Source organism: Aplidium turbinatum, chromosome 14 (assembly GCF_918807975.1).
Source record: "Aplidium turbinatum chromosome 14, kaAplTurb1.1, whole genome shotgun sequence".
NCBI lineage: Eukaryota > Metazoa > Chordata > Ascidiacea > Aplousobranchia > Polyclinidae > Aplidium > Aplidium turbinatum.
This window is the reverse complement of record NC_137485.1, coordinates 2,648,873-2,793,051: the sequence shown is the minus strand read 5'-3', so window position 1 is coordinate 2,793,051 and position 144,179 is coordinate 2,648,873. Positions and strand designations below refer to the sequence as shown.

At 37.3% G+C, this 144,179-nt stretch overlaps 11 protein-coding genes across 11 annotated transcripts; 5 read left to right on the top strand and 6 right to left on the bottom strand.

Moving 5' to 3' along the window:
- Window positions 1-6,332: 6,332 nt before the first annotated feature.
- LOC145783463 (uncharacterized) lies at window positions 6,333-17,113 on the bottom strand. The gene is made up of 2 exons (XM_082595349.1): window positions 14,185-17,113; window positions 6,333-9,122 (listed from the first exon to the last, which is right to left on the bottom strand). Exons 1-2 carry the CDS (start codon window positions 15,019-15,021, stop codon window positions 8,289-8,291), a joined length of 1,671 nt encoding a protein of 556 aa, XP_082451475.1. The 5' UTR covers window positions 15,022-17,113; the 3' UTR covers window positions 6,333-8,288.
- Window positions 17,114-20,001: 2,888 nt separating this feature from the next.
- On the bottom strand, window positions 20,002-21,498 carry LOC145783637 (centrosomal protein of 57 kDa-like). Its single transcript, XM_082595528.1, has one exon. It carries the CDS (start codon window positions 21,496-21,498, stop codon window positions 20,002-20,004), a length of 1,497 nt encoding a protein of 498 aa, XP_082451654.1.
- Window positions 21,499-27,467: 5,969 nt separating this feature from the next.
- On the bottom strand, window positions 27,468-29,309 carry LOC145783636 (zinc finger BED domain-containing protein 5-like). The gene has a single exon (XM_082595527.1). It carries the CDS (start codon window positions 29,307-29,309, stop codon window positions 27,468-27,470), a length of 1,842 nt encoding a protein of 613 aa, XP_082451653.1.
- An 11,825-nt stretch (window positions 29,310-41,134) lies between these two features.
- On the bottom strand, window positions 41,135-45,713 carry LOC145783464 (kelch-like protein 12). Its single transcript, XM_082595350.1, has one exon. The coding sequence runs from the start codon at window positions 43,423-43,425 to the stop codon at window positions 41,809-41,811; it is 1,617 nt and encodes a 538-aa protein (XP_082451476.1). The 5' UTR covers window positions 43,426-45,713; the 3' UTR covers window positions 41,135-41,808.
- A 34-nt stretch (window positions 45,714-45,747) lies between these two features.
- LOC145783467 (protein wntless homolog B-like) lies at window positions 45,748-54,467 on the bottom strand. The gene is made up of 8 exons (XM_082595352.1): window positions 54,333-54,467; window positions 51,896-51,999; window positions 50,981-51,137; window positions 49,909-50,228; window positions 49,032-49,168; window positions 47,382-47,550; window positions 46,788-47,156; window positions 45,748-45,939 (listed from the first exon to the last, which is right to left on the bottom strand). Exons 1-8 carry the CDS (start codon window positions 54,433-54,435, stop codon window positions 45,748-45,750), a joined length of 1,551 nt encoding a protein of 516 aa, XP_082451478.1. The 5' UTR covers window positions 54,436-54,467.
- A 21,038-nt stretch (window positions 54,468-75,505) lies between these two features.
- On the bottom strand, window positions 75,506-77,118 carry LOC145783472 (uncharacterized). Its single transcript, XM_082595356.1, has 2 exons — window positions 76,903-77,118; window positions 75,506-76,404 (listed from the first exon to the last, which is right to left on the bottom strand). The coding sequence occupies exons 1-2, from the start codon at window positions 77,033-77,035 to the stop codon at window positions 76,142-76,144; spliced, it is 396 nt and encodes a 131-aa protein (XP_082451482.1). The 5' UTR covers window positions 77,036-77,118; the 3' UTR covers window positions 75,506-76,141.
- A 5,704-nt stretch (window positions 77,119-82,822) lies between these two features.
- LOC145783634 (uncharacterized) lies at window positions 82,823-85,444 on the top strand. Its single transcript, XM_082595526.1, has one exon. The coding sequence runs from the start codon at window positions 82,823-82,825 to the stop codon at window positions 85,442-85,444; it is 2,622 nt and encodes an 873-aa protein (XP_082451652.1).
- Window positions 85,445-100,531: 15,087 nt separating this feature from the next.
- On the top strand, window positions 100,532-103,390 carry LOC145783633 (uncharacterized). The gene has a single exon (XM_082595525.1). It carries the CDS (start codon window positions 100,532-100,534, stop codon window positions 103,388-103,390), a length of 2,859 nt encoding a protein of 952 aa, XP_082451651.1.
- Window positions 103,391-105,551: 2,161 nt separating this feature from the next.
- On the top strand, window positions 105,552-119,197 carry LOC145783465 (protein wntless homolog B-like). Its single transcript, XM_082595351.1, has 9 exons — window positions 105,552-105,681; window positions 106,474-106,577; window positions 107,299-107,455; window positions 107,942-108,261; window positions 110,984-111,120; window positions 111,753-111,921; window positions 112,553-112,927; window positions 113,429-113,579; window positions 114,563-119,197. The coding sequence occupies exons 1-9, from the start codon at window positions 105,576-105,578 to the stop codon at window positions 114,664-114,666; spliced, it is 1,623 nt and encodes a 540-aa protein (XP_082451477.1). The 5' UTR covers window positions 105,552-105,575; the 3' UTR covers window positions 114,667-119,197.
- Window positions 119,198-119,293: 96 nt separating this feature from the next.
- Window positions 119,294-120,865, top strand: LOC145783632 (kelch-like protein 12). Its single transcript, XM_082595524.1, has one exon. The coding sequence runs from the start codon at window positions 119,294-119,296 to the stop codon at window positions 120,863-120,865; it is 1,572 nt and encodes a 523-aa protein (XP_082451650.1).
- Window positions 120,866-132,252: 11,387 nt separating this feature from the next.
- On the top strand, window positions 132,253-133,788 carry LOC145783631 (kelch-like protein 7). Its single transcript, XM_082595523.1, has one exon. The coding sequence runs from the start codon at window positions 132,253-132,255 to the stop codon at window positions 133,786-133,788; it is 1,536 nt and encodes a 511-aa protein (XP_082451649.1).
- The last annotated feature ends 10,391 nt before the right edge of the window (window positions 133,789-144,179 follow it).

Below are 144,179 nucleotides of genomic sequence, written 5' to 3'. Positions count from 1 at the left end.
ATAACGATCTTCAATAAAGGATGATCCTTTAGAAATAGAAAAGTATTAGTCACTGAAAACATCCAAAATTCCGCTTCGTTTGAATGTACTCAGACATTTTCTCTATCTCCGTACATTTCAATTTATGAATTCCACAACATCTAGTCAACTGCACAATCAACTCTACGAAGACATCATCAACATATATTCATCTGCATCTATAGCAGCCACAAAGTGCAAGAAGACCATCATAGACCAAATAAAAGAGCTTGAAACCTAAAGAAAGACTGTGAACAAAAACAAGAATAAGCAGCAGATTCTTAGGTTCAATAAGTTAGAGTTAACCAACGCGAGTGACACAGTGGGCCAATTTTTTTCTTGATTAAACTTTCTGGAAGATTTCCATTATTGGTCGCCTTGTCCAGTTTATGCAGGTGCTTTGCATCATTTGAGAGATTCTGCTCAACTTGAACCAAAATTTCAGGATATTTTGGTACCGGTATATATATATATATTATTTAATGGTTTAAATAGTAGTGGCTCCATTTCCCATACATTTTTCCGATTGGGCCATTAAAACTGTTTGGCCCTGAAGTTGATCCATCAATGTGTTTAAAAAGTTTGTGAAGTGATAACTCGCAGTGGTGAAGTAAGGGAACTACACGCTGACAAGGTCTTCTTATATTTCTTTCGACATGTGCCATTGAACCATCCTTCCAGCTGGTATTAGAGTTTGTCCCATCTTCTCAAATAACACATATATATGTTAATTTTCATTAAGGTTAGATGATCCACGACACATTCAGCAACACATTTTCCTGTAGAATACAAATTTTAAAATTAAGACTTCCTAAAAAAATTTATTGAACCTAAGAATCTGCTGCTTATTCTTGATTTTGTTCACAGTCTTTCTTTTGGTTTCAAGCTCTTTTATTTGGTCTATGATGGTCTTCTTTCACTTTTTGGCTGCTATAGATGCAGATGAATATATGTTGATGATGTCTTCGTAGTTGATTGTGCATGCAGTTGACTAGATGTTGTGGAAGTCATAAATTGAAATGTACAGAGATAGAGAAAATGTCTGAGTACATTCAAACGAAGCGGAATTTTGGATGTTTTCAGTGACTCATACCTTTCTATTTCTAAAGGATCATCCTTTATTGAAGATCGTTATTCCATTCTTACACTCAGCTAATACAATATGATACATTCAATAGAATGAGTCAGATAGGTATCTTTCATAGTATCCTGGAAGGTAAAATCGGAATCAAGTTAATGGGTGGAGAAACAACATACATACTTACATGCCTGTGATGTAATTTGTTGCATAAATAAGAATTATAATACTATTTTTTCATCTGGATTTCCTTAGCCATTGTTTTTGTTAAAATGTTTAACTAATGAATCTATTTATATTGCTTCAGAATGTACCAGAACCAGTAAATCCAACTTGCTACTATCATAACCTTCAGAAACCTCAAAAATTTACATAAAATGTAAGAAAATTTGTCACCGTTGCAAAATTTAAAATTTTAAAACATGTCTAAATTTGTCTGTAAACTTAATAAATGGATTAATTATCCAAAAACAATAGAAATGAATACCAACATGCTATACCTAGCACAAAAGATTAAGATTTTATGAAGATTTCAAAATTCCGGTAACCTGCAAATGTTCCGGGGCCGACAGCAGGGTCTAAACATTGACAAAAAAAATTTGTTTTTTGCATGCCTTCATTTTTCAGGCATACACAGATATTTAGATATCCCCCCAATTGAAATTAAAAATTTGCCCCAAAAGGGCGCAGCTTATTACAGTATCAATCGTCTACGTGTAGCGTATAATAACAGCTATAGAATTACATTTCATCTTCCGAGACGTATAAGTATAAGCTCTGTGATGGTAACTAACAAAATTACGACGTTTCATGCTCTCCTTCGTAAAAGTATATATAAATTTACTGATCGCTGCTTTAACACATCGAATACGTGGATTCAGCATTTGATGAATTCCGAGTGTTATCATCAATCTGCTTTCTTCCAGCATCGTGAACGTGCTCTCCAGCCTGAAACTTGTGCTTAATATTTGTGTAGTACCGATAGCTGCTAGGCCTACTCGATTTCTGTGTGGTGTTGTATTTCGTTTTCTTTGTGTGTTTGTATCCTATGGACCAATTCTACTTGTGTCTGAAACAAAATCCAAATAAATAAATAAATAAATATAGTTGCCAAGATTGAGTTTTCGACCAACCAACATGGCGTAGAGCAGTAGCGTGGCCAGGAATTTTGAAGGGGGGGGTTTTGATCACCCAACGGCGGGGGGTCTGGGGGGCCTCCCCCAGAAAATTTTGAAAAATTACTTTGAATTTGGTGCATTCTGAGAGCATTTTCAATAAAAATGTGGGTACGAATATTCCTGTAAAATGGTGCTGTCCAGTAGCATAGCAAAAGGATAAGATCATGTTTTCTTCGGCATTTTTCGAAAAAAAAGCTAAGTCTCTGTGTTTTCTTGTTGCTAATTCCTGGCTGAGATGTTTGAATGTTTGGTATTGGCAAAACTCGCTCTTTTAATGCAATTTTGTTTAAATTTAGGCAATTTTTTTTAGACTGAAAGCATCATTCTCAATATCGTGACGTCACACGCGTGCCAAAGGGGGGGTTGTAACCCCCAAAACCCCCCCTTGGCTACGCCACTGGCGTAGAGAGTATGCTATTGGCCAGAAGACTGGAGGTCGTTGGTTTGAATCCTCTATTTTGGTTAAGATGTCTTTGATTTGGGAATTTGTAGACAAGTTTCCTTTTAGGAAACGTATTGTGGTACACTTTCAAAAGGTGCTACCGGGACATCCGCCACTACATGTAGTATTCATTACACACTTTGTATTTTTTTAGTGTCTGAATCAACAGTACAGAAGATGTGGTTACAAATTGGTGGTTCACTTGATAACTTCACTGATGCAGCTCTTCCATGTTACATTCGTGCATTCGAATCCACCACAAATGGGAGCGAACTTTTTCACAAGTTTAGCTGTGATGCAATTGAAGTGATCCCAGGTTTATTTCACGGAAAACTTCAACTAGCAACAGTGCAAGACTATAGCCTAAGGTTTTAAAAACATTGTAAGACTTACAACGCTAGTCTAGACGGCTTATTAGAAATTCAGGTCCTTCAAAATTGATTAAGTTGCTGACAGGCTAACAGTAGCATGGCTGGGTTAACTTTAGGGCTGCACTAGAGTTTAATTTTAGGCTTCTGATAATAACATAATGTTAAATAATAGGTTGAAAATAGCCTAACATGTGGATAGCACCTTACCCATGGTACAAAACTATATTACTAATTAGCCAAGCACCTTAGGCGGTGAGATAGCTCAGTGGTAGAGCTCAACGCACATAAAATCGAAGGAACATCCCATCTAAAACTCTTGTGATGTCCGTTTAATCTACTGCGCAAGTGTCTGTAGTGCAGCGTGACGGCCGACACGTAAAACGGAGCAAAAAGAGGAGTTTCCACTCATTGTGTTATATCTCGTTGCTTAGACACATATTAAAAAGTACACCAATATAAAAACAAATAATCAGCATAAACAATATGTTCAGATGAAATTTTGTCAGCACCAGCAGCGCGGTTTAATGGCAGTTTGACAAGCAAGGAACCAATTGTGTCCATGTTGCAACAAAAGTTGTAATATTTATTTCTAGAAGAAATACATGAGTTAACAAATTCTTTTTCAGTGTTGGTTTTGCTAGAATTTAGCAAGTAGCTGTAATGATGTTTTCACATCTCAGCAATTGCTTCAGGACCTTTTGCTCCACCAACATTTACAGGAAGAGAACTCTTTTTGCAAGTAGACTTTTTTACTTTCTGCCAAAATGACTGATGTGAGCTGTCCAAGTTGAGTGCTGAGGCAAGCACATTTGCTCTATGTTGTTCAGGGGCATGATTACAACGGTGAAAGGCTTTTTTAAACTCCTTTGTTTGCTCTGCATCAACTCATATAGGTAACCATTTCACTGTTTCCCATTTTTTACCTACATGATGTAACTTTCTCTGGCAGTAGCATGAGCTTGCTTAACATGATTATTCCAACCAGGAACAGAAAATATGTTACATTTCTTCTTTACATCAACAAAGATTTTATCAGAAGCTGCTTTGAGAGCATCAGTTATAATATTATAGAAAGAGTCTATAGAGGCAACATGAGAAGCATCTAAACAACGAGAATTATTGCATTTAATACTTTCAGTTGGCAAGGAAATTTTGGATAGATATTTTTAAATACAGCAATACACATGAACAGCAATTTTTAAGCATTGCTTCAACCATAAATTTAAGGTAGCCTACTGTTTGTGAGATACTGTTGGTCACAGCGGTAAACCATAATCTCTTCGTGGGAAAATTGTAACATAAGATTCCCAAATCCGTTCGTCTGCATGTAATGACCGAAAAATAAACACTCTTTTGAAACGTCTATTCACAAGTGTATTCCTGTAAAATTAGCCCGCGGCTATCGAAAATGGGACGCAACACCTTACGCCTCTAAAACTGTCACTACAGAACAGATTACTTGGATAAAAGACGGAAAATTTGTCCAGCTAGCAAGCACCAAGCAAACAGTTAAATTTGCGACTGACTTCCAACAAACAATTTTACGAATGACTAGAATAATTTGCGATATCTCAAATGCACGATTGCACGTAGACAGTAACTGTGACGCAATAATGAAAGACAATTATGAAGTCATTCAAACAGGTGTTCAAGCGGCTAGGGCAATATTTCATCAGGTCTTACGACCGATGGTGCAATATTTGGACATTTTCTAGCAATTTCCATGACGTAAGATGCCAGCTAGGTTAAGTAGACCATAACGGTTTTTATATGACGTTTGATTTGGTGAAAATTGTCGGGAACAACTGTTGTTACACTGCAAATGGCTATAGCCAGATTAGGACAAATAAAAAAGTATCAAAATTGTAGCCCTATGAAACTGCAATTTTAATTGAATTGAGATGCTGTTTGATAAAAATAAACTCAACCTATTTGATCAAAACCTGGTAGTAATAGTAAGTTCACTTTTCTGTTTCGGTAATTCTTAATTTGCACATGCTTTAGACCAACAGAGCCCCATACATTCACGTTTTGCAGTAGCCGTACTATACCTAACCAAGTCACCACAGATTGTATCCTTCCAGCTTACGGTGACGTCACAGCGATGTTGCCGTTTTTATTTTCGCAATAAAATGAGTGTCAGATTTGCCGATGTCAACGAAAGTTTGCAAGCGTGTAACTTAAGAGCCTGTTGATATTTTTTACAATTTTCTGGTCAGGGAAGTTTGTTAGTGTCACCTTTTTGGTATCTTAGGTAAATTTTGCAAATTTATTTACCTGTCAGAGGCACTTTAAGCTCTCCAAGAAGCTTTCCCAGTCCGAGGATAAAGATTCAATCAATCAAATCCATTCTTTACTAAGCAAAATAGACTGTAGTGCAACATCAACTCAATGAGACGTCTAATTTGCAAAGAAGAAAGCTATCTTGCAAACCAAATAACAGAATCTAAACAGCAAAGAAACACAAAAGGCCGACTCCGAATTGATACAAAACGATGAACAATAAGATTTGAGTTTTTAATCTTTTTTCAAGGTATTGTTTCTTGTTCTTTGTATTGCGCTATAAAACGTCACCAGAAATTATAAGTATTTCTTCTTGTCAGTTTTTGTGAAAATCGCCATTTCGATTTAAACTTGTGTGAAATTATTTTTAAAAATGAAAAAAAAATTAGCAAAAAACTTTCTGGGCAACAAAAAGCAGACAACTAGCCTACAAAGTTTATTTTTTTTTATTTGTTTTATTATCTTTATCCTGCATTGCGGGAAAGCGGACTTGAGCGCTATGCATCGGTCTACGCCTTCCGACCTACACCTGAACCACGCTGCAGCCGACTGCAATGTCTGTTTCCGGTTGTCTACTCTATTTATGACTTAAATTTGGTACTACCCATTACTCGAAATCGATCATTGGGTAGAGGCAATTATCGTAAAGTTTCTTGCCCAGAGAAACAACAGCAAGTGCGGGTGGCTGGAGTCGAACATGCAGGCTCTCGACTGCGAGCCCAAAGCGCTAACCACTCAGCCACTGCTGCCGACTCAGCCACTGCTGCCGACAGACTCAGCCACTGGTTACTACGGTACAATATTGTTAGCCTTTTGCAACCTCGAGTGCAACATGACCATCAAACTCCATTTCTATCAGATTGCAATTATTTCCATCTATCATTATTTTCATCAGATTGCAATTGTCATTGGAAACAATGTTCCTTAGTTTCTTTATAGCGCTGTTAAGCAGGGCTGTGGAATCACACTTGGAAGGATTTTGGCATATCTGAAGTCGGAGTGCTCAAAAGAAGGCCGACTACGACTTGACACAAAACGATGAACAATAGGATTTGTGTCTGCATTCTGCAATCTTTTTTCAAATTGTTGTTTCTTGTTTTTTTGTAATGCGTTATAAAACGTCACCAGAGATTAGAAATGTTTCTTCTTGTCAGTTTTAGTGAAAGTCACTATGTCAATATCGATTTAAACTTAAGTGAAATTAAATTTAAAAACTGTAGCCTAAACAAGAATTGGAAAAAGAATTGGCAAAAAACTTTCTTGGCATCTAAAAGCAGATAGCCTAACTACCAAGTTCTGGTTACCACATTACTATTAGCCTTTTGCAACCTGAGCATCAAATCCCATTTCCTAAAACCATTTGTATAAATTTCCAAATAACTTTGGGAAAATTAACGATTAACCAGGTTAGTGATTTCATCAGGATCTCATAACTAGGGCAACCAATTTTTTGACCTAAAAACTTGAAATTTTGACTTAATAATTTACAAATTTTGACCAATAACTTTCTGCGTTGCAACCCAAATGCGAAGTACAAAGCATATTAGAAATCAAACGGTTAGGTAAGGATATCTTCTTTTTCTAATGAAATAAAAGAAGAATGTGGAAGACTCAATGACACCACAGTTAACGAACAGGTAATGAAAGTCACTCGAAAAACTGCAAAAGATAAATATGGAGTGTCTTTAAATATCTCGAAATTACTGAGAGGGTTCTGCAGTATTATAGTTCAACATTAAGTAATGTTTCACATTATCGCCTTTGAAGTTCCTGTATATTGACGAAACTTTTCCTAAAATGGAGAAGCTTCTCTCTACTGATACAGAAGTTGCTTGGGAGTTCCTCAGCAGGCTATAAAAATGTGGTGAAATATCATCTCGTCCCATTATCGCAATGCACTTGATGTCATTTCTTGCTCGAATATATTTTCGAATTTGGCAGCCATCAACACCAAAGTCAAGGGACGTCATTTTCTGATAAGCTTCTTGAATGGTGTAACGGCTGTCTTCCATCTTCTCAATTATATCAAACAGTGCATTGTACTGCACCTCTATTTCTACAAGGTGAATAGCTAAATTGGGAGCTTTTACAGCATCATGAGCACGCCGCAGCAAGACACCACCATCCTGGAAGCCTTCTACAATATTCTTTACTTCTGGTAGACTTCTTGAATAATAAAAAGCAGCTTTCAACCAAGTGCCCCCTCTAGTTACAATTGGCTGTGCAGGTTGGCCAATGGAAGTAAAACTAGCTCTTCTTGACATGTTTTTAATGGTCACTTCTTTTACCCTGGCAACCAACTCATCAATATCAGGGTAGTTGGCTAATATTCAATCGTCAGTAGTGGGCGAAACAAGATAATTACCTCAGAAATCGCAGCAAATGAATTATTACATCATAATAACAACAGAAATTGCAACAAAAAGCAGTATTTGTGTAGCTTTAATAAAATATCAACAGAGCGAAGAAATACTACATTAAAAGAAAATTTTGACCTAACCATAAAATATGACTTTTTTTTACTTAATAACTTTGAAAACTCTCTCTGCGTATTAGCATGAAATTTCGTTTGTGGACGTTTTATAAACTTTGAACAAGACAGAAAAAATTTGACTTTTATTGACTTTTTGTTGCCCTAGTCATGACATTCCAACTAGGCACGCGAAAACGCTTTTTCATATACATAACATTTATATTTCACCAGAATGAATTATCACATGCACTATGAGGCTGCGGCTCCGTAAAAACGATTTCTCACACGAGTCACAAATAAACTTTTTACCACAATGTATGAGCACATGATTTTCAGGCTATCGACCTGTGCAAACGATTTCTTACACAAGTTACATTTATATAGCTTTTCACCAGAATGATTTCCCATATGATCTTTCAGGTGGCCGAATTGTGCAAACGATTTCTTACACGTCACATTTACATGGCATTTCAGTAGAATAATTTTGCATATGATTTTTCAGGCTACCGAGGAATGCAAACGATTTCTCACACACATCACATTTACATGGCTTTTCACCAGTGTGAATTCGCATATGACCTTTCAGGTCACTGACATGTGCAAATGATTTCTCACACACATCACATGTATACGGCTTTTCACCAGAATGAATTCGTAAATGACGTTTCAGGTCACTCATCTGTGCAAATGATTTCTCACACACGTCACATTTATATGGCTTTTCACCAGAATGAATTCGCATATGACGTTTCAGGGTATCGACTTCTGCAAACGATTTCTCACACACATCACATTTATATGACTTTTCACCAGTGTGAATTCGCATATGACGTTTCAGGTTACCGACTTCTGCAAACGATTTCTCACACACGTCACATTTATATGACTTTTCACCAGTGTGAATTCGCATATGACGTTTCAGGCTACCAACTTCTGCAAACAATTTTTCACACATGTCACATTTATATGGCTTTTCACCAGTGTGAATTCGCATATGACCTTTCAGATTACTGACTCGTGCAAACGATTTCTCACACACGTCACATTTATATGGTTTTTCACCAGTGTGAATTCGCATATGACATTTCAGGTCAGTGACTCGTGCAAACGGTTTCTCACACACGTCACATTTATATGGCTTTTCACCAGTGTGAATTAGCATATGACCTTTCAGGTGACTGACTCGTGCAAACGATTTCTCACACACGTCACATTTATATGGCTTTTCACCAGTGTGAATCATCTCATGCCGATTTAATCTACTACGTTGTGGAAATGACTTTTCACATGAATCACACTTGTATGGATTTTTACCAGTGTGACTTCTCTCATGAATTTTCAATTTCACCACTTGTTCTTGGTTATTCTTTCTATATGGTTCACAATCTTCAAGTACTTCAAGCTTAACTGGAATTGCTTCACTTTGATTCATGTTAAAAGGTGAAGTAATTGATTTGAATTAGAGATGCATTAGTTGACCAAACAAAATCAGTTGTTACAAATATGGAATATATTACAGGGTAAACGTATAACCTGAAACACAATAGCTGCAAAAATTAAGGCAATAAATTGTGAAAAGTTTGATAATGGTTAAGAGTAGGAACACTGAATACTGAAAAGTTTGGGTGTTCATCAGGACAATTATCGTTTCTAGCACTAGTTGCTACGTTCATCTGATGAAATTGAAAGTAAAATTAACAACAAACAAGATGGTTTATTGCGTCACTGACATTTCGCGCACCATGAGCAATAAACGCAAACGTCAGTGAAGCAATAAACCATCTTGTTTGTTGTTAATTTTACTTTCAATTTCATCAGACGAACGTAGCAACTAGTGCTAGAAACAGTAGGAACACTCATATTCAAAAATAACACAGCTTAACATTCTATATTCATGAAAGCACAAAGAACGCACATTATATATTATTTCACAAATTTTCAAAAGCGAAAGCATGATTTTTCATTTTCATGACACACCTACTAGTACAATATAAAAAAATACCATATATGTAATCGTTCAGTGGCTTATTACACCAATAAAAGTTATGTGTGCCTACAAAGCAGGGATATCTAAGGAAGGGGATCCGAAGGCTCACAGCGATTGCCTTATTCTTATGACACTAAGTCTGTACTTTGTAGCGCGTGAGTGAAAAGACACATGTGATTCTTTTTAAAATTGCAGAAAGTTTTGTAGTGCAGCTGGTACAGTCAGCTATAGAAGACGGTTAGTAAATGTTACATAGAGCATAGACAGAGATGGGCAAGATCACCAGTATTGGTGATCTTGAAGATCAAGATCACCAAGAATAGGTGATCTTGAAGATCAAGATCACCAAACTATGTGATCTTGAAGATCAAGATCACTTTTTGTGTACTAAAAAAAAATGAAGTTTTTGATCAATGATGTTGCAAAAAATAATTACTATAAGCAACCTGGGTAAAGGTATATAGTTGGTATTGCTAACTTTTACTTTTAACTAGTCGATCGCTAGCCTAAGAATTGTAATAAGTTAGTGACTGTTGCTATTAGGCCTATCAATTGTTGACGTAGTTTGCGTAAAATCGCAACGTCACACCCAAGGCCGAGGTTAATTACAGTAGTAGCCTACTGAAAAAGTTGCAAAATTGCAATTAGTTTTATACTTTTTATTTATAATAAATAAATAAAAATAAACTTTGAACTGCGTCATTTTTTACCAAATTTTTGTCTGGTTCATTTGGGAATTTTTATACGTGTTACTAGGTAGTTTTAACTTTCACTGTATTATGTCAATGTTTATTGCACCATCTATCCATCTGGCAACCTTGATACTGTTGTCTACTATCAAAAAAGTTCAGAGGTTTGTGGTCAGACAAGCCACTCCATATACTCAGACCCTAAGCAAGTCTTGGTCTGGTTGATTTGCTGCAATAAACCACTTTACATGACCAAAGTCGGCTAGAGTCCAGATTTTTTAACACCGCCATTCTAGATTTTTGAAACATCCAAAATTGGGTCAAAGAAAGCAAACATTTCTTTAAAATTCACACATGGAGATTGTGAACAAAGTTAAATCATTTTTATTATACGTCAACGTAAAGTACACGAAAGTTGACTTCTTTATTATGACCAACACAGAAAACTTTTTTCAATTTTGAAATGGCAACACTGTCCAGATTAGATGGAGACTTTAAATCGTCTTTTGTTGGACACATATCATATTAACAGCAGGGGCGCCGGAAGCGGGGGGGCAGGGGGGGCGAATGCCCTTTTAGTCAAAATTTCTGCAGATGGAGGGGCAGGGGGGGCAATGGTGCCCTTTTAAAGTCATGTAAGCTACTGCACATTTTGCAATATAACAATTTCTGCTATTCGCTTTTAGCATAATTATAATCTTTCATTTTTGCCTCAAAATAATATTTAAGGCACAAAAGTTTGCAACACAGTACAGGCCTTAAAACTCGTTTTTTTTTCGGCAGCCATCGTGGCCTACCGGGAGCTCCTGCTCGGCGGCCAAATCTGCTTGCTTGGGGGCCAAAATACAAAATAACGATAGCACAAGGAAATAGAATTTAACTTGCAACAATGCTAAAATAATCACTTAGCGTTGTTGAAGTCTGGAGCCTGGGCGACGTCCTACAATAGAATCGTTGCACCACGCAATAACTGCTTTATCGGGATTGTAATCCAGTACTATTCAAACGACACTCGCACGAGTGTCTCCAATGTGCCTGATTTAATAGAAGTTCGCCACTCCCCTAGAATTCTTTTTAGCAACGAAAAACAACGTTCGACATGATTGTGTTGACGATGATGGCAAGGTAATAAAATAAGTATTTCAATGATTAAAACATTAGCCTACTTGTAGGCTTTAACTGTCCTTTATCAGAGCTGACGATGCACTAGCAAGTGCGAAATATGTTTTCTATTACATCTACTGACATCTGATCCCTGTTGCCTTAGCAATTAAGGTTTTAGCTATTTCAATGATGTACATTAATTACTAAAAGAAGCATAATTTTTGCAAAATATGATCAAAAAATGTTTTTCCCATTGATGTCAACTAACTTAGTTCTTCTTTTTAACAACGGTTCAATGTCCGACAACATCGAATCGACATAAAAACGACAAAATTGCCAGCCGATGTAAATTAGCACTTCGGATTAAGACTTTGTTAAAATAAACGTCGGGAATTACAAACAAGACTTACAGCGCTGGCGATCGCAGATGGTTATATTCCATCAATAACAAATATTCCCCGCACAATGCAACAGTGGCGATTATGACGCGCTGACCTAATATTGCATCACTCTTTGATACTACGTATTTTCGACAGTTAATCCACGATCATTCTATTGCGAAATTAAATAATTGGCTAGAAGAGACCGGCGGCCAAACTTGGCCGATTGAGGAGGTAGCACCGGCGGTTCATTCAAGCACTGCTTAGCGGCCATGGCCGCAGGTTACAACATTATAACATAGCATGGTGCCCTGCTTTGTATACCGGATTATCATTATTGCTATACTTTATCTTAAAACTTAAAAAAAAATGGCCTTTTAGTAAACAAAAGTGCCCTTTTTTCGTGAACTTGCCCCCCCAGTCAAAAATCGTTCCGGCGCCCCTGATTAACAGTGACTTAATGTTAGTAGTTGCCACTAACTACTTTGTACAGTACAAGTGCTAAAAAAATGACTCTTTCTACTATGTAAACTTCAATTTTAAAGTGATCTTGATCTTATTGTTCTTCAAGATCAAGATCACACAAAAATAAGTGATCTTAGATCAAGATCACCAAAAAAAAAAGTGATCTTCAAGATCAAGATCACGCCCATCTCTGAGCATAGACAGGCAAGCATAGGCGCCGGGTTTTGAAAATTGCTGGGGGCAAACTTTCTAGCCGACTGATTGCTCCATCACCTGGTGCGTTGATCACATTGCAGCTTCTATTCCTCAGTTGAGCAGAAATTAGAGAATTTAATCCTTCTTTGTTGGAAGCTCGAGACAAGAACTGCTCCTTCTTTCCAATGAACTCGGTGTCTACAGTAAAGTGGACAACAGGGTGGACATTCATGCCGCGTCTTTGATGGGTATTGTCTTTGATAGTCGGACCACCATATCCATCAAAGACCACCGTTGCTAAGCGATAATGACGAATGGTAAAATCTGCATACGACTGTGCAATAGACCCATAACTGTCTCCAGTTTCCATGGCACTCGATGCAACAAGAACCCTCCATCAAGGACGTAGTGATCGGTTTTCGAGGCGGATTCTTTCACTACTTCATAATGGTAGTGGAGTTATTTAACATTATTTTTTATTTTGACGTCACAGATATCGGTGAGATTAAAAGAAGTCCGATTGCCGCAGTTTGCAGAAAAATGCTTTGATCATAAATGCTCTCCCATTCAGCAAAGCTGGTCTTTTTTACATTGTTTCAACGTCTGCAGATGATAAATCAATGCATAAAAGGACCCGTTTTGCTGGCTGGAAAATACAGCATAGTGTTATGTAACACAGAACTAGTAAACTCTTTAAAGTTTAACCAGAATTGTAAACAGTTGTAGGAAGTATCAGTTGTAATGTGCGTTGCAGCCTAGTCAGCACAGACATCTCAACAATTACGCCCATTCACAGTAAACCTTTTTTTTAGTAAATTGGTTAAACGAATCAATCGGATAATCGTATCAAAACGTCTGGCAAATAGGTGATTCGATTAACCGGTTTCGTCTGTATTACCTCAGAAATTGCAGCAAATGGATTATTACATCATAATAACAACAGAAATTGCAACAAAAAGCAGTATTTGTGTAGCTTTAATAAAATATCAACAGAGCGAAGAAAAACTACATTAAAAGAAAAATTTAACCTAACCATGAAATTTGACTTTTTTTTACTTAAATAACTTTGAAAACTCTCTCTGCGTATCAGCATGAAATTTCGTCTATGGACGTTTTATAAACTTTGAACAAGACAGAAAAATTTTGACTTTATGCACTTTTCGTTGCCCTAGTCATGACATTCCAACTAGGCACGCGAAAACGCTTTTTCATATATATACATAACACTTATATTTCACCAGAATGAATTATCACATGCACTATGAGGCTGCGGCTCCGTAAAAACGATTTCTCACACGAGTCACAAATAAACTTTTTACCACAATGTATGAGCACATGATTTTCAGGCTACCGACCTATGCAAACGATTTCTTACACAAGTTACATTTATATAGCTTTTCACCAGAATGATTTCGCATATGATCTTTCAGGTGGCCGACCAATGCAAACGATTTCTTACACGTCACATTTACATGGCTTTTCACCAGAATAATTTTGCATATGATTTTTCAGGCTACCGACGAATGCAAACGATTTTTCACACACATCACATTTATATGGCTTTTCACCAGTGTGAATTCGCATATGACCTTTCAGGTCACTGACCTGTGCAAATGATTTCTCACACACATCACATTTATACGGCTTTTCACCAGAATGAATTCGCATACGACGTTTCAGGTCACTGACCTGTGCAAATGATTTCTCACACACATCACATTTATATGTCTTTTCACCAATGTGAATTCGCATATGACGTTTAAGGCTACCAACTTCTGCAAACGATTTCTCACACACGTCACATTTATATGGCTTTTCACCAGTGTGAATTCGCATATGACATTTCAGGTTACTGACTTGTGAAAACGATTTTTCACACACGTCACATTTATATGGCTTTTCACCAGTGTGAATTCGCATATGACATTTCAGGTTACTGACTCGTGAAAACGATTTCTCACACACGTCACATTTATATGGCTTTTCACCAGTGTGATTTCGCATATGACTTTTCAGGTTAGTGACTCGTGCAAACGATTTCTCACACACGTCACATTTATATGGCTTTTCACCAGTGTGAATTCGCATATGACGTTTCAGGTCATTGACCCGTGCAAACGATTTCTCACACACGTCACATTTATATGGCTTTTCACCAGTGTGAATCATCTTATGCCGAATTGAACTACTACGTTGTGGAAATGATTTTTCACATAAATCCCACTTGTATGACTTTTCACTAGTGTGACTTCTCTCATGAACCTTCAATTGCAACACTTGTTCTTGGTTACTGATTCCACATGCTTCACAATCTTCAAGTACTTCAAGCTTTATTTGAATTGCTTCACTTTGATTCATGAGGTGAAGTGAATAATTGATTTGAATTAGTGATGCATTAGTTGACCAAACAAAATCAATTGTTACAAATATGGAATATATTACAGAGTAGGCTAAACGTATAACCTGAAACACAATAGCTGCAAAAATTAAGACAATAAACTGTGAAAAGTTTAATAATGGTTAAGAGTAGGAACACTCATATTCAAAAATAACACAGCTTAACATTCTATATTCATGAAAGCACAAAGAACGCACATAAAAAATATATTATTTCACAAATTTTCAAAAGCGAAAGCATGATTTTTCATTTTCATGACACACCTACTAGTACAATAAAAAAAAATACCATATATGTAATCGTTCAGTGGCTTATTACACCAATAAACGTTATGTGTGCCTACAAAGCAGGGATATCTAAAGAAGGGGATCCGAAGGCTCACAGCGATTGCCTTATTCTTATGACACTAAGGCTGTACTTTGTAGCGCGTAAGTGAAAAGACACATGTGATTCTTTTTAAAATTGCAGAAAGTTTTGTAGTGCAGCTGGTACAGTCAGCTATAGAAGACAGTTAGTAAATGTTACATAGACATAGAGCATAGGCGCCGGGTTTTGAAAATTGCCGGGGGGCAAACTTTCTAGCCGACTGATTGCTTACATTCAAAATGCTGGCTCAGCACAATCATGCTACTTCTCCATTTTTGCTAGATTTACAAAGCTCCATTTTGTTGTGTAGTTTTTACAAAGCAAGAATGTGTGATGCAACAGATATATTCCCTGAGGGGAAACTTTTCAGTGGTCGCCGGAAGCCAATTTCAGATCGGTCGTGTTGGCTGCTGGTAACAGAAAATCAAATCTTCAAAGCAATAAAATAGTTCTTTCTAAAATAGTTCTTTTCTTTCTTTCTAAAAATGCTTTTTTATGCCAACATTAAATTACAGCACCACTTCAATCTTTTGTGATTGCCAAGACATACCGAAAACCGTTAATGAGGCGGTAACTTTATCCATCAAAGTAGGAGCGCTCAATGTCTGTCGTTTGTCAGTGGCCACAACTGGCTGGAACTGCTTCAAAAGCCCTGGCAACTGTTTTTGCGTTCGGCCACATTATTGTGGTAATGTGGCTTATTAATTTCTTTTTTTAAGCTTTAAAAGTAGTACAGAATAATCCACCGCACTTGGTAGAAAACTGCTTCAAACTTCATCAATACAGTTTTATCAGAAAGGAACTCGAGGCTTTTATCACTTTTAAGTTACCGCATTCATCAGCTCATGCGCCAACAGCGGCGGTGTTTCCGTTGCGCGCGCTTGTGTGGTAAACTAATCTCAACGAAAAAAGCGAACGCAAAACAACAGGCATGAAATTTTTGCCTTGTTTAGTATTCCATTTCCTCGCGCGAAGTTTTGTTACAAACACGGTGTGGCGCTTGTTCTAGTAAGATTTAATTGAGATTTCCTTTTTATCCTTTTTCTTATCCTAAATGGATAAGCATTTATCATACAATGCATGTTGAAAATTGCAGATGTTAACTATTGGCACCACAGTTAATGACCACTGACCAAGCGTTTTCCTGACAATTAAAGTTGTAAAGTTCAATACTGTATACATAAACGGGAAAGTAGTAAAATTTGTTGCTTATTGTGTGGCCGACACATAACATGCTAAAAAAACGGCAAACATTCTGATTGCCGGAACCCGGAAATGCTCCCCAGACCGGCCATGTTAGCCGCCGAAATAGAAAGTCAAGTTTGATTCGCCGTTTCATTTGCTTTCGGCAAACCCGTCCGCAGCACCCCCACTTCTACAACCCACCAGCCGCCACTGCATTTCACTACAAAGCACGGCATTCATACATCTATTTGATTTGACAGGTATCGAAAACAAGGAAATATGATTTTGTGGTAATATATCAACAGAAGGAAATACCAAGATCGCTGACAAACGGAACTTAACGTAATCACTTGCTTGGGGGGAATCTACCCTGACCATTCATGTTAAAATTCCTGCAAGGATATTAAAACATAAAAAGACAGCCAACAGTTTTTCTCGGACGAAAAACATGGTAAAAACAGATAATAACAGAACTATTAATTATCCAGTGAACGCTAAAGGTGAAAGATGCAAGTTTGTTGTAGCCAATAGCCTTGGCCTTATTGAAAGGTTTAACCTCGTAGCTTAGTGGCACTTACGAAGACATTGAAAGAAAATGCTGTGTAAAACAGCTGCACAAATCTTTTGAACTACTTACTGTACATGCGTTGAACTGTTGAAGAACACGAAATGAAAAAGAGCAAGTTAGAAAGTCAGCTTAAGAGGAAGATTTAGCAAATTAGTTGCCTTATTGCGCTTCTGTCGATCCGTTCATCGATAACTGGGTTTAACGGCAAAGAATCAACTTCTGTCTTGTACACATTTAACAACAATGCATGATTTAAGCGTTTCTGTTTCATTGTTGATCGCAGGCACGTTTTGATACAACGAAGAGCACTGAAAGACCTTTCAGCTTCACAGGTTGTACACGGAAGTACTAAATATAAGCGAAGAACCGTAAGAAGGTTAGGCAACAATATCCGAAGTGTGTTGTCACAGGTAAACAGTGTTTGTACATCTTCAACTTTTACTGTATCTAAGTTTCACGCAGTCACGTAGCTTTGAAACTGTTCGACTTCAAGCTGCAGGTTGCTTTCTAAAATATCACCCTGGTAGAAACTTGCTACACTTGAAATGGACAACTTCACCTCATCACTTTGAGGATCATTGCAGAGAAGTACCTTCTCTAAATGGTTAACTGTCTCGAGATTGTGGTTTGCATAACGCTCTCTTATGGTGTCGGTTGCTTTCTGGAAAAATTGTACAAACTGGTTTTATAGAAGGTCACCACGTTGTCTTCTTCAATGTGTTCAGTTAGACTGCGGGAGTGCGGGTTCTTATTCCAGTCGCTCTTGGAATTTGTAGAGGTTCTAGTCTAACTGACGAACCAAGTGCAAAGCAAGAATTTACAAACGCCTCCACACTGTCATCGTCTGCGAGGTTTCCAGAAAGAACAGTTAACAGATTTTCTAATAAAACACGAAACTTACCAACAGTCATGTGGCGTGCTTGTACAGCCACATGAACTGGGTTCACGGAATGAAGCAATCGATGTATGGTTTTCAAAGTAAAATAGGTTGAAAAGTTTTCCATGGCTCTCAAGTTCGGAATGGCCCGATTCGGTGAGTTCCCTATTCGGTGAGAGCCTTTTTCGGTGAGAGCCCTATTAGGTGATTTTTTTTAAATTATTGGGTACCGTAGCCTAATTATCATTGCCGTTATAGGGATAGAAGGGGTTTGGGGGTTAAGGGCTTGGGGTTAAGGGTTTGGGGGTTAAGGGTTTGGGGGTTAAGGGTTTGGGGGTTAAGGGTTTGGGGGTTAAGGGTTTGGGGGTTAAGGGTTTGGGGGTTAAGGGTTGGGGGTTAAGGTCTTATTTCAAGGTTTAGCGACGTTAAAACGATGTAAAAGCGGCAATGATAATTAGGCTACGGTACCCGATTATTTTCAAAAAAAAATTCAAAAAAATTACCGAACAGGGCTCTCACCGAAAAAGGCTCTCACCGAATAGTAGCAGACCCCTCAAGTTAGACTGCGCTCGGTATTTAGTTACAGAATCTGCAGTGTCATCTTCAGTAACACTATGTTGCTATGAGTAGCTACATTGCGTTGTTATGTTGTAGTTGAGTACTGAGTAGCTATGTTCTATGTAGCTATCTAAGCGTACCTAATTATGTTGCGTTGTATGACATATTGGTTGTTTTCGTTACGTTTAGAAAGCGCATAAAAGCATCATATCACACATTTATTACGTGAATGAAGCACATTACAAACAAAACAATTACCAACTTAAGTAGAAATATTCTTTTTAGTAGCAAAAAAACAAAATTTTAAAACAACTGTATAAGCTGTAGTCTACATTATGTACAATGGATAGCTGATATAATAAAGTAAAGAATAAAAACTGAAGCATAATTTAGTATCAAGTTTAGAAAAAACAAATTGGGGTGTACGTCATTAAATGGGCCTCCTTGGACCTACTACTGACGTAATTTCGTATTTTTACAGTGAAGCAAACACTGCTGAAGAAAGTCAACTGGCGCTGTTACACTAAGACTAAGTGATGCACGGGGAAAGATCATGAGCTATGTAATGAATCTACAAAAACGAAAATGAAATACATTCAGTGATAGATTTAACTATTATTGACAAGCAGTGTTCTCTCTTAGGTGCGCAACTGTGCAGTAACACCAGACCATTTGCGCAGTGTGATTTGATTGTGCACATTTCTAACTTATAAAAAAGCTTTTAAATTTAACTTCTACAGAACATATCTGTGGTCTGTTAAACTATACTCAAGTACAATTAAAGTATGCGTCTTGAACAAAAAGAGTTATCACAGTTACAAACAAAACAACCAAAATAAGGTACAAATATGCCAATTTTGCTGGGGGCAAGTCCCCAGGTCCTGACCTGTTTTTATATTTCCTAATATCTTAGCTTTCACTCTTTCTTTCAAGATTTGTTTTTGGAAGGAAATCGGTGTCCCTAATTTTTATTTTTACATCCTCTACTGAGTGATAATCAAATTTGTCTTGACAAAAGCATCAGAAATAATTAGGTGACAACAGTAAAATGAAATTAATGCTCACTGAAAAAAATTATTGCGAACTGGAAATTTTTCTTAGAGGGAACTCTGCTGACAAGTCCATTAGATCAAGGTTAAAATTGAATATAATTAGCAAATTGCTACAAGAATACACATTTCATTTAAAATTAAATTCTATAAAAAATTTGTGGTCATGGTGCTTAACTTCTAATTGCACAGGTAGCATATATCAACATTACTATGTAAACAACAATAAAGTTGAAAAAAGTACAACACAATTAGAGATCAACATGTACTGCTGTGCAATTGTGCATCATACGAACTTGTATATATGTGCATAAAAATCAATTTCACTTCAGTGTAGTTAGCCTTGTAGAGCCAATCTTGCAGTACGAACACTACGTAATAAATTGATTCGTTGTTGTCTTTCTTTTCCTGCAGTGCAGAAGGTGGACTGTGAAGATTTTTTGATGTGACTTCTGACTTTACTATCATGAGAGACTGGCATAGTAGATGACTTAGCATCACGAACTTGCGATGGAAGGACTTTTTGGACAAGTATTTTATGACGTTTCACAGTAGCTATTTGGTCACTTTTTTTCTCCATATCTGTCACCAAAACACCCAATTCACAGTGAAGATTTTTTCTTGCTTCCTTGTCAGGTGTTTCATTGATTTGTTTCATTAAAACTTGATGCTCGAAAACCATCTTTCCAAACTCTTCCTGCAGTGAAACGATAAGATTGGACAACTCTTTCTTTGTTGTTGATGAGACTGATTTCTTCATTTTACTCCTTGTTTGCGTTTTCTTTTTAATACCAGAAGGTTTAATATCTTTTTTGGTGAAACACTGTTGTGTATCTTTTCCTTTTGCAAGGATGTTACAATGATGTGAACTATGATACTTTGTTTCATGAATGAAGTTTTGAAGATTTGGTGGGACAGCTTGACTTGTTGATTTTCCAACAATATATGGAACATCCTTAAGGTTTAACTTGAAGTGGGAAGAAACAACTCCACTTTTCAAACTATTCTGGTTGGGTATTGTACAGTTTGGTTTTATTTTATCCTCCGACTTTGTTATTTTTTTTCTAGAGGTTTTCTTTGCAGACTTTTTTAGAAACAAACATTGTTTTTGCTTTGATGATGGGTTCTTTGCCAATTTGTTGATTGTAGGAGCATTTTCACTAGAAATACGTTCTTTCATTTGAGCTTCTAGCTCACCTATTCTTTCTTCAAACATATCTTTCCTTAAAACCAAACCTTCAAATCGATTCTGAAGAAATTCCATCTTTTTCAAGTTAGTGTAAAAGTCACAATTTTCAATCACTGCTTTACCACAATCACGCTCAAGTGATATTTGTTGCTCAAGGGCATTAGCTCTTTCTTTCTCTGCAGTTCTTACTACTTTACTCATGCTTTCTAGTTGTTGTTCAAGCAAGTGACATCTAGAGTTAGCATTCCGTAATTGAGATTGTATTTCCAATGCCGACTGTCTTTGAGAGTTTCTGAGCTTCACATCATGTGAAGGTGAAACTGAACTAAGATTGCTTGTGGGTGCCGTCAGAGTTAAACAAAATTTTGGTGTTTGAGATAATGACTCATCGAGCCCAAGACTTTGTGTTGCCAAGAACTTCTGGTTCCTCTCTGCTTTAAAATGATCTTGTTCTAAGTTGTTGATCTTGTGTTGCAATCCTTTCAGTGCTGTTAAGAATGCATCATTTTTTGTACCAGAACATCCAGGCAGCGGTGACAAAACTTTGTTAAACGGTTCAATACACGAAACAGGCGACTTGTTGGTTGGGTATTCTTGATATGCTGTCATGGAAGGTGGCTCATCACACAATGATGGTGCAATCATCTCACCAGTAAAAAGCACTTCCCTGCAACTTACTACAACAGCAATAAATGTAATAAAATCCAAACAGCTATGAAGGCCACAAAAGAAAGACGGAGCTAAAATATAAACAGTAAAAATCTATATTATACATACTAATTTTTAAAATATAATAACCTCAAAGAGTTTTTAGCACTGATTTCAATTGTCCATTAGGCTACAGAAGTGGTTCTCAGTTTGGGTTCAGTCGAACCCATGGGGTTTGACAGAGTCAATTAGAAGGTTTGACAAAAGTTCTTCCAATTATAAAAAGGTTGGATTAATGTACTACTAAAATGTTAGACAACATGTTATGATGAAGTAGATAAAGTCGTTTTTCAGTATCATTTTAATTATTCAATCTTATAGCCTATTTAAAGTTGGAGCTATTGAGAGATGCTTTTAAACTCTTAGATATGTTTGCCCTTAGAATCATAACATGGATTCTATAAAGTAACTTGAGGAACAATGAATAATGTCATTGTAGGCCTGATGGGTTTTGAATTAATTGACGCTGCACTGAAAACAATTTTGTGCATGGGGCTGTAGCCTCACTTCCCATGAGCTGGTACAGGCCTGGATTGTTTGTTTTATTGATTGCAGTAACTGTATGCTTATCAATATGAAAGATTGACTTGCAATTGATACTTCACATAAAACTTACTCAAAGAGTGCTATAATATACGCTAGCCTAAAGATTTAAAAGCCTTTTAGGTAGCTTAAGACGTCATTTCTAAAACAAGAGTTCGTTACCCTGAAGAGAAGAGTTCGTACCCTGAAAAAATCGAGAGAAAAAATTAAAAAAAGCCGAAGTCACTGATTGCAGTTTCAGCAAACATTTTAAAATATTCCCCCTGAAAAGATCGAGAGAAAAAATAGAACAAAGCCGAAGTCGCTGATTGGAGTTTCCGTTTTTCCGCAAACATTTTAAAATTTCCGGTAATGATCCTAAGAGTTTGCTGAATTCGCTGATTGCAGTTTCAGCAAACATTTTAAAAGGGTTAGAGTTGGGAAAAGATTGAGAAGAAAAAATTAAAAATAGCCGAAGTCGCTGATCGGAGTTTCCGCAAACAAACAAACTGAAAAGATCGAAAGAAAAAAATAGAACAAAGCCGAAGTCGCTGATTGCAGTTTCCGTTTTTCCGCAGTTTCCGCAAACATTTTAAAGTTTCTGGTAGTGATCCTAAGAGTTTGCCGAAGTCGCTGATCGCAGTTTCCGCAAACAGTTTAAAAGGGGTTAGGGTTAGGATTTTAGGAAACAATCGAGAGAAAAAAAGTAAAAAAAGACTAAGTCGCTGATCGGAGTTTCCGCAAACAAACAAACTGAAAAGATTTAGAGAAAAAAATAGAACCATTTTTCCGCAGTTTCTGCAAACATTTTAAAATTTCTGGTAATGATCCTAAGAGTTTTTGTTTGTTTGCGGAAACTGCAATCAGCGACTAAGGCTTTTTTTTATTTTTTTCTCTCGATCTTTTCAGGGTACGAACTGAGGGTATGAACTGTTCAGGGTACGAACTAGGTTGCATCCACACAAGACAGCCTATCATTAATAAATTAAACCTATACCTATGAAGCAGCGGCTGAAATCAAGACTCCCTATTTGTGCCTTCCTCACAACAACTACTTAAGAACGCAGGAGAACTTGGTTTAAGTGCGGAACACTGAACGAACCACATGTGGAACACGGGTGGTTCCACATTGGCAAAACCATACCTCCACAATCCGTGACTTCATACCCGACGACGATTTTCGTCCACCGGGGATGTCCCTCAAAAGGCTTGCGTGGGTCAGGCTTAACCGCTTGCAAACTGGCATCGGCTGCTTTTGCTCAGACATTCACAAGTGGGGCCTGGCTCCTTCATCAGAATGCGAGTGTGGTGCCACTGAACATACCGCAGACCATGTCATCCACCACTGCCTAACCCACCGGCCTCCACACGACGCGCATAGTCTGAGGGTCCTGGACGAAGACTGTTGAGTGGCTGATGATTTACTGCCCTCCAATCTAGCTTGGAAAGATCTGCTTATACGTTTTGGCCACTTTCTACATGAGATAGATGATTTTAACCACCAAAAATGGATTCATTGCTGAAAAATGAGTAGGAATACACTTTTAAATCAACTGATTCTCTCAACTGTGTCAGATTTTATATCCAAAATTAATTTTTATGAAAAAAATTCCCTCGCTGGGGTCAAAAATCACATTTTTTTCCCCTAACGAATGGTTTTTCAATATTTTGACCTAAAATTTGGTATACAGCCTAGATTTAGTATATCTATCAAAATAAAATTATATACTATTTTTTGGGTACCCCCCCTCTGGTCTCATGCCCCTAATTTGAGTTGGTTTAAATAGTTTCTATCTGTTTCATTGCTACATCTTGTCACGGTCTGACGAAAATTGGGAAATACATTAAGTATTCGATATGCTTATTATGCTTGTAAAATGTAAAGGTTAAAAGAACCACTGGGCAAAAAAAACACAATTACACAACCACACAAACAAACAAAAGTTAAAAACAAACTTAATTTTTGAATTTGTAGTAACGAAGTTGCCATAACTAAAATTGAAAAGTTTTTTTACAACCTGCAAAGGTTTCTCAAAATAAAAATATTTCGACAAAAAGTTTTTGTCTTGGTTTCTATTTTTGAACTTAGCTTTTATGAAAAAGTTGTTTTACCTTGTTTAAAAATATCAATTTTATTTTTCTCTGAACTCAAAATGAACTAAAATTTATTTACAGTTAGCTCAGTGGCCACTGGCCAGTGCTCCCATTGGCTTGAGTCTCCAAAACATCAGATTTTTTCCGAAAAGTTTCAAACTAATATCAGACTCTACATTTGGCTATATTTCTTTGAGGCATGCCTGGAAACCAGAAACTCTTCCATCATAGTGGCACAATGTTTGTCCCCAAGCCTATCAGATTTTCCATTGGAACAGAATGCTTCTCAAATAGTGCAGTGACAATTAACTAGTGCATTTGAGGTAGGCTACCATCCTTTACTTCAATCACATCCAAGAGACGGTCAACAGTTTGCATTGCTTCAATATCCAAAAAGCGAACAACTAGAGCCAAAGTTTGCGTAAGACTTACATCTGTGCTCTCATCAATTAAAATGCTGATTTTTTTTTATAATAGGCTAATGGTCTTTTATATCAATGGTCTACAACGACTCTTCCCGTCCAATGCGGTAGATACTTTGACGTAGGAGAGGTTACCTCATGAATCAGATTTTTGCAGTCATGTGACTCAACACGTGATATTCTGATCGAAAGATTTTGATACAAAGAAATTTAACTGAATGCATCGCCACAATCAGCGTGGCGTAATGGGTTGCCGTTAGGGCAAAGGAGTAGTAATGTCGATTGCGTGGGTTCGATTCCCACCCTCTGCTAGTAGTATTTTTTCTTCTGCAACTGACCTGAGTGCAAGAAAGATCTCAAGACTGCAATCAATGGAGTTTATAAGGAAAATTGTGACTAAAACACCAGTGCCGCCAGTAGCCTACTTGTAACCTTGCAGGATTTCTTCATTGCAGAAACATTCTTTGCATGTGCTTTGCTGTCCTTGTGACGTAAAAGTAGGCCTACTCCTTTTTGATGTCTTGAACGTAAGGTTGCAGGAGCGACAAGAAGCCTTGAGTGGATCATCAGTTTTCCTCAACCAATCCTTTAGGTCAGGGGTGGGCAAACTTTTTATCTCGAGGGCTGCATTCAGATCCTGAATTTGTTCGAGGGCCGCAGTAGGATAGTAGCCTATTAAGATTATAAGCCAAAATGTCAAATCTAAAATAGTCAAAACACAAGCTTTTATTCTTTTTAAAGTGACGAAAGAAACAGAGATTTTATATACAGTAGGCCTACATGTAGGCTATTAGGCCTACATAAAACATATTAAAAAGGTTTGTCTCATGTATTTGAATACAACCCACATCAAGATAACACTTTGCCATACGCATTTTGAGCGAATTAAACTGAATACATCTGTGAGCGAATTAACATAATCAGAAAAACTAAAACGAAAAAGAAAGTCTCATGATGCGATTATGCGACAGGCCGAAGTCAGAAATTTCGATTGTGACTTAAGGGAGACCGGGAGGGTTGTTACAAGGGAGGGTTGTTACAGTCCTTTTAACTTTTAAATTAGTTCACATCAACCGCAGGAATTAAGTTTTTTTCTTTCAGGTTTTTAGTTTCCATGCGCGAACGGAGCTTCAGCCATTTTGAAGGCTGCAGTAGAAAATTATTGATGAAAAACAGTTTTAGGGTATAAAAAGTAAATTTTTGCTTTGTCAAAGAAAATGTTATTGCTACAAAACTATGAATGATATCTAACTGGCTTCAAAGTTAAATCAGACTTGAAGTGCAATACCTTTGATTCATTTGAATTTGGGTGTTCAATAAATTCAAGAATGCTGTGTCAACGTATTCAATCAGTTTTAGGTATTTTAGTAAAAAAAATTAGTTAATAGAACAGCCTATTTGAAATTGTAACATTTCACCCCATAGCCTACTGTGTAACAAGTCACCCCGATACTGGAGTGACTTGCTACAACTGACTCATTGATATATTAATGCAAATATTTTCTTGTAAACATAACTTTTTTCAATTTTGAAGTTGTAGGCTATTTATAACAACTGGTCATGTGGCAAGATTACATAAAATTTTTAGCAACTTTGTGTAAATATTGAAAGAGAAATCTTAGATTTACTGAAAATTGTAACAACCCTCCCCGGTCTCCCCTAACCGGCTGTTTTTTGATACTAATACTAGCCATCCATTCATGTAAGATCACAATGTGGCTGGGGAAACAAACTACTACAATGCGATAAAAAGACTATAATTTATCTTTATCAAGATGAAAAATACGAAGTAAAAGTTTAATTAGGTCATTGTAGTAATTAAAATTTTCAAGCAATTTTAGAATTATTTTATTATATATTTGCTTCAGGCTTTTGCAGGCCGCACAGAAAGTAGTCACGGGCGCATGCGGCCCGTAGTTTGCCCACCTGTGAAATTCCAATTTCTTCTTTTTCATAATTGGTTCACCAGCACTTTCTGAATAACTGAATTGCCGGCTTGCGTGGCCGAGTGATGAGAACGTCTGCGCGACGTTCGAAAGGACGTGGGTTCGACACCGCTCCAGAGCACGCGGCTGTGTCTTGGCAAAACACTTAAAGGCATGCCAAAATAATGGCAGCACCTGACTCGATAACCGTAGCCTATAGTTCCTTCGCTGCTTCCAGTCGTCTGTTGTGTTGCATGTGTAATCACAGTGTAGCCTACTATGTTGTCGCAATGGGCGCAAAATAAAACATCTTATTATTATTATGACATCTGAATAGTTTCTTAGAAATAGACTGTGGAGCGTGGACACATAAAGCCTAAGGCTATAGTTATGTTAAACGAAAAAGGCCTACATTAACGAGAACACAAACCTACAGTAGGCCTATTCATATAAGTTATATAGAAGTAGGCTACCGGTGGCCTAACTCCGCTCTAGAAAAAAATCACACATCAAAACATCAGATTTCAACATAAAAAACATCAGACAGTTTGCTCAAAACATCAGATGTGGTAACGCTGTTAGTGGCTATAAACGCCGACCCAAGACCACGCTGTGCTGGTTCGGCTCTCGGGGTATGCGCTTGAACTATGGATTCCGTTAGAGGGGAACGGGGGTGATTACCCCTCACCAATTGGAGTGGGAGGTAACTAATGCAAAATTACCTTCCCACCAAAATTACCCTAATTAATTCATGTAGCCTACGGTAAAGATGAAAATTTAATTTTTAATATTTTTTTACTTTTTTAAAAAGACAGTGCTGTTAAACTACCAGTGCTCCGCAACCTTTATTTACTCACGGCACACTTAAAAACTCTTTAAAGTTCTGCGGCACAATTTGGCCGACACATACTCAAAATGTAAAAAAAAACTATAGCTTAATTTATTAATGAGATATTTGCGCTTGTTTCAATGAGCACAGTCGCTGTATGTTTGGCTCAATATTTGAAAGAGCAACTCGAAGTTCACCATCAATTTCTTTTAAGCAGGATCTTTTATCGTTTTTGATCAATACCAAAGTAGAAAAACTTTGTTCACACAAATAAGTGGTGCAAAACTGGAGCAGAATTTTAATAGCAGCCTGCGAAATTTGCTTATATTCTTCTTCAATTGAAATCCAAAACTCATCAAGTGGAACATCGCTGAATTTTAATCTCAAAGTTCTATCATTTCGTAGTTCAAGAAAGTTTTCTCTAACAGGCAAAGTCAAGTCTTGCGTTGATATTTCAGCATTAGCCGCAAAAGGATTTCGGATCCAATCGTATTGTTCCGTGTTAATTGTGAAAAAGTAATGGTCATATTTCTCATGCAACAAAGTTAAGTGCTCTTTGGCCAAATCAAACACCAATTCTTTATCAATACTATTTAGGTTGCTTCTGGGAAACATTTTCAGTGATCCCCTTTTTAACTCGTTTTTCCAGAGTACTATTTTCTCTTTAAATCCTCTTATCTTGTCAGAACATGTCAGTATGTTTTCACCTTTGCCTTGCATTTTGATATTGAGTTCATTCAAGTGTTCAAATATGTCGGCCATGTATGCAAGTTTGGCAATCCAATGATCATCTTCAAGATGTTTATACAAATCATGGTTGTTCTGATTTAATAAGAATTGACTTATTTCATGCCGTAGTTCGAAAAGTCTTGCGAGAACTTTTCCCCGGGAAAGCCAACGCACAGAAGTGTAAAATAGCAGTGATTGATGTTCTGATCCCATTTCTTCGCATAGCAATGAAAAAATTCTTGAATTCAAAGCTCTTGCTTTAATAAAGTTAACAATTTGGATACAGTCGTTCATTGTTTCTGTCAGCTCCGTTGGCAAATGTTTGATCATCAAGGCTTCCCTGTGTAAGCAGCAATGCGTAAGTTGAATGGCTGGATTTTGACGTTTTACCCATGCAGCAAAACCTCTTCCTTCGCCCACCATTGCTGATGCACCATCTGTGCAAACATTGATGCAGTTATTCCAATGGATACCATGGGCTATGAAAAACTCGTTGGTCACTCTAAAAATTTCCTGGCCAGTCGTTCGTTCTGGAAGTTCTTTGCAAAATAAATACTCGTTTGTTATGGAGTCGCCATTGACAAAACGTACTACACTTAACAGCTGTGCTTTTTTGTTAATATCTGTTGTTTCATCAATCTGAAGAGAAAACTTCCCAGACGTTTTTAGTTTATTAATTAGAGTTTCAAGTATATCACCAGACATATCATCAATTCGTCTTTTAATAGTTTCTGCAGACAATGACACTTTCCGTACCTCTTCAACTTCCTTTGGTCCAAGCATCAATCGAACAATTTCTAGGCATGCTGGTTTTAAGAGTTTTTCCCCAATACTATGCGGTTTTTTCTGTTGTGCAATCAGTTTTGCTACGTGATAACTAGCTTCTAATGCTTTTTCCGAAATTGTGAAAGACGATTTCATAAAGTGTTTTTGCTTTCTATTTTGACTTAAAATCCGCTGAAAGAATTTCTTATCCTTGTTGGCATAATTGACATGTTTTGTTTGTAAGTGGCGGATAAGTTTACTTGGAACCATTGCTTGATTTGCAAGTTGCTCTCCACAAATTACACATTGTGGTTTCGGAGCTTCTTCGTTACCACACCAAGTAAATCCAAACCGAAGGTAATCTGCTTTGTATTTCCTCTTTAAAACCTTCGGTCTTTTTGCAACATGGCTTGTACTAGGCATGCTATCTGGTTCTATTGATCTTTTCAAGAACTTATCCATTAGATTTTTAGTTAATTTTAGTTTTCAAGGATTTTCTTAAGGACTGCAAATGAATTAGCTTATTAGCTCACAATAAAGCGAAGCTAGAAAAATACAAGGAAACAAATACGAAAATTTTTATTAAACACTGCTGACTGACAATTCGAAATGACCTATCCTGACTTCTAAAAACAGACTAACCACGTTTGTTGTGTCTGCCTAGCCTGCTTTACACAACTTGATAGTTCAGATTTAACATAGCACTTGTATTTGCGTGGCGGAACAAAGAATCGAAACAGCGAGACACGAGTCATTTATATACTAGCACGTTACGGGTTTCCAATACAGATTATGTAAATACACAGACACTACATCTCTTTCCTTTTCAGAATCAAACACTATTTCGAAATGCAGTCAACAGATCAAGAATTAAACATAACAGTTCTGGCTAAACACAACACAGTAACTTACATAACAAAGTCTTTAAACCGTTGCGGTGGTTTGATGTTGCGGTGCGGCCTGGTTAGAATAACAGCGTCAGTAAGGTTATCAGGCGAAACATTTTGTTCAGGTATTACATCAGTTGAATCAGAGAAAGCCTCAGTCGAGACATTATGTCTCGAAGACACATCAGTGGTTGGGTCATTGTTTGAATCATGAAATTTCTTAACATGGGTTACGTTTCTTTTATACTTTGCGTCATCATTTTCAACAATCACACAATTACCATGTTTCTCTGTGACAATAAACGGATCTTTACGAAAGGTAGTAGAAAGTTTATCACGGCCATGTTGTTTCAATAGTACAGTGTCACCAGGTTTAATATCAGCTTGAACTGCACCACGTCTAAGATCAGCATATAACTTTCCCTTTTCCTTCATTTCTGAATCTCTGTCACGAACAGATTTAGAATCATGGTCATAAGAACGATCAATGCATGGTAACTTAGTACGCAATTTTCGTTTGAACAACAATTCGGCTGGACTAACTCCAGTCGTTGAGTGTGGTGTAGAGCGATACATAAGTAAATACGAATACAATTCATTTTTCCAGTTTTTTCCTTCAGCTTGTGCAATTTTAATGCGTTTAAGCAATGAGCGATTTTGAATTTCAACTTCTCCGTTGGCTTGAGGCCACAATGGAGTCACTCTACGATGCAATATTCCACATTCGCTCAAAAATGAATGAAATTCGTTGCTAATAAATTGCGGACCATTATCAGAAGTTATTGAACAAGGTAAACCATGCGTTGCAAACATTTTCTTTAAACTTCCAATCACTTTTTCACTAGTAACTGTTTTCATAACATCAATTTCAAAGTAACGACTAAAATAATCGATCACAACAAAAACATAATCACCAGAAGGCAGAGGTCCCATTAAATCAATAGCAAGATCTTGCCAGGGTCCTTCCGGCAATTCGGTACGTTTCATGGGTTCAGGGGATACAGGTTTTGAAACAAGTTGACACCCAAAACAATTTTTACAAAAACGATCGGCATCTTTGTCTATTCCAGGCCACCATACTTTAGTACGAAGACGTCTCTTCATGACAACGATACCAGGATGGCCCTCGTGAGCTAACGTAAGAACATGTTGTCTCAATGTTTTTGGAATCACAATACGTGTACCTCGTAATAGAAGACGGCCAATGACAGCTAATTCACTTCGAACTGTTAGATAAGATTTACATTCAAGTTCACACCAGTCGTTCGAAAGAATGCAATCCATGACATTGCGCAACTCAAAATCAGCGTTTGTTGCACGCTCGATGTCACGTGTGCTCATGGCAATAGGCGTCGCTTCTTTTGCTACAAATTTCACGTACTCATGCGTGTCATCAACGTGTTTGCACAGCGCTTTTGCAGAAAATAAGCGAGATAAGCAATCGGCAATGTTTTGCCTCCCTGGGATATACTTCACTTCATACTGATAAGGCATTAATCTTAAAATCCAGCGTTCCATTCTAGCATTCGGCTTGGAGCGGGGAGTGAAAATGAATTTTAACGGTTTATGATCTGTTAATAAATCAAAACTGCTCCCATACAAATAAACGTGAAATCTTTCGCATGCCCACACAATAGCTAAAGCTTCTTTTTCAGTTTGCGAATATTTACGTTCAATTTCGGTTAAAGTACGGCTAGCATAACTAATAACATAATTTTTCCCATTTTGGTTTTGCACCAGCACTCCAGCTAAACCATAAGGACTAGCATCAGCAATTACTTGAGTTTTAGCATGTTTGTCATAATAACCCAAAGTTACACAATTGCACAATAAACATTTTAGCTTTTCAAAAGATTGCTGTTGAGCTTTACCCCAATGAAAATCAATACTTTTACGAGTTAACATACGAAGCGGTTCCGACACCGTGGCTAAATCAGGTATAAATCTAGCATTATAATTCACCAGTCCTAAAAAACTTCTTACTTCAGCAGCGTTTTCTGGTGCTCTTGCTTCCTTAACAGCTTCAACTTTTGCCTCTTCCGGGTCAATTCCTTTAGACGACAGCACATGTCCCATAAATACAAGTTTGTCTTTGTTGAATTCGCACTTTTCTTTGTTCAGCGTGAACCCACTATCTCGAATTCTTTCAAGTACCTTCTCGAGTCTTTGGTCATGCTCTTCTTGAGTCGATCCGTACACGATAATGTCATCAAGGATATTCTTGACTCCTGCACAGCCTTGTAGCGTTTGTTGCATTACTCGTTGGTACATCTCCGGAGCACAACTAACTCCAAACATCAGTCTCTTGTATCGATATAATCCTTCATGCGTCACAAATGTAGTAATATTTCTAGAACTAGGTTGTAATTCAATTTGGTGATACGCCCATTTGACATCTAGTTTAGTGAATACCTTGCTTTGGTTCATGTCATGCAGCACTTCTTCAATGGTAGGCATCGGGTGACGTTCTCTTCTGACAGCTTTGTTAGCTTGGCGCATATCGACACACAAACGAATGTCTCCATTTTGCTTGGGCACGATCATTGCAGGTGAAACCCAAGTTGACGGTTCTTCAACTTTTTCGATGATGTCAAGGTCTTCCAACTGTTTTAATTTTTCTGCTAACTTGTCCCGAAGGTTAAATGGTATTCGTCTTACAGGTTGACACACAGGCTTTACATTTTTATCAACAGGTATTGTTAATTGAAAGTCTTTTAATTTTCCCACACCATCGAAACATGACTGATATTTATTCAAAAACGAAGGACTTTTAGTTACAGCATTTAGTTCAGAATCAAATTTAATTATTTGTAACTCTGTGGCTGTTTTCAATCCTAGCAGCGGTTGCCCTTTTCCTTCGATCACTACAAATTCGACATTTTTCAGTGCTTTTTTTGTTGTTTCAACGTCTGCAGTGAAAATTCCTGCTATTTTCAAAGGTGCATCACTTCCATAAGCGTAGATTGTTTTGTCAGAAAGATGGCTTTTGCACTTAATGCGCTGTTTTTTTTAAATCTTCCCACAGTGCACGATCAATTACATTACATGTAGCTCCCGAGTCGATAATCATTGAAATATTGATTCCACCAACATTTACCGAAACTTTTCCAGTATTGTAACTACATACATTAAAGATATAGTCCAACTCACCATCAGCATTTCGTTTTACTTGTCTGATGTTATTTTTTCGGTTCGTCCTGTTGCTTCCATTCGTCGGGTTCTTTTCCTCGTGGCTGGTTCCAACAGATTTTGTTCTGCAGCAGCTTGCAAAATGACCCATTTTATTGCATTTTCTACATTCTTTTCCTTGCGCTGGACAATTCCTGTCGCTGCTTTTGTGACCTTCCCTTCCGCATCGGGAACATCGGAATCGAGATTGATAGCTTTTCTTAGCTGATTTAAACGTCGAGATTTTGTTGACTTCCTGACTGTATGATCTTGATTGAATTTCTGACACTTCGAATGCCAAGGCCAATTCTCTTAACGTTTTTAGATTCAAGTCACTTCCTTTTTCTAAGAGTCGGCGTCGTAACGCATCTGATCTACATTTTTCCACGACTTGATCACGAATTTGATCATCCATGTCTTCAAAACTGCACGTTTCTGCTTTTTGTTTTAATCGAGTTATAAATTGTTCTACACTTTCTTCCTCTTTTTGAAATAGAGATCTAAATACATGGCGTTCAAACGGGACATTGTTTAACGGCGTAAAATAATTAGTTAGTGCTTGAACAGCAGCTTCATAGCTGGTCAATTCCCCTTCAAAGGTAAAGAAAATGTCCTGCACTGCCATTCCAGCACAATGCAGCAGCAGAGCTCGCTTTCTAGAAGCATTCGTGACATTCTTTCCTTCAGCATACAACTCAAAAGCTCGTTTCCATCTGGTCCATTGCGTGCTTGCTCCAGGACTTTCACAGTCAAAAGGTTGTAAATCAAACGTAGGTATCTCCATTCTTTTCTGAGTATTATCCTACTATCCTCGTCGCCAGAATTGTTGTGTCTGCCTAGCCTGCTTTACACAACTTGATAGTTCAGATTTAACATAGCACTTGTATTTGCGTGGCGGAACAAAGAATCCAAACAGCGAGACACGAGTCATTTATATACTAGCACGTTACGGGTTTCCAATACAGATTATGTAAATACACAGACACTACAACGTTAACTAGCCTTTTTTTAAAACTAGGGCTGCCTTCCCATTGCGAAAACTTTAATTGTAAATACAAGGAAACAAATACGAAAATTTTTATTGAACACTGCTGACTGACAATTCGAAATGACCTAGCCTGACTTCTAAAAACACACTAACCACGTTAACCAGCCTTTTTCAGAACTAAGGCAGCCTTCCCATTGCGAAAACTTTAATTGTGAGTCATAAAAACATCATAAATACACAGTGGGAAGTCTAGCTGGAGTTTGAGTTGTCTTGCAGTGGTAAAGCGCGAATTTTTAAAACACAAAACTCCTTTCTTTTCAAAAAGTATGTTCTGATGATAGTTATCCCGCGGCACACCTAGCATCGCCTCGCGGCACACCGGTGTGCCGCGGCACACCGGTTGCGGAGCACTGAACTAGACGACATACATCAACATGTTACAAGACATAAGGCTAAAACCAGATTTTTTCTTCCCAGGTTTGAAACAAACTTTGGCAAAAAAACACTCCATTTCTTGTGTGTGCAAGTGTGGAGTGAAATTTCACACGATATAAAAGATTTACCGTTCCATTGCTTTAAAAAAAATGTCAAAAACCAACTGTTACATGGATATACATACGTACCTTAAGTCCTCAATACAAAGGATAATTTACCTTTACAGTATATCATCATATCGTACTTATTAATCTTTGTTCTCTACAGTTAATATCAAATTGTCCTGTTTTTTGTATGCTTTACATAAAAATTGTTGCAATTCGGTGGTGGTATTCACGTTTTCCCCCGTTATTTCAGGAAAACTTTCGCAAGTGCTGTAGCCTATTATAGCACACAATCACTTATTGGTCGTTGGTTAATTCTTGGTCGCTGGTTTGAATCTTCATCCTCGGCTTACTCAGTTTGAGAATGCAGATTCAAACCAACAGCAGTTGTTTTTCAATCTCAGTGGCGAACCCTTTTATTCAATGAAGTAGTGTGCCTGCCTCTGCACACTAGTGTGTATGAATGTGTAGCCTAGTTAGATTTACTGTGATGGGGTGGTGGCTGACTAGATGACTGCTTATGGTCTTTCGCTACCATCCTGATTGCGCCATCATCTAACCCAGGGCTTCCCAAACTTTTTTGCTCGCGACCCCTTTTAATCTCCTAAAATTTTCCGCGACCCCCTTTACGGTTAAAAGGATAAACAATGCGAAATATACGTTTGTGATATTTATTGAAAGGTTTAATTTGAACGAAAACTAAAAACAAGCTATCCGTACTTGAAGCCTACTACTTTACTACTTGTAGCCTGCTGGGAACAAAACCAAAGAGTAAACTTATTCAGTGTGATGGCTGCAAATGCTCTCTGCGACAAAGCAAGTCTAGCAGTCGCTCGATGTTTGTCAATGCTGGTCTCAAAGCAGCTTCAATGTTATTTACGCTGGAACGGTATTTTATCAACTTTGAAAACACTGACACGCACATATACGTGGAGACAAACGGCAGGAGTGCGATTACTACTAAGCAATATAATGGTGAATATTCCGGTCTAACGTTAGGCTAAGCCAAAAAGTGTGAACCTTTTTTCCAGAAAATTCAAGCCACAACCTAGTTAAAAGATAGATTTGCAAATTTTTCTTGAGATTTGAAAGAGAGGTACGGTAATCGGTACTTTGTTTTTGCATGGTCCGCCCCGTTAGCTCAGTGGTTACGCCCCCAGCTCAAGATCACGCGCGCAAGTTCGACTCTCGGGGTGTGCGCTTGAGCAACGCATTTCAAGACTGCTCTCCATTAAGCGGCACCTAGTGAATGGAATAATTCCCCGGCAACAATCGGAAAACTTCACTCTGCCAATCTCGGTAACCGGCCCTGTGTCAAGAGCCTCTGCAAGTATGCGAAACTACCAGGAATAACCTATCAAGGCTTTGGCAGTCCGAGGATAAAGATTCAAAACCAACCAACCAAATGGGTTTTGGATCCAATCTAAAAGTATTGTCCAATTCTGGAAGAAAATACTTTTAAGCTCTTTCAACAGTCTTGAGAAGTGTCAATAACCAGAGGCTTAATATAACGTTTGATTCCACGCCATTGTTAGCCAAAAACTTTTCAGTAAATGAAATTATTTCAAATAAATCATTTTTAATGTTTTGTTTCTACTGTAGATGTTTAACTTTTTGATAAACGCTCCAACTTTAGATTTCCATGTAAAAACATGAATGTTTTATCCTTGGAAGGACGAATCAAATTCGTTCCCTTTTTTCAGGCAAACCTGACAAATAGTATAATTTGAAAAGCCTTTCCAAAAACGTCTTTACAAACACGGTGGAAAAAAGGCTACACTTTTTCTGTTGGAAATTTTACGACTTAACTTTTTAACACTAATAACTTGTTAAAGCACTGGCTTTAGTTTTGAAATCCACGCTTACAATGCAGAAAAGAGGATTTTAAACTCCTATTCCATCTTTCATTATAGGCTATACAAATTTAAAAAATACGGGTAGCCTATTGAGTGCACGACTCTTAATAGTTAATAACTTTCACAGCATTTTGCATATAAGTGATAATATGCAGTGCTTTGTGTAAAATTTGTATACTTTCTGCGACCCCCGAAGTTCGTTACGCGACCCCTCTGGGGGTCGCGACCCCCACTTTGGGAAGCCCTGATTCTAACCAACAGTTGTACAATGCATTGTTTTGACAATTACATTTTACTCTGATTGTTTGTTAATATATGGCGCTGTTAAAACAAAATAAATTGACTTGACTTTTTGTGTTTTATTTTCATTTTTTTATTTTAAAGCTTTGGTAGAGAGTTTGCTTTGTTGAACCATAGATAATTTTTTTATTTTGTTGCACAACTTTTGAGTTTTTTGCTTGGAAGCTCCAACTCGCAAGACAACGCCAAACTATGCACTCGGTCAAAAATATACGCATCACAATGCGCTATGTATGAAGTATGCATGACAGAAGGCAGTTCTATGCATCTATTGACAGCATAGGCTAGTGCAAGGCCTCACCCACCGCTTCAATGGCGAAGAAATTAAAACTTACCAAATGCTTAAAGAAGTTTTAATATCTGGCACAGTCAACGACAGACAGTGCTGTTACAGCGTTGGAACGATATGGCTTCGACGTGAAAATTTTGGGCCAAGATTTAAGCCGCTTCCATCAAAAATTTGGGCCGATCAAGTATGTGTGCGATGTTCGAAACAAGTTAATGGGACTCAAACCTATTGTCAAAGAGTTGTAGGCTATCCTATGCCATTGTGGAAAAACTTGTAAGATTGCTATTGGTCAATGGCCCTTCTTTTCTGCAGATGCTGAACGATCGTTTACCTCGCCACGCCGCTTAAAAACATGGCTCCAAGCACAATGACTGTTTTTAGACTCAATTCCATTGCCATGCCCATCCGAGTGTATTTGGATGAACTAAGTGTAGATGAAATCTGCAAAAAATTTGTTTTCAACAATGCACAAAGATTTAAAGTCTTTGGAGACTTTTGACTGTTCTACTTAGAATAGAAGCAGAGTGCACACAGTGTTTTGTTTGAGGTGTTCGTTTAAAACGTTATTTGAATTTCTTCTATGAATTTATTATTTCTTTGTAGTTTTGTGAGAATTTGGTACAAAGGTTGGCCTATGACCTGGGCGTTATGGAATTTTTTTGTTTACTGTTATTACTTAGCCTACACGCCGCAGATGGTAGGCCTTCCTATAGTATCGATCAAGATGTCCCCCTATTTTCAGGTGTTGTCGAAGTTACGGTAGGCTAATGCATTTTAGCTTTTATTATTTTCTGAGTTGAATAATGAATATAGGCCTAGAGCACTGTAGAGTGTAGAAACTTTTCCTTTCACTGTGGATGTTATGGCACAGCTAGGTTGTCGTGTTGTATTAATGTAGCCTAATTGTAAACTAAGTTAAAAATTAAAGTTTTGACTTTAACGCTTTTGACCTTTTAGCGTCTGAAGTGCAAAATTTGGTGGACTTGAGCCAAGAAAGAATACAGAGAGGGATTTTGCGTGTGTGGGACCTCTTCGTCAAAATTGTCTCAAAACCTCAAAAAATGTTAAAGAGCTTTTGCTCGCGATTTTAGATTCGTTGAAATATTTGTTCGATTTTAAATCGTGCTGCAAGGCAAAAATTTACGGCGCAAAACACACCGTCTAAGACGCTGTATAAGAAATTGAAACTTTCAGTAATGCGAAGGGGATCTGCTGGGGGACGACCTCTCATAAGTAGCCTATACAGTAACTTATGTGATGCGCTAATCCGATAAATCCGCTGTCGATGTCAAAACATCGTTCCCGCCCCTGCTTAAATTACCCACCCCACTCTAAGGAATTGTTCGGAGCCCATTTTTGTCCATGTTAGGCTAAGATATTTTAATCCAGCAAATCTTTTTAAGGACAAACTTTGGAACTTTTGTCTCTTTAACGCACCGTCAAAAAAACTGAGAAATTAGCTACCTTCGCCTACATTTCCTTGATCAGAGCAACAAGATCTACTTTTTTTTTTAGTGTCAAAAATCTAACTATCAAAACTTTTATAACGTACTAAAAAGAGTCAGGGCTGTCTAATCATGGAAAGATTTGTATCTGAAAGCCTGTTTGCAATTTGAGAGGGGGCATAACTTTTCTGAAATCATTTTTCTTGGAAAAAGCCCATTGTTGTGTTTCGAATCTTGTCGCACGAGCTGCAGGCTTAGGCTATATTTTAAGAAAAATAAAAGTAAGAGTCAAATTGACGCTTTGAAACGGAAAAAGTTTGGTGGACTCACCTGGAAATACGAACTCTACAAATTCAAATTTCAGGTTCATGCTTATTGGTAAAATAATCTTTTTAAAGTAAACTTTAAGAGTAAAATGCATCAGAAATATGATTTAAAGGCATATAGGCTTGCAACGCCATTAGTCTTCCTCTAACTTAGCTACAGCCAGTGATGGGCATTATCGGCGATAATTATCGGCGATAAATTTTTATCGCTTATCGTTATCGCTCAATTATTTTTTCAGTTATCGTTTATCGTTATCGCCAAAGGCAATATTTGATTATCGCCGATAATTAATCGCCGATAAATTTTATTTCGGATCAACGCATAAGTGGAAAGACCATGAAAAGTAACATTTTTACCAGCCACCTAGTTAATGAAACTAAAATTAAAACCAGTCCTTCTTCAGTGCCTGAAGTGTGTATGCACAGGTCGTTGTCAGGGGAGGGGGCACGCCCCCTGCAGCGACGGCCCTGACAACACAATAATTTTTAGAGTTGCAAATTGCAATGCAATGAAATGCATGCAACAAGTTTCTTGTTGTTTTTCTGCAATCGGCAATGGCGAGTGAACTTTACAATTAAAATGTAGGCCTAAGCGTACAGGCGGTACAGATTCCTTTGAAGCGAAGCGACAGAAATTGGCAAGTGGTTTGTGAAAGTGGCCGCTTTTACATTGGAAACATGGTCTTTCGCGCCACCTCACGATCAACTATTTTATTTTTGTGTTTTCTTTTTTCGTTGGAAGTGTTAGTTTTTAGTAATTGTCGTAAAAAATAAAATCTCTCTAGTCAAAACATGAAACTTACTGTTTTAAGTGCATTAAATTTTTAGATGAGTAGATTAACTAAAATTGCAAGAACCTGCCTTGAGACGTGCGGTTACGTCACAAACTCAGTTTAAAAGACAAAATTCACACACAATAACAACACAAGATCGGTTATAGACTGTAAGATCGATTTTTTTCTAACTTGGCGATATAACTTTAATCCAAAAACAATAATAAAATGCGTAAGTGCCATTTAACTTAAAAAGTTAACCCATTTGTGCCGAAAGTGAAAGTAGGCTACTTAAAAAAAATTTCGGAAAATTTAAATATTGCATAATTATGACCTAAAAATCATATCACAATTATTTTTTTCCTAATTGTGTTCGTACTTTTTGAAAAAAAAGCCGTCCTATATATAAGACGCTAGGCAATTCCGTTATCAAATTTCACAAGCTTGGTGGATTTCACAGTGTATGCACATTTTTACTACCAATAACGCTTAAGATTACTGATAAATTTTCAAGCATTTGGCGTTTTTTGGAACTTTTTTAATTATTGCTGACTTTGCTGTAAACAGCCCTGCAGAAAGCAAAATACAAAGTTTGGAATTTTTTATGGTATTTTTATTTGATTTAATTTTTTTGCCTACTGCACGTAAGCGGCAGTGTAACTCAATTAATAAAAGCATCCAACTGGTATCTGAAGGTATAATTATAAGCACGGCGGTTACCTCAGTGGTTTGATTCTGGATCAAGAGGTTGAAGATTCGATACCTACTGCCGCTGTTGCGATTCTATTTATGCATAACTTATAAAAGGTTTTGTCCCTTTACAGTATATTATGTTCGATTTTTCGTCATGTTGATGAAAACAGTTCGTGCTGCATGGGATGGGGCAGCGCTAATCAAAAAAAAAAAATTATCGTTATCGGACATTATCGGCGATAATTTATCGTTTATCGTTATCGCTTAACTTTTTTTTGATTTATCGTTTATCGCTTTAGGCATTTTTCGTTTATCGATTATCGTTATCGCTTAACTGAAAAATGAGTTATCGCGCCCAACACTGGCTACAGCCAATGCAAAAAATCTTGACTGTAAACTGATTTTGCAGACATATTGTTAATCAATCAATCATTTTATTTTTCGTCGTTAACGCGTCCGGCACGTTGTGCACGGTAACCCACCAAGCGTAGCTAATTCTGGACCTTCTCTAAAAAGTAAGTCATTCGTAAAACACTTTTTTCCGAGAAAATTAAACGTTTGTTTCATAAGGAAGGACACCTCAGGTATTAAGGTGCAGCATCATTTATAAAAATTTCTCGGACATTTCAACAAGTTTTTGTGTACGTAAAATGAACCGTCCCCTGCTGCAAAAGTACAAACTGGACCACCCATATCAACGCCAACGATATTCACCGAGCCTGATCATCATGCTTCAGCGTGGGAAATTAGTAACGAACTTGCCCAAAACGGAGAATTTGACGTAAGCTGGATGCCAATTAGTAATGTTGCCCAGCATTGAGTAATTTTGATTAGGCTACCATTTAATTTTGAATTGTTAGCCTACTCATTTACCGTATAAAAGTAATTTAACCAACAACAATTTGAGTTTCGAAAACCAAATAAAAACATAACATTTATTGTCAACTTGTTACAGTAAAATTTTGAGCAATGAGGGGGCAGAAATTAAAGTTTGGCTATGGTACAAAATAGACTTACGCTGGCCCTGTTTGGAGGTGGTAAAAACGGGGTCGTTTCTCACTGTTTGGTTTTATTTTTGCAAGGTGATTGGAATCTGAAGTGAGACACATGCGACTTATTGTGACAAAACGAACCGTCACAGCCTAATTATTTCAATAACAAATCTTTCCTTTATTGTTTTTAAATTTAATTATGTGCAGAGTTATCAGATAGGTACAGTTTGCTATAGAATTGATGTTTGCTAATTTCCACAAGTGGAAAACATAGTGAACGTTTTGTTTTTAACGATGATAAAAATCATTTTCATCATCGTCGAAAACGAAATTAACAATATTCTCAAATGCACGTTTGTTTTTAAACTATTTACAACAACAAAACGTGACGAATTCGATCAAGTGAACAAGAACTTTGATTTTATAAAGTGAGTTTTTCAATGATTTTACAAAAAAGTAAGAATCAAAATAACAATAAGCATAAAGAACAGTACAGACCCATAGGCTAGTGCGCATGCAAAATATTTTTTGTCGTATCTAGGTAATCCTCAACGTTGAAGATTTAGATTTTAAATAAAGAGGACGGCAAGACAAAGAAGCCAATTGTCATGCCCACCATGCCATACATGCTCTTGAGCTATGTGGGATCGTGGTCCTTTTGAGCGTCGTACAAGGCTCTCTTGTATATGCAGCTGAAAAGCTAAACTACACGCCAACAACAAGTTGAGCATTTTCAAATTCAGGGATTTTGTTTTCTACTTTCCAAACATTGTTCTCTGGAGAATAAACTTCTACAGCATCTGATCCTCCTCCAGCGACGTATATTTTCCCATTTAAAACACAAGCTCCATGACGCCATCTTGCATGATTCATCTCTGCAACATCGCACCAAGTTTGGTTCCTTGAATCAAACCGTTCGACTGATTTTAGTTTTCCATCCTTTGAACCTCCAATTGCATATATTTGATCATTGAGAACAACACCAGCTAGACCAGACCTTGCTACTTTCATTGAAGGAACAATATTCCAACCACCTTGGCGAGGATCGTGATGTTCAACTGAGTTTAAGTAACCATTGTTGAAACCACCAATTGCATATATTCCTCCGCTGGTGGCAACTAGTGCAAATGAGTAACGTCCTTCATTCATGTCATCAATTCTGTTCCATTTGTTCTCGTCAATGTTATAACATTCTCCCGATTGTAGAGCATCCCATCGCTTATGTCCACCATAATTGTAAATGCAATCATCGGAAATAACAGAAGCACTGCGGTCTCTTTTCACATTTGTGGAAGCTAACTCCTTCCAACCTGCCGCCTGGTCTTCCAAGTCTAATCTTTCCATTGCACTGATATTCACTCCACTCATGACGTAAATCTTCCTTTTGCGACACACAATTGATCCCCAAGTATGATCAAACAATGTGTTTGGAATTTTCTTTGATTTTTTTTTTATGAGGTCATAATTCACCAGTTGCTTTTTTTGAAATGCAATAAAATGTTTATCTGCTTCTTTTTGTTGCTCAACAATAGCTTGATTGTTTTGTTGAAGTCGAAGTCTAGAAAGTGTTGATTGAAAACACAGTTTGAGGCATTCATTGGAATTTACGATCAATTCTTCTTGGCTGACAACATCTTGCAAGAAATCCAAACATAAATTTTCAAGTTTCAATAAACTGAAAAGCTCAATCAAGTGTTGGTTACGTGCATCGACGTCATGTTTGATCCATTCAATCATTCCATGGAAAACAATTTCCTCAGACGTCATCTGTTTATCTGCCATTTTAAGAATTTTTTTGATGTCTTCAAATATCAAATCGTTGAATTCTTTTTCCTTGATTAGACTTTCAAAGTTGTTCGCAATCAAAAAATCTGCTTTTTGTACAAGTTTGTCAAGATTATACAACTTTGAGTACGATCGAATATGTAGACAGTTTGTTGCATCAATTTCCTCAAGTAAAAAGTCCTCACAGAATGTTTTCAAGTGAGGAATCTCCATGTAATTAGCTGCTTCTATGAAGTTATACACATTCTCACTTGTGATTGTGATGTCACAAGTGTAAATGAAGTTTAAAACAGCTTCAAGTGTTTCTTCAGTCACTCCTTGGACATTTCCTTTTCCTTCATACTTTTCCTTCATTTCAACAGAAAACATTTTCGAGAAAAATGTTGAGAACACTCCAATGATACATTTGTGTCCAGCAAAGTCATTAGATCCAGCAGTTAAAGTGACATCACAATAGTTTTTCATTTTGATTCTGTCATTGTTTAACATTGACAAAATTTCTAAAGCGTGATTACTTTTATAGTTTTTAGACTTCATTACTAAAAGGTTAATAATTCTTTATAATCCTGCAAATATACAACCATGCAGTTACACAAAAGTTGCATTTGAACACAACAAGCTTTCATATGCCAGTCACTGCAAATATAACGCAACGATATGGTCACATCACTCCATTATAACATATAGACAGAAAGCAGAAAGAATTATAATATTTACACCGTGTCAAGCCATTTCAAGCTTTACGTTTTCAGTTAGATTTTGATATTAATGCAACGAGGACCAAGTTGGTTTCCACTAATGATACGACACTGGTAGTGTAGACGGTTCTCGCCCCAATCCATGGCATGCCAGCAGCATTAATGTTGCGGCTGAGTGAAAACACAAGATCGCTAATGGGGCGCAAAATGGAAGCGATTATGACGTCATGACGGAGAGAACGATGCAATCATAAGACAAACTAACCAAAACGCAACTATGATGAGCCACGGGAGATGAAATTTAAAGTATATACATTATACACACAATTTCTACTCTGATGACAAAACTCCAGTAATGGCAAAAAAGATTTCTATCCAAGAGAAAAAAATTGGGACACCGAAAAAGACATCAGTGTAAGTGATAATATGGATAGCATCACCCCCAACAACCGGGAAGCAACTTTCCAAAAGGTACCATAAAAAATCCCTTATGTTGAAACTTTGAAAGAACAAAGGAAAAACGCAAATCGTAGGTAAATTAAGTCATCGCTTTGGCATCGGCTGACTTGGCGCGAGGGTTAGGGCGATAGTAGTCTTTTCATTGATGTGGGTTTGATTCCCACCACTGCTATTGCCGTTTTTTTCTTCTGTAATTATCACACAATGTTCAAAGTAATAAATGTTAAAGTGCCCTACTGATCAGCGTGACTCTGATTGGTCAAATTTTAAAGTAGGGAATTTTTTTATGGTACCTTTTGGAAAGTTGCAACCAGGAAGCATGACGGAAGGGCTGAACAGGAGGACCCCTGCTAGCGGGAACAAACGCCAAGTCTCGCCTATTTGAGAAGGGACAAATAGATGATGATGATACAAAAACGTTGACACGAAAGCGTTAACACGGTAAATGACACCATTGATTCACAAATGATAGGTTATTTCATCACAATGGCATGGCAAGCATAAGGTAGAGACACATGCAGGTAAATGTGTTGAGAGCGACATACATTGGTGACTTGATTTCTCTCAAGTTTGTGGTAGACAAACAAGCAGTGATTATACAAGCGCCATAACTGAACTATGTTCAGCACACAGGAACGTCTATAAAATATATAAACAGTAAAGAAAGTAAAAATCGATGTTATGGCATTGCAAGAAGTTAATAATTAATACTAATACTTATTAAGTAATACTTATTAATACTAATTAAGTTAATACTTTTTAATAAACCACTGGTGCAAAAAATTCTCAAATACTTCTACACTCCAGTGCACATATTACGCTCGAGGCACAGAAAGTACAAGACAATGAACACGTTTGTAAAGGACGCAAGGTCTACGGCATGACGATATAACACAATACAGTTAAACGAAGCAAAAATAAACAACGCATCAGCAACTGCGATATTGACGGAGGCAGCAGGTCTATCGAGAGATATTCAGTTAAACTTGACATTCATTAAATTTTTTATAGATTTTGGTTTTGCTAAGTTTGGGTTAAACAAACGCGTATTTACATAGTTCCACAAGACGATGAGTTTAAAAACCAGATGTAAGTGAATAAAGCAAATTAAAATTTCAAAGCAATTCATTTCAATGCAAATTCCTCTTAAAATCATTTTCACTTTCTGATTTTGTAGAGCGCATTTTAAAGTTGCAAATTTAATAAATTACAAACTTTAAGCTCTATTGACAAAATCAATTTCTTTACAGATAAGTATTGATTATTGCTTCCAAAGGCCTCAAACACCACATCTTACACTATAACTATTGCAAATACTACAGTATAATCTGTGCACCCAAGCTATGTGTACATCTAAGCGTTGCGCAGCACAAGCAGTGTTAGTGCGAACAAGTAGGCCTATATAATTTCCATCAATATTGCCTTTTTTCATGAGACGTTCGATGAAAGTTTATGGGGAATCGAACCCATACACAATAATTTTCACTTAGCCTATGCAATAAAATATGTTTACTTGAGCAGGAAAAAGATTTAAAACTTTGATGCGAGAGATAAACTATTGCCGTAATTAAAAGGAAAAGCAAGAGATGTGTAAAAATAATAGAAAACAAACAAAATCATGACATAAAACTTAAGAAACACTGCTCTGTTGCGTCAAAGCAACATTGAATTTCATGTGGCAGATTAACAAGTAAAAAAAACGTTAAAGTGCCACAGCATAGTCACTGCGGCACTTCACTAAATTGTACATCTTGTAGGAGGTCTTATGAGAGGGTGCGTACATGGAAAGGATGATGAAGACGTACATGTTCCACAACGCGTACACTCCAGTGAAGAATGCTGAGGACACTTGGATATTTAATGCAAACCACTCGTTCAATACGCCGTCGAGTTTCTGTGAGAAAATTTGTTGTCAAGAAGTTTTGACTTGTTAAAATTTTTTTCCAGCTAAGCTCAATAACGAAACGGTTGAAAATATGAAAGTAATAATAAGTTTCCAGTGGGCATAATGTTTACACCGCTACTACTTATTATCCATCCAATCACGTAGCCTAATCTGATTTTTAGTGTTTCTCGGCAGTCGAGTGTAGCAAGAACTTGCAGCGATAGACACGTGTTTCGCCCATGAGACTGGGCTCATCAGTATCGCACCACTAGTTCTTGCCACATAGTTCTCAACAGCTGCTTTTGTCATACAATTGAATTCTTACCTCTGTGGAAAGAAAACAACTAAACTAACTGTCGCCAAGGATATGCACAGTTGAGAATGAGCGATCTTCCTGGAGTCAGCAATAGCTGACTACTCACTATAACACAGGGAGCATTGTGTTTCGCTAACTATATATACCGGTGTAGCCTCCACACTAGCCATCAAGACTTTTTCCAAAAACATGTGGTATAGTGCAGACGCCAGGAAGATCGCTCCTTCTCAACACTACCATATAAAAACAGAAAAAACTTTTTCTCTGACAAAAGTTGTGATTTTGGATTAAAGAAACATTCCCTCCAACTAACCTTGATAAACTAAGAAATTAAACATATTAAAAAATGAACATTGAACAAGGTTTCCCAGACACGAACTGAACATAACAAGCACAACTTTTTAACTAAGAACAGTTTCTACACAAAAGCTTTTAAAAACAGCTGTAGATAGAAGCAAACACATCGAAATCAAACTATTCCTAGGGAAGAAGCGGTAAAAGTATAGACTTCAATTGTTGCGTCTGTGATGTAAATACGGACCTGCTCCAGGAAGAAGAAGACGACGGACAATCCAGCTGTGATGAGTGTCAGCAGCATTATCAAACAGACCACGATCGACTGGAACTGCACAGCTCGTTCGTCTGGGAGGATGAAGCGTCGTTTGTAGCGGATGGACCGAAAGACTTTGTACACCAAATAGCCCAACAAGATGAGGTACAACGCGGCAGAGATGCCTCCGACAATGAGCAAAGCATAAACAAAGACTGGGTGATTCCACACTGTCCCGAATGGATTGACGAGTTGTATTCCACGCTCTGCAAGTTCAAACCCGAGAAGAGCCAGGGAGGTGGTGAATATGCAGCCGAGGTGCCACTTGTATGCGGAAAGTTTGTTACGATGAGCTTGGTCCTGTTCATGTTAACAAAATTGTCGATCAAAACGCGTAGCCTATGCCCTGTGAGATAAAGCAAGTCAAAACACAACGTGGAAGGCTGGCTTCATGCTAATGAGCGTACTGTCCACTCAAACCGATGTAGATTAGTGAAATTATAAGTATGAGATGACGTAGCCTTCTCCTGCGCTTTTCTGTCATTCAGGTGGCTACACAAATGCTCGTCTGTGCACAAAACTCACCATGAGATGCTCGCTGGTGAATATGACCCAAAAACTGAAGAGAATCGCATAAAAGAATCCCTGCCGGATGTCGGTGAAGAGCAACATCCATGGAACATCAAACTGGATGGTAAAGAATTCCACAGGAAGATTAAGGAACACCATGGAAAGGCCAAGGACAAAGCAAACCCTAAAAAAACAAGAAAATAAGAAATATCAAGTATAACAATGTTCATTTCTAGAATGGCTTCCATTGTGTTTTAGGTTCAAAATGTAACCAACGTGAACATTCAATAAAAATTTAACATCTAACAATAAAACATCCACCAAAAATTACGGCTATTATAGAATTTGCCATTATTGACCAGTCATCAAGCTGAGCGGCCAATGAAAACTATTAGGTCATCATTGGTGGGATTTTTTTATCGATAAAATCTAAGTAACTCAAGCCTCTCGCGTCTACACGCCCATCTCATGCTCACACATTTGCTTACCATGATAAGAAAAACAATACAGTTTGCTAAATAACATGATGCGTTCTACTGTTGCAAATTAAGCTAAACTATCACACGATGTATAAAGTGACAACCTGCTTTTATTCCGATGTTTCGTCAATCAGACATGACTGACTTCTTCAGGGAGCTAGACCAGGTAGTGACTACCTGTCTAGCATGGCAAAACACATGACCATGTTGCTGAAATCAACTAAACAGTAAAAATGCAAAACGAAAATTCAACTTCTAGACAAAATTATTGTGCGCAAACTTTGAACTAGAAAAAAAGGGGAGTTTAAATGTTAACAAGTTCAACAAAAAACTTAATAAGGGCAGAGAAGAGAGTGAACGGTATGAGTCATGGTGAATCGAATTGTCTACGCACTACTGCACAGTTTACAATCAGGATGAAACCAATTTAAAAAATGTCAAATAAGCATTTACAATAGTTTTTTGTAGACAGCAGAAAAAGAGATGCCATCATTGCGATTCATTACATGAGGCTTTTGATTGATGAACCAGCTTTCAGAAAACATTCGTTTTTTGTATAATCACTTTCAACTTTTAGAATTGCTCCAAGTTATTTTATGATATGAAGTTATGGCATGCATGCAAGGAGCGAATTGTTCCGGGCGTTGATATTTGAAATCTCTTTTGTGTTGATAGCCAATAGCCATGCTAGACAGGTAGTCACTACTTGGTCTAGCTCCCTGAAGAAGTCAGTCGTGTCTGATTGATGAAATGTCGAAATAAAAGCAGATTGTCACTTTATACATCGTGTGATAGTTTAGCTTAATTTGCACCAGTAGAACGCATCATGTCATTTCACTAAATGCCTGGCGATTGGTGAGCAGTCTCATTCAATTTTCAATACAATTTTCTTATACAAATTTTTCTTGCAAATGTGATATTTTTTACCTTGCTTTTTAATATTTACCAGTTTATCATTCCCATCTGTTAGAAGAAAAAACCAACAACTAGCTGTAGGTAAAAACAAAAATCCAACTGAAATAGCTCAGTATAGTAGTATAATGTTGATGTTTAATATCTTAGCATACCAACTAAGGAGCAGTGGGGCGAAAGAGAAATCTTTAGTTATCATGATCACAAATAAAAATTGAGGCTTTTTGCATTGAAGTGTTCTGGCTAAGTAGGTCAAGTCAACTTTTATACTTACTGTTCTATCAGCAAAGAATTTCTTTTTGAAGAACGCACCCTGTTCCAAAACCACACTACTGGACATATCATGGCAATAAACAGAGCTGTCTTCATTCCCAACCACATAACAGTGAAGCCACCTGTCTGCATGATCGACTGGAAGCATCACAAAAAAATTTAACAGTTTATTCAACAGGGATTATTAAGTGAATAAAATGGCAGGTTAGGGTTTTAGCATTTCCTCTCAGAAAACTTGCTTCTGCTTCACTGTCACAAAATTCCGTAGCAGTTGATGTGGCAGATATCTCTTATCACCTGCGCAGTGACGCTGAAGCACTTTCACAAGACAAAGCTTCTCAGCAACGTATGCTCTGATTCAATACAATAACACCGCTAAACATGAACTACCCCGTACCTCACTTGGTTGTTCGCAACATAATTGAACTTTTCCATGCACCATCACAAGTGTTATTTGACAGTTGTATTAATTGTTCGATTGCATTAATATTTTCTGAGAAAGCCAATCAAGGGTTTTATAACCTCACAGACTCTTGCTGTACGGAGGTAGCACAGTATTAGTTATAACAATTTGCAGAATATTAAAAAAACTTTTTGATGTGCTTTTGTTTCGGACATTTCTGGTGCACACTGCCCAGTTTACATTCCGCCCTCCGTTGAGCATTGTAAACTGGAGTTGATTGGTTTATTGGCTGATCCGACTGGATTTTCCGTCGGTAAAACATCAAAAGCCGCAAAGAAAATGTTGCACTGACGCTAGACTCAAGTGATGGTGCCAATTAAATGCAAACCTTTAAATTGCTTCATTCATAAACACCAAACAAACGCTAAAATTACGATTCATTCCACTGGATCAAACTAACCAACAACAAACTTACAATGTATTCAATCTCAACCACTTTTCCAATGTTTCTGTTGCTTTCCGGTGCACCAGGATCGTACAAGCCAGTGGGGAGCTTCATATTGATCAAGTATCTTTTATGTGGGAGGGAACCGAGTTGGAAGATGAATATAGGGTCACAGTTGTACTCAAAACCTTCATATTCCTTTGTTTGGTCATAAGGGAAATGACATTCAAGAGTTCGCACTTCGGTTGAGTTAGCAAACTCAGTCCACATTGCAGGGTGGTGGTAGGCATCATCATCGTCAGAGTAAGCAATGCGAAGTTCTAAGGTCAACAAAGCTTCTCCGCCTTTTCCTGATGGAAGGAAAACATGTCAGAAGAACACGACAACTTCTCTTGAATTTGCCATCAAACAGCTGTGGCAATTTTATCTAACAATAATTTGTGACAAAATAAAGTATCAGAATGTGCTAGAACAGTGGCTCCAAACCTGAGGTCTGAGAGTCTTCCTTGGAAAGTTAAGGAAGATCCACACATAAACTGATTTTCAGAAAAAATACCAAAATTCAAACAGTAAAATTAGTCATATTTAGCGCCATTTTGAAAAACTTTCGCTCGGAGTCCTGACATTTAACCCTTATAAGTTCCAATCATAAGGAGTAACTCAGCTCTCATCTTTTTAAACTCAAACTGAATAGATAAATAACAATACCTGAAACTAGTGGAGACCAAAATTAACAGTTAAGAAAAGTTGTGTTGTATATATGAAACAGCAAATATGCATTCGACGTTATAGTAACTGATAGTAACTTTAATGAAAAATGATGAACAGTTTATATAATACAAACGAATTTATTTTCACATGAGTCAGTTCGAGTGAATGAACCATCATAAACAGCTAAACATCGATTTCGATCAACTAGCTGCTACCTGCTAGCTGATCAAAATCGATTTTTAGCTGTTTATGATTGAACAGTGAACACTAGTGTGAAAATAAATTCGTTTGCATTAGAAGACATGTAACCAAGCCGTTCATATTAAGCATTGTTGTGGGTTTGACACCTGTCAGAAGATATTTCATTTTCTTGACAGTTTCTATAACTTACCAACGGGATTATTTTCTTGGAAATGAATTCTTATGTTGGCAAAGCAAAGCATATATTGAAACCATCTGATAATGTGATGGTTCCTGTTGTAAGGAACAATGTTTGAAAAAATCACTCGGTCTGGTGTTACATTTGGATCGTCTGTGGAGGCGATGTTCTGCAAATGGAAAAAGCCATAGAAGATAAACAATGATGCTTTTGGAGTCAATTCTGCTTGATCAAACCACATTAATCTGTTAACTTGGAGAATGGACTTTTAGGAATTTTATACCTTTTTTACTGAAAATATTGTACCATAAAGAATGATGCTTACAGTTGAAACGCTGCTGCTTATAAACTACTTCATCCACAGAAGGATGATCTGCTCATACTACGAGTTGAATCACTGCATGCTGATGTAGAAACTCCTTAGTTAAGTTCATAAATGAGTCGTTTTATAGCAAGATGTCTATTGCATTGGTGAATTGCTTAGAACTGAAACTTGTCATTTATGCAGCTGAGTTGGAATCATGGTTCACGGCTGAGTAACTTGATGTCAAGACTACTCTGCAACAGTCATACAAGTAAATCGTCTAAGATAGTCAATGACTCTGGGGTAAAGACAATAAAATTATAAGCAATATCAAAACAATGACTTATTAACGTTTCAATTTTAATTTGCATTCATTCTACAATTTCATAAATAATAGACTATTAACTTCAAAACCAAATTGTTGTAACAATTTTGACATCATGCTGTGCCGAATTTTGACAAGAACACCAAATTATGATACATTATTTTGGTATGGTGCAAACAAGATTTTACAGGCATGTCAATGTTATCACTAAGAAATGCACTTTTCTCATTAAAACTACAAACTAAGTTTTTCAAACAAATGTTTAATTAGATATATCTGAAATAAAAATGAACCTCACCACTTTCTGACATGTACTAGGAAGAACCAGTCGCTGAGGATAATTTTTATCTTGAATACAATGATGTAGTGGAGCAGGTCCAACAACATGTGTTGGTTCTGGTGCTAAAAAGACAAGAGAATGTAATGCTTTGTCAAAGAAATTGTAAATGTTTGTGGAAGTTTGATCAAGCCAGGCAAATTGATTTTTGATTGATTACTGTTTGTGAGAATTTTTATCTCCAGACTGAGAAAGCCTCTGTGGAAAACTTCACACAGGTATTTTTGAATACTTGTAAGGTCTTTGAATAAATAACGCAGGAACATTCATTGAGATTGATAGAGCAAAGTTTGTAGTTGTTGATCTGTGCGAATTATCCTATTTACTATGTGCTGCTAAATAGAGAGCTGGCCTAGAAATTTGTTGCTCAAGCACAATCGCAGAGTCAAATCAGCACTCAGCATTGCTTGATATTACTATTTCTTTGTTCATAAACTAAACAACAGACCCAACTGAGCTATTGAGGTAGCCAATCAAAGCAAGACAAAGAAAACTGAGTGAGCTGACTGAGCTATCAAGGCAGTGCCACACATATCCAGTCCAATCAAATGTACTGTTCAGTGTTCACCCCAGTTGTCTTCTTCCAGATGAACAAATTTTTCAAAGATCAAGACAGATGGTGAGAAGCTAAGACTGGATAGCTATGTCTGGTGCAGCTGTAAGTGTTGTAACATGCCTTTTGCTGGGGGTTTTATAGATAGGACAATAGACATGATAAGAAACAAATCGCAAGATGAGCAGTATGCTTCTCCAATCTCCATGTAGATTTGACAGCCATCAAGCATGCCACTGTGTCAGGACAAACACATAATTTAGTAATTTCCATGCTTAAAGCTACACACAAACACTGTCTTTCTTCCTCTCTTGTACGCTTATATAATTCAAATCTTCAACCATCCGGAGCACAAAAAAAATAAATGTAGGCTTAACAAAAGACCAAAAGAAGTACAGGCGAAATCAGTTTATCATTTATACACTATTTGCCAGACATTTTGATAAAATTATACAATTGATGCATTCAAACAATTCACTCAATAGAAAGAAAAAAAGTTTATTGTGAATGGGCCTTAATGTTGAGAATGCATAATTGCATATAATTATACTCATTTGACTGCAAAGAATATAACAACTGTTTACAATTCTGGTTAACCCACAAAGAGTTTATTACAGTAGCACTGTGCTACATAGCACAGTGCATTGTCAGGAATCTTTCCAGAGTATGTTGCACGATAAAAGTATTTTTCCACAAACTGCAGCAATTGGACTTCTATTTATATTTAATGATTTCGGTTACATCATAGGCCTACTGTGAACTCTGACTGCCAGTAAGTGTGATCCTTTTGTTGGTTCTTTTAGCTGTAAATCCAGCCATACAAACATTGGACCTTTGCAATGCAATATCTTGCACATGAGATTAAAAGCATGGAATTTCAGTCGCATGTTTTTGTTTTGACCGCAAGCATTAGTCTTTTGGCCTGATTTCCTTCACTTTGCTTTTGAACATTATGACACTTATTGTTCCGGCGGGTCAATTGCCCTCTTGTTTAGAATTAAAATTGTGATGAAAACTTGTTTAGAATTGAAATTGTGATGAAAATTTGTTGACATTGAATTTGCGTTGTTTTTGTGTTCTGCGTGATGTGGCTTACCTGGCTGCCAAGAGATTTCACAACTGATTATTGCCTTTTGCTGCGTGCCTGGAGCCGTTGTTTCTAGACACAATTTTGCCTGCCTTTGTGTTGAGTTTCATTTCATTATCGAAAAAAGCAAGCTAGAGAAATGAATGTGTACCACGGATTTAAGTTGTCGTGTTAAAGCCAATGTAAGTTTATACAAAATCAAGTTTTTATCCCAACTCACTAACTCAATAAATAAATCAAGAAACAATTGCAATTATGATTGAGGCAGACCGAGGAGGGATTGTAGGTAGGCAGTGAGCACCTACTCTTGTAACCACTTATAAATGTGAAATTAAAGGACATGTTTCTTTTGCTCCTGGTATATGCTTGTCACACAACTCATTTTCTTTGATTCCGAACACATGACTGAAGACAACTATTTGATTGAGTGAATGAACCATGAAAGCAAGAAGCAAATTCAGATACAACTGCCTCATTTACTCCTGTAGTGATACAGTATGATATAAGATTAATCCATGCTTAGTCAACATTATATAAGGATTTGGTTTGGGATTTCAGATTTTGGTACAATAGAACAATTATGATATATAATGCATTTAAGCAGTACTGGCATTATACGCAATATAATGAATTTCTTTTGTATGACCAATATGATTACCGGTACTAGTAATATAATTATAAAAATCTTTGATAAATATTTTGTAACATGACAAAAATGTCAGAATAAAATTTGCTTCATGAAGAATATATATACTTACAATAGAAAACTCCGACTAAAATGAAAATAACTTCAGCCAAAACAATGCAAAGCAGTGCAACTGACTTCTTTTTGGATAAATGCTCCATAAAAGTATCAACCATGTTTCTTGTAAAACTAATTTGAAATTGTAAGTACAAATCCTAAAACCAAATTTAAGACACTATGATGAGATGAATACATCACAGACAAATCATTTGTTTTAATTTGGAGCTGATATACAAGTCCACCCCCAACTCATGACAAAGAGAAATTGACCAAAACATGTGGATTGAAGTGTGTGAACAGTAAAGCAAAGGAAAGTAGTTTCACCCTATATGTTTGGTTGAGTCCTGTCTTTGTTAGGAGTTACCAGGGGGGGACCTGTCTTTGTTATGAGTAAAAAAGCTTTCCCAGTCTGAGGATAAAAATTCCGGCTTGGGTGCTTAATATGTCCGCCTCTGAATCGGTAGGCATTGATTCGATAATCGATACCCTGTCAGTGTCAGGTCATACCAAAGACTTTTAAAATGGTACTGAATCTAATTCCTGCTTGGCACTGAGCATTGGAATGGATTCGAGTAATAAGTAATGTAGGCCACTCAGCTGCACCAAAAATGGTGAGGTTCATGCAGGGGCACCGGAAGCGGCGGATGCCCCCCTTGCTCTCAATTTTTTTGTGGATGGGGGGCCAGTGATGCCCTTTTAAGGTCATGTAAGCTACTGCACATTTTGCAATATTTCTGCTATTCGATTTTAGCCTAATTATAATCTTTTATTTTTGCCTTAAAATAGGCCTATTCATGACACAAAATTCTGTATCACAGTAGGTTACACCATTATAACATAGTATGATGCCCTACCGTGCCATTGTTCTTTGTATAACGAACACTTGTATCATTACTCGATAATGAGCTGCTAGATGAGAATTTATAGCTATAACTTATTTTATCTTAACTTTAAAAAATGGCCTTTCAGCAATAAAAGTGCCCTTTTTTCATAATCCTGCCACCCCCAGTCAAAAGTCGTTCCGGCGCCCCTGGACTCATGGATTTTCCTTAACTTTCTGAAAAGTTGTAGTGGACTTTTACAAACATAAACATTAAAAAAAATTGAAAATAATGACGTAACACGGTCGGTCTCGCTGAGCGTTTCTATGGTTACCAATACCCATTTTCATAAAACTTGGCATATTGTGAAACCCACTGGAGGGTCATTCCATGCCAAACGTCCTGAAATTTTGAAACTTCCCAGGTTGACCCTCTCCAAATTTGCTGAAAATCGGACAAAAGGTTGTATAACACGATTGAGCTAAAAATTGAAAATTTTAGCTCAAAATCTATTGTACTTTTCAAATTATGACATTTTTAAAATTGGTACACCCCTGCGCTGATGAGCGCTCGGTCATTTTCGGCCATTTTTTAAACAAGCATATATCTCTCATTGCAAATTTGATCTACTTCATTTCTGGCAAAATGAGACACTTGTAGGTATATTACATGAAACCAGTTTCAAAATTATATTGTCTCAAAGCATTTTGAAAATATGGAGGCCCGAAGTGTCTCCATTTGATGCGAAGACAAATTTTGGACCATATTAAAAAAGCTGTAGCTTCCAAACCAGTGGCGTATCCTGGTTGGTTGAGCAAGGGAAGCAATAAAACTGGTGGGGGAATGGAGCGTGCCGAAGGCACGTGTTTTCTAGGGGGGTCCGGGGGGCATGCTCCCCCGGAAAATTTTTGCAAAATTACACTCAAATAGTGAATTATACTACTTTCTGGAAACACTTTTAGGGTAATTTTTGTATGAAATTTATTAGCAGATAAACAGCTATTAACTTATTAAAGGTAGCTCTTTCACACGAACGAGCAAAGGGCAAAAAGTGCGACTATTAGAGAACACCAAAAACTCAGCTCCAAAGTCAAGTCTAGCTTAGACCTCACATATCCTGTCTTATTCCAAAGTCTATCCAGCCAGGATAACAGTGTAAAGCCAACATTTGGCTCAAACTTTTGCTTACAAGGCTGATATTATAACCATAACAGTGCCCTAGATTTTCTCATTACATTGCTCACTGGCACAATATCCAACAGAGCAAAGTTGCCAGATTATGAAAAAGTCTTAAAGTCAAAATAATACAAAGAAAAGGCCAAAACAACAAAAATATTAGACAAAAAAGGTCAAATGGATATATTTTCCTGTTTCTATCAAAAATAATAAAATTTACATATATATTTTATAACTTTTAGTGGATTTTAATAAATTGTAGCAAAAATAATTCTGAAAGTAGCCCAAAAAATAGCAAGTTTGCCTATAAAAGTAGCGGATGAGTTTTGATCCGCCACATTACGAGTATTAAACAAGTATAGAACATGTATTGAACAATGTTGAATATGGTTTCATCTGGTAAGGTTACAATATTAGAGAAATATTGATTATTATGCATTTTGAAGAGCTATTTGAAAAAAAAACTAATTCGCGGAATTTGGCTAATCTGGCAACCCCGCGACTGGAAGCAATTTTTAAATCGCTTCCAGCGATTAGTTAAAAGAAACGTAAAATGCGAAAACTTAGCGCTGCTTTTTTCCTTTCTTTCAAACTTGTTTCTTCTTATTGCAAAAACGAGAGCAACGGATGCAATGCGAATCTTCGCTTCCGTTGGCTTCTAACTTTTTTTAAATTAAAACCGAGTTAAACTCATATGGGGGGCATGAGTTAAAAACCGTTCTAAATCGCATTTAGGTGAAGAAATTACGAAATCGTTTTACTGAAAAATATCAGCTTCTCTTTTTTCAATTTTGACAAGGGAAGCAATGCTTCCCTTGCTTCCATTGAGGATACGCCCCTGTTCCAAACAAAACATACAGTAGCATTGCTCTCAAATTTATCCTGGAGGCTCCCCTCCTACTGGAATAACAACTAAATTGAATTTGGAAGGAAACGCTGCTTTCATTAAAAAGTTATTTCACGTCAAAATATGGACCAACAGCAAATTTTGCTAAAATACACGATCTTGTGGTGAAAAAATGACCCAAAAATTTTGTTTTTTTATTTCAAAGAAATTTTCATAAGGAACTTATCTTCTGAGTTTCAACTATTTAAGGGGTGAGATGCAGTGATGTTTAACCCTTTTAATATCCATTTCAAGCAATGAGAAAAACGTGAACATTAACTTTTAAGTTAGTCAATTGCACTTGTTGTATCGTAAATGACATAAACTACACTACTACATAAACTACAGCACATTGTACAAAGGAAGCAAAGAACATTCAATCGAAAATGACTGATTGCCTTATAGGCTACTGGAATTTGACTTTCTCGTAAATGTAAAACTTGTATATAAATGTTTTTGCATGTAAATTTTCCTCCATGTTTGGGTCTTCACAACTTTTAATCTAAAGCATTTACAAAGCTGAAATTTGGTATTCTGAGTAAGAAGCAGCCCTAGTTGTCATATCTACCATCAAAATTGCCAACTTCAAATTAGTTTTAGAGATAGAACGTTTCAAAAATTAGAAAAATTTACATTTGAAATTTTTTTAGCAATTTTTGATGTCTGCTATCTCCCAAACCAATAGTCACAGAACTACCATTTTGCATATCATTAATCTATACTAGTTGGTAATTAACCCCCATGAGACTGACACCAAACAAAAGTGAAATTATTGAAGTTTGGAGGGTGCAACGATAAAGCCGGAGCAAAAAAAACTCAAAATGCGCCATCTTCTGGTTAATATTTGACACTGTGGACAGTCATTCAGAAAGTCGAAACTTTCAGGAAAGCATCTTCTTTGCCTAAGCTATAGACAGTTCAAGTTTCAAATATGTAACCTAACTCCTTAAATAGTAAATGCAGCTGTGAAATCATGAGCTTGACCATCACATGCAAAAGTCTCGGGGGTGGGAGGTAGGGTAGTTCTTATTTGGCAACAAATGAAAATTTTGCTGAGGACACTATTTTAAATGGTGAGGTTGTCAGAAAAAATGACTCCTGCAAAAGTTTTGAATTTAAAATTTATTTAGGGATGGTCCTATTGGCCCTACCCCCCTAAAGTTCTGTGCCCTCCTCCAAAATACCATCTGCATATCTCAAAAACTGCATGAGCTAGAGATATGGTTTTTGTGTCAAAAGATGCAGAAACATGATTTCCTATCTGCTTTCTGAACAGTGATTGTGCCTATCTTGAGTAGAAAAGCAGTTATTTAATAAATAGTTATGGGTCATTTCATTATAATTCATCCAGGCCATGGAACCATAAAATTTATAATTGTCCCATTTTTTCACAGTTTAAAATGCTTGAAATTCTGAGTTATTTGGCACAAATTTTGTCAAAATTGGTCGAGCGGTTTTTGTTTTATCGCTATTTTAATGTTTAACCACCAGGTGGCGATTTTTTTAGTGAGCCGCATAAAAATGCTCATATCTTGGGACCTAGTTGCCCAATCTTCATAAAATTGGTATCTATCCCCCCAATTTCAGGGATGGGCTTTCCAAAAATGAAGGTTAAAATGAGCTAGGAGTTATACTTTTTGTGATATAAACATTTGTAGTGCTTCGATAGCATGGCCGATTTCGCCATGCGGCCACACATTTTTTTCAAAATTTTTTTGATTATTATTATTAGCATAGATGTTATATTCCAAAAATATCTTTTAAATCACTTACAATTCACAACCTCATAATAAAAATTGTGCACAAAAATGCAGAATTTTTAAAATAGTCAAAAACATTGGATTTTATTTTTTTTTTGGAATTTTGGGATAAGACTTTAGATTTCATTACCACTACTTGTATTACAACTATTTTATGAGCAGAACTGTAGTCAAGCTTTCTTCTCAATGCAAATATTGACGTAGATAACTGACTCCTATTCTAATAATTCTACTTTAATCACTAACAATTCATCAGCCCATACTGGGTGGTCCGCCCCTCCCCCCCCCCCCCTCTTACTACGCCACTGTATGTCAAGCAAAGCATAGTAGTATAATACATTATTACACAAAGTGAAGGAGATTGGAGGAGTAGTAAAAAGGAAGCTGGGTAACGAAAGTCTAGACAGACCAACTGCTAACCAAATTTTGACTGCTGCAGCTGCCTATCAATACTGCTCTGAAGCTGTAACAAGTGTAACTTTCTTCTATATAAAAGCTGAGGAACTGGTGCCAGTGAGAAATACTCAACAAAGATTCCAGCGTGGAAGCACTGTGCCTGGTCCTGAATTTCTTCAATCCAGATGATTTTGGACAGTTTCCACTATAACAGGCAGAATATACACATTTTCGGCTCCAAACATGAAAACTGTGAATCGTCGCTTCATTTGCATTCAAGAAGAGCATTGATTGGCTTCTATTTGGTTGGGTTTGATTGCCTGAAATTGCTGTCTAGGTCTTGACTAATGTTACAATAATGGCATGTTGTTCTATGGGGTCTGCTACTATTCGGTGAGTCCGATTCGGTGAGTTCGATTCGGTGAGTCTGATTCGGTGAGTTCCTAACTTCTAACCCCTAACCTTAACCCCTAACCCTAAAACGGCAATGATAATTAGGCTACGGTACCCAAAAATTAAAAAAAAAAATTGAAAAAATCCCCCGTTAAGGGATCGGACTCACCGAATCGGACTAACCGAATTGGACTCACCGAATCGGACTCACCGAAACGGGCCATTCCGTGTTCTATGTGTCCAAGTGTACAACAACCTTTGTTCATTTATGTTGTATTTATATTTTTGCTTCCTTTCACAGAGCTTAGTTACTGTACAATACATGCTAGAAACTGTGGTTTGCAGTTTATTCGCATGCATGACAACCCGTGTTCAATTGTATAGTAATTCATGCTGCTTTTCACATGTTTAGCTACATGGTAGAAACCGTGGTTGTCGGTTTATTTACATGCATGGCGGCCCTTGTTCAATTGCGTTTTTATTCATTCCGATTGTTGCCCCTCACATGTTGTAATGGCTCTGCAGTGAGCATATTTTGTCCAGTGTCACATGATGTTAAATGCAAAATGGGATGCACTATGTGAAGAAAGGGGCGTTCTTCCCGGCTATCAGCGCAAGGCTGAGCACTCACTAGTACAGCGAGCAGTTGCGATTCGCTAACCATAACGGTGTAGCTTCCACGCTAGCCATTCAGACCATCCAATCAACAATATGTTTCTCGGCAGCCGATAAACATGGGATGTACTAGTTATGCATGCAAAACTATAGGTTTATTGAATACTTTTTAATTGTATTTTATTACAGAAAGTCACTTAAAACTATCTTTAATGTTTCGTACACTTCTTGGCACTAATAATCTTACAATGATGTATGTATGTAATTTTACAATGATCAGTGCAGACAAAGCCTATATATTTCAATTCAGAAATGATAGCAGAAGTGTATAGACTTGTAGTTATATCGTCAGAATAGTGTGACTTTATTTTGCAATGTTATGTTTCGGTGGGGTGTTGTACAATGTACATACTTGCTCAGATTGTTGCATACAACTCACTTTACTATTAAGACTGTCGCTGTTCTTCAATGTAACTTCTGACAAATCAAAGTAACGCAATTGTACTATGCACACTGTCCTACCAGTAGCAGCGAGATATGTTTGGAAAATGATATAATTATTTCCCACATCGGACAAGCTCATTACATCCTGTCGATGTATTAAACTCCTTCATCTTTATGTCTTGACTCCTTCACTTTGTGTAATAATGTATTATACTACTATGCTTTGATTGACATACAGTGGCGTAGTAAGGGAGGGGCGGACCGCCCAGTATAGGCTGATGAAAAAAATTAAAATCCAATGTTTTTGACTATTTTAAAAATTCTGCATTTTTGTGCACAATTTTTATTATGAGGTAGTTAATTGTAAGTGATTAAAAAGATATTTTTGGAATATATCATCTCTGCTAATAATAATGATCATAAAAATTTTGAAAAAAATGTGTGGCCGCATGGCGAAATCGGCCATGCAATCGAAGCACTACAAATGTTTATATCACAAAAAGTATAACTCCTAGCTCATTTTAACCTTTATTTTTGGAAAGCCCACCCCTGAAAATGGGGGGATAGATACCAATTTTATGAAGATTGGGCAACTAAGTCCCAAGATATGAGCATTTTTATGCGGCTCACTAAAAAAATTGCCACCTGGTGGTCAAACATTAAAATAGCGATAAAACAAAAACTGCTCAACCAATTTTGACAAAATTTGTACCAAATTACTCAGAATTTCAAGCATTTTAAACTGTGAAAAAATAGGACAATTCTAAATTCTATGGTTCCAAAATTTCAATTTTCTGGATGAATTATAATGAAATGACCCTTATTTAAGTACGTAAATTAGTAAAGATTGCAGTTATTTAGTAAATAACTGCTTTTCTGCTCAATCATGTTATCCAACCTTTTGTCCGATTTTCAGCAAATTCGGAGAGGGTCAAACTGGAGGGTCCAGGACGTTTGGCATGGAATGACCCTGGAGATAATAAGATGACCCAGTCTTCGAAATTAGCCTTGGCAATAGACCTTTTGCATAACAAACCAACGGAGCGTGACGTTGGAGTCATGAACGACTAGCCGCTGTTTGCAATGCTGCGCGATAGAGTTAGTGGCGTGGTTTGCAGTGGTCTTTACAGGCGTGTATCATTGTTTCAGTATAATTTTCCAGAAAATAAAACTCTTTTTAAGTTGTAAACTTAGGCTACAGAAGTGTTAACCTTCGACCAGTTCTTTACTGTATTGGAAGCGATCTTGCCAGGCAGAGATAGGAAGAATTTCCTGTATTATATACAGCTTTAAAAGCTAAGCATGCAAATCAATATGTTGATGCAGAACTTGATGACGATGCTACTTTTGAAATACCTCAAAATGATACAGGAGCACTGCATCTAGGCTACATAGACTAGCGGTGAAAGATGGATTTTTTTCTTGGTGTTGATGAAGCTTCGCCTGGGTTTGTTTTATACAGACTTACGCACAAGGTTTGGTATTAGTTCTGCATTCGTACGGTACTGTACACCGTACTTTTCATTCATGAATGCATCTCATGTATTTAAGGTTGATTAGTTTGAACATATTCCGTCATCGTGATGTTATCATAGCAGCTATGAAGCCAGACTTCAAAAAGGAATACTCAAGCACCATGATCATCATCAACTGCACTGAAGTAGGCTACCGTACGTCTCGAAACACCATGCTCGATCACTTCACCGTCAGTCGCAAACGTACTCGAACCATAAAAGTACGAGCACTACAAAGGCATTAGATTAGTGGGAGTTGATCTAAGAAATAGGGGTATTATGTTTGTATCTCAGTTGTTCACTGGTAATGTGAGTGACATAAAGAAATATGTCAGAGGAGTGGATTATTCACCTTTTGAAGCAGAAAATAGCTGCAAATTAACTGCACTTCAATGATGCTGCTATGGCCGAAAAAGGGTTTCTTATAGTAAAAGACTTAGCATACATGGTATTGGTCTACATTTGAATATCTCACCCTTCCTAGGTAAGCCTCAAATGAGTGAAGACGAAGTGTTGAATACACGAAGTATTGCACGCCATTGCATTCATGTAGAGAGCGGGCCATAAAAAAAATTCGTCAATTTCACATCTTCGACAGGAAAATACCAGTGACTATGCTTGGCATCACCAATGAAGTGTGGTTGGTTTGTTGCATATGTTATGCAGAATGAAAATAAAATGTTGCAAGACAAGGTACCACTAACGTGATCCATAATTCCCGGTGAAAATGCACATGCTTCACAATGGCGTCCTAAATTGCCTTTCCTAGTCTGTTAGCCAACACGATGATTAAAACGAACAAGAACTGAAGTGTACCGATAACCTACAACAATTCACAAACACAAAAAATTTACTTGCACCTGCCAGCGCCCTCACGCTTGCTTGCAATAACAAGAAACGCCTTCATAAACCGTAGAAAACAAGCTTGTTTGTTTATCTTTATCCTGCATTGCGGGAAAGCGGACTTGAGCGCTATGCATCGGTCTACGCCTTCCGAGTTCCGACGTACACCTGACCCACGCTGCAGCCGACGGCAATGTCTGTTTCTGGTTGTCTACTTTACTTATGACTTAAATTTGGTACTACCCATTACTCGAAATCGATCACTGGGTAGAGGCAATTATCGTAAAGTTTCTTGCCCAGAGAAACAACAGCAAGTGTAGGTGGCTGGAGTCCAACAAGCGATTCTGAACTCTCAGATTCCGCGTAACTCAAACGTCACGCTCTGGTGATTTTGAATGTGCAAAAAGGTCTATTTCCGACGCAGATGCATGAATGGCGCATTAGCGTCTGCAATAAAAATGCCGAGGCCACACGAGCGTTTGTAAGGTTAGGGTTAGACCACAGTCTCTATATTACTAGTCTGGAAGGCTAACGAAAAAGGCAGTTGTCGTCGGTCGTGAAACAGCGCCCCTAGTGGCGGTACAGTATATTATGAAAGCAAAGCACCAAAGTTATGCAAATACAGGCATATTGTCTACTATCAATGGTGAAATTGTGCAAGATATTGTGGTTGTAGACTTGTTTTTAACTAATGTAGAATGTTTAGGATGTTAGTTACAGTATTTATCTAGAAAAATTCGTTTGGTTTACTTTTCTGAGGCTTGGGTTAGCATGACTACAAGTAGTTAAAAGATGATGTAAGTTCAAATTATAAGGAATTGAATTTTGGCTTCTTCAGCAGAAGACCAAAACATAGGTTGTTGAAAGGCTGGTTAGTTGATAAACTTTTCTGCCAGGAATATTAGGCACTGGTTAGTTTAAAGGAAGGCACTTGTTGCCAATGAAAATTGACCTAGACTCAAGATTAAACAGTAGGCTACTTTTGTCTATTCAAAGTCTATAAATGTACATAGATATTAATTACATTTTGTAAATCTAGATAAGGCTATATCAGACATGTGCAAATTATAATGCACTGGTCAAATCTATACTTGTCACAATCAACAATTTTGCTGTTCATTAAGAATATGTGAATTACAGTCAATAAATTGCCCATTCTTGTGGCTAGTTTTCTAGGTTAGGCCCAATAAGTTTATTCTAACTTGCCATTGAATATTTATTGTTTGTCAGTTTACACTACAGACTGCAGATATACTGGCAAAAAAAAACTTGTTTGTATACTACTGATAAAAATATAAAGTTACGTGTGTAATCTCCTTTCTTGTTCCACTTAAGATATTTTGCACCAAAATGAAGAAGTGCATAATTTGTCATGACACATTTATAGCCTATATATTATGAGTTCTTATTCACTACCGTGTCCGTAACCATGGTTGATTTTGAGCCAATTCCACTAAAAATAACAGCTAGCTTCATAGAAAAGGAAATGCAGCACTTCTATATTTCAGATATGTCACATTTAGCATGTTACTCGTGGGCCACTCATGATATAGAAAACAATTTATATGCATAATACAAATAGAGAATGTTCAAAAATACAGTATATGTTTATTACAATACAGCAATAAGTGTACAGAAAGGTTTTATATTGTTTTAAAAAGTCATTAAAATGTTGTCACAATGTTTGGAGGCTCTTCAAGACATGAGTGAAGAAGAACTTATTGTACAATATTTTTTGATGAGGTATGTTTAACTACACTTAATACTTTTGCAGCTTACTCGTTAACAATTCTCCGCAACAGCATTATCTGTTAACCGGGTTATTGTGATTATTCTTGTATTTTTTGTTTTTGTCTTTTTGCATGTATGGTAATTAATATGGACTTATTGGTCTGATGCAAATAAATAGTATATACTGTATAGATAATAATAATATTATCAATATCAAATTTGGAAATGTAGCCAATGAAATACATTACTGCAGGTTGAAAAAGTTAGCTTTCGAAAGCATACTATGCAATATGCACTATTATGATGGTGCTACTTTAGAAGTGCATTAATTCAATAATTCCGTAGCTATATTTACATTTTGAGGTACCGGTAATGAACCTTCTTTGGGTGCTATTTTTTGCATACTATATTATATATATAGCAATTGAATGTGACTTATTTTACACAAAACATATGCATTACATTACTGGTATGCTAAAGAACTATGGCATCAAATGGTCACCCTATATTTACATTTTGAGGTACCGGTAATGAACCTTCTTTGGGTGCCATTTTTTGCATACTATATTATATATAGCAATTGAACGTGACTTATTTTACACAAAACATATGCATTACATCACTGGTATGCTAAAGAACTATGGCATCAAATGGTCACCCAAGTTCGGAGAGATTAATGGCACTTAAAGATGATTATTCATAACTGAATTTATTTGTATTTTACAGTTGAATGAAGATTTGGAAGGTGGAAATTCGCCTATGACGGGGATATTCCCTTCGAAAAGTGGTGTATCACACCGACATATTGCGCGCAATAAAATTAACAACCTTAATCTGCCTAATGCATATCTCGACTATTGTGAAGAAAGCTTATTGCCGGACTTGGACTGTGTAAGGTATACAGCAATACATACAGAAACCCTCTACGAAGGCGCTTTTGAAGAACTTTTCTAGACCCTTACTATGTTGACCTGTATTGTTTTCGCTGTAATGGTCAGAAATAAAAAAAACTTAACTTAAGTGCTGTATGCATATGAGGATTGAGGAGTCATATTTTTGCCACAAGACTTCTTACATGGTAGAAACAAAACAGCTAAACAATCGCATAAGCCGAACAGTGCACTACGTAGCACTCTGATAAGTATAAGCAATTCTAAAAGCAAACATTGAAGGAGAATTCCGGGACTACAGAGAAGGGGACTTCCGACTCAAAAACGGCATGGGCCTTGAGAGGGTTACTACCGCTCAAACGAAAATCGACAAAAGATAACATCTAAACGTCTTTCTGTTTCCTATAACAACTTTTAAGGGTACTCAGCACAAAATTGAGTAAGCTCTGGCTATATTTACACTATATAGTGTAATAATTACCTCAATAGTGTTGCCAGATAAGGAATTCTGCCCTAATTTGGGAAAAGTTTAAAGCTGTTGAAAACAAAAACTTGAATTTTGTAAATTATTTTAGTCCTGGGCAAAGATGAAAACGCTAATCTTATTCCTAACTCTAACCCTTACCTTAACCCTTCCTAACTTTAATCCTAAGTCTGGCAACACCTGATTGTAACCACGGCATTAAGTGTGGAAAAATAGCCACTTCCAATTGAGTATATGGTGTGGAAAAATATGCAAACACTGATAAAACGTAACTTTAGTATTATAAACATTTCACTATATAACATTTAAAATCAAAAGGCTACATGGAATCGCCAATACTATAAGACCGTATATCCTATATTTATTTTTTTGAAAAATTAAACAAGGATGATTATAATGCTGCCGCAACGCCAACATTGTTAAGCCTATGTGTTTCCGGAGGCTCCAGGTCCCCTGCTGCCACGGGCAAGCATATTAACCCTTGAAAGGGGGGTGTCACGACTGCCAAGTCGCTCATTGTTGCCTGGTTTCGGAGGATGTTTGAAGTTCCTTGATTGGGGTAGGATCTCTACACATACAGATAGAAAATAATGTAGTGCAGTCGAGCATCTGTAGGAGCAAACGGCCTTAACTAATCCATTCATACTGATCCACCGTTGATAGTTAAGCAATATGCCTGTATTTGCATAGCCTACCTTCCAAGCAGATTCTGTGATTTGACCACAGTCTCTATATTAAAAACTTAAGACTAACTTAGTAGGATAATCTGGTAATAAGAAAAAATAGCCTAGGCCTATTTAGCGGTAATCTGCAAACAAGAATTTAACCTAACAACCTGCAGTTGACATTACTCGGCTAAGCCTGCCTAGTGCCTATAGACTTTTGGCTACAACTTGCAAAAGTACTGTACTTCCACTTGAGGCGCTGTCTCAAATGCTAGGACACACCCTTGCATAGCAACGCCATTGAGCTTCCAGACTAGTAATATAGAGACTGTGGTTAGACAATTAGACATTCCTCCCAGAAGTTATGCCACAGCCATAGATTTGTTCCATAGTCAACACCCTGATGGAGTCTGAGAAAGAGGCGTGTGGAATGTGGATGGGTATCAAAGCACGAAAGGATGGATGCAACCTAATTCGTGCCATGAACCATTAAGCAGTTTTATCACAGTCTCTATATTACTAGTCTGGAAGCTCAATGGCGTTGCTATGCAAGGGTGTGTCCTAGCATTTGAGACAGCGCCTCAAGTGGAAGTACAGTACTTTTGCAAGTTGTAGCCAAAAGTCTATAGGCACTAGGCAGGCTTAGCCGAGTAATGTCAACTGCAGGTTGTTAGGTTAAATTCTTGTTTGCAGATTACCGCTAAATAGGCCTATAAGGCTATTTTTTCTTATTACCAGATTATCCTACTAAGTTAGTCTTAAGTTTTTAATATAGAGACTGTGGTCAAATCACAGAATCTGCTTGGAAGGTAGGCTATGCAAATACAGGCATATTTTTAACTATCAACGGTGGATCAGTATGAATGGATCAGTTAAGGCCGTTTGCTCCTACAGATGCTCGACTGCACTACATTATTTTCTATCTGTATGTGTAGAGATCCTACCCCAATCAAGGAACTTCAAACATCCTCCGAAACCAGGCAACAATGAGCGACTTGGCAGTCGTGACACCCCCCTTTCAAGGGTTAATATGCTTGCCCGTGGCAGCAGGGGACCTGGAGCCTCCGGAAACACATAGGCTTAACAATGTTGGCGTTGCGGCAGCATTATAATCATCCTTGTTTAATTTAAAAAAAAAATAAATATAGGATATACGGTCTTATAGTATTGGCGATTCCATGTAGCCTTTTGATTTTAAATGTTACCGTATATAGTGAAATGTTTATAATACTAAAGTTACGTTTTATCAGTGTTTGCATATTTTTCCACACCATATACTCAATTGGAAGTGGCTATTTTTCCACACTTAATGCCGTGGTTACAATCAGGTGTTGCCAGACTTAGGATTAAAGTTAGGGGTTAAGGTAAGGGTTAGAGTTAGGAATAAGATTAGCGTTTTCATCTTTGCCCAGGACTAAAATAATTTACAAAATTCAAGTTTTTGTTTTCAACAGCTTTAAACTTTTCTCAAATTAGGGCAGAATTCCTTATCTGGCAACACTATTGAGGTAATTATTACACTATATAGTGTAAATATAGCCAGAGCTTATTCAATTTTGTGCTGAGTACCCTTAAAAGTTGTTATAGGAAACAGAAAGACGTTTAGATGTTATCTTTTGTCGATTTTCGTTTGAGCGGTAGTAACCCTCTTAAGGCCCATGCCGTTTTTGAGTCGGAAGTCCCCTTCTCTGTAGTCCCGGAATTCTCCTTCAATGTTTGCTTTTAGAATTGCTTATACTTTTCAGAGTGCTACATAGTGCACTGTTCGGCTTATGCGATTGTTTAGCTGTTTTGTTTCTACCATGTAAGAAGTCTTGTGGCAAAAATATGACTCCTCAATCCTCATACGCATACAGCACTTCAGTTAAGTTTTTTTTTTATTTCTGACCATTACAGCGAAAACAATACAGGTCAACATAGTAAGGGTCTAGAAAAGTTCTTCAAAAGCGCCTTCGTAGAGGGTTTCTGTATGTATTGCTGTATACCTTACACAGTCCAAGTCCGGCAATAAGCTTTCTTCACAATAGTCGAGATATGCATTAGGCAGATTAAGGTTGTTAATTTCATTGCGCGCAATATGTCGGTGTAATACACCACTTTTCGAAGGGAATATCCCCGTCATAGGCGAATTTCCACCTTCCAAATCTTCATTCAACTGTAAAATACAAATAAATTCAGTTATGAATAATCATCTTTTAAGTGCCATTAATCTCTCCGAACTTGGGTGACCATTTGATGCCATAGTTCTTTAGCATACCAGTAATGTAATGCATATTATATGTTTTGTGTAAAATAAGTCACGTTCAATTGCTATATATAATATAGTATGCAAAAAATGGCACCCAAAGAAGGTTCATTACCGGTACCTCAAAATGTAAATATAGCTACAGAATTATTGAATTAATGCACTTCTAAAGTAGCACCATCATAATAGTGCATATTGCATATTATGCTTTCGAAAGCTAACTTTTTCAACCTGCAGTTATGTATTTCATTGGCTACATTTCCAAATTTGATATTGATAATATTATTATTATCTTTTTATACTATTTATTTGCATCAGACCAATAAGTCCATATTAATTACCATACATGCAAAAAGACAAAAACAAAAAATACAAGAATAATCACAATAACCCGGATAACAGATAATGCTGTTGCGGAGAATTGTTAACGAGTAAGCTGCAAAAGTATTAAGTGTAGTTAAACAATAAACATACCTCATCAAAAAATATTGTACGATAAGTTCTTCTTCACTCATGTCTTGAAGAGCCTCCAAACATTGTGACAACATTTTAATGACTTTTTAAAACAATATAAAACCTTTCTGTACACTTATTGCTGTATTGTAATAAACATATACTGTATTTTTGAACATTCTCTATTTGTATTATGCATATAAATTGTTTTCTATATCATGAGTGGCCCACGAGTAACATGCTAAATGTGACATATCTGAAATATAGAAGTGCTGCATTTCCTTTTCTATAAAACTAGCTGTTATTTTTAGTGGAATTGGCTCAAAATCAACCATGGTTACGGACACGGTAGTGAATAAGAACTCATAATATATAGGCTACAAATGTGTCATGACAAATTATGCACTTCTTCATTTTGGTGCAAAATATCTTAAGTGGAACAAGAAAGGAGATTACACACGTAACTTTATATTTTTATCAGTAGTATACAAACAAGTTTTTTTTTGCCAGTATATCTGCAGTCTGTAGTGTAAACTGACAAACAATAAATATTCAATGGCAAGTTAGAATAAACTTATTGGGCCTAACCTAGAAAACTAGCCACAAGAATGGGCAATTTATTGACTGTAATTCACATATTCTTAATGAACAGCAAAATTGTTGATTGTGACAAGTATAGATTTGACCAGTGCATTATAATTTGCACATGTCTGATATAGCCTTATCTAGATTTACATAATGTAATTAATATCTATGTACATTTATAGACTTTGAATAGACAAAAGTAGCCTACTGTTTAATCTTGAGTCTAGGTCAATTTCCATTGGCAACAAGTGCCTTCCTTTAAACTAACCAGTGCCTAATATTCCTGGCAGAAAAGTTTATCAACTAACCAGCCTTTCAACAACCTATGTTTTGGTCTTCTGCTGAAGAAGCCAAAATTCAATTCCTTATAATTTGAACTTACATCATCTTTTAACTACTTGTAGTCATGCTAACCCAAGCCTCAGAAAAGTAAACCAAACGAATTTTTCTAGATAAATACTGTAACTAACATCCTAAACATTCTACATTAGTTAAAAACAAGTCTGCAACCACAATATCTTGCACAATTTCACCATTGATAGTAGACAATATGCCTGTATTTGCATAACTTTGGTGCTTTGCTTTCATAATATACTGTACCGCCACTAGGGGCGCTGTTTCACGAGCGACGACAACTGCCTTTTTCGTTAGCCTTCCAGACTAGTAATATAGAGACTGTGGTTTTATGATAATACGAATTTCAATACAAACATCCAATAAGGTCTGGCAGCACTTCTTTTAGAAATACAGGTTAGGCTACATAAAATAACTATTTAATACAAATTAAAGTTGCATTTCAATAATAATTAATTGTATCTCATTCCAGACCAGTCTACTTGTTTATATAACCACCGTCATTCTGGCAGAATAATTCTGCGCGATCCGCCTAAAAAATGATCCGTAAAAATTTGCGCGATAAACAATGCGATGAAAGTAGCAACACTCGGAAGCTGATAAAATCACTTCTCGTTACCATATTAAAGCAAATGTTATATTTTTTCCATAGGAAAATGAACAGTGAACACAGAAATTTAAATAAAAAACTCGACTTGTCAAAGATAAAGCAAGTGCAATTGCGAAAAACAAAACATAAAATCGCATATTAAGACTGCTGTATGTGATGTGGCAAGAAAAGTAACTATCACAAAATCGTCTATAAAAATACTTTCCCGAAATATTTTTCGGAATTTTCTTTTTGAATCGTGTTCAAAATTAAATTTCCTTTCCAGGGGTGTTAGTCTCGTGTTGCGGCAGACGAAGGAAACGCGAGCAGAATGGTTTAAAAATGGGGTAAATAACTTACGTATTTAAAAATAAATAGAGATTTTAACGTTTATTGACGCTTTCAATTAAGCGTTTATAAAGATACTTTCCCGAAATATTTTTCGGAATTTTATTTTTGAATCGTGTTCAGAATTAAATTTCCTTTCCAGGGGTGTCACTCTCGTGGTGCGGCAGACGAAGGAAACGCGAGAAGAATGGTTTAAAAATGGGGTAAATATCTTACGTATTTAAAAATAAATAAAGATTTCAACGTTTATAGACGCCTTCAATCAAGCGTCTATAAAAATACTTTCCCGAAATATTTTTCGGAATTTTATTTTTGAATCGTGTTCAGAATTAAATTTCCTTTCCAGGGGTGTTACTCTCGTGGTGCGGCAGACGAAAGAAACGCGAGCAGAATGGTTTAAAAATGGGGTAAATATCTTACGTATTTAAAAATAAATAGAGATTTCAACGTTTATGCCTTCAATTAAGCGTCTATAAAAATACTTTCCCGAAATATTTTTCGGAATTTTATTTTTGAATCGTGTTCAGAATTAAATTTCCTTTCCAGGGGTGTCAGTCTCGTGGTGCGGCAGACGAAGGAAACGCGAGCAGAATGGTTTAAAAATGGGGTAAATATCTTACGTATTTAAAAATAAATAAAGATTTCAACGTTTATAGACGCCTTCAATCAAGCGTCTATAAAAATACTTTCCCGAAATATTTTTTGGAATTTTATTTTTGAATCGTGTTCAGAATTAAATTTCCTTTCCAGGGGTGTCAGTCTCGTGGTGCGGCAGACGAAGGAAACGCGAGCAGAATGGTTTAAAAATGGGGTAAATATCTTACGTATTTAAAAATAAATAGAGATTTCGACGTTTATAGACGCCTTCAATCAAGCGTTTATAAAAATACTTTCCCGAAATATTTTTCGGAGTTTTATTTTTGAATCGTGTTCAGAATTAAATTTCCTTTCCAGGGGTGTCACTCTCGTAGTGCGGCAGACGAAGGAAACGCGAGTAGAATGGTTTAAAAATGGGGTAAATATCTTACGTATTTAAAAATAAATAGAGATTTTAACGTTTATAGACGCCTTCAATTAAGCGTCTATAAAAAATACTTTCCCGAAACATTTTTCGGAATTTTATTTTTGAATCGTGTTCAGAATTAAATTTCCTTTCCAGGGGTGTCACTCTCCTGGTGCGGCAGACGAAGGAAACGCGAGCAGAATGGTTTAAAAATGGGGTAAATATCTTACGTAATTTAAAATAAATAGAGATTTTGGTGCTATGAAGTCTGGTCCTGTTGTTGTGAGGTCTGCTACAAGGACAAGTGGTGCCTGTTCTGGTGCTCTGATTTCTGCTTCCGGTGCAAGTTCTGCCTGTTCTGGTGCTATGAAGTCTGATACAGGGTCGAGTGGTGGTGGTCCTGGTGTTGTGAGGTCTGGTACAGGGACGAGTGGTGCCAGTTGTAACCCTACTCGGAGCTTTGTTTCACAAAATCGGTTTTATCCACTTAAACGTTATTTCATTTTGATTTAGTTTGCCAAGAAAGCATCTTTCCGAAACGTAACAGCAAAATGTTGTCAATGAACTTTGGAGGTGCTTCTGATGACTTTGTAAGTCAAACAGAAAATGAAAATGGTAGGTATTTAGCGAAAAATAATTTGCATTCCCTGAGCAACAAATCAAACCGTGTAGAGTTTTTAACGTCTTCGAGTTTTCGTGCCAAGTGTGCTGCTTCTAAACGAGAGAAATATTTGTTGACCTTTTGTCGAAAAAATAAAAACTTAATAGATCATTTTAACACTTTGCTCCTCAAAGGGAGGCCAGATTTGGCCCCCCCCTCATATTTCCTTTAATTATTTGAAGCACAGTAACGCCATGCACTTGGTTTTTCTTGACTTTTCCTAAAATTCCCTGGCGCATCTGATGATATTAAATTTGATGCTAAAAGTTGTGTAGTTTTCTTGTAAATTCAAGATTTTGGTGAATTTTTGCTGTTTCTAGCTCACTTCCAGCAAAGCGTGAAATGGATTACATTGCGATAACAAGCCATAAGCTCATAATTGCTTCGTGCATCGATATGCGCGATCAGAGAGAAGCATCCTCTTGCTTTCCTTTGTTTGGTTTGACCTCAATAATACAAAGCGCGTAATTTCTTATGCTACAAAGAAAAGCCAGTGATCGCAAAGCTGTTAATTAGAAACAATAATAGCAAACGTTTTTTGCGTTATCAGCTCTACAAAGAAGAATAGCAATCCACGATCAAAATAGTAGGCTATGGAGGCCACAAACTATTCAAAACAGTTGTTTCAAGCAGATAATATTCATTGACGAATAAAAAACGTTACAATAAGAAATCTTCTCTTGGATAAAGACACGAAAACCTGGTTTCGAAATAAACGTTCTATGGAAATGCTCTCATTGACAAAACTTGCAATTGAGGAAATGTATCACTGCAAATGCTTTTGGGAGAAGCCGGAGAAATAGCGTTTTTGCAAACAGTAATTGTGAGATACACTCAAAATTATGAGATAGGCTCCATTTACACGTAGCAGCTAACTCGATGGCGTCCCTTCACTGCTTTATGTCGCCTACTTGTTGTTATGTCCTGTAAAAAGGAAAGAGTAAAAAGGAAAGAGTAAAACAAATATCCGACCAACGCCACCCTCTCTATGAACACAAACTTATCCCAGCAAGACTCAAGTCACGCAAAAGCTTCATCAAAGTCGGCCCATTGGAACACACAAGCGCGACAGCTGCACGACTAGAAATGTGGACCTCTGAGCCCGATAGGACACAACATCCTGCCATCCCAAGTCCTTCCGAAAGTCTACAACAAACTCCCACCCTTGAGAGAAGAGAGTGGTGCTGCCTAAACAGAGCCCGCTGCGGAGTCGGGAGAAATAAAAGCAATCTTTTCCGATGGAAGATGACTCCTGACCCAATGTGTGATTGCGGCCTAGACAATCAGACAATGAAGCACATCCTCACCAACTGCCCCCTTAGCCCTTCATGTGATGACAACGACCTCAAAAACATCACAAACAATGCTCTTACCTGGCTCCGACACTGGCGTGACAAGCTATGAATGAATGTCCTGTATTTTTGTTTCACAGTGCACTGTGTTTTGTTCCAAAGAGCGCAAAATAAAGATGAAAATGCCTCATCTACATTACAAAATATTTTGTAATGTAGGCCTACAAACAAAATGTACAATGTACATTACAAAATATTTTGTACTGTAGACGAGGCATAAATTTAGGCGTCACATAAGACAAACAACAAATCAGCTTTCTTCATCATTGATTCAACATCTGAATACGTTGCGCCAATGTATAAGAGGCCGGCTATTGTGAAGACCCGCCATTTATAAACGATCCGATTATACCAAAAGTGGGACAAACTAGTGGATCAAAGAATGAATAAATAATGCTGAGAAAACTAAATCTAAGTGACGAACAATACCGATGTCTTCATTTATCTTGGAAAAATGCTGCCTAAACTTATCAACACAAAATACAGTAAATAACGGCAAGGATCCCGACAGCAGAATTTGCTCGACTTTGGCATGAATTTAGTCAGACATCTACAGTAATAATTCCACACATACAATAACGGGCTCTCGACGGCTGTAAGATACATAATAATCAACCTGGTTCTGGGCGGTTTGTGCAGGGATACCTAGACACTAACGGGATGCGAAACTCAAAATTCGTCCGTCCAACTGAAGGGCTAACCATGTTGCCTACAATGAATTGCACAATGCGGTGTTACTACACGAGAAAATGTTTGTTTTGCACTGGCTGTTTTATTCGTCGTTTCACAAAAGTTGTATCTGTACATTATTGTCAATCTTATGTTGATGACAAAATCATTAATATTATAAGTTATAACCAATTCATTAGGCTACATGTAGAATCCACAAAAGAAAAAAAACGACTTGTTCATAAACTTGGCTACTAGGCTATGTACACAAACAAGAATAATACCTATAAATATGATATCACTGGACAATCAGATATCATAACTTTACACTGTAACCACAATCAGGCAATGAATAATAATAATGTTATGATTTTATTTATTGTAGCTCTACAACAGCTAAGGTCTTTTAGCGACAGGGCTCATTTTTCATTTATATCAGGTTTACGATGTTATCACATTATTACCCGACTCATTCTCACTGCGCTATGCAGGATAGAACACAATCGGTACCGTTTTTAAAGTCTTCGGTTTGGCCCGACCTGGAATCGATCTCAGATCTACCAGCACCAGAGCCGAAGGCGAAACCACTCAGCCACTGAGCTCGTAATCAGGCAATGACATAAATTCAAGTATTTGCAGTCTTGCGTGAACCACCACTCGTAAGCTTGCGTACTGTTCGAGCCATCTTCGCGGGTTCCTCGCGCCTGGAAGCGTTCAAACGTTTCAGTTGATTTTTGGCAAAACAATTAAACGAAGTTTTTCCAATCAACACGAAATTGCAGTGGCCTTTTGAACAAGCCACATCAGCCTGCAAACCAAATGACGTCTCTGCTGCATTTTTAACGGCTCGAATAAAAGCAAAGTGTGAGTTTGGTAGGGTGAGGATTTTCTTTTTAGCAGAAGGATTGCTGAGTACGACATCGTAATACTGAACAGCCATTGTCGTTACAGCGAAGCACAACTCTGTTGGCACTGAAGAATGTACATCAATCCCAAACTGTCATGCAAATACTGAGCAAGTTCGGGCACTGCTGTCATCGTTTGAATGTATGCCAAGAATGTTTGCTCAGTGAGACCAGCATTTCCAGATTGTTGCCACTTCACAAATATATCAACTGCAGCTGCAAGGTAGCACATGATGGGAGGTTGATCCTCTCCTTCTTTAGGAAATTTCCTTGGCATGCACATGTCATCCTTTTTTGCTACACCTTCAAAACACACAATGCAGTGAGTTAAGTGAGCATTTCACAAACAAAAAAGAAAAAATGTTATCAATAACATTGCATTAATATGTAACCGTTCATAAGAGAGTGCGACGCCTGGAAAGTAACATGTCGAACCGCTATCAGTAGCAAATGTTTCCTCATGTAGTCTACAAGTCCTAAATTTGGCTATTAATGTGTTGGAATAGTTGCTGGTGATAGTGATTCTACCACTTGCTCATGATCTAATTTGGATTGAAAAAAAAACAGAAAATTTTCACAAGTAATGTTGTGGACAGGAAGCATAATAAACTTTAGAACAGCTTTAGGGTCGTCGTATTCTCGTATGCACCAATAAGATTGATCCATATATGCTGGTTCACTGTTTTTAACTTCTTCCACTAACTTCTGTAAACTTTGCAGAAAAGCTGTTGCTGTTGGTTGTACGAAGTCTGCTTTATATATATGTAAAATTTGCGATATCAGTATAGTGACATGACATACCCTTAAATGGTGATTTAACGAACATGATTTTCCAAATTTTAGATATGAATTTCACAAATCTTGATGTTTCCAAGAACCCAGCATTGCTTTCACCATACAACTCTAAGGCATGCGCACTGCGCAGTTGATTCATAGAACACACCTGAAAATAGCAAAGGCCATCGTTGGCTTGCGAGCTTGCGGCTGGCAAAAATAGTCTTATTCAGTATTTTTTATTCTATGACTTTAATTTCGTACACAGTTTCCAGTAATAGTGCTAACCTAAATTACTAGCATATTATTACTTTCTTTTATATATGTCTTTGTGATGTCATAACCGACCAATTTCAAATGCTATTTTAAAATGTGGTTGTGCTTAATGCTCATATCATCCGGACAAAACCTTTCTGCATACAAGACAGAAACTACACCAGCTGAGCACCATTTAAGTGTATGCCTTACAAGGCAGTGAGTTCTATATTCAATTCACAGATGGGTCTGTGTCATTAATACCATATTTTACAACTTTACTTACTTAAAGCATGTTGCCAGGTGATGTACGTACGTGCTATGCTGCTGGGATTTAGCGATGCTTTCCTCAGTGCAAATGCAGCCTTCAGAGGCTTGTGTTCCTCAAGAGCATACAAGCGTTTTATATGCTCAAAATGAGCAGTGCATTTTTCACCAAAGATGTGTCTATGATCTTCACCAACAGGGGGAAAGTGCATTCTCTTTCTATTCAGAAAATTATTGAAAATATTTTTAAAACTGTGTGAAGTCAAATAATAGGTACAAATGCTTTTCTTTCCTTGTAGGATGCACAATGCAACTTGACAATTTGTTGTTCCCGCACATATCCATGAACATTTTTCTAAATAAAAGAGTATGTACATTGTTAGTTAATTTGAACTATGTGAAGCAAAGCATTACCACCAATAAAATTACACCTTTTGTCCAATAAATTTGTATATACATTCAAACTGCATAAAAGTACACCCAACTTACAAGGGTCGACGTCTTTTAGGTGCAGACAGTTAGGCGCCGGTCAAATAGGCGCGCACATGCGCAAACCATTACCCTTTAACGGCACCGGGAACTACCCTGGGTCTAGTGACAAATTAAAGCATGTCAAAAATATCATTACCCAGCTCTCATCACAACCAATTCATGCAGACATAAATACCTGTTGCAAGTTTTTTACATGATTGTCAACGGAGACAGCAACAACAAAGAAGATTTCATCTAGTGCATTCATCACTTTTTTCAAATCATTAAACGAGTCTAAATTGTTCGGTTAGTCGTTAAATCATTTTCCTTTTTCAGTCATGCAGACGCTGTAGATGTAGAAGTGGATCTTTTAGGTGGGTGTTGCTTTGTCAGATAACCAGGTAAACCAGGAAATATTCTTGGTACAGCTGACGGCTTTAGGCGAAGCTTTTTCAGTTGCAACAATTTTCTTTTTGCAACTCTTCTTTCTCGGACATCGGTAGTACTTGTTATAAAGTCTGAATCATAAAAATGTTTTGCACAAACTCTACTGGAGGAAGTGACTACATATTGTTCTCTAGGAATAGCTTTAATCCAAACTTGAATTGCATCTTGATTGCAAAGTAATCGAAAAAGTGACACTTTTGGTCTATTACTTTGAGATAAACGATAACCAGTATTACAATTAGGAACGCAACAGGTAAACCCCATATTGCTAAACAATTTGAATGACCTATAACATTCAAGCACAAGTACTTAGTTTCAGATATAAGCACAATGAGATATGAAAAAGACTTGGTAGCATTATATCATACATTGGCACGAGTAGAAATGATGTGTAATTGCGTATTGTTAGCCTACCTACCAGTGTTGGGTCCACGTCTTTTAGGCGCAGACAGTTAGGCGCCGGTCAAATAGACGCGCACGCTGTGGCGTCTGGATATTTAGGTACGGAGCACTGTGGCGCCCTTTCATTTAGGTGCTATTCCTAGTAAAGTCTGCAGATTGTATCAGCTTGGCAGGTAGGGCAATGCTTTTCACACATAATGTTATATTGAACAGAAAAATATGTTGTTTTGTTAATGCGCGTGTGAATATGAGGTGCGAGACAATGCTCTACTACTCTTGATTTTAGCTCATCTCCACAGGACATTTGCTATTTATCCTGAACACAGGTTGCAGCCAGATGGACCTTTACTTAATCTGTTATCTTTCGCAATTAGGCTACTTCTACTCAGATGGATTGGTCGTGTTGCGAGTACGTATGAGACAACGCTCTACTACATGAATACACTTCTATAGGGCATGTGAACCCTGGTTACAAGTTGCAAGCATAATGGTGCGACTTTGCTCGTTACTAAACCTAGTCAGGGTTTTGACAGAAAACTAAGTTACTCTTCACTCAAGCCTACCACCCGCTTGAATATAGGCTACGGTACGGTATATTTTTTACTGATGTTTAGTGTAGTTATTATTTGACTTAACTAAAAGTGAACTCAGTAATGTTCGAAAACTTGAATAATTTATTGATAAGATAAAACGTTCGCCGACGCAAACCTGGACTAACAACAAATAAATGCCGAACACGCGCATTAAAATACAATATATTTTTCTGTTCAATATAACATTTTGTGGGAAAAGCATTGCCGGCATAAGCAGCTTCACTCACGGAAGCCATGACATATTTTTTTGTTCAATATAACATTTTGTGTAAAAAGCATTGCCCTACCTGCCAAGCTGATACAATCTGCAGACTTTACTAGGAATAGCACCTAAATAAACGGGCGCCACAGTGCTTCGCACTTAAATATCCAGACGCCACAGTGTGCGCATCTATTTGACCGGCGCCTAACTGTCTGCGCCGAAAAGACTTGCTCCCCCAGTGTTAGCCTACTAATCTCATTGGTCATTTGCTGCTTCCAGCTGATTAGTACTAAACTCAAGTATGTTTTTATTATGAATAAACTTGGACCGTCAGTTTATAATGAAATTAACTATTTCCCTCCAACATACAGTACTGGTACCCTAAGGCCTAGAAAATGACCACTCCAGGCAATAGCAGATTGACACTTCATCCAATCAACAGAATTTTGAAAATTAATAATCTGCTCGGTTTAGCCTATCTGACAGACTGACACTAGTCACAACTTTGTCTTCCATATTCATAACCTACTCAGCTTAAACCAAACTAAAAACGAGCACGGCATGCATTTAGGCATGCCCTTCAGTTGGACGGAATAAATGAAAAAACGGATAAGCTTCGGATCCCCTAAGTCCAATATCCCTAGGTTTGTGTAACAGTTTAGGGGAAGACACTACTTGAAATGATGCACCACACAAAAGATTTTCAATGAAGACTGAGTCTAAAAACCGATGTGGATAGTGCTGCACAATAACTTCAAGTTTAGGACAGAAGAGGCACAAAATATCACGATAAAAATAAAGACCTTGTGGGAAATTTTCGAGAATCATAACACGATGCAAATACCATAAACGCTTAGTTTGCATGCTGCTCTAAGCTGGCCGGCAACCACAAAGGTAGACAATAGCCTACAGGCAGTTTATAACTCGATAACAGCGCAATAAACATTATAAATACGTAAACCGACAATTTTCTTTTACAAACGTTTTACGTCTAATAGTAAATTTTCCCCCAACAATTTTTTGTGAAGCACTTGCAAACCACGGTTTTGTAAAATAATTCATCATTATTATTTTTTACTTCTCGGATATTGTAAAACGTCATCAGCAAAATCACAAAAAAAATTTCATTACTTCAATGTAGTAGGCCTAAGAATTTTTTATAGAATTGTAGCCACGTTGTTTCAACAAAGAATCCATTTTTTAGCAATGTAAAGTTATGATATAGAAAATAATTTGCAATCATGCAAATGGTTGGAAATAATCTAGGAAGTCTTCTCACAATCTGGCACAGAATGATTATGTTTATTGTATCTCAGTAAAATGTTTTACGACAAACTTTGAAGCTTCGTTATAATCACTTTTATCTTTGAAGTCAAACGTTATTTTTTTTTTGGCCAGAAACATAATCACTGCCTTGCTGACGTTGTCGCTTTTACGCGTATTTTTAGTGCTTCAAACAATAAGGACCCAGTCAGCAATCCAGTCCTTTTACATTGATTCAACATTTGTAAACGTTAAATTTATGTAGATTTGCTGACTGTGGGTTATTTCACATTTCCTTTGTTTACGCATGTTCCTCAATTCGCTGTTGCATTATTTTGACGCTGGCTGACTAAAAATGTATTTTCAAATTGATTGACACAATCTTCAATAAAAAGTGAGCTTCGAACTTAGCTTTGTTGATGTAAATGCTGTATTTTTTGTGGATGTAATTTATGAGTCATGTTTATAAACACCCGTAAGCGAAATGACTTATGATGTGGCCTGCATGATATTTGTGATGCGACTTGACACAAATCCACAATTTCAAAAGCACCTAATTTGAACTTAGAAATTTCAGATTATTTCAACAACTTGTTCAATTGTCTTCTCTCTACTAAAAATATTCATACTACAAACTCAATTGTAGACCTAAAATACACAAACGAAGATGTAAACAGCTATTCAAGCAGGCTAAGGTGTTACTTATGAGAAATTTGGTTCCATAAATCTAGAAGCTAGCCATGAGTTTCGGAATGCATTAGTTTAGGATAAAAATGTAAGACAACAAACGCAGTTTTGTTTTTTTTCAAATTCGTGTAACACTATTACTCTGATTGTAACTATTTTAGAATCAGTGAGTAGCTTACAATAAGATTTGCTCGCAAGTCGTAAATTCTAATCAATGCAATGATTCGGCACACCGCACACACACTTCGTGCGTTCGATCGAGCTCTTTGTTATTTAGAAGTTTGCATGAAATCGGATTAGCACGGTTAATTAAAGGCGGCAAGTTAAATCAAAATTGTCGTTTTTGGGTACCGGTACCTTTGCAAAAATTAAAATATCAAGTTTAACATATAAAATTTTAAAATAATGAGTTTTCAAACTTATAGACAAATGATTTGCTTTCACACCAGTGCAACTTCTGTTGAAATAGCATCAACGGATAACACGTAACAGCTGATTGAATTTGATCCAAAAACGGCCCCCCCTTGAGCAGTTAACTTCCAAAAAAACGTTGAAAAGCAAAGGGTTAAAACAAATTATGTTTCGATATCACAAACTGTGCCCTCTCAGTTAGCTGTTAAATTAGCAAATTTTATAAGCAAGCATATAGACGACTTCCCTCGCGATGACTACCTTACTGCTTCACGTGTCGCAGCAATGCTAAAGGAAAATCATTGGCCTGCTTCCTTTTTTCGCTCTGAAATGAGAACAATTACATCTACATTCTAGATGGTGTCGTGATTCTTCTTTTAGGGAATCGGTAAAACTATTATATGTTTCTTCTAAACAAAAAGACATAGCGAAAGGCATGACATCTCAACATATCTCCTCAACGTTTGTTAGGTGCGCAAAAGTTTTGTGATGTTGATCAACAGAATAACCCAGATCTAAACTAAACAACTGTTTCTCTTGTTTATCGAAGTGATATTTCTTTACAAAATCAAAATCATGAAAACAATCCTCTCGACTGCATATGTAACAAGCCTAATGACGGATCGCTGTATGTGTAACAGATAAGCAATACTGCCTCATGCGGATTTAACACGCTTCACTGATTACTGCACTGTACCGATCAAACCATTCATTATTATTATGTGATGTTTACAGCTGTGGTAGGTCACCAGATTTTAGAGTAAATGAATCTGCCTTCATCTTGATTTACGAGGAGCCCACAAAGATCAACTTACCGTTATACGTAAGTTATGAACATTACATGGTGTCAGAGTGAGATAAGAAGTTGGTAGACGTTAATTTGGACTGAAGTTGTCCAACTGGAGTGACCAGTACGTTTTGCGCTAGTAATCCGTACATTGTAAAAAACATGTCGGAATTAAGGCAACCAAAGGAAATGAGCTTCTCTGTGACAAATATTGCAGAAGCATGGCGCAAATTCGAGCGTGCATATCGAGTGTACCATGTAGCAGCTGAACTCACCAAAAAGGCACAGGAAGTCCAGATAGCCAATTTTTTGAATGCGGCTGGGGCTGAGGCCCAGGAAATTTTTGACAATTTCGTGTTCTCCAATGAAGAGGGAGACAAGAAAGATATTCTAGAAGATGTCCTAAAAAAGTTTAAGACCTACTGTGAGCCACAAAAGAACGAAATATTTGAAACGCATCGCTTCCAGCAGCGCACACAGCGGGAAGGAGAAAGCGTTGATTCATGGATCAATGACTTAAGAACCATTGCCACAGGATGTAATTTTGAGACTGTACGCGAAAAAGAGCGAAACCTGAGAAATCAAGTAGTGTTTGGTGTGCAGGACTCGCATGTGAAAGAAAGGTTGTTGCAAATGCCTGATCTAACATTAGCTAAAGCACTGGACATATGTCATGCGGCAGAAGCCAGCAAGGATCACATGAAAGTAATGAATTCTGCAAACGGACATGCTATCAATGCTTTGAGCAAGCACAGTACTAATACTAGGCACAATAATTTTAAACGTGCAGTAGAAAAAACTGATTATAGGCCTACTAAGTGTAAATATTGTGGTGGTAAACATGCTCCTAGAAAATGCCCAGCTTACGGCAAAGCGTGCCATAAATGTGGTGGACGTAATCATTTTTCTAGTGTTTGTAGGAGATCAAATGACAGTACGGCAAGACATGTACCCGTGCATGAAATTGAAGCACAAAATGAGGATGTAGGTTTCCTGAGAATCTCATCAATTAACAGTAACGAAGAGTTTACATCCAGAATGAAAACTCATCTTACCGTTATTGATGGAGATAATCACAAATTTTCTGTCTTGTTTAAACTAGACACAGGAGCCGAAGCCAACGTGATACCGTTGAAATTGTTTAGTGCCATGACTGGTCAAGTACTAACTAAAACCAACACTAAGCTTTGTGGTTTTGGAAATCTAAATGTGAAGCCTTTAGGCACTACTGTGATTAAATGTGCAAATAAGAACGGTGATTATTTTGATTTATTGTGCTATGTTACTGATGTTGTAAACTTATCGATATTGGGTGAATCATCGTGTGCAAAACTTAATTTAGTTAAGCGAGTGGATGTATGTAGTGAACCCTTATCACGTGATAGCGTAAACACTAATTATGCAAATGTTTTCACCGGCGTTGGTACCTATGCAAAGGAGTACCACATTCAGATAAAGCCTGATGCACAACCTGTAGTTCAACCACCCCGTAGAGTCCCATATGCAATACAGCCCAAACTGAAAAGCGTCCTGGACAAGCTTGAAGAGGATGACATCATTGCGAATGTAGACATCCCAACAGAATGGGTAAGCAACTTGGTGGTAGTTGAGAAGAAAAACAAAGACTTGCGTATATGCTTAGACCCCAAACCACTTAATGCGGTTATCATGCGCGAACGCCATAACATCCCGACGCCAGGAGATGTACAAGCAAAGTTATCAGGAAAAAATGTTTTCACTGTTATTGATATGAAGAATGCGTATTGGCATGTGAAGCTGAGTGACGAATCATCCTATCTCACAACATTTCACACGCCATGGGGTCGAAAGAGATTTTTAAGAATGCCCTTCGGTATTTCATCCGCCAGTGAAGTTATGCAGAAACGAAACGAAGAAACGTTTGGCGACTTACTGGGTGTACATGTTATTGCTGACGACTTGATTATCGCAGCCACTGATGAAATACAACATGACGAAATTCTTCGAAGTGTGCTCAACAGAGCACAGGACAAGGGTGTGAAATTCAACAAGGACAAGATTCAATTTAAAGTCAGTACTGTTGAATACATGGGAAATTTCGTGTCACAAGATGGGTTGAAGCCAGACAACAAGAAAGTATCTGCCATTGCAGACATGCCTCAACCAAACGATATTGCATCTCTGCAAAGATTTTTGGGAATGACAAAATATTTATCGCAGTACATACCGAATGAGTCAACGATTACAGCACCCCTTCGTGAACTTTTGAAGAAAAACGCTGAATGGAAATGGACAGATGAACACGACAAAGCGATGACACACTTGAAAACTGTGTTAACAAGTAAGCCAGTTTTATCGTTTTATGATGTAAACAATCCGGTAACAATTCAGTGCGATGCATCACAGAGTGGTTTAGGATCTTGTTTATTGCAAAAGGGTAAGCCTATTGCATATGCGTCCAGAACAATGACAACAGCCGAAAAGAATTATGCACAAATTGAAAAGGAAATGCTTGCCATTGTGTTTGCAACCGAGAAATTCCATCAGTATGTGTATGGAAAAGAAGACGTGACTGTTGAAAGCGACCACAAACCGCTGGAAACAATCATGAAGCAACCTTTAAACAAGGCTCCACCGAGACTTCAAAGACTGATGCTGAGATTGCAACCATATGATCTTCGAGTAAAATTTGTACCAGGAAAGTACATGTATATGGCTGACACGTTATCGAGAGCATATTTACCGGAGACATCAGACAATGCATTGAATGAAGAGCTTGAGTATGTTATAGCCTACACTCACTGATTACAAATTTACCTGTTTCTTCTACGAAACTTGAAGAATTCCGAAAAGCTACAAGGGAAGACTCAACCTTACAAACCATATCCAACTACTGCTTGAATGGATGGCCAAGTCTACGGAAAAGCGTACCGGCTCAAGCAAGACGTTTTTGGGATATGCAGAACACATTGCACTTCTCTGAAGGCATTGTTTTTTCAAATGAACGTATTGTTGTTCCTTCTAAGTTACAATCTGAAATGTTGACTTTAATTCATGAAAGCCACTTAGGTGGTGAAAAATGTAAATCTAGGGCAAGAGAACTGCTTTATTGGCCTGGAATGTGTGCAGACATTGAAGATGTTGTTGCAAACTGTCAAACTTGCGGCAAGTATCAAAGATGTCATCAGAGAGAACCATTAATCTCTCATGTGATTCCGAATGGACGTTTTATTAAAGTTGGAACGGACATAATGACTCTTAATAATGTTGATTATCTTGTTGTAGTAGATTATTACTCCAAGTACCCTGAAGTAGTGAAACTAGTTGATAAAACTGCAAAAAGTGTTGTTAATGAATTGAAACAAATTTTCTCACGTCATGGCATTCCTGAGGAAATTGTATCGGATAATATGCCATTTGGTAGTAAAGAGTTTTTACAATTTGCCAGCAAATGGGGTATTAAGTCCACAACATCTAGCCCTGGTTTTAGTCAAAGTAATGGCCAGGCTGAAAGAACTGTCCAAACTGTCAAAAATTTGATGAAAAAAGCGTATGATGATGATACTGATCTGTATATTGCATTGTTAGAGTATTGTAACTCGCCTATTGCTGGATTGCAGTATTCACCTGCACAAATGTTGATGAGCAGAAGACTACGTACAAAATTGCCTATCACGACGAAGTTGCTTGTACCGCAAATTGTTGACGCTTACGATGATTTGTGTAACCGGCAAAGTCGTCAGAAACACTATTATGACCGTGGAACTAAGTCATTGCCTGTATTGAAAAAGGGAGATGAAGTACGCTATCGTAAAGACAATTATTGGGAAAAAGCTATGGTAAATAATGAAAGAGATGAGCCTCGTTCGTACGTCATAGAAAATTCTCATGGACAAATTAGACGAAACCGGCGTGATTTGTACAAAGCTTGTAATTCAACACCTGTACGTAATTATGATTATCTAGATGACATAGTTTCATCCAGCTTCCCACACAATGCTCAAGTGTCATCCACACAGAGCAACCTAGCGCCCCCCCCAAATGAAATTACTCCACATGTTGTTGAGAATACTCTTAATCGCACGACACGATCTGGCAGACATATTAAGACACCTGCAAGATATCGTGATTGAATTATTTATACCGTGCTTGTGATTTGTTATCAGTTGTGAATGTCATTAGTAATGCTTAAGAACATCCTGCAAGAAGGGAGGTGTAACAGATAAGCAATACTGCCTCATGCGGATTTAACACGCTTCACTGATTACTGCACTGTACCGATCAAACCATTCATTATTATTATGTGATGTTTACAGCTGTGGTAGGTCACCAGATTTTAGAGTAAATGAATCTGCCTTCATCTTGATTTACGAGGAGCCCACAAAGATCAACTTACCGTTATACGTAAGTTATGAACATTACAGTATGTGTGCTGCGGAACTTGCTTGAAATGGTTTCACCTTCGCTGCATATTCTCACCAAATAGTCCGGCATTAGCTATAACAGAAAAACAAATGGAATTGTGCTAATAGTCATCTTGTATGCGAATTGCGAAGCTGAACAGATAGTGTTGCATTCTTCAAATTCCGTGTTTTGTCATAAACTTGTTGGTGTAAGCAACAAACCCATTCAACATTTAAATGTCTTACCTTCAGTTTTCCAGCAGAAATCTGATTTGCTTTGTAACGTTAGTAAATCTGCCTCTCCAACTAATTCTGATGATTTACAATTGTCTGATAATAATCGATTAAATTTACTTCTATCTAACTGCGACAACAATTTAGTAAAGACCGAAACTAATCACATAAAAACCAAAATTGACAAAATAATGGAAATTGATGATCTAAAAGCAAAAGTTAATAATAATAAAAAAAATGTATTGATGTAAAAGTCAAAGTCAATGAAACCATAGGCCTAAATGAAATAGATAATCTAAAACCTGATGACAAAGCTAAAGATGATGTAAACATTGATCGCCAAAAAATATATACTGATGTAAAAAACAAAAATAATGACCCAAACGGAGTAAATGATAATGAAGGTAGTATTTTTGGATGCTCCCAAAATCAGAAACCTTGGATTTCTGATGAAACATTGAAGTTAGTTAGGGGATTTTGGGGTTAGGGGATTTTGAAGAGCCAGTATCGCAAAAGCGTGAACGACGTTGTGAATCGGTTAACATAGATATTCCTCACGTTAGATGAATGGAAAGAAATGACTCCCAGTCGCACTGCGCATAGATTTTTATCTGGTTTATATTGCGATATTATACGCGATAATCTAATGACATATCACCCTCTTCCAGTGGCGTAGCCAAGGGGGGGTTTTGGGGGTTACAACCCCCCCCCCCCTTTGGCACGCGTATGACGTCACGATATTGAGAATGATGCTTTCAGTCTAAAAAAAATTGCCTAATTTTAAACAAAACTGCATTAAAAGAACGAGTTTTGCCAATACCAAACATTTAAACATCTCAGCCAGGAATTAGCAACAAGAAAACATAGAGACTTAGCTTTATTTTCAAAAAATGCCGAAGAAAACATGATCTTATCCTTTTGCTATGCCACCGGACAGCACCATTTTACAGGAATATTCATACCCACATTTTTATTGAAAATGCTCTCAGAATGCACCAAATTCAAAATAATTTTTCAAAATTTTCTGGGGGAGGCCCCCCAGACCCCCGCCGCTGGGTCGTCAAACTCCCCCTTTCAAAATTCCTGGCTACGCTACTGCCCTCTTCCAATCTGCCTTGAGCCAGCATGGAAGCAGTACGGCTCATAAAATCACATGGAACCCTGTCAAGTAACCCATGTTGATGCGCAATCTGCTGCAAGCGGAGATAGCGAATGATTATTATTATTATATGCAAAAAAGTTAGAAAAAATTTAGAAAGCATTTTTAGGATTTGAAACAAATTTATTTAAAAGAAAAGCGAGTTGTAAGTATCGACAATTTTGTGGAACAATATGAAAATGAAATCAGAACTAGTGAAAAAATATACTCTGCACATTATATCCACCAAGGTTACAGAAAACCTCACATTTCTTCCAAAAACAAAAGCGACCAAACATTGAAAGATGAGTCAAACCATTGCACTAGTCTGGTAGTTTCTAAATTTAGAAAACCAAAAAAACGTCGTTCAACTGGGTTTTACACTAACAATGAATCAAAAAAGCATATTCGATACGTCAATGTCATAAGTGAGTCCATGTCCACATCGGCTGTTTATAAAAACACTGCTTTTGTAACCCCTATGTGTAATGACACACGGATAAATGACTTTTGGACTGCTATAAGAAAAGATTTCGATTACATGAAGGAATTTTCAACTAAGGTGTGGCACAGTTTGGCAATAAATCGTAACTGTTTATCTGATACCGCTCTCGTAATAGACAAAAACCACGAAGTGTCTTGGCTAGATTTACTCACGGCATGTAATAACCCCTGTAGGAAAATCAAGAGCGAATAGGAAAAGCCCTATACAAATCCATCGGCCATTGATTGGCTAAGCAAACCTCTGGTAGACGCTTACATTTTGCTAAAAGTCAATGAACCGAGCAACATTAACGCCATAGGGGCTTTAGACTACGATTCCACCGCCTTCCACAAGCAAGCTTCTTCAAGGGACACCCGTAAAGTCAATAACATTTTTCAAAACGGCCATGATAGAAAACGAGGACAAACTACCCCATTTTTAAACCACTCTTTTCGCGTTTCCTTCGTCTGCCGCACCACGAGACTGACACCCCTGGAAAGGAAATTTAATTCTGAACACGATTCAAAAATAAAATTCCGAAAAATATTTCGGAAAAGTATTTTTATAGACGCTTAATTGAAGGCGTCTATAAACGTTGAAATCTTTATTTATTTTTAAATACGTAAGATATTTACCCCATTTTTAAACCATTCTGCTTGCGTTTCCTTCGTCTGTCGCACCACGAGACTGACACCCCTGGAAAGGAAATATAATTCTGAACACGATTCAAATAGAAAATTCCGAAAAATATTTCGGGAAAGTACTTTTATAGACGCTTGATTGAAGGCGTCTATAAACGTTAAAATCTCTATTTATTTTTAAATACGTAAGATATTTACCCCATTTTTAAACCATTCTGCTTGCGTTTCCTTCGTCTGCCGCAACACGAGAGTGACACCCCTGGAAAGGAAATTTAATTCTGAACACGATTCAAAAATAAAATTTCGAAAAATATTTCGGGAAAGTATTTTTATAGACGATTTTGTGATAGTTACTTTTCTTGCCACATCACATACAGCAGTCTTAATAGGCCTATGCGATTTTATGTTTTACTTTTCGCAATTGCGCTTGCTTTATCTTTGACAAGTCGAGTTTTTTATATAAATTTCTGTGTTCACTGTTCATTTTCCTATGGAAAAAATATAACGTTTGCTTTAATATGGTAACGAGAAGTGATTTTATCAGCTTCCGAGTGTTGCTACTTTCATCGCATTGTTTATCGCGCAAATTTTTACGGATCATTTTTTTAGGCTGATCGCGCAGAATTATTCTGCCAGAATGACGGTGGTGTTTATATGATGCACTTTCCGCTCTTGCATGCCTACTTCTTGTCTTCACTTTATTTTCTTCTTCCTTTCTTTTTTAGGCTACTTCTTGTTTTCGCATTTTTCTGAAATTCCACTTGCTGATAGCAGAGTCACTGCTGATAGTTTGGAAAATTTGTGACGAAGATCAAACAAGATGAAACGGTGTAAATTTTTCGAATTTAATTTTATCTCCAGGTCCTAAATTAAAAAAAAAAAAAAATGAAAAAAAAAATGTACAATATAATAATTACAAATTAAAAAGGGGGGGTTTGCGACACTTTTTAACCTTGAATGGGCGTAAAGTCCACAAGGGATCCACGTAAAGCAGATACTTAAAGCATCTAAATACAGTGAAAAAAATACTTGAATCAGTTTTAAGATATTAACTATACCCTTTAAAGTACGTGTTAATTTGAAGAGAAGGAGACATTATTTATGGTCTCTGTTAAAGAAGGACCTTTAGTGCAAACTAGCACACGTTAAAATTATTTGGATTTGAACAGTCAATTCATAGAACTCACGACGTGATACATCTTCTTGTCCACCATATTATACTTCCAAGTTTGATCAACTAATGAATTGATAGATTTACAAGTCTTTCTAGTATTATTTACTTGTTTCTGTTTCTTGCTTTAGCCATCATAAAGTAACACACTGTTCACTTCAAACTCTGTTATTTATAATGATTATAAATAACAGAGTTTGAAGTGAACAGTGTGTTACTTTATGATGGCTAAAGCAAGAAACAGAAACAAGTAAATAATACTAGAAAGACTGTGAAGAAAGGCGTTCTTCCCGGCTATCAGCACAAGGCTGATTACTCACTAGCACAGCGAGCTGCAGTGACGCTTCGCTAACCAGAACGGTGTAGCTTCCACGCCAGCCATTGAGACCTCCAATTAAACGTTTAAGTTATTTTGGCAGCCGATTGTAGCATCGAATAGACAGCGATAGACACGTGTTTCGCCCATGAGGCTGGGCTCATCAGTATCGCACCGTATTCTTGCCACTTGAGTAATCGACCGCCGCTTGAGTAATCGACCTAATCGAGCGTCACTGCAGCTCGCTGTGCTAGTGAGTAATCAGCCTTGTGCTGATAGCCGGGAAGAACGCCTTTCTTCACATTGACCTACCCCTGGCACCTGCTGGTTTTGTTGGCTCTTTCTTTCCACAAAGATAAGAGTTAAACTGACTGGTAAAGCGGCGGTCGATTACTCAAGTGGCAAGAATACGGTGCGATACTGATGAGCCCAGCCTCATGGGCGAAACACGTGTCTATCGCTGTCTATTCGATGCTACAATCGGCTGCCAAAATAACTTAAACGTTTAATTGGAGGTCTCAATGGCTGGCGTGGAAGCTACACCGTTCTGGTTAGCGAAGCGTCACTGCAGCTCGCTGTGCTAGTGAGTAATCAGCCTTGTGCTGATAGCCGGGAAGAACGCCTTTCTTCACATTGACCTACCCCTGGCACCTGCTGGTTTTGTTGGCTCTTTCTTTCCACAAAGATAAGAGTTAAACTGACTGGTAAAGCGGCGGTCGATTACTCAAGTGGCAAGAATACGGTGCGATACTGATGAGCCCAGCCTCATGGGCGAAACACGTGTCTATCGCTGTCTATTCGATGCTACAATCGGCTGCCAAAATAACTTAAACGTTTAATTGGAGGTCTCAATGGCTGGCGTGGAAGCTACACCGTTCTGGTTAGCGAAGCGTCACTGCAGCTCGCTGTGCTAGTGAGTAATCAGCCTTGTGCTGATAGCCGGGAAGAACGCCTTTCTTCACATTGACCTACCCCTGGCACCTGCTGGTTTTGTTGGCTCTTTCTTTCCACAAAGATAAGAGTTAAACTGACTGGTAAAGCGGCGGTCGATTACTCAAGTGGCAAGAATACGGTGCGATACTGATGAGCCCAGCCTCATGGGCGAAACACGTGTCTATCGCTGTCTATTCGATGCTACAATCGGCTGCCAAAATAACTTAAACTAGAAAGACTTGTAAATCTATCAATTCATTAGTTGATCAAACTTGGAAGTATAATATGGTGGACAAGAAGATGTATCACGTCGTGAGTTCTATGAATTGACTGTTCAAATCCAAATAATTTTAACGTGTGCTAGTTTGCACTAAAGGTCCTTCTTTAACAGAGACCATAAATAATGTCTCCTTCTCTTCAAATTAACACGTACTTTAAAGGGTATAGTTAATATCTTAAAACTGATTCAAGTATTTTTTTCATAATAATTACATATTGCAATATAATATTACAAGTACAATATAATTTCTTGAAAGTTTACGTTTACGAAAGTTTAATTTATTGAAAGGTTACGCGGCAAGCGGCGCGGCTTTGTCATTTCAACCTTCCACGCGGCGAAAAAGTCAGAAGCGGCCGCGTACGCGGCGCGGCTTGCATCATTAATATTCACTATCGGCAGCAGTGTCCGAGTGGTTAGCGCGTTGGGCTCGCAGTCGAGAGCCTGCATGTTCGACTCCAGCCACCCGCACTTGCTGTTGTTTCTCTGGGCAAGAAACTTTACGATAATTGCCTCTACCCAGTGATCGATTTCGAGTAATGGGTAGTACCAAATTTAAGTCATAGGTAGAACAGACAACCGGAAACAGACATTGCAGTCGGCTGCAGCGTGGGTCAGGTGTACGTCGGAAGACGTACGTCGGAAGACGTACACCGATGCATAGCGCTCAAGTCCGCTTTCCCGCAATGCAGGATAAAGATAATAAAAAAAACAAACAAACATTATTCACTTGCTTGTTTTTAAAAAAATACCTGGCAACGCTGTCGTTGTGTGAAGATGGAAAGGTTGCCAGGTTGGCATATTTTATGCCAAATTCCACAAATTTGGCCTTATTTAAAGTGGTTTGGCATCGAAAATTGCTGTTTGGCATATACGTCATAGTTTGAGCTTTGTTGCAGTTTTATCCATTTTCACGGCCCATTTTTTACCGAATCCATTACTTATTAATGAAAAAACCTTTGATTTTTCAGCGTTTTTCCTATTTGGCATTTTTTTAGATCATTTGGCATTTTTTGACCAGTTGTTTGGCGTTTTTTCCGTAAGTGGACCTGGCAACTCTGGAAAATGGTGAAGTTCTGTAAGGGACGAGGGAGCTTGAATTTGAAAAGTTGAAATGGTAATAATATTCTCATTCTATTCAATTCAATTTATTTTTCTTTGTCGGAAAACAACAGCACTGGTAAAGTTAGTAATAGTTTACAGGAATAAAACCAACAAAAGGAAACGGCGGCAAAACCAAAGAAGTTTAAAACGTGCATGCGATGTAAATTTAAAGGTTACGTTGATGAAAGTAAATTTAAGCACGGCCAGCGGCCACCAAACCTAACAGTTTAAAATAGATGAATTAGTTGAAAGAATCAGTTGGCTCCACTCCACATACCCAAAGCAACTAGAGGTCTGACAGTTGATGAAACCATGCGGGGACGACTGAACCTTACAACCAATACAAAAAAGGCTGTGGCTATATTTACACTATATAGTGTAATAATAGCCTGAATAGTGTTGCCAGATAAGGAATTCTGCCCTAATTTGAGAAAAGTTTAAAGCTGTTGAAAACAAAAACTTGTATTTTGGAAATTTTTTTTAGTCCTGGGAAGATCAAAATCCTAACCTTATTCCTAACTCTAACCCTTACCTTAGCCCTTCCTAACTGTAATTCTAACTCTGGCAACACCTGTTTGTGGAAAAATAGCCACTTCCTGCAAAAAAAGAAAAATCAAAAACACGAGCATTTAAGAATAAACGTACGGTGAGCTTATTATACAAAAAACTATGTACCGGTACACTGTACAAGTGTACAGTGCTTCGTTTTTAAATAAATTAAAGTGTTTGCAGCAACGACAGTGGTGCAGTTTTAAAAGAGCAATCGATAACTGATGTGTTCAGGAATATACACTAAGTTAATTATTATTTGAACATGATATTATAATGATGATCAATGAAACATGTAGTGAAGAAGATATGAAAATTGTCTTGATGGCATGCGAGTGACTTTGGTATCGGAGAGAGATGGAGTTTATTGGCGTTTTTCGAATGAATTTCCAACCAAACTGCTAGAGAGTGATGCAGCTTCATTGTTGTAGTACCGTGCTCTTGACAAACAAATCTACACAACAAAGTAACAGAGAGTCAAAAGGTTCTTTGAACAAGTACAATATATGGAATGCCACCGATGTCGTCCCCTGGACATGTCGTCCCCCCGATCTCGTCCCACGACGATGTCGTCCCTGTTGCCAGATGTTCAACTTTTTTGTCCATTTAAATGTAGGTAAAAATTATGGTTGTTCGAAACGAACTTATTCAAATCCAAACGAAATTTTTGCTACCTTTTTCTTTTGTTGGTTTTGTTCCTGTACTCTCTTGTTAAATTTATCATTACTGTTTTACTCGTTACAATATTGTTCAACTCATCATGACTTATACAAAGAAAAATAAAACTGAATTGAAAACAAAAAAATCTTTCTTGCCCTGTTCTGATTCCTCATGAATTTCGCATTGCTTTTTTGTCTGAGGAACATGGATTTCATGTTCTTGCAATCAACACAGTGGCGTAGCTAAGGGGGGGGGACAGACTGCCCCGGGCGGCACGTCTGGGGGTGTCACTTTCAGACTACGATTTTTGATTTTCATTATAATCTGATAAAAAAACGCATTTCATTTTCACATACTTTTTCTTGAAGGGGTGGCAAAATCCGAATCCACCCCGGGCGGCACATTCCCAAGCTACGCCACTGAATCAACACTCAATTTCTTTTCATGAACATTTATTTTCACATTGCTAACGTAGCCCACTGCAAATTGGTTCGTTGGTTTTGAATCTTTATCCTCGGACTGACAAAGCCTTGATTGGTTATTCCTGGTACCGTAGTTACGCGTACTTGCAGTGGCTCTTGACGCAGGGCCGGTCACCGAGATTGGCAGAGTGAAGTTTTCCGATTGTTGATGTGTTGTTGCCGAGAAATTATTCCATTCACTACGTGCCGCTGAATGGAGAGCAGTCCTGAAATGCGTTGCTCAAGCCCACATCCCGAGCGTCGAGCTTGCGCCGCTTGATCTTGAGCCGGCGCATAACCACTGAGCTAACGGGGCGGACAATAAATAAACGCAATAAATGGCGAAAGTAAACATATCTAACCTACGACAAAAAACACAGAAACAGCTAGAAAAAACATTAACTAAGTTATGACATGCAACAAGTGTGGTCCTACGTTATCTGGTAATGTAGATTAGAGATGTGCTTAACTGTTACTTTTTAATAAGTAGCCTACTTTGAAAATCTGAACTGCTACTTTGAAAGCTAAAACAATGAAAACAGAAAAAAGCTAGACTAGAGTAAACCTCAGTTAACGTGTGACTAAAAAAAACAATTGTGTAAACCAGGGTGGTCCAAGACTGCAAACATGAAGGGCCACATTAGGGTCTGAGAAAAACTCCACGGGCCGCATAGTGAGAAATGATAACGCGTTGTTGAAAGTAGAAACGTTGTTAAATAAAAGCTTAACTAGGTTGCGATTTTGAAATTATTTTCTATAGATTTCGATCTGTTTTAGCTATATTCTTACTGTTAGGCTTGACTGGGCTATTTTATGTCTTGATCATCATTCATAGCATTACTTTTTTGCATCTGGCCTATTGCACGATAGCGAATCCAAGCAAAGAACATAGCGCTTCTGCTTAACAATAATGTTATAAAAAGGTGCCACGTTACTGCACTGCATCGATGGTTCGCATTTGTTTTCTATATAGTCTATGCTGCTTTCTATATAGTCCGCCTTGTTCGCAAGCCAACATAGGCCTAGGACTATAGCCTACTTAGAAAACAAAGCTAATTGTTGTAAGCGGACAGGTATTAGCTTAAAATTTATGCTATAGGCTAGGTCAAGATATAAACACATAATGACTGCAAACTAACTTTAGAATTTGCTCTTCTTCATTTCTGTGATGGTAATTTTCCATTGATAACGTATTTTCAGACACACAGTTAAACGGAAGTGAGCAGAATTACAAGCCACATTTTTACGACTTCGTTCCCCTAGAGGCCGTAGCACTGCAGTGGTGTAGCCTACCTAGGGTATGGCAGGCATGGCTCGAGCCTTGGGCGCAAAAATCGGTTGGTAAAAAATAAAATTTGTGAGTTATACTTTCTTCAAAATCTAATTTGCGCCCAACAAACATCAAAAAGGGTCACTCTTTACTGTAGCCATTGTTAAACAATGAACGTTGAAAAAGCAACATTGTGCCTCTCCCGGCTCACTTTGCGTTCAGTCAGCAATAATTGGAATCAATCAATCAACGGTTTATTTGTTAGGAACATAGTACAGTAGGCATACATGTTTGAAATATGCAAGTAATATACACAATGCAAAAGTTACACAAGTTCCCATACCGACAGGGAGACAACGAGACGACCTAGTTATTTGCCACCCTACGGAAATGACGATTTTGCCATTTAAAAATTGGAAGTTTAGTAAAGTCGCTAAGCAGCGATTAGTTGAAGCTTAGAAGTAGCTCCAGAAATTACTTATTCATTTTTATAAAAATTTATAAATCTAATCTGTTGTATGACTTCAATTTGTCCTGACCAGACCACTGAGTCTGTTCTAGGAAGAAATTAGCATTGAAGTATTATTGAGCCTATAAGCATCATTATGTGAAATTTTGAGACCAAGAATTATGCTAGGTATGATTTCTTTTACGTGCTGTGCTGGCGCTGCCTAGCACTAAGCAGTTTGAAGTTTTGAGGTTCATTGACAACTTCACAAGCTGTGCTTTATAAATATACGGTACCGTACTTTTACCTAACTTCCACAAGTTGTCAAACGGATAAAATGAACGCAATTCTTAGTAGTAGCCTACACACCAATGTTGGGATTGATTCGCTATCAGTTTCTTCAATCTCTAGTTAGCATAGGCTATAACCCAACGGTTACAAAACCCGCCGACATGCCAACAAATGTCGGCGACAAATTAAATTAATTAATATTAGTTTTTGAAAAAATCTGCCGGACTTGGGTCGTTTTATTTTTATCCACAGTTATCAGACAAAAATACGCCTATCTACAGGTCGGTCACCGCCGGTTGCATCAACACAGTGCTCTATTGAGATGAATTTTAAGTTGGCTAGGCCTACGTAAAGAACTACGAAAACATTTTGCGTATGCCTAGGCTATATATTGTAATTATCGACCAAGGATTTTTTTAATTTAACTTTTACTTGCCCTTTTAGACTCTGAAACAAACCAACCTACAAAGAAAAAGGAAAGTGGGGCTAAAGAGACGAGACTTGCAAGCAGCAAAAGCTGAAAAGTCAAGCAGACAGACTTATGTTCGATTTTGTCCAGTTATTCACTTGTTTGTAGGCTACAGTATACACAGCGTCAGATGAAAAAGTAATAAGCCGCGTTGGCTAGTTTTTATGTTAGAAATAACTTGGAAAGGCGCAATAGCGCAGCATTCTATCAAATTGATTAGCTCTGCAGAGCGAACAAAATTTGCATGACGAAACAATCTCTCGTAACTGCCTTTGAACATTATTAAACGACAATAATACATTGATTTATTTTCTTCACGATTTGTTCATGAAAGAATTGTATGCAATATTTAACTTAAATTGTTAAAAAGGGCGCACATTTAAACTTTGCCATGGGCGCCATTTTGCATAGATTCGCCACTCGTAGCAGTGGGCTACCGTGTTCGTAGGTTATGTTATTTTAAAGAAATAATAATAAATAAACAAACTGTTTACTCGTCAGCAACAAAATAATTAACCCTGGCTAGCGGACATTTGAAAAAAAATCAGCCTAGAAATTAATTTTTATTTTTGAAATTAAAATAATTTGTTTGGTTCATCTGAACAAAAAAAAATTGTTTGTTCATCAACTAATCCCACAAGTTGTACCAAACTGAAAGAATAACGTAGCCTACCAAACTGAAAGAATAACGTGAGCATTGACGCTCGAGCTGAAATGCAACAGCCCGCCGCATTTTGAAGTCTGTTCGGCAGCGTGATTCATGATCACTCACCGGAGACGACATGGGCATTGACGCTCGAGCTGAAATCCAACAGCGCGCCGCACATGAAGCTTTTTTTGCCGGCGTAAATTATTGCGCGTCCCGATGTATGAGGGTACGACATCGGGGGGACGACATCGGCAGGGGACGACATCGTCGCCACCCCAATATATGTAGTTCGGCTAATTAAAAGCGTATTGCGTTGGTAACATATTAGCATCCAATAGCAGCCTATTGAAATTGAATAATTTTAGGGTGGTGGTGGCAGACGCACGACAGTGACTGTCGAAATAAACTAAGCAGATACTTGGTGTCTAACAGTAGTACGGTACTTCATAGATTAAATATATATACAAAAGTTGACTCATGCTAATCAGCTTAAATTTCAGTTCGCAGATGGGTTTTCAGTTTTCTGCAGAATAATGAAAAGGTTTCGATTTCAAAATGTTTTTTGTGGAGATCGTTCCAGACTTTAACTCCACTGAATTGGATGGATTGTTGGGTTAACTTTTTGGAGTAATAGGAAAGAAAAAATCGATTGCTGTTTCTGATTGATATGCAGAGATGTACGTATATGCCGCAAATTTTACGCCGCATACTTGCGGCGTAAACTTTTTGTTTATGCTAACGCTTGCAGCCACATTTTTTTGGATAGTTTGCGCTTGAGGCTACGCCGTAAAGTTTTCGTGGTTTTTTAGCGCATAGCGTCAACGCATACTTTTTAATGGGCAACACTAAAAGGCGGAAACGCGGAAATAAGTTGAAATAACTTTAGAATTAAAACAGTCATAGTATTTAATGATCTCACAATTGCTTCTAAATAATATCTTTCAATGATATTTCAACATAAGAAAATGTTTGGTATTGAGTTGTTGTTAAAAATCGCATTTCCGCCTTTTTCCTGCTTAAATAAATTCCTTTCAATTTTCGAAATTTACTCCAATAACTGTGGAATTAAAACAGTCAAAGTATTTAATGACCTCACAATTGCTTCTAAACAATATCTTTCAATGATATTTCAACATAAAAGTAGGTTCGGTAGTGAGTTGTTGTTGAAAATCGCATTTCCGCCTTTTTCCATGTTGCAACATTTCATTCTTTCATGATGAAGTTATCGCTATGTTAAACAATATGGACGCCAAGATCGTATTTCCACGTTTTCTACATCGGCATTAAATCGCTACTTTTGCGGACAATACGCCATTTCACGCCCGGCTTATTTCCGCGCTTCCGCATTTCCACCTTTTAGTGTTGCCCCTTTTTAATGTCTTTTTTTTTTCGCTACAACACGCCAATTAGTTTGAATAAGGTTAAGGATTGTTTATTTGAATAAGTACGGTAGTTATTTGAATAAGATTTCAAATTGGTTCTGTAATTGAATCATTGAAATTGTCTAAGTGTTTGAATAAAGAAAATGAATAAAGAAAAAGAAAGTTGCCCGAAATGCAGTAAAAAAGTTACAGTGGATGGAATTGCTTGTGACATTTGTGACTGTTGGTTTCATGCTAAATGTGTGAGCTTGACAAAAAATGCATTGCAAATTTTGTCAAGTCACAGCAGCAGTGCAACTGGTAGCAATGGGGTCATACAATGGTTATGTCCTGGATGCCAGAGAGGTTCAAAAAAGATTATGGATCATATAACCATGCTTATGAACATTCAACAGGAGCAGAGACAAAAAATAGAATTGCTAGAATGTGAAGTAACCAAGCTATATTCGCTGATAGAAACTGTTGAAGAAAAACCCTGTGAAAAAAACTCTCAAGTTGTTGAATTGCATGATGAAATGCAAAAGCTAAAGCTGGATGTTCAGGAAGATATGGACAAGCAAAGAAGGCAACTCAATGTAGTGGTTTTTGGGGTCGGTGAATCAACATATGAAACTGAATCACAGCGGCGTGAGTCTGAAGGAGACAACCTTTCTGCTGCGGTGGAAGAGGTTATCTCACACAAGATTTGTATGGTTAACAACAAAAGGTTGGGGAAAAAAAAGGAGGGAGAGACACGTCCAATACTAGTCACACTGCAATCACTGGATGACAAACATAAGTTACTAAAAAATGGATATAAAATCAGTCAATCAAAAAAGTTTCAATTCAATGTGGATCGGACAAAACAAGAGAGGATGCTTTGGAAAAAACTGATACAAGAAAGAAATACCAAAAGAGATGCTTGCACAAGCGACGAGGAAAAACTATCTTGGAAAATAAGGGGAATGAAAGTGGTAAAAGTAGGAAAATAAAGTTTATGGATAAAAAACACTCCATTGTCCTGTACACTAATATGGACACTTTGACAAATAAGAAAGATGAACTCCTTGCTAGAATTATCACCTCCAAAGCTGATATAATTGCTCTGGTAGAAATAAAACCAAAAAATTTTCAATTCTGTCTTACACAACAAGAACTGGAAATACCAGGATTTGATATCTTTTGCAAACTTGATGACACTGGTAGAGGAGTATGCATCTATACACATAAAAGTTTAAAAGCAGCTGAATGGCGAGATCCTTGCTGGCATCTTCCTGATGCATTGTTCATTGAAATAAAAGATAATTTTGGAGTAAATGTAGTGATTGGAATTGTCTATAGAAGTCCAAATAGTAGTGATGCTCACAATCAGAACTTAAACAACTTATTGTATAACCTAGGATCAAAAAACAATGATATTTTACTTGTTGGAGATTGGAATTTTCCTGAGATTGACTGGTCTGTGCCAATCTGTACCAAAGCTGTGACCCACCCAGCCAATTTATTTTTGGAAGCCTCTAGGAATGCATACCTTGATCAACATGTAGAACAACCAACACGGATACGAGTCGGAACTACACCAAGTTTAATTGACCTGGTTATGACAAATCAAATTGGCCTAATTTCAAATGTTACTGTAGGTTCCCCAATAGCTAAAAGTGATCATGCCACAATAATGTTTGACTTGCATTTGCAGAAAACCACCACCACAATGTCTAACTGGTTCTACAATTATTCCAAGGGAGACTTTAATGGTTTAAGGGAAAGCTTAGAAAAGGTGGACTGGGATCAAATACTGAGTGATACTTTAGACATACCGGTACCAGAGATGTGGGAAAAATTCAAGAATAAAATATTTGAGGCTCGTAACAAATTTGTACCTCATGTCAAGATATCTGAAAAACGACAAAGGCCAAAATGGTACTGCAATCAAGCCCGAACTGCAATACAAGCAAAACATAAGACATACAGAAAATGGCTAAAATCAAGAACAAATGAAGATTACAGATTTTACTGCAAAAAGAGAAATGCCTGTACAAAAGTCATACGTAATGCAGTTAAAAATTATGAAAAAACTCTAGCAGCCAATATATCTTGTAATCCCAAAGGTTTCTGGAACTATGTAAAATCTAAAACAAGGTATCAAGAAGGTGTTGCAGACATCGACACTGCTTATGGAAGAACAGATTCTGATGGTCTCAAAGCTGCTGAACTGAATAGTGCCTTTTGTGGTGTATTTGTAAATGAAGAGGACAATAGGAATGAAAGAGATTTTCCTTCATTCAGCACTAAATCACTCACTCATGAGATGGAAACAATCCATATAACTATTGAGCAAGTAAGAGCTGAACTCAAAGCACTTAATGTTAACAAAGCGATGGGACCTGACGCAGTGCATCCCAGACTGTTAAAGGAAGCTTGGTGTCAAATCACCTATCCCTTACAAAAAATATTTAATCAATCATTGAAAACAGGACAACTTCCAGATGAATGGAAACAAGCTAACGTAACAGCCATCTTCAAGGGGGGTGACAGGCATTGTCCATTAAATTACAGACCAATTAGTCTCACTTCAGTAGTTGGTAAAATTCTGGAATCACTTGTGAGAAATCAAATTACACTGCACATGACAAAAAATGGATTTTTCTCTCAACACCAACATGGTTTCATGCTTGGTAGGTCATGTATGACTCAACAAGTTGAAGCACTAGACAACTGGACTGAAATTTTGGGCCAAGGTGGTAATGTAGATGTTGCTTTTATGGACATAAAGAAAGCATTTGACACTGTGCCTCATAAAAGGTTGTTGACAAAGCTTGAGGCATATGGCATAGAAAAGTTTGCACTGCAGTGGATAAAATCTTTTCTCACATCAAGAAAGCAAAGAGTTGTTGTGAATGGACACTACTCAGATTGGAGAAGTGTTAAAAGTGGTGTGCCGCAGGGAAGTGTATTGGGACCAACATTATTTGCATGTTATATAAATGACATGACCGAAAGTGTAAAATGTAATATTAAGTTATTTGCAGACGACACAAAAATATATCAAAAAATAACAAACAGAAGTGACTGTTTAAAACTGCAGAATGATCTTGATGCACTGAATGAGTGGTCCAGAAAATGGAAATTGAAATTCCACCCAGAAAAGTCCTGTATTTTAAGAATGGGAAAAAACCCACCAACATTCAAGTATACCATGATTCAAGACTATACTGACAACTCAAGAAAGGAATTGACATTTGTGAGTGACTACAAGGACCTTGGTGTAGTTATTGATCAGGACTTATCATTCAGAAAACACATAGAAAAAATGGTTTCTAGAGCTAACAGTATGGTAGGACTGATTCGACGTTCTATATCTAATTTTGATACCACAGTATTTGTCACTCTTTTTAATGCATTAGTTCGTCCAATTTTGGAATACAATAATTTGATCTGGTTCCCAACATATAAGTACTCTGTAGCTGTAGTAGAAAATGTTCAAAGGCGTGCAACCAAATTGGTTCCTGGATTAAGGCATTTGTCATATTCTGAAAGATTAGAAAAATTAAACTTGCCTACTCTAGCATTCCGACGTCTTCGCCATGATATTATTCAAGTGTATAAATATTTAAATGGTTTTTATGATGTAAATTATACTGTATTATTTCAAATGAATCCAAATACCCATGATACAAGAGGCCATAACTTATTAAAATTGTATAAGCCACAAACTATGTCAAGGCTGAGAAGCAACTTTTTCACAGTGCGTGTAGTAAATGCCTGGAATAATTTACCACCAACAGTCATAAGTGCACTTAGCTTGAATGCATTCAAGGCAAGGCTTGACAAGCACTGGAGCAGCGATACATTGAAATTTACCTTGAAATCATCTTATGATGTTATGTATTAAGCGACAGTACTATTGTGTATGTATTTTTCATGTAGTATATATCACCGTATTATTTTCTGGTCCCACTAATATGTCTTCTAAAAGTTTATATATGTTATCAGATGTTATTGACGGTTAGAGTTATTAGTTATTAACTAGCTGTTAACCTAATTAACAGCAAATGCGTTATGTATATCAGAATGATGAAAAAGCACCTCGGTGCTTACAACATCAAATATTTATTATATTATTATATATATTATATTATAATTAGTGATGCAAGCCGCGCCGCGCCGCGCCGCGTACGCGGCCGCTTTTGACTTTTTCGCCGCGTGCCGCGCCGCGCCGCGTGGAAGGTTGAAATGACAAAGCCGCGCCGCGCCGCTTGCCGCGTAAACTTTCAAGAAATTAATTTTTCGTAAACGTAAACTTTCAAGAAATTAAACTTTCGTAAACGTAAACTTTCAACTTTTCAAGAATCAGCTATGAAACTTCAAATTTAAATTGGAAACACGGATCAGTTATTTTTCCCTTCGGAAACCCTAAGATGGAAAGCTATGCAAATGCAAATTGCAAATGGCTTGCAGTTGACAGGGTTTTAGGGCTTGCTTGTCAGGGAAGCTGTACGAATGTTTTTGGTTAGTAGCCTAGCTGATAAGCTCAGTTACCAGGCTATAGGCCTAGCGCAACTACCGCATTATTTACTATATCAGTTAGCCCAGTGAGTTCAGGCTATAAGTTTTACTCTTGTGTGTGTAGTTCATATAGCCACTGGCATTATAATTGCATTATTGCTTACAAAAAGTGTTCAAAAGTCCTGATACTGGATCCAGGAACATTCTATTTGTCTTAGTTTGTATTATGTCTTAGAACTTAGATGCATTGCTGATAAGAGAATATGATCTGGTTAGCCTGGCCAATTAGTGCACAACTGTATTGGTACTAGGTTACCAGTTACCGTATATGCCATGGATGCTTTTTCCTACAATTGACTTTCTAAACAATAACTCGTTAAAATATTTTTTTTTAATTTTGTAATTTGCGGTGTGCGGTGCGGTGCAGTGTCAAAGTTCCAGATAAATTGCGGTGTGCGGTGCGGTGCGCGGATAGATGAGTCAGTTGCGGTGCGGTGTGCGGATAAAAATTTTGGGTTCGCTGCATCTCTAAGTCGCCAATACCTTCCAGCACTGCAGTTGAAAGAATGTTTTCAATGGGCAAAGACATATTGGAACCAAAACATAGCAAAATGTCAGATGAACACTTTCAGATGCTTGTGTCTCTTCCGGCAACACTAAAAGGCAGAAACGCGGAAATAAGTGCGGAAAACTGGCAACAGCTCAAGAGAAGACATTTTGTAAAGTTGAAACGGTATTAAAGCACAAGTATAATATAATGGAAGTTAAACAACGACTTTAATTTATTATGAGAAGCAACACTTTCAAATGCGTCACATTAGGTTAACTTTTGAGTAAGCAAAAAACGCAACCAAATAAAAATATATACGGTATGTAGGCTATACAATTACGAAATCTCATATATTTGCTTTTTGTCATAAAGTATACCAGAATTGTCATTTAGGACTGCATTCTTATTTTTTAGAAGCAAAATGCAAATGTTGCAACATTTCATTCTTTCATGATGGAGGTATCGCTATGTTAAACAATATGGACGCCGAGATCGTATTTCCACATTTTCTGCATCGGTGTTAAAGCGCTACTTCTGCGGACAATGACAAAAAAAAATTGATTTTGTAAATCTTTTTGAACTGATGCATTCATCTCAATCACCCACATTCATTGTTATTCAGAAATGGAAACTGTAATGCAGTGAGCATTTGACTATGGTGAAGAAATAGTTGAGAATAAGTACTGAAGCCTTTCTAGTATTAGTGAGTGATCACTGGTAACACAATCACCTGCTGGTGTGTTAACTATGGCATTTTCAACTTGTGTAGCACCATTCTCGGCAGTTTTGCATACGTACTTGTAGAAACTTTCAACCACTTACACAATACACACTTGTTGTCATTAGCAGATTACTATCAGTACCGGTACGGTAAGCTATGCCAAGTAACAGTCTTTTTATTTTAATCATGTTGCTAAAAGCCAAACTCAGTCTATTGCATAATATTTTTTTTGTTAGTCATCATGGTTGGTAAATATTTGTTTTCAGAGTTTGTGATCTTATTACTGTAGTTTTAAGAAACATGGCTGGTGCTGTAATTGAAAATTTATCTACAAAAAAGTTGGTTGCAATAATTCTTTGCCTTTTTCTTGTGGAAGTGATTTTCATATTAGTCGGAGGTTTCTATTGTAAGTACCGTACTTCATAAAAAAATAAATTATTTGAGGTTTTTGTCATATTAGGCTATAGATATAAGTTATTTGTCAAGATTCCTCTCAATTTTCCCATAAGTTGCATTAGATTACTCACAAGTCCGGCCGAACTACCTATTAGTCCCATCGAATTTCAGATACGACAATTGTAAGTCACGTCAAATCACTGATAATTTGTGTTGAATTAGGCTACCAATAGGTTATTAATTACAGTTACATAAGTGCAGTTGTTTTCCGTCGGGTTTATGGGTACTTTTGTGGTTAATCGACATGACTTAAGTATGGTCATTGGTCATGGGTGATTCAACACAACTCATTGGTAATTCAACCAGACTTAAAGGTAAATTGACATAACATACAGGTAGTTCATTGAACCCTAGAGAGATAAGAAGTTAAATTTATGTACGGTATTTGCTTTCATGTATGTTGTGGAGTGCTGTGTCTGGACAGTGGACACAGTGACATGCTTTAGACAGCAGTAAATTTAACATACAACAACAAACCGCTGACCACATTATTTTATATTATCCAACAGTGTCTATGAAACACCAAATAGAAGGCATGTTGCTGCAGCATCGCACTAAGCTACCCAGTCTTTGCTTCTCGCAAGTTGTCCTGACTTTGGAAAAGCATTTTACTACACATACGCAGTATATTTTTTTTGACTAGACATATGGGTTTTTGCCTTAATTTTGAAATATCACTTTCTCAAATTTTGCAATGCATCTGGCAATGGCAATCTATCACAGTATTTTATTGTTTTTTTAGCACCACAACCAACACATGTTGTTGGACCTGCTCCACTACATCATTGTCTTCAAGATAAAAATTATCCTCATCAACTGGCTCTTCCTAGTACATGTCAGAAAGTGGTAAGGTTTTTTTACAATTGAATGAAATTTATATTTTAGAGATGTTCTGGTAGATATTTATTAGCTTAACATTCTGGTATTTTAAAGTTTTGTTTGTAGTTTTAATGAGCAAAGTGTTCGAAATACCACTTTGGACATACAGTAGTATGATTTGTCAAGATTGTTAATTAATGAAAGATTGTTGCATTGATTTTGATTTTAAAGCCATAAGGCTTCATTAGTAAAGTCATAAAATTAATGCAAATTAACATTGAGATGTTAAGTCGTATGTTTACCTCAGAATCATTGACTATCTTACACAATTTACTTGTATGGCCGTAGCAGAGTAGTCTTGACATCAAGTTACTCAGCCATGAATTATGATTCCAACTCAGCTGCATAAATGACAAGTTTCAGTTCTAAGCAATTCATCAATGCAGTGGACATCTGCTATAAAACGACTCATTTAGGAGCATAACTGTAAGGAGTTTCTACATCAGCATGCATTGATTCAACTCGTAGTATGAACAGATCATCCTTCTGTGGATGAAGTAGTTTATAAGCAGCAGCGTTTCAACTGTAAGCATCATTCTTTATGGTACAATATTTTCAGTGAAAAAGGTACAAACTACAAAATTCCTAAAAGTCCATTCTCCAAGTTAACGGACTAATGTGGTTTGATCAAGCAGAATTGACTCTAAAAGCATCATTGTTTATCTTCTATGGCTTTTTCCATTTGCAGGACATCGCCTCCACAGACGATCCAAATGTAACACCAGACCGAGTGATTTTTTCAAACATTGTTCCTTACAACAAGAACCATCACATTATCAGATGGTTTCAATACATGCTTTGCTTTGCCAACATAAGAATTCATTTCCAAGAAAATAATCCCGTTGGTAAGTTATATATATAAACAAACTTTCTATCATTTTTTATTAACTACCGTAACTGTTACTGTAATGTCAAATGCTTATCTGCAGTTTCAGGTGTTGTCTCACATTTATCTATTCAGTTTGAGTTTAAAAAGACTAGAGCTGAATTAATCCTCATGATGGTTACATGTTAGCTGAATTACTCCTTATGATTGGAACTTATAAGGGTTAAATGTCAGGTTTCAGAGTGAAAGTTTTCCATAATGGCTCTAAATATCACTACTTTTACTGTTTGAATTTTGGTATTTTTTCTGAAAATCAGTTTATGTGTGGATGTTAACTTTCCAAGGCAGACTCTTAGACCTCAGGTTTGGAACCACTGTTCTAGCACATTCTGATACTTTATTTTGTCACAAATTATTGTTAAGATAAAATTGCCACAGCTGTTTGATTTGTTGGCAAGTTGGAGTCAAGTTGTAGTGTTCTTCTGACATGTTTTCCTTTCATCAGGGAAAGGGGGAGAAGCTTTGTTGACCTTAGAACTTCGCATTGCTTACTCTGACTATGATGATGCCTACCAGCATCCTGAAATGTGGACTGAGTTTGCTAACTCAACCGAAGTGCGAACTCTTGAATGTCATTTCCCTTATGATCAAACAAAGGAATTTGAAGGTTTTGAATACAACTGTGACCCTATATTCATCTTCCAACTCGGTTCCCTCCCACATAAAAGATACTTGATCAATATGAAGCTCCCCACTGGCTTGTACGATCCTGGTGCACCAGAAAGCAACAGAAACATTGGAAAAGTGGTTGAGATTGAATACATTGTAAGTTTGTTGGTTATAATAATGGACTGAAATATTATATACACTACAGTAAGTTAAACCATTATAAGTGACATCACTTCTGGCAATGCAGCGTTTTATTGTTATTTCTTGACGCTTTACTGGCGAAAACGGGTGATCAGCTGTTTGTTGCATCGATTAAACTCCAGACCAAATCAGGGTTGATCGGTTTAAACCGCCCGGTTAAAACCTGGTTTAAACTGGGCAGTTTTGACCACCTATTACTGGTCAAAACCCCTTTAGTGTATGAATCAAGTTGATTTTCAATTGAATTAAAAATATTACCCTCCATGTTTAGTAATGATGTTCAACTATATTTTGTTTTGATCAACAATAACCTAAATGCTGGATTTGGAACAAAAATATTCAATTTCTCTGTTTATTTTTGATATTTCAATCAGTTGGTTACCGTATTTTACGGACCATAAAGCTCATCCGATTATGAGGCGCACTGTCAATAAATTGCATTGATTAGTTTTTTGTTCAGACATAAGGCACACAGGGCTATAGAACGCAACGTATTTTAAGGAGTATGGGTTACCATATAAAGCTCATTAAACAAAAATGCGTAAGAAATGTAAGCAAGTCACAATATTACAATGAGCAAAAGAAAAAAATGGGCCTAGTGAATATTACAGTTGCTAGTTGCTTTTACCGTAATTTGTTGTGTAAGACGGTGTTTTATTTATATAATAATGGTATCGGTACTGGTTTTGAGTGTAGGCAATAATGCACTATATACTTGATCCATACATTAGAGATGCAGCGAACCCAAAATTTTTATCCGCACACCGCACCGCAACTGACTCATCTATCCGCGCACCGCACCGCACACCGCAATTTATCTGGAACTTTGACACTGCACCGCACCGCACACCGCAAATTACAAAATTAAAAAAAAATATTTTAACGAGTTATTGTTTAGAAAGTCAATTGTAGGAAAAAGCATCCATGGCATATAACTGGTAACCTAGTACCAATACAGTTGTGCACTAATTGGCCAGGCTAACCAGATCATATTCTCTTATCAGCAATGCATCTAAGTTCTAAGACATAATACAAACTAAGACAAATAGAATGTTCCTGGATCCAGTATCAGGACTTTTGAACACTTTTTGTAAGCAATAATGCAATTATAATGCCAGTGGCTATATGAACTACACACACAAGAGTAAAACTTATAGCCTGAACTCACTGGGCTAACTGATATAGTAAATAATGCGGTAGTTGCGCTAGGCCTATAGCCTGGTAACTGAGCTTATCAGCTAGGCTACTAACCAAAAACATTCGTACAGCTTCCCTGACAAGCAAGCCCTAAAACCCTGTCAACTGCAAGCCATTTGCAATTTGCATAGCTTTCCATCTTAGGGTTTCCGAAGGGAAAAATAACTGATCCGTGTTTCCAATTTAAATTTGAAGTTTCATAGCTGATTCTTGAAAAGTTGAAAGTTTACGTTTACGAAAGTTTAATTTCTTGAAAGTTTACGTTTACGAAAAATTAATTTCTTGAAAGTTTACGCGGCAAGCGGCGCGGCGCGGCTTTGTCATTTCAACCTTCCACGCGGCGCGGCACGCGGCGAAAAAGTCAAAAGCGGCCGCGTACGCGGCGCGGCGCGGCTTGCATCACTACCATACATTAGGCGCACCGGCTTATAAGCCGCACAATCAATTTATGAGGAAAAAAAGGATTTAAATTGCGCCTTATGGTCCGTAAAATATGGTTATTTTAGTTATTGAGAAAATTCAAATTTTAAAAATAAGTTTCTGATGAACCAAAAAATGCTTGGTAGAACGATGAACAATTTGCACAGCCAACTGAAGTACAAGAATTTATTCCAACAATTTTTTTTTATGAAGAACATTTGCCATCAAATTTTGCCTGACAGGTCGGTATTGGCGGCCATTAATGAAAGTTCAGGCGGGCCGGCCATGGCCACCAGCTATTTCGAGGCCTGCATATCAAAATGGTCACAACTCACAACTGCTTTTATATTATATATATATACATATTTCCTAAATAGCCCATAGCCCAGGTAGCCGACCATTCACTACATAAAAATATTTTTCTGGGTTTTGACCGGTTTAAACCTAGTTTTAACCTAGTTTAAAACTAGGTTCAACCTGGTTTAACCGGTTTAACCTGGTTCAATCCTGGACCAAATGCAGATGGTGTACACTGTACAGTAGAGTGGTTCAAAAAATATGTATATACTTACTGTAGTGTTTGAAACAAGAATACATCAGAAAGTTTTTTGTTTTGTCTAAATTGTTATTTCGAATTTCACACTGCAAAGTGTTTGCAAGCCTGCAGGATTGCTACCACTCTTTGTGGCTTAGTAGAATGTTAACGTAATAATGCAATGAAAGAATTAATACAACTGTAAGGCAGAGCTCGTGATGATGTGAGGGAAAGTTGAATTATATTGTGAAAAGATCAGGGGTGGCTCGTTTTGAATGATTTCTTTAGATGAAATTAAGAAAATGCATCGCTGAGAGCTTTGTCATGTTGAAGTGCTTCAGTGTCACTGCACACTGCACAGGTGACAAGAGATGTCTGCTTTAACTAAGGAATGTTGTGTAGACGAAGCAGATGCATCGCATTTAAAATTACTGAGGATAAATGCAAAAAGGCTGCTATTTCACGTCACATTCACGTAATGTCAGTTGAACTAAATGTTAACATTGTTTTTTGTGATGCTTCCAGTCGATCATGCAGACGGGTGGCTTCACTGCGATGTGGTTGGGAATGAAGACAGCTCTGTTTATTGCCATGATATGTCCAGTGGCGTGGTTTTGGAACAGGGTGCGTTCTTTGGCAAGAAAGTCTTTGCTAATAGAAAAGTAAGTGTGGAGAAGGCCTAGCCTAATTAGTTGGCATGATATAGTTCAATACGAAATAAGTTCTAACAACTTTTAATCATACCTTGACCGAATGATTTCAATAGTATATAATGTAATTGTTTGTAATTAAATACTACGATTTGCACATGCGAAGAGGTGTAAGGATGCGTTGATTGCATTGGAAATAAATAATTTAATTGATGAAACAATGAGAGGTGTAGCCAGGCTTGTCATACTCCCTTATTTCTACGATTTGTCCTTATATTTGACTTGAGTCCTTGTTTTCAACAATTGCAATACTTCTATATTTTTTGGAAGTCTATGTCAATGGCAACCCTGGAAGCTGTCGAGGGCCGTTCAGCTCGGTATAATGGTCAATAATGTTTTTTTTCATAAATTGTATAATAGCCGCAATCGTTGGTGAATCATTCAGTTGGTTACATTCTGAAGTTTAATGCAATGGAAACCAGTCTAGAAATCATGGCTGTGAAGTAGAAAGAATTTAGGTGTGTCTGGAGTCGAAATCAGCCAGTAAAAATGCGAGGAATTGGAGTAAATTTGCGCCCGACTCCACAAGTCTGCTAGAAATTTTGCTATTCTTCTTGATGTTCCCGACTTTTTTGTTTTTGTAGGGCTTGCTTTGTCCTTGGCCTTTCCATGGTGTTCCTTAATCTTCCTGTGGAATTCTTTACAATCCAGTTTGATGTTCCATGGATGTTGCTCTTCACCGACATCCGGCAGGGATTCTTTTATGCGATTCTCTTCAGCTTTTGGGTCATATTCACCGGCGAGCATCTCATGGTGGGTTTTGTGCACAGACGAGCATTTGTGTAGCCACCTGAGTGACAGAAAAGGGTAGGCACTTTAACATTACCCACTGGTCGAAGAGGTACGCAATCATGCGTGACATGTTCATTCGCGATTCAGCTGATTTCAGTCATGTGACTCGTGACGTGATATTCTGATCAAAAATTTTGATACAAAGAAATTTAACTGAATGCTTTACCACAACCACCGTTGCCTAATGGTTAGGGCAGAGGAGTATAGTAATTTCGATTTCGTGGTTTCGATTCCCACCCTCTGCTAATACTATTTTTTCTTCTGCAACTGAACTGAGTGCAAGAAGGATCTTAATGGTAGCCACTTTAACAAGTCGAAATTGTGACTAAAACACAAATATTGATTGAACATGTCACGCATGATTGCGTACCTCTTCGACCAGTGGGTAATGTTAAAGTGCCTAACACAGAAAAGCGCCGGAGAAGGTCACGTCATCTCATACTTATAATTTCACAAATCTCAATCGGTTTGAGTGGACAGTGCGCTCACGCTCATTGGCATGAAACCAGCCTTCTACTTTATGTTTTGACTCGCTTTATCTCACAGGGCATAGGCTACGCTTTTTAATCGACAATTTTGTTAACTTGAACAGGACCAAGCTCGTCGCAACAAGCTTTCCGCATACAAGTGGCACCTCGGCTGCATATTCACCACCTCCCTGGCTCTTCTCGGGTTTGAACTTGCAGAGCGTGGAATACAACTCGTCAATCCATTTGGGACAGTGTGGAAGCACCCAGCCTTTGGTTATGCTTTGCTCATCGTCGGAGGCATCTCTGCCGCGTTGTACCTCATCCTATTGGGCTATTTGGTGTACAAAGTCTTTCGGTCCATTCGCTACAAACGACGCTTCATCCTCCCAGACGAACGAGCTGTGCAGTTTCAGTCGATCGTTGGACGCTTGAAGCGGCTGATGCTCCTGACACTCGCTACAGCTGGATTGTCCGTCGTCTTTTTCTTTCTGGAGCAGGTCCGTATCACATGACATTGTGTACCAATTTCTTTTGTTGGAAACCGACAAATTCATGCTTTTGTCCTTTCCTAGTAATTTTTCTATTTGAAAGTATAGTAATTTTTCTATATTCACGGCTGTTTTTAAAAGATTTTGTGCAGTAGCAATTGTTACTTGAAAAGGTGGTGGTAATTACTTTGACCTATGTTTGTAAAAACTTGTTAATTTCTAGTAATTTAGACTTTCGAGGTTAGCTGGAGGGGAACTTCTTGTAACGTCACAGCTTCTTAACTCGAATACGTTTTCTCGCTGAAACTACAGTAGATTGTATGTTGAAATACGGCATACAGTTAACACATGTATTATGTTTCGTGTACTAGTAGTGGTGTTAACAAGGTTATGCCCATTGGAAACTTGTTGGTAATATTTTGATAATTTTTCAACTGCCTTATTTATTGAGCTTAGCTGGAGGGAAAAAAATTCTTAATTCAAAGTTTGATTGAGCAAACTTTCTCACAGAAACTCGACGGCGTGTTAAACGAGTGGTTTGCATTGAATGTCCAAGTGGCGTCAGCATTCTTCACTGGAGTGTACGCGTTGTGGAACATCTACGTCTTCACCATCCTTTCCATGTACGCACCCTCTCATAAGGTGTACGAGTTTACTACAGGTCAGATGATGTAGTAACTGTTACTTTAAATAACATATTTTTTTAAGTGTTATAGATTCTATTTGAATAAGGACCTTCTAATGATCCTCCTTTTGGTGAATCAGGCTGTCAAGGGCTTAGAGACTAATAACTATATTTGATTTATTTTTTTAATTGTTAAGTTTTAATATAAAACCCGGACAGCAAAATGTCCTTGTAAAATTCCGTCATTATTACATTGATTCAACGTCTACAATCTGCATTTAATTCAATGTAAAAATGACTTTTTTGCAGTCTGGAAAGTTAAACGAAACAACAGAACTGTGTTTAAATTGCTATGTCAAAATATCATTTCGTTCTCTTTTAGTATTTTTGCATATATCTTGCTCTTCTCTTATTTTTCTTTGAGGTGGAAATCCTATTGAATCAGAAATGATAAATTTATAAATACTAATTGAAATAGCAACCATGGCCACCTGGAGATGCGGCCTGATTTGTCACATTTTGCAGATTTTGATTACAGCTACTGCTAGTGCTTGACTGACATTTTTTGAGATGTTTTTACTTTTTGCGGTTTCCTAATGACAAAAAAACTTTTTTGTTGCCTTGGGGAAGCAGTAGCAAATGAGAAAAGTAAGTTGAAAAACGCAAAATCAGACTGTTATTGAAAATTAACAGTCTGACTAAAATTTACAAAATCAAATTTTCTTTGTTTTTCAACATGTGAGGATGTTAAAGCCTATTGTGTCATCTGGGGAAAAGAATAAAGAAAGCGTAAAAATCTAATTTTTAGAAAAGTTTGTTTAAACGTTCGCCCAAAGTTAGAAAAACTTTGAAATTTCTGCAAAATGTGACAAATCAGGCCGTATCTTTAGGTGGCCATGTAGCAACTAACAACTTGTGGTACACGGCAATGTTGATCGGTGCATCTATGTTTGCTTGCTTCTATTAGCTCTGTTAAGACATTGATAGTTATGTGTGAAACCTCTGCTTTCTTATTCCAGCGGATGATAATTCCGAAGAAGTCCATGAACTGGCTCCTTTGCAAAACGACTCTGAGCCGACACAAATCCTCAACATCGCGCAGCAAAAGGAACGCGAAGATTAGCATCTCATCTGCGCTTCTGTTTTATTTATCCTGCACGACGGAGCTAGGTGGCTACAACGATTGCATCGGCCTTTGGATCGTGCTCGTACTTTTGTATTTGTAGAACTTTGATTGAATCGTGAAAGAACACAAAGACTAAGATTGCTCTTCAGCTGCGCTTGGTTACGAACTCGCAGTATTTCTTTGTTTTGGCTTTAGTACATGGCGTCTAAATGCGCTTGTGCAGAGTTGAGCTTTCACATCAACATTTTAAATCTTTTGATCAAGTGGATCGAATCCTCAGCTTTGGGCCGATGTGTGTGTGTTCTATTCCCCCTTGACTCTCACCGAACATGTCGTAAAAATAGCGCAGTATTAGTAGAAATAATGTACTTGTTTGCACTGACACTGCCTTTGCTGCACAACGCTTAGATGCATACATAACGTGGGTACACAACTTATAGTACAGTAGGGGTGCAAGACCTGTCTTCTGGGATACATAGATGCTCAATCATCTGGTTGGTTATAAGAAATTATTCCTTCTTACCAGGACTTCAACCACCGTTATAACTAGCTGACTATAAGTTTTTAGCGATTTTAGGAAGGGTTGCGAGAACTGGTATGTAGTTTTGAAATGGTCCTAACAGAGCAAAAGCATAAAAACCAATGGTCAAAGGCAACACATAACTGAAACAGCAACAGTCGCTATAATGGAAGTTGTGGTTTATTTCCCGAGACACAGGCAACGCACTGAAGCTGTATCGGTACTCAAAACGTAACTGTGAAGATTTTGTCAAGCAGAGCGTAAAGTTGGTAGTTTCTTGAACTTATGTTGCGCTGTGCAAAATTGCAAAGGGAAATTAGTTAAAACAAATGTTTTCTTAGTCAACGAAACATTATAAAAAAAATGATGTTTTTTACAGTTTCAAAGTTGGTTTTTGCTTTATTGATTGGGTTATTGTTAATCTAGTTTTAGAAACTCATCATCATGTGAAATTTTGCGCTGTAAAAACTCGTTTGTTTCAACCAAACTTAGCAACACTAAAGACAATAAAAATTTAATGAAGGTAAAGTTTAGCTAATTCCTCTCGACAAACGTGATGCCACCGCCAGTCGTGCGGTTGCTGACACGTGTTTTGTTTGTGTTTCGAAAAGGGAACTCTTTGGCCCGATAATTATCGTTTGCCAACTGATCGCTTGGTGAACACGCACTCATCAACTGAACATGATAATCATTCAGTGACCTTCAAACGCTTTCAAGGACTCCAGTCTCACGGCATGACAGTTGCCCACACAACCCGTTGAACTGGTTGATTCGATCAGATTTATCTGAGGCCAAAATCGTGCCCAGACGAACTGCGTGCTAGACCGTTCTGCTGTAAAACTATAAACGTTCCATAAGCGTTCTCTAACGTACGTAGATGAGTTAACGTAGATGAGTTAGTCGTAACGTAGATGAGTACGTAGAACGTACTCATCTACGTAGATGAGTTAGTCACCTATCCGAGACTTCCTGAAGTTTCGAATCAAATCTACAGAGTTTTATGTTCCCTTGTATTACTGCTTTCAATGATTTTCTACATGTTTGCTTTAGTTTGAATCAAATTTGTTTAAATAAAAAAATCTGATTTCAAGCAATTCAGTATTGACAACCTTGCCGACATCCAGTCCCAGGATGCTGCATAGCAAAGTCTTGGAATAATTTTATTTTCTGGACTTTGGATGGAATTATAGGTTGATGGTGGTCCAATAGTTTTTTATGTCTTACGTTTCAATCTACACATGTTTCTGATGCGTTATCATGTTGGTCAGTGAGCTGAAATGGTTTTCGATTTCACTATCAAGACAGGGTAATCACCTCATTGTCTACAGTACCTCTGAGCATAATTGATGCTGGTATTGAGATGTTAAGGACGTTTGCACTAGTGTTTCACTGAAAAGAGTGTAACTTCTTACAACGCTATAAATATATATTTTTTCATTGCTGAGTGCATCCCATATAGACTGTGTATAGACTTTCTGTGTGCTGTTGAACGTGTTCAATTGTGGTGCTTGAATAACCATTACTTGTACGTCTCCCGTAAACTTGAGCGAAATCAAGTCACCGACCTATGGCGCTCTAGCGCATTTACCTGCTTCATGCGTCTCTACCTTGTGTTCTCCATGTCATTGTGATGAAACAACCTGCCATTTGTGAGCTCATGGTGCTATTTATCGTGTCAAAGCTTTCATGTCAACGTTTGTAGGTGCTTCTGTTTAATCGTAAACATGATTTGTTGAAATTCTCTGCTTCTGTTGCTTTGGAAGTCTTGGTTCTCTAAAAGTAAACAAAATAGAATCGTCTCCACACAATACTGGGATTGCCCAATCAGTTCCCAACGTACAATAAACCAACTTGGTTCTTGTTGCATTGATGTCTAAATATAGCTGAAAATAATGCTCCGACACCTAATATAGGAGAGAGATGTTTTTTATTTGTCTTTCATATACGAGCCGAGAAAGAATGGTATGCAACACAACGAACATAAATTGAAAGCAATTGATTGAGTTTCGCTTTTAGCAGCATGATCGTTGCTTACTTCACAAGGCAGATTTAAACGATCTGTCTTTGCCTGATGCTGCGAGTTTGCTGTGGCAATAGTAAGTTGCGCTAGCTTTCGGAACACAGTTCCCTAGTCATGTACTATGATGAATGTTCTATGTACTATGATGAATGTTCATCATAGTACATGACTAGGGAACTGTGTTCCGAAAGCTAGCGCAACTTACTATTGCCACAGCAAACTCGCAGCATCAGGCTAAGAAAGATCGTTTAAATCTACCTTGTGAAATAAATTGAAAGGCCTGGCAGCACTGAACAACTTTTCGGTTTTCTGGTCTAGATACGTGTTGTCTCTTTTGACCACCCCTAGATGTAGAAACTTTAATTCCATCATCGCTTCTTGCCTGTATTGCAGTGACGCGGCCAAATCGTATTTTTTGTTATTTTCCAACTTTAATGTAGCATCTTATAACGTTGTTTTGATGTTCACTAACCTCTGTCACGCTTTTCCTCGTGCTTTCATTGCCAGTGTTTCTTTCGCCGTATTCATTTTTCTTTCAATACCCATCGCTTCACATCTGCACTGACGTTATGAGGAACTGAAGTGCCAGTCACAGTACACGATGTGCTTGTTATTTCAATACATAGGTCGCCAATAATGCTCAAGATTTGGGTGTTCATGGGTTGCATGTGGCCAACAGTTAGTATGTAACTTGATATACTGTGTATATCTTTCTGTATATCTGCAGCCAGACCGCTATATCCGAGAGTCTGTAATGTAAATCATTAACGCCATCTTGCCGCAGTGGGACGGATGTGAAATGTTGGGTTTTGTCAGCCTGCTGTCCGCGAAGCATCGTTTTGTACAATTCATATCTGTCCACCATCACATGCCGTAGTTGTTTGTACTTTGTAGTGAGGTCATAAAGCTGATTTGTTGCATCGCAGCGTCATCTTTTGGGATATAAGAATTCATATTATGTGTCTGTCTGATTGAGACGTTGATAATCATCGTCTTCCAGGCGCTTTGCCGTCTGAAACAAGTGTAAACTCATTGGTTTTGACGCTTGTGCTTGTGGCCCATTTATTCAGACTGCTTAAACATATTAATCTTTGTCAACTATTGATTTGCTTTCGAAGTTGCTTTCAAGAAAACTGAAATAAATCGTGTCCAAGACTTCCTTGTTGCAAAGCGAGTTTCGACCTCGATACTTGAAGAAGTGAGAATTTCTATGAATTTTTTGTCATGGCTGAATAGAAGTACACAATAGGTTGTAAGGGCTTTGGATCATGGGGATGCGAAACTACATCCGTCGTTGGCTTATCCGCAATACTAGAAGCGTTACGTTATTGCTGGTAGAATACCTAACTTATTGTTTGTGTTGCATTGAGAAGCAATCGACAAAGACCAAATGATTGTTTTGCTGTCTCCTTGGCAGATGAGCTAAGGTTGTCACATTCTAAAATTTAAATTATTTTTTGTATAGAGTGTTAATTGAGATGAGACAAAAAAAAACACTTAATTTGCTACCTTATTGGTAGAGGAGGTCACAATTATTGCAACAAAATTAGGTGTACTGAGATTGATATTCATGAGTTTGCTTTTACGGGCGTTGCTTTGTCTGCGCCTTTGATAAATGTAAATGTTGCAGCAAAAGCCATTATATTCCTTCCACATTAAACTCGCTTAGCGAACTATTCATTTTTGTTTCTAGTAAAACAGCGATGTGTAGCCATAATTCAACATCTGCAAATGTTGAATCAATGACATAAGAAGAATTGATTTGTTGCCTGGGTTGCAACACAAAGTGAACAATCGTATAATTGTTTGAATATTTACTTATCTTTACTTTATCCTTGCACTGTGCCGTTCGTAAGGTAGACAGGCAGTTGATGCTGTAGCTACTTGAAACTGTCATTTGCAGTGACTGGAATATGAAAGTTTGTTGTGTTCAAATGCAACTTTTGTGTAACTGCATGTTCACGTGTTCACAGGATTATAGAGGAAAATAAACCAGTTAATATTGAAAGCAGAATTTGTTTTTGTTTGTTTTGTTTGTTTATCTTTATCCTGCATTGCGGGAAAGCGGACTTGAGCGCTACAGAATGAAGTCTAAACTTTATAAAAGCAATCACGCTTTAGAAATGTTGTCAATGTTGAATAACGACAGAATCAAAATGAAAAACTATTGTGATATCACTTTAACTGCTGGATCTAATGACTTTGCTGGACACAAATGTATCCTTGGAGTGTTCTCAACATTTTTCTCAAAAATGTTTTCCATTGAAATGCGGGAAAAGTATGAAGGAAAAGGAAATATCCAAGGAGTGACTGAAGAAACATTTGAAGCTGTTTTAAACTTCATTTACACTTGTGACATCACAATCACAAGTGAGAATGTGTACAACTTAATAGAAGCAGCTAATTACATGGGGATTCCCCACTTGAAGGAATTCTGTGTAGAGTTTTTATTGGAGGAAATTGATGTAACAAACTGTCTACATATTCGTTCATATGCAAAGTTGTACAATCTTGATAAAGTTGTAACAAAAGCAAATTTTGTGATTGCACAAAACTTTGAAAGTCTAATCAAAGAAAATGTGTTCAACAAACTAAAATTGGAAGACTTCAAAGAATTATTTGAATTAGAAGATAAACATGTGACGTCTGAGGAAATTGTTTTCTATGGAATGATTGAGTGGATCAAACATGACGTCGATACACGTAAGCAACACTTGACTGAGTTTTTCAGTTTATTGAAACTTGAAACATTATCTTTGAGTTTCTTGCAAGATGTTGTCAGCCAAGAAGAATTGATCGTAAATTCCAATGAATGCCTTAAAATGTGTTTTCAATTAACACTTTCCAGAATTCGAGTTCAACAAAACAATCAAGCTATTGTTGAGCAACAAGGACCAGATGAATATTTTATCGTGTTTAATAAAAAGCAAGTATTGAAATATGATTTTATCAAAAAACGATCAAACAGGCTCCCAAACACATTGTTTGATCATACTAATGGATCAGCTGTGTCTCACAAAAGAAAAATTTACTTCTTAAGTGGAAGCAACACCAATGCAGTGGAAACATTAGACTTGGACAACCATGGGTCAGGTTGGAAGGAATTAGTTTCTACAAATGTGAATAGATGTAGTGGTACTTCTGTTGTTTTCGATGGTTGCATTTACAACTGTGGTGGACAAAATGGATATGGTGCTTTACGATCTGGAGAATGTTATAACATTGCCGAGAACAAATGGAACAGCATTGATGACATGAATGAAGGACGTTGTCACTTTTCTATGGTTTCCACCAATGGAAGAATATATGCAATCGGTGGTCGAAATAATTTTGGTTACCGGTACTTAAACTCAGTTGAACATCACGATCCTCGTCAAGGTGGTTGGAATATTGTTCCTTCAATGACAGTTGCAAGATCTGGTCTTGCAGGTGTTGTTCTCAATGATCAAATATATGCAATAGGAGGGTACAATAATACCAATGGAAAACTGAAGTCGATCGAACGATTTGATCCACGAAACCAAATCTGGTGCAATGTTGCAAAGATGAATCATGCAAGATCCCACCATGGAGCTTGTGTTTTTAATGGGAAAATATACGTTGCTGGAGGAGGATCAGATGCTGTGGAAGTTTATGATCCAAAAAAGAATGTTTGAAAAATTGAGATAAAAATCTCTGACTTTAAAAATGTTCAATTTGTTGTTGGCATTTAGTTTTGTTTCATGCCTAATATTCTTTTCTCACAGTATATTGTTTGTTTTATTGAGAGTTATTTTTTGTGAATTTTTTGACTCATCCTTAGCCTACTTACTAAAATCAACATGTCGAATTATCAAATAGCTACATTTTTTTGAATTGTGAATAGTTCAGGCTGAAAAACTTGCAGTTATGAAGTGTTGTTTTAGTTTCATTTTTACGAGGATGAAAATGATTTTAACAGATGGTTGTTGAAGCAAATCATTTACTAATTTCTTTCAAACTAAACATTGGCAAGAACCTGCATGACGGTTTGATGGAACTAGTAACTACTGGAAGAAATTGCCAAACACCAAATCTACAGAAACATTACTGATTACTCTTCACTTAATTTACTGTAGGGCTAGTTTTAGCTAATGCTCTTGTCTATTAATATAAAAAATATTCATTATTACAAATGATTCCAATTAGTTTGCGATGTTTTATATGGTTTTGTCACAGTTTAGTCGCATGTATCTCAACCTTGATTCCAATTACCTTAACACCAATAACAGTAAAACCAGGAAATTTCCCAAGTATGAAACGTCCTTGTTCTTACAACCACCGAATATTCCAAAATGCAATCAAGTTTTTGAAAACCTAGACAGAATGGATGACAGCTTGGTCGGATTGAATTGCATAATTCAAAAATAAACATTACATAAAATAATAACTAGTGTAGATTATAATTAATTTTCAGTCATTTATTATTAACTTTTCACGAATAGGCTATCTGTTGTTTTTGTTTTGATGAGTTTTTATTTTCCTAACGAGGGCAGAAAGTTTTGCCTAAAACGATTGAATTTATTTTGTTGTTATTTTATGTAATTTTTATTTTTGAATTATGCAATTCCATCCGATCAAGCTGTAATGTATTACCTGTCTATGGTTTTCAAGAACTATCTCTCTACTAAAGCTATACAAACAAGTTTTCAACTACGAGTGTATCACTAACTAGATAGTTCAGACTAATTCAATAAATTACAGTCACTTTTGATTACAAAAGGTTTCATGTTGGGGATTAGTAGATCTTGATGTTTAGAAAAGGTAATTCTCAAGTTTTTCTAACGATTCGTTGAGGAGAAAAACAAAAACCTATTTGTTCTCATCTGGTTGCCAGATCAAAATATCTAAAATAAACAATTTTGTTCAATTGTTTTATTTGCATCAACAAGGTTTGGATACAAAACATTGACACGGTGAGAAGAGCACAACAAACATAGCCAGGTCAAAAACTTCCTTAACGTAGGCTATAAATGTTTGCTGCAATACTTTTAATAAACAATTATGCACTTTTATTGTGGATATTAACACAGATATTTTTGGAGGTAACATTAAAGGCAGCCAAAAAATGTTTTCAAAGTTTTGCGATAGGCTATCCAACAAAACGAATAAAGCAAAAGATCTTAAAAAGTGTTAAGGCAACTCCAAATTTTTACATCTAGAACAACTGAAAACTGCTATTTGATTTAGTGTTAGGCTGAAAATAATTCTTATTTTAACAAGATCAAATTTTATTTTACTTTCACATATAGCTCAATTGTTTAAGAGCCTGACTTTGTGCATGAGAAATCTTTCAAATCAAACGATGCTTGTTCGGCTCTCAGGGTGCGCGCTTGACCAACTCATTATAATAACTGTTCTCAAAATCAGCGGCATCTGGTGGATGCAATAGTTTACAACAAATATATTATGATAGGCTAACAAGCAAAAAATATACAGCTTCTGCCTTTTTTTTGGTGCACAATTTATGAAGTGCTTTAAATCGACGTTCCGTCTAAGTAGGGCAGTAATGTCGATGTTGTTGCGACAAGGTTCTCTGGCCACAAGAGCAGTTCTAAGAGCAAGTCTGTTGGAGTTTGGGTTGTCGAGCAATGTTTGGACGTTCCATGAAGCTATTTTTAGACTAAAGTATTTGCTTTTGTTTTTTCGATCGCTTGTAGGGATCCCCACCGGCTGCGATAGACTGACCAGTGACCAGGGTATGATAGAGCAGGCTATTTTAGGCCACCCTTTCTAGTCCTATCCTCTGAGTACGGAGGCAAACAGAGCATTCATAGAGAGGGCTGCTCGGTCGCTCAAGGGGATGCTGGACTCCATTGCTGCTCTGGATTCAATAAAGAACGACTATATGGCCTGAGTCGCCGGTGTGTAGAATCATGGCTACAGCTTTGATGTATCCGCACCAGTAGCGTAGCGTCTAAGGGGCACGTGCCCCCCAATCATTTTGAAGTTGCAGTAAAATTTTATACTTTTATTTAAAAAAAAAAGATACACACATAGCTTGGTTGCACAGATTATAGCTTTGAATTGAATTGATTTGTTTATTTTGTTGTGAAATATCATAATAGCAAAATCATTATATGATGCAGCACGCTTAACGAACGAAATTAAAACAAAAGAAAAAAAACAAAAAAACAAACAAATGTACACTGCATCGTTGAAGTAAGTAAATCACAACAGGAAGCTGCGAAGTGACCATGGCGGTCTTCGAGTCAAGCAGCCACCCTCAGTCAAGTCGATAAATATTTAATATACATTACACTAAAATATCTACACTAGCAACAGAGAGTCAAAACAGAATCAAACTTGCATCCATGATATGTCAAAATTACAAGTTCCGCGCCGGGCTCAAGATCACGCGGCGCTGGTTCGACTCTCGGGGTGTGCGTTTGAGCAACGCATTTCAGGACTGCTCTCCATTCAGCGGCATCTAGTGAATGGAATAATTTCTCGGCAACAAGACTTCAACAATCGGAAAACTTCACTCTGCCAATCTCGGTAACCTGCCCTGCGTCAAGAGCCTCTACAAGTATGCGAACAAGTACCAGGAATAACCTATCAAGGCTTTGTCAGTCCGAGGATAAAGATTCAAAACCAAACCAAACCAATATTAGGTGTTCATAGTCAACAATTAAAGCCTAAAGAGTATCGGTCCACATTAGTAAAATAACCTACACTGCAATCAACTTTAATATTCTGCAATTAGATAGTTTTTGTAAAGTTTTTTAAATGAATCAAAGGGTGTTTTTTTTTAATATCTAGTGGGATTGAGTACTATATTTTTACTCTACTATACTTGATGCTTCGTTGAAGTTTTGTAGTAGCATACAGAGGAACATAGTAATTATCATTTTCGACTGAACATCTAGTTGAGCGATTATGAACGTTTGATGTTTTTTTGAAGTAATTCGAAAAAGTAGGCTACAGGGTAAAGAATTATGGTTATATTTAATCATTAATTTAGAAATTTCTAGTTTGTAAATGTCTTTTATTTTTAGAACTTTTACCTGCTTGAAGTAAGGTGTAACGTGTTCTGACCACAACCCTCCAGCAACTATTTTTATTGCTTTGTTTTGCAACTTTTGTAGCTTCTCGACATAGGCTTTGTATGTAGAGCCCCAATGGCTATTGCATTCATACTATGTGGGTGTATGAGCGAATAATATAACTGCAGTCTAGCATTGAAAGGAAGATAGTGTTTAAGTTTCGACAAAATACCAACAGATCTAGCAAGTTTAGATCTAAGAGCATCAATGTGAGGTTCGAATGAGAGCTGTTTATCAATTATTATTCCAAGATACTTAGCGTGGTCGACGGTTTCTAGCTCAACAGCTCTATTGAAAACATGAAACTCATCGAGTTTGTTGTAACCTTTTTTAGGAGGAATTACTAATAGATTGGATTTAGAGGCATTAATGGTCAATTTGTTGGCATTAATCCAACCTTCTACAGCAGCTAATTCAGCACTAAGTTTGGTTTGCAATAAATTTAAGTTATCAGCTTTAACTATGAGACATGTATCGTCCGCAAACAACCTTGGCATTGTCGACATGCTGTTTGGTAGGTCATTTATGAAAATTAGAAACATGAGCGGACATAGAGTTGAACCTTGAGGAACACCATACTGGATAGATTGCTGTGTGGAAGTATCTTGATCAATCACAACATATTGTTTACGGCCATTCAAGTAAGATGAGAGAAGATCGTTTGCAACTCCACGGACGCCATAGTGGTCAAGCTTCCGCAAGAGCCGTTTATGGCATACAGTATCAAATGCTTTTTTTAATTTGAGGAAGGCAAGTCCTGTGAAATCATTGTTCTTTATTTGTTCGTAGGTAATGCTTATTATGTCAAGGGCAGCATGTGTACTTGAGTGGTTGGTTGGGACAAAATCCATATTGTGTGGGTAGGAGTGAAGAGTTTTTATTAAGAAAGCTGGAAATCCTTTTGTAGATTAGTTTTTCTATTATTTTTGAAAAACACGATAATAGCGAAATAGGTTGGCAGTTGGAAATTTCTTGTTTACTGCCACACTTATAGACAGGTATCACCTTGGCAATCTTTAGTTTTTCAGGAAATATTCCATATATGAATAAATAATTAACCAAAGCTGCAAGTTGGGGGCAACAATACTAGAAACAGGCCGAAGAAAATACGGGGAAATGTTATCACAACCAAAAGCTTTGTTAAGATTTAAAGCATGTAGTTCATTGATAACTTCGTTAATATGGGCTGGTTCCAGGTAGATCGAGATAGGGACACGGTTCCTTAAGTAACTGAGATAACCGTTCTCGTACCCAGGTTCAACACTTTCAGCTAGCTTTTTACCAATATTACAAAAAAAGTTGTTAAAATTATTGGCAACAAGCTTTGGCTGGGATATTTGCACTCCGTTAACATTAACACTATCGATAACTTGTGTTGACTTGTTTTTGTTGGATAACAGTGAATTTATGATTTTCCAAGTTTGTCTGGCATCGCTCTTGTTTGTGCTAAGTTTGCGTTCAAAATACTGGTTTTAGCTAAAAATTTCAGTTTAGTTAATTTGTTAGAATATTTCTTATATATAAGCTTACGGTAATTGCTTCCTTGCCTATTAAGAAGTGGGTTTTATACATTTTTTGTTTATTTTTTATTGACACGTAAAGTCTTCTAGTTATCCAAGGTTTTTTTTGTAATTTAAGTTATTATTTTTACGAGAAAGTTTTTTTAGTGGAGCGTGGTTATCAATTACATTTTTTATTGTATCAATCAGTTCCGAAAATTTGTCATTTAAACCTTCGGAGGACACATTCGAAAGAGAAGACATGAATTTGTGCATGCTTCCAGTTAATTCCTCACAATAAGCAGCTAAGTCGAGATTCCGTTTATCACTGTAGTAGCATGTTGAATACTTTGTTGGTACCCTAAAGTCAGAAACAAGGCAAAATATTGATCTGTGATGTCACAATTAAGAACACCTGGGGTTATGGGGTGGGTAATACTGTTAGTAAGGATGTGATCAATCGTGGTTGAAGAGTTTTCCGTAACTCTTGTGGGTTTGGTTATTAGCGAGTGAACACCATTACTTTCAAGCATGGTAAGATAACTTTTAGAGAGGGTAGAAAGGTCAGAAACGTTGATATTAAGATCATCTAGAATGAAATATGTTTTCCTTTCATTGTTGAGTTTAGTCAGAGTAGTGTCAAGAGCTTCAACAAAACCAGATTGATTTGATCGGGGATGTCGATAAACTGCACCTATTATTAGTTTATATTTAGAATTGTTAAGATCAATGGATATCCATAAGCTTTCACAGTCGACACTATCGATTTGAAAATTATTTATGACTTTGAATTTGTACTCCTTTGAAATATATATTAAAACACCGCCTGCAGAAGTACAAAAATTTTCATACACATATTCATAGCCCTGTAGCGATATATTAACAAGAGGTTTTCCTTAATGCGTGTTTCGGTAACACAAATAATATCAGGAGCATTTTCAAAAGTTTTAAGGAATTCATGCAGAGTATCAATATTTTTTTGAATAGACCTAATATTTATATGCAGTGCGAATAGCAGGTTATTGTGATTATCTCTAAACACAGACGAACTGGGATCGTAATAATCACACAATCTTATATTTGAAGATAAACAAGATGCAAGCGATTCATTCAAATCGAATTCATTTTCAGGATTAAGGGTGACGGCCTGACTCGTTCGCTTAGAATGTAGAACGCTATTACTATTACAATGAGACAAAATACGCCGCTTGTAAATTTGCGCCTTAGAACAGACAAGAGGTAACGCGGTAATAATAATGAGGGTCTGACACAGATTTCTATCACAGCTCGATTAAGGTCAATAAATTCAATAAGCGTCAGTTTGTTGAGGAAGCGAAAATCTACCAGACATCTGGGATGTTCGATTATTTACAGTGTAACCTCGATTAGGTTGACCTCGTTCAACGTTGAAATAGCAACAATTAGCAACCTCACACCAATCCATCATCAGCAGGTGTTGGATACATGCACTAAGAAACCAACCCCGCCAACCGGGTTTTTAAGTAGATATAGACGTCATAAGATTAGGCGTAGACAAAAGACAAACATTTCAGCTTAGCTCAGGCTAGTAAAAATAGAAAAGTAGTTGATCACAAATCAATTCGTCTGCCGCCCGCCGACTGCAATTGCCAATTAGCAACCGCAACCGCCAACTGCCAACCGCCAAACGCCAAACGCCAAACTGCCAAATCGCCAAAGTGCCAATTGCCAGCCGCGACCATCCAATTGCCAACGGTTTGGTTGCGAAGTTTCGGTCTTTTGGGTGTTCATATATTTTAGAAAGTTTTAAAACAAATGAATACATGAATTCAACAAGGGCCCAATTACCAGAAATGTGATTTTGAGATAAACGCGTTTTATTTTTTACTGCGATTTATCTTAGTGCTGGAACTTCAATATTGGTTATATGTTTAGATATACTGGTAAGTAGTAATAAGCATGAAAATTTCATCAGGGAAAGGTTCTGCTACGAAACTATGGGGAAGTTAATCTACCAAAATTGGGCCCTTTTACAAATCAACAAGATTGTATGTGTTACCAACTCTTTTTTGACTATTTTATTAATAAAAAAATGGGCACAGAATATAATAAGATTGATTCAACTACACAGAGAAAGGCAAACTATCATGCAGCAATGTTTACAACATTTCAAAGTCGTGGTTACTCTTCATAATCGGAGTTTTCTTCGGGTTCACTGTGAGGCATGTGCGCATTCAAGGTCTTTATGTATTCTCTTCCCTCTTCTCCCAGATAGCCTATGGCTCCAGTGACTGCACATCTTTTTCTTTCTTAGGATTAACTGAACATGGACCACTGTGTAGGGGTTCAGTGGGGTATTCCACCCGGGTGAATGCTGGCTTTAAAAGGCGAAACTTTTGTTCCATCGTCCCATTCATGTCTGTAGAGGTTACGATTTGTAGCTTGTTAAGAGCATCAGAGTTAAAAACTTTGAACTGTGTTATTTTCCAGTCCTTCACGTTGGTTTTGTAGCATTTACCAAGCGCAGCTTTGAAATCTTTCATTTGATTTCCTTTCATGAAGGTTAGCTGGAAACGCTCGCGTATCATTTCGTTCCATCCGGAGTACAACTCCACATGGTCTCGTCTTCTCTGCATCCTCTCGATAATGCCGAACTGTCGGTCACATGGTTGGTAACTGTGACCGCGCATGGGCAGACGGTGTGTTACAGAGTCAAATCTGCCATTCAATTCACTACTAAAGTATGCAAGTATTGCACCATGGAATTGTTGTGGTTTTGGCCACGACACCCATCGGTAAATACATGCAATTTGCGTGCATTTGCATCAAGGTGATTAGTGATGTAGTCGTGAAGGCAGCTCAAGACCTCATTTACACCCCTTCTAGACTTTGTTTCAGGCCAGGTATATATCCTACTTTTACCAGTTTTTGCAGAATGTATACCAAAAACAAATAACCACAGCTGCCGGCTATTAAACACATCCCCTGTTGCAATGTGTGGATATGGCATATTTTGCTTAAAATCAAAACACAGACACTCTGTGTCCTCTTGGTCTTTCGCCAGTGCAGTTTTTTCTTTCAGTGCCGTATAGAATACTTCGGCTTTTCGCTTGGTTATATCACGATTGACTTTCAGTGCTCTCTTAGCCGCACCGTTTGATTCAGACTGTATGACAAACTAAACTAGTGTTGCCAATTCTAGTATTAATAATCTTTATTCAAAGGAAAGTAATCTAAAAATGCAAAAATAATGTTCAATACATAAATAGTAAGCTGCTGCTATATTTAGCTACAGCTGTAAAAGTCCCACGAGCAAAGTCCCACAGACTACACAAAGCCAGCACTGTTTTCGCTTTAGCTGACTGAATGCAACAAGGGCCCAATTCCACCAGTTGGGCGTTTGTTGCATTCAGTAGAAATATTGACCGAGCATTTTTCACGTTTTAGTTATAGTAAATCGGCCGTTTTGGCACGCATCATTTAGCGGACACCAAGAAGAGGAGAAAAACACAAAAAAGTGAAAATTGGCAAAATGTGGAATTGGGCCCTTTTTGAATTCACGTAGGCTATTCAAATGCTTTATTTGCGCAAAAACTCTTTATATCATATCACATCAGTTTATCTTGATATGATGTGAACAGCCATTGAGTAAACTGCAAACCTAGTGTATGTTTAAAGCCTGCTGAAGTTGACCGAGATCAGTGATCTTGTGACCTGTGAGGAGTTGAGAGTGAAAGTCCTTGAAGGGGTGAAGAAACGATTCATCAAGTGCTACAACGACATGAAATGCGTTGTGGCATCATGTCTTCATCCCTCCTTCAAGACGTCGTGGCTACAATTTCTGCACTACGTTTCCACGGATGATGCTGACGCACTGCGAGAAAAAGTCAAGACAGATGTAATTCGACTGTTGCGGGAGACATCAAGCCAGGTTGATACTGAGAAGAGTGACGCCAACACCACTCCGAAGATGTATTTTTTGATATGTTGGCGCCATCCCGTGAAACGTCGGTGCAGAAGGAAACAGTAATTGTGGACGCCTTTTTTTCGGACAGGAGCAAGTCCTTGAGCTTTTCAAAAACCGAGTTAAAACATCTGTTCATGAAATACAACTCCCCAAATCCTTCCAGTGCAGCGGTGGAGAGACTTTTCTCTGTTGGAAAAGATGTGCTTAAGCCAAAGCGGGCAGGACTTAGTGACTCTCATTTTGAAATGTTCGTGTTTTTGAAAGATGCCTAACAATAAATTTCCCTTAGAATGTGTTTTCTATAACGACGTTAAAATGACAGTGTAAACGAATGATAACATTCGTTTTCAAGGTCATTTTTACGTCACTAGGGACTTGAAGAGTGTTTCCTAGTGTCATTTTAGACAAAAGTAGCGGTAGCGCGCGCTACTTTCGTCCGAGTAGCGGTAGAAATGTTAAAATTTTTCATAGATTTTAATGATTTAAATATCATTTCCTTCTGCAGCATGGTTCCAACTTTAAATATAATCGGGCGTGTTTTACTTACACTAGTTGCACGTCCTTTCGTTGTTGATCCCAGACGATGACAATCAACAATGTCTATGTCGTCACATTTCAGTGTATTATTCAATAAATTCTTAACTTTTTCCACAGTTTTAGCTTTCGTTTCCCATGCTTCTTTATTAATTTCGTGAATGAGTATATTCATTCTTTTACTGTATTGATCTTTTTTTAGATTTACCTTTTCGATTTCTTGTTTGAAGTTCTTTAGCTCCTCACGAACGTCATCATACTTTTGTTCAAGATAGCAAGGGATGCGATATCTGCCTATCTGGAATGCGCGTAGCCTATGCTTGACCGTGAGAACAGTTATAAAAAACTATACTTGTTTACCAGAATTCTAATCATCATTCTAAGTTGTAGCTATAGCTGAGCATTACTTTTCAGCGATTTTAGGAAGGGTTGCGAGAACTGGTATGTGGTTTTAAAAGAATCCCAACAGGGAAAATGCTTAACATTTTGCTTTTCAACTTTTTTTTAAGTCAACTGCTCAAGGAGGAGGGGGGGGGGGGGGCGTTTTGGATCAAATTCAATCAGCTGTCACGTGTGATCCGCTGGTGCTATTTTAACAGAACTTGCACTGCTGGTGTGTAAAAATTTAGTTGTTTATAAGTTTTGAAAAGTCAATATTCTAAAATTTTCCAACGAGTTGCTTCTTGCTATTCTCTCCATTTTGTAAATCACATTTTTTTCACTTTTCACTTTTCAAAAGTGATCTAATTTTAAACTAATTATACAAACAGCCTTTTATACTCCAATTCAAGGGATTCTTAGCCATGCCTGCGCGCACCACTAAGAGGTGTGATACCTGTTCTTTGGGAGTGCGGAGATGCGGAATCCTTAGTGTTAGTTAGAAAATTACGTTGAAACTATGTTCTTGTATACTATAGCGGGTTGTTGCGCAATATAATGTTCAGCCGTTTTAGAAAGAGCGAGATGTCTGGATCGTGATTGCAAGGTGGTGCCAATAGATAAAATAGGTTAAGAATTACTGCTCTAAGTGAAAGAAAATTAAGCCACAGTTACGGTACTTCATAGGGTTTGGGAGCAAGGCTGTTACAAATCTGGCTGTGACCAACTGACCAACACGTTTAGCTGGACATGATTGGATAGATACTTCTAAGTTCTACCGAACGGACAATCTATGTTTAGTGTTACGATATTTTTGTAATGTGTTGTTAATTTGACTTGCTAGAAAATGTGATTTCATTCTACAGTAAATTATTATTTTTTGTGCATTAATTTACTTAAAGACCACGAAACCGTTTTTCTGTTTCCTTGACAGTAGAGGTAATTGATTGCAACAAACGCAAACCTACTGAAATAACTATTCATAAGTTGGTTTGACGCGGGTTGCTTTGTCTGTGACTTTGATGAATGCGAATGGATGAATGCCAAAGCAATCAATTAAGGATTGGTCTTCAAATGAAATACAACAAAGCTTAACTTTGAACAAAACTATGACTTAAACCTAACCCCACAAAAAGAATTAAAGTATTATAACCTTTCAACAAAAACTCTTTTGTTTGGGATAAGTAACCAATTTATTTTTAAAGGCTTGCAAATCATCCATAGGTTACATTGATACAACGTTTGCGAAGGTCTGCACATGTTGAATCAATAACATATGGAGAACTGCTTTGCTACCTGGGTTATAACTCAATGTGAACAATCGTCTTGTTTGATTAACTATCTTTTCTTTGCCATTTCCTTGCATTGCGTCAATTTGTAAGCTAGACAGACTAAGGTAAGCTGTTGGTGCTGTAGTTACTCGCAATGATCATTTACACTGACTGCCATATTATGAAAGTTGTTGTGTTTAAATGCAATTTTGTGTAACTTCATGTTTACATATTTGCAGGATTATAGATTATTATTAACCAGTTAACATTGGAAGCAGAATGAAGTGGAAAAACTATAAAAGTAATCACGCTTTAGAAATTTTGTCAATATTGAACAATGACAGAATCAAAATGAAAAACTATTGTGATGTCACTTTAACTGCTGGATCTAATGACTTCGCTGGACACAAATGTATCCTTGGAGTGTTTTCAACATTTTTCTCGAAAATGTTTTCTGTTGAAATGCGAGAAAAGTATGAAGGAAAAGGAAAAGTCCAAGGAGTGACTGAAGAAACACTTGAAGCTGTTTTAAGCTTCATTTACACTTGTGACATCACAATCACAACTGAGAATGTGTATGACCTAATAGAAGCAGCAAATTACTTGGAGATTCCCTACTTGAAGGAATTCTGTGAGGAGTTTTTATTTGAGGAAATTGATGCAATAAACTGTCTACATATTCGATCATATGCAAAGTTGTATGATCTTGACAAACTTGTAGAAAAAGCAGATTTTGTGATTTCATACAATTTTGAAAGTTTAATCAAGGAAAACGGTTTCAACGAATTGAAAATTGAAGACATTAAAGAAATACTTGAAATGGAAAATAAACATGTGACGTCTGAGGAAATTGTCTTCCATGGAATGATTGAATGGATCAAACATGACGTCGATGCACGTAAGCAACACTTGATTGGGCTTTTCAGTTTATTGAAACTTGAAAAGTTGTCTTTGGATTTCTTGCAAGATGTTGTCAGCCAAGAAGAACTGATCGTGAATTCCAATGAATGCCTCAAAATGTGTTTTCAATCAACACTTTCTAGAGTTCGAGTTCAACAAAACAATCAATTTGTTGTTAAGCAACAAACTGTAGATAAATTCTTCATTGCATTTGATGTGAAGCAATTGTTGAAATATGATCTCATAAAAAAAGAATCAAAGACGCTTCCAAACCCATTATTTGATCATAGTAAGGGATCAGTGGTACTTCATAAAATCAAAGTTTACGTCATAAGTGGAAAGTATACCAACACAATGGAAAGATTAGACTTGGACGACCAGGAGTCAGGTTGGAAGGAATTAGCTTCTACAAATGTAAGGAGAGAAGGTGGTGCTTCTGTTGTTTTCGATGATCGAATTTACAATTGTGGTGGAGTATTTTCAACGCAATCTGGAGAATGTTATAACATTGTCGAGAACAGATGGAACAGAATTGACGACTTGACTGAACCACGTTATCACTTTGCCTTGGCTGCTAACAGCGGAGGAATATATGCAATTGGTGGTTTCAACAATAATTACATCAGCTCTGTTGAACGTCACGATCCTCGCCAAGGTGGTTGGAATATTGTTTGTTCAATAAAAATAGGTAGATATGGTCTAGCAGGTGTTGTTCTCAATGATCAATTATACGCAATAGGAGGATACAACAAAAACAATCTCAAATCAGTCGAACGGTTAGATTTACGGAATCAAGTTTGGTGCAATGTTGCAGAGATGAATCATGCAAGATGCTATCATGGAGCTTGTGTTTTAAATGGGGAAATATTAGTCGCTGGAGGAGGATTAGATATCGTTGAAGTTTATGATCCAAAGAACAATGTTTGGAAAATTGAAAAAAGAATTTCTGAATTTAACCCAGCAAGACCCACTGCGACATATATCTAACATAACCTTTGATAAGTGATTATTTGTGAATTTTGCTTTTTTTTTATTCAATTCTACCATTAATATCCAGTGTGACACCAGTGTAACATTTCCTATCCAATTTTGATTGGTTGCTTGCAGTCATATGACTTCAGTGCTTTTTCAAAGACAGCTACTTTCAGGCTTTCTGTTGTAGCTCTGAGGTAGTGAAAGTTGGCCATCCATCTACTGCTTTAAAAGTAATTTTGTCAGTTTTTACTTTGATATAACTGTTCCACAACTATCAGTGTTTTGTTACTTAACATGCTTGACTTGTTGTTGGCATGTAGATTCGCTTGCTATGCTTATGCATACCAAGCTTCATGCATGTTCCTGAAATGCATATTGTCTTTTTGAATTTTATTTTTTATAAAATTGTTGTCATATCTTCACTGTTCAAAATCAAACGTTTTTGTTCAAACAATTTAAATACATTATGTTTGTTGTTGTACATAGTTTAACCTGACAAACTTGCAGTTAAAAGTACTGTCTTCAATTTTGTTTATGACGAAAATAAGAGTGATTTTTATTGTTGTTGCTGCCACGGCTGACTCAAGAATACGGCCTGATTTGTCACATTGAACAGGCCAGTTCTCACAGGCCGACTGCATTCAAATTGCATGTGGCCAAATGTACTGTTGGAACTTAACTATGGCTCAACAAAACCCTGGGATAGTCAAAATGTTTGTTTTGGAACCATAACACTTCATATATAATACAATATATTAGATATAACAACTTGAATATTGTTTAAGACAAGATAAAGTTCAGCAATACTGGATGATAAATGTTCAAATATCGTAAGTTGAGACCAGTCTTTTATTCCCTTTAGTTTGTCATAACAGAGTCAAAATTACACCGCTTTTTAAAGTAATATATTTGTTCTAGTTTATCGAAAGCCCTTGCTAGGAAAGCCAGTCTTCCGTATTATGATATTCAAGATACCAAATTGGGTGCTGAATGCAGAGCCTGAGATAGACATTGGATACTTTTGCATTGGCATCCTCTGTCACTGTGATAGTTTGTTTACATAGATAAGTTTTTCCAAGACATCATACCGTTTGGAAACTCAGGTCCAGTGACTCCAGTCATGATAGCAGAATACAGCACTAAGCAGTAACAAACAGAAATTTGCGATTTCTTTAAAGTTTCTCAGCTTGCGAAGACAAATTTCTCTTCACTGGTGATTGTTGAACCAGTCTTGATTATATTTATCCATTTACACTTACAGTAACATTGAACAGGTAAAGGTCTAATCAGTACTCAATCCTGTGTTTCTGAAAAACAAAAACACTTATTTACAAAGACCTGTATTAATGCTACACTTCTAACTACTAGAGTTTGCAAATTGGGTAATTTGGTAAGCTAACTGCTAAATGGTAGTATTATCAGGTTGTTTTTGTATATCACTTTCAACAAAACTTAGATAGTATTGCATAAACACATATTTTAACCACGGCGTTGCAACACAATAATAATACTTAATGCACTAACTAGAGTATGGCAGCAGCTGCCGGGAGCATCGTCCAAGTCTTAAATTTACATCAATGTTGCTGCAGATACAATTTAAAAATAAAACACCTTGCAAAATACACTACTATGTGAAAACTTTTTAACACTAAAAATTGTTGCAATCTCATGGCAGTAATGTTCTAATCTGAAAGGTCCGAAAAGAACTGCGCCTGCGCGGTCCTGCATTGCTTGCTCAGACAATCATGTGATTGCGATTTGTAGGACGAAGTGATTAACTGCTGCATTAGACTGCCGCATTAGTCGATGCAGGGGAAATAAATCCGGCGTGTTACTTGCTTTGCAGAAAATGTAGCATATCTCGCCGTATTCTTTAGTGCGCCGTGTTGCAGCAAATTATTCGATAAATTATTCCACGTTAAACATTGATAATAAGTTATAACTTGCAAGGCAGCTTAATAGAATTTGTAATTACTTGTAGAAGTTGGAAAACACCAAATCTACACTACATGGTTGATACCTTTTAATTAAATAACTCATAATGTAATGAAATTAATTTACTTGTCTTTTGACAAAGGGAACTTTCATTATTAAAATAATTTGGCTGTGATTTAAGCAACGAAATCAAAGGGCAAGTTTTGATCAAGTTATTTTACAATTGTTTTATGTCTTAAAACCGTGCTAGAAAGTTTATGATGGAATTGGGATGGAATGATGGAAGATTGTCTTCATTCCATCATCCAAATCTTCCATTCCTTTCCATCTTGGACATTTTCCAACTATCCCAAAATTTGCTTCTATTCCATCCCATCCTATGCCCTGCTTGTAGTAACCTACATTCGGAAATTGATATGTAAATAAGATAGGCAAGGCACAACAATACAACAGGGTTGAGCATTATAACAATATATGTTACGTAATAAAATTAGTTTGCGTTCTTCTGGTGACTATATACTAGGTTACCTCGTGATGTTAAAGATGATAACTAGCTTTTGTATTTCCGACGTTTCGTCAGTCAGGAAATACAAAAGCTAGTTATCATCTTTAACATCACGAGGTAACCTAGTATATAGTCACCAGAAGAACGCAAACTAATTTTATTACCAAATGCCTGGTGAACAGTCTCTCTCTGTTTTTAATATGTTACGTATTTACAAATTGTTTTAACAATCTCACGTTTTCGACTTAACTTAAGCCTTCTCAGGAAATACGATTTTAAACGCTGCGTATTTCTTGATGCTTGTAGTCAGTTAGCTAGTTACCTTCAAGAAGTTGAAATTTGTTGCATTTTTATAAATATTTTCAGATTTTTGATGAGGGCTTAAGTTAAGCCGAAAACGTTTGATTGTTAAAACTATTTGTTAATATGTAAAATATATTGTTATAATGCTCAACCCTGTTGTAGTGTTGTGCCTTGCCTGTCTTTGGTACAAGAAAGCAAACTCTCTCCCGAAACTATGGTATGTAAATATTTTGGAAACTCTGGTAACTTTACGGCCACGATAACCAGGGTTGGAAGTAACGACTAGTTGTCACTATTCGATAGCGTTACTCGTTGCTTTCTGAATATCGAATACTTATGCGTACCCATTCCTTTTCAAAATAAATATCGAACGCGTTATTCACTGCTTTTTTATGCAAGCAACGAAATTATTATTCGTTTTTCACTAATCGATATTTAGGAGAACTGCTGAGTCATTTTTTGTTGTTCACTTACTTCGTCGTCAAAACGAATATACGAGATTTAGTTTTCGGATTACTATCCGACCTAACCCCCTTCCGGTTTTCGAACTTTAAAGGATTAACGAAACTTTTGTGGCAACACAGTTCAGAAAAACCATGCCAGTGAGAGCCGTTAACAGTGTTGCCAACCTTGCAGTTTTTCCGCAAGTTTGGGCTTGTTTTTTTCGAGTTTGCGTATTTTTTTTGAGTTTGCGGGTTGCTTGTTATTTTTTAAAATTACTTTAAGCAATTGCTATTCATTGCTTTTTTTAAGTATCGATAGCGGAAAGTCATTGCTTTATTGGGCACTATCGAATAGTGAAATAATAATTGCTTTTTGACTAACAACTTCCAACCTTGACGATAACTTATGGAACGTTACATTGGACAGACATATTCTGTATGCCTTCATTTTGAGACGACGATTATTACACTGTTAAAAAATTTCGTAATTTTACTGTCAAAAGAGCAGTAGAATATTACTATCTTGTTACAGTACTTGAAATTACTGGCCATTTTGTGGTATATTTACTAGACAAAGACGTTTTTTTACTCCAAATATAGTAGAATCACTGATTGAGCAGTTTTAAATTTTACTTCTTTTCGTAGTAGATGATTTCACTTCTTTTTTGGAAGTGAATTTACTGGTCTGTGAAAGTGCTTTGCAATTTTACTGACAAAAATAGTAAAATTTCACTGACTTTTTATAGTTTTTTTTTTTAACTTGCATTGGCAGTAATTGTAAGCTACTATAGGTACGGTAGGCAGTAGGCTACATGGGCAGTAACATTTTATTAACACCGTTGTTTTAGTCCGATTAGGCTACTATACTCCTGTGCAGCAATATATTTAGCACTTCTACGAAACGTCAACCTTTTTTCCGGTCAACATATTTATGGTCACACCAGCACATTCTCGAAACAGTGGGCTGCTACGTTATGTCATGCCTTTCTGTTTTGATATCTGATATAGGCTACCTTGGGCGGCAATATAGAGTTCATGGGTTAATTGAAACAATCATGACTGGAAGGGAAGTTTGCTAGAGATCCGAACTCACGGGCCTCCAACAAAAATGTTTGAATTGTTTGTAATATTGGTTCCTTAAAAATGCACTGAAAGTACCAGAGAGTCGAACCGAACCCGAGTTTTATAGTCAAACGGTTCGACTCTCTGACCAAAACCCGAGAATTATTATCACTTATCAGTCGTCAGCCAATGGGCTGGCGAATGTTATCCTGGTCCGCGCTCAATTTCCCGCCTTACGGCTCAGAATTTGCAGAGTCTGATTAGCGTTGCCAGATGGGGAAATAAGATACCAAATTTAAAAAAATTCTGGTGAAACTCAATTTTAGAGGCCTTTGATGCCAAATTTTTTGAATTTGGGACCAGAAAACTTTTTGGTGAAATCTAGTGAAATTTTCCCCCAATCAATTTTTTTCAAGAAAGTTTTTTTCAATTTTTTTAAACTTTTAAGCGAAAAATCCCCGCTCGCATAGAAAACGTATTGTCAGAGGTTTGCGCATGCGTGACGGCAGTGTCTTATGTCTTAAAAACTATTTGTATTTTTAGGCGAAATTGTTTTATTTAGGGTGTTTTACGTATCTGGTGAAGTTGTATGCAATCTGGTGAAATTTTATTTACTTTTTGGTGCTAAGCATCTGGCAACACTGAGTCTGACAACTGAGACTGAGCATGTGCAAGGCTGCAAGCATCAAGATTCAAGCATGGTTGCAGGAATAGTGCAGTAACTTTGTTACAGCTGGTTTTGTTGCAGTCATAGGTTTCAGATAGATAGAGGAAGCGTGTCAATAGCAAAAGTAGCATCGTTAAACCTGTACAGTATCACTGAACAGGTAACAAGTTTAATCCTACAAATGCTATCTTAGCTGATTTTTTTACGTTTACCATGGACAAATGAGAACAATAGCGTACGGTACCATTGAAATTAATTTATTTCGATGCTTTTAGTTAGTTAACTGCATTAAACTGCTACGAAATTACATAGTTAAGCTATATGCACTGAACAACAATGACTTAGATCAGGCAGGTCGGTCTGTCAATCAATGCAGTGAGGCTCTGCCCCTTCCCTACAATTTTCTAAGGCAGTGGCTATTTGACCGGCGCCGGTCTTTGAATCTGAAACACTATTTGACCGTTCATGACGTCACTATACAGGCACCTTTTTCTCTTTTAAACCAAAAGATGAGAAGCGCGTATATAAGTTCTAAGTTCGACAATTTTATTCAACTCGATCCGTGGCGCGTAAGATACCGTACTTCGTTGGCTTCTATCCTAGAGGGAATGAGTTCGATACTACCCGGAATCATTCTTTTTTCTTTTTCTTTAGGCAGTGGCTATTTGACCGGCTCCGGTCTTTGAATCTGAAACACTATTTGACCGGTCATGACGTCACTACATAAGCGCTTTTTTCTTTTTCTCTTTCAAAGCAACAGACGAGAAGCGCCGATATAAGTTCTAACTTCAACACGTATTCTCCAACTCAGACCGTGGCGCGTGCGATACGTCTCTGGCTGCCAATTTAGAGGGGATGAGTTCGATACCATCCGGAAGCATTCTTTTTTTTTCTTTTTTTTTTGGCAGTGGCTATTTGACCGGCGCCGGTCTTTGAATCTGAAACACTATTTGACCGGTCATGACGTCACTCTATAGGCACTTCTTTCTTTTTCTCTTTCAAAGCAAAAGACGAGAAGAGTGCGTATATAACTTGTAAATTCGACGATTATCTTCAACTGATTGGATGGCGCGTGGGTTACGTCTTTGGTTGGTGTTCCAGAGGGAATGAGTTCGATACTTCGCGGAGGCGTTTTTTTTTTAATTTTTAACTAAATTTTGACCTGAAGTGACTCAATCGTTAGGCTGCTGCATTTTTGTAGTCAATTTTTATTTTCGGAAGCCTACAGCCCAATTTTTTATGTCTTTTCAACTATGAGTAATAAAGTCAGAGTTTTTTAATTTTCTTGAATTTGAGAATTTCTCTGGATAATTTTCCGTTCGTCATAAGAGGATGTGACCGTGTTTGCCGAACGACGCAAAAATGTAATGCGTCGTTCGGCAAACATGGTCACATCGCAAAAACGTAATGGGTCATTCGGAAAACACGGTCACGGAAAATTATCCAGAGAAATTCTCAAATTCAAGAAAATTAAAAAACTCTGACTTTATTACTCATAGTTGAAGACATAAAAAATTGGGCTGTAGGCTTCCGAAAATAAAAATTGACTACAAAAATGCAGCAGCCTAACGATTGAGTCACTTCGGGTCAAAATTTAGTTAAAAATTAAAAAAAGAACGCTTCCGCGAAGTATCGAACTCATTCCCTCTGGAACACCAACCAAAGACGTAACCCACACGCCATCCAATCAGTTGAAGATAATCGTCGAATTTACAAGTTATATATTATACGCACTCTTCTCGTCTTTTGCTTTGAAAGAGAAAAAGAAAGAAGTGCCTATAGAGTGACGTCATGACCGGTCAAATAGTGTTTCAGATTCAAAGACCGGCGCCGGTCAAATAGCCACTGCCTTTTTTTTTTATATCTAAATTTTGACCCGAAGCGCATTTTTGTGGTCAATTTTTAATTTGAGTAGCCTACAGCCCATTTTTTATGACTTTTCAAATGTGAGTAATACTGTTAGAGTTTTTTTAATTTGCTGGAATTTGAGAATTTCTCTTGGTAATTTTCCGATCGTCATAAGTGAACGTGTGCTGCCGAACGACCCTACATTTTTCTCTCAAGTTAGTTATATATAATACAATACTTCTTTAAAAAATGGTTTTACCATTATCATTTCTTTTAAAAGAAGTATTGTATATAACTAACTTGAGAACTATACTTGAGAACTATTAACCAACTTGGACTGTAGGCTACTCAAATTAAAAATTGACCACATAAATGCGCTTCGGGTCAAAATTTTGATAAAAAAAAAAATGAAAAAAAGAATGCTTCCGGATGGTATCGAACTCATCCCCTCTAGATTGGCAGCCGGAGACGTATCGCACGCGCCACGGTCTGAGTTGAAGAATACGTGTTGAAGTTAGAACTTATATCGGCGCATCTCGTCTGTTGCTTTGAAAGAGAAAAAGAAAAAAGTGCTTATGCAGTGACGTCATGACCGGTCAAATAGTGTTTCAGATTCAAAGACCGGACCCGGTCAAATAGCCACTGCCTTTTCTTTAACTAAATTTTGACCCGAAGTGCATTTTTGTAGTCAATTTTTAATTTCAGTTGCCTACAGCCCAATTTCTTATGTCTTTTCAAATGTGAGTAATGGTAATGGTATGTAAATGTAATGCAACTCAAATTAAAAATTGACTACAAAAATGCACTTCAGGTCAAAATTTAGTTACAAAAAAAAAAGAACGCTTCCGGGTAGTATCGAACTCATTCCCTCTAGAATAAGAGTCGGCGAAGTATCGCACGCGCCACGGATCGATTTGAATAAAATTGTCGAATTTAGAACTTATATACGCGCTTCTCGTCTTTTACTTTGTAAGAGAAAAAGAAAAAGGTGCCTGTATAGTGACGTCATGACCGGTCAAATAGTGTTTCAGATTCAAACACCGGCGCCGGTCAAATAGCCACTGCCAAAAAATTACTAGGCATGGCTGCTGCGACTGTCTTCAAAATGAGAAAATATTAGGTAGCCTACACAGATTTAAAAAAACAAGCTGTGACCCTAGCTAGAGAGTATATCTGCCTTATCTGGTGCTACGCCTTGCCCATGAGTAGCCAGGGAGTAACGACATTTGAGATGCAACTCCATTTTACCTCAGAGTGAAACCTCTGCCGTCAGTTGCAGTTTATAGGCCTAGTCAATGCCCAGGACTGTTAAAAAGTGAGAACTAAATAATTGAGTGGTTTATCCAGCTGTGGTGATAAAACTAGTGGTAGGCTGATCTTTCGTGTGTGACCAGCGTGAATAATTTGAGCAGCAGGTCCAGGGTGGTAAACGATAGACCCTCAGCCCTGGCCAAAGATCGAGAAGGAAAAATCCCCATTAGGCTACAGGAAGATGACCGGTACTTATTACCGGTATTATTCGTGACAATGTCTTATAATACATGTTTTAAACCAATTTAGGTTTTTTCATGCTTTCCTGAGCATGTGTTGTATTTCATTTCATTGAATAACTTGATACTTGGATATTATCCTTGTGCATTTATGATGTGCCGGGAGACAACTGGCGGCTGGGAGACAACTTGCCCATCTCAGTGGGATTAGTGGAACTGATTACAACATATTTTAAAGAAGATTGCTCAGCGATTTATCAATGCTTTGAGGTAACGTACATTTATTATCATTTACCTGCAAACACAGATTTTTTAATACCCAACCTTCCCATTCCCGGAAAAACATCCGACACATACTTTGCAAATTTATATATAGCTTATATATATAACTTGTGTGATATGAACACCATGCTACTACTGCTAATAAATTCTATTTCATTGCCTTCTTAGCGATAAGAGTGCGGCTATATGAATGTTTGACAATGTTTGTATTATTTTCAATATCTTAAAAATGTTGAATTCAATTTGTAGGATTCAGCTATCTCCCAGTTTGAAGAAACTCGTTTACCAGCATCCAATAATTGTGTGTTTTGGTAAGTTGTGAATGAGCGTTTGTACAATTTTGACTGATGTACAAGTGAACTTTTGAATTGTTCACCTAAATATGAAGTTGGTAAATGTAAATATGCACTAATTTCAGTGGTCGTAGTTTTATTTGTGCCTCATTGCATCTGCAGGGCCCACTCTTGCCAGTGCAGTGAAGTTTCTCGTATTCATCAAAGGCAACCTTGCAATGGAAACCAAGTTGTTTTTTTGTAGCGCTGGCTTACTTCTTCTGCTCATATTACGTCTTTGCAATGTCATATCCAGATAGTGCAGCTGCAAGTCTGGAGTTTATACAGAGGTATGTAAACCTGTAATGTGTTTAATTGTTTATGTATGAGCTAAGGAAAACAATAATGGAACTTCCTCCTTCACAAAGTCATTCATACCAGTGACAAGCTGGTCTGGAGTGGGATTCAAATCCACGAAGTTCTTGACAGTGTCTCTGTACTGCAGCTAGTAAGAACTGCACCCATTACCGGAGGGATTGCGTCTTAGACCACTCGGCCATCCAGACTGATTATTAGCAGAGGTGGGCACCCGCTACTTTTAAAGTAGCGCGCTACCCGCTACCGCTACTTGAGTCAAAGTAGCGCGCGCTACCGCTACCCGCTACCAATTTACAAAAGTAGCGCGCTACCCGCTACCGCTACTCGGGCCAAAGTAGCGCGCGCTACCGCTACTTCTTCCGCTACTTTTGTCTAAAATGACACTAGGAAACACTCAAGTCCCTAGTGACGCAAAAATGACCTTGAAACGAATGTTATCATTCGTTTACGTTGTCATTTTAACGTCGTTATAGAAAACACATTCTAAGGGAAATTTATTGTTATGCATCTTTCAAAAACACAAGCATTTCATAATGAGAGTCACTAAGTCTTGCCCGCTTTCGCTTAAGCACATCTTTTCCAACAGAGAAAAGTCTCTCCACTCCAGCACTGGAAGGAATGGGGGTGTTGTATTTAATGAACAGATGTTTTAACTAGGTATTCGAAAAGCTCAAGGACTTGCTCTTGTCCGAAAAAAAGGCGTCCACAATTGTTGCTTCCTTCTGCACCAACGTTTCACAGGATGGCGCAAATACTCCGAACAATACATCTTCGGAGTCATGACTGGTGTTGGTGTCACTCTTCTCGGTATCAACCTTGTTTGTTTGTTTATCTTTATCCTGCATTGCGGGAAAGCGGACTTGAGCGCTATGCATCGGTGTACGCCTTCCGACATACACCTGACCTACGCTGCAGCCGACGGCAATGTCTGTTTTCCGGTTGTCTACTCTACTTATGACTTAAATTTGGTACTACCCATTACTCGAAATCGATCACTAGGTAGAGGCAATTATCGTTAAGTTTCTTGCCTAGAGAAACAACAGCAAGTGCGGGTGGCTGGAGTCGAACATGCAGGCTCTCGACTGCGAGCCAAACGCGCTAACCACTCGGCCACGGCTGCCGACTTGCTTGATGTCTCCCGCAACAGTCGAATTACATCTGTCTTGACTTTTTCTCGCAGTGCGTCAGCGTCATCTGTGGAAACGTAGTTCAGAAATT

Excerpts from the sequence above, each read along its gene's own strand:
- LOC145783463 (XM_082595349.1), bottom strand. The coding sequence starts at position 15,021 with ATGAATCAAAGTGAAGCAATTCAAATAAAGCTTGAAGTACTTGAAGAT. Across the intron at positions 9,123-14,184 it reads GTGAAAAATCGTTTGCATTC|TCATTTCCACAACGTAGTAG; the intron begins GTCGGTAGCCTG and ends TCATGTGAAAAG.
- LOC145783465 (XM_082595351.1), top strand. The coding sequence starts at position 105,576 with ATGGCTGGTGCTGTAATTGAAAATTTATCTACAAAAAAGTTGGTTGCA. Across the intron at positions 108,262-110,983 it reads TGGTTGAGATTGAATACATT|TCGATCATGCAGACGGGTGG; the intron begins GTAAGTTTGTTG and ends TGATGCTTCCAG. Across the intron at positions 112,928-113,428 it reads TCTTTTTCTTTCTGGAGCAG|AAACTCGACGGCGTGTTAAA; the intron begins GTCCGTATCACA and ends ACTTTCTCACAG.
- LOC145783464 (XM_082595350.1), bottom strand. The coding sequence starts at position 43,425 with ATGAAGTCTAAAAACTATAAAAGTAATCACGCTTTAGAAATTTTGTCA.
- LOC145783467 (XM_082595352.1), bottom strand. The coding sequence starts at position 54,435 with ATGGTTGATACTTTTATGGAGCATTTATCCAAAAAGAAGTCAGTTGCA. Across the intron at positions 52,000-54,332 it reads TTTAGTCGGAGTTTTCTATT|CACCAGAACCAACACATGTT; the intron begins GTAAGTATATAT and ends TTGTCTTTTTAG. Across the intron at positions 49,169-49,908 it reads TGGTTGAGATTGAATACATT|TCGATCATGCAGACAGGTGG; the intron begins GTAAGTTTGTTG and ends TGATGCTTCCAG.
- LOC145783631 (XM_082595523.1), top strand. The coding sequence starts at position 132,253 with ATGAAAAACTATTGTGATGTCACTTTAACTGCTGGATCTAATGACTTC.
- LOC145783632 (XM_082595524.1), top strand. The coding sequence starts at position 119,294 with ATGAAGTCTAAACTTTATAAAAGCAATCACGCTTTAGAAATGTTGTCA.
- LOC145783637 (XM_082595528.1), bottom strand. The coding sequence starts at position 21,498 with ATGATTGCACCATCATTGTGTGATGAGCCACCTTCCATGACAGCATAT.
- LOC145783634 (XM_082595526.1), top strand. The coding sequence starts at position 82,823 with ATGTCGGAATTAAGGCAACCAAAGGAAATGAGCTTCTCTGTGACAAAT.
- LOC145783633 (XM_082595525.1), top strand. The coding sequence starts at position 100,532 with ATGGACACTTTGACAAATAAGAAAGATGAACTCCTTGCTAGAATTATC.
- LOC145783472 (XM_082595356.1), bottom strand. The coding sequence starts at position 77,035 with ATGAATCAACTGCGCAGTGCGCATGCCTTAGAGTTGTATGGTGAAAGC. Across the intron at positions 76,405-76,902 it reads CGTTAAATCACCATTTAAGG|GTGTAGCAAAAAAGGATGAC; the intron begins GTATGTCATGTC and ends TGTGTTTTGAAG.
- LOC145783636 (XM_082595527.1), bottom strand. The coding sequence starts at position 29,309 with ATGGATAAGTTCTTGAAAAGATCAATAGAACCAGATAGCATGCCTAGT.